The sequence below is a fragment of the Saimiri boliviensis genome, chromosome 1 (assembly GCF_048565385.1).
Source record: "Saimiri boliviensis isolate mSaiBol1 chromosome 1, mSaiBol1.pri, whole genome shotgun sequence".
NCBI lineage: Eukaryota > Metazoa > Chordata > Mammalia > Primates > Cebidae > Saimiri > Saimiri boliviensis.
The window spans coordinates 259,909,933-260,035,655 of NC_133449.1; the positions used below are offsets into that span (position 1 = coordinate 259,909,933).

Genomic DNA, 125,723 nt, shown 5'->3' on the forward strand with positions numbered 1-125,723 from the left:
TTGTATTTTTAGTAGAGACGGGGTTTCACCATGTTGACCAGGATGGTCTCGATCTCTCGACCTCGTGATCCACCCGCCTCGGCCTCCCAAAGTGCTGGGATTACAGGCTTGAGCCACCGCACCTGGCACAAAATGAAATTTAAACAACAAAAGCAATACAAAAGATAATTGAAACAAAAAGCTGGTTCTTTGAAAGAAAAATAAAGTTGATAGATCATAAGCAAGATTAACCAAGAAAAGAAGAGAGAAAATCCAAATAAGTTCAATTAAAAACAAAACAGGAGCTATTACAACGGATAACACAGAAATAAAAAAGATTATTCAAGGCTATCATGAACACCTTTACATGCATAAACTAGAAAACCTAAGGGAGATAGATAAGTTCCTGGAAATACACAACCCTCCTAGATTAAAGCAGGAAGACATAGAAACTCTGAACAGACCAGTAACAAGTGTCAACACTGAAATGGTCACAAAAAAGTTGCCAACAAAAAAAGCCCAGGTTCAGACAGATTCAGAGCTGAATTCTATCAGACATTCAAAGAAGAATTGGTTCCAATCCTGTTGACACTATTGCAAGAGTTAGAGAAAGTGGGACTCCTCCCTAAATCATTCTGTGAAGCCAGTTATCATCCTAATCTCAAAACCATAACAAAAAAAGGAAACTACAGACCAGTATCTCTGGTGAACATAGATGCAAAAATCCTTAACAAAATACTTGTCAACTGAATCCAACAGCATATCAAAAAGATAATTTGCCATGATCAAGTGGGTTTCATACCAGGGATGCAGGGATGGTTTAACATCCATAAGTCAATAAATGTGATATGCCACATAAACAGAATTAAAAACAAAAATCACATGATCATCTCAATAGACACAGAAAAAGCCTTTGACAAAATCTAGCATCCCTTTATGATTAAAACCCTCAGCAAAATCAGCATAGAAAGGACATACCTTAAGGAAATAAAAGCCATCTATGACAAATCCACAGCCAACATAATACCAAATAAAGAAAAGTTGAAAGCATTTCCCCTGAGAACTGGAACAAGATGCCCACTCTCACCACTTTTATTCAGCATAGTACTGGAAGTCCTAGTCAGAGGAATCAGATGAGAGAAAGAAATAAAGGCATCCAAATTGGTAAAGAAGAAGTCAAACTGTCACTATTTGCTGATAATATGACCATATACCTAAAAAAAATGTAGAGTCCTCCCAAAACTCCTAGAACTGATAAATGAATTCAGCAAAGTTTCAAGATACAAAAGTTAATGTACACAAATCAGTAGCTCTGCTATATGCCAACAGTGACCAAACTGAGAATCAAATCAAGAATTCAACTCTTTTCACAATAGTTGCAAAAAAAAAAAAAAAAAAAAAAAGTACTTAGGAATACACCTAACCAAGGACATGAAAGACCTCTACAAGAAAAACTACAAAACACTGCTAAAAGAAACCATATATGACACAAATAAATGGAAACATGTCCCATGTTCGTGGATGGGTACGATCAATATTGTGAAAATGATCATAGTGCCAAAAGCAATCTACAAATTCAATGCAGTTCTCATCAAAATACCACCATCATTCTTCACAGAACTAGAAAAAACAATCCTAAAATTCATATGGAAGTAAAAATTGCCTGCATAACCAAAGCAAGACTAAGCAAAATGAGCAAATCTGGAGACATCACATTACCAGACTTCAAACTATGCTACAAGGACATAGTCACCAAACTAGCGTAGTACTGGTATAAAAACAGGCACACAGACCAATGGGACAGAATAGAGGACACAGAAATAAACCCAAATATTACAGCCAACCAATCTTTGACAAAGCAAACAAAAACATAAAGTGGGGAAAGGATACCTTATTCAACAAATGGTGCTGAGATAATTGGCAAGCCACAGGTAGAAGAACGGAATTGGATCCTTGTCTCTCACCTTATATAAAAATCAACTCAAGATGGATCAAAGACTTAAATATAGGACCTGAACCCTAAAAATTCTAGAAGATAGTACTGGAAAACCCCTCCTTGGTGTTGGCTTAGGCAAAGACTTTGTGATCAAGAACGCAAAAGCAAATGCAACAAAACAAAGATAAATACGTAGATGGAACTTGATTAAACTAAAAAGCTTCTGCACAGCAAAAGAAATAATCAGCAGAGTTAACAGACAACCCATAGAATCTATACATCCAACAAAGGACTAATATCCAGAATCTACAAGAAACTCAAACAGATCAGCAAGAAAAAGACAAACAATCCTATCAAAAAGTGGGCTAAGGACATGATTAGACAATTCTCAAAAGAAGATATATAAATGGCCAGCAAACATATGGAAAAATGCTCAGCATCACTAATTATTAGAAAAATGCAAATCGAGTGGGCGTGGCCGCTCACACCTCTAATCCCAGCACTTTGGGAGGCCGAAGCGGGTGGATCACAAGGTCAAGAGATCGAGACCATACTGGCCAACATGGTGAAACCCCCCTCTACTAAAAAATACAAAAATTAGCTTGGCATGGTGGCGCGTGTCTGTAGTCCCAGCTACCTGGGAGGCTGAGGCAGGAGAATTGCTTGAACCCAGGAGGCGGAGGTTGCAGTGAGCTGAGATAGTTCCACTGCACTCCAGCCTGGCGCCTGGCATCAGAGCAGGACTCTGTCTCAAAAAAAAAAAAAAAAGAAAAAAGAAAAAGAAAAAAGAAGAAAAGGAAAATAAAAATGCAAATCAAGGCTGGGCGTGGTGGCTCCTGCCTGTAATCCCAGCACTTTGGGAGGCTGAGGCAAGTAGATCAGGAGGTCAGGAGTTTGAGACCAGCCTGGCCAATATGGTGAAACCCTGTCTCTACTAAAAATACAAAAAGTAGCCAGGTGTGGTGGCACATGCCTGTAATCCCACCTACTTGGGAGGCTGAGGCGGAAGAATTGCGTAAACCTGGGAAGCATAGGTTGCAGTGAGCTGAGATGGAGCCATTCCACTCCAGCCTGGGTGACAGAGTGAGATTCTGTCTCAAAAAAGAAAAAAAAATAAAAAGCAAAACCATCTTCCTCCTGCAAGAATGGCCATAGTAAAAAAATCCAAAAATAACAGATGCTTTCATATATGTGGTGATGAGGAAGCACTTTTACACTGCTGGTGGAAATGTAAACTAGTAATTTTCCATGTTTTCCGCTATGGGAAACAGTGTGGAGACTCCTTAAAGAACTAAAAGTAGATCTACTGTTTGATTCAGCAATCCCACTACTAGATATCTACCTGAGGGAAAGAAGTCATGAAAAAAATATTTGTACATGCATGTTTATAGCAGTACGATTTACAATTTCACAAATATGGAACCAGCCCAAATGCCCACCAATCAACAAGTGGATGAAGAAAATGTAATACACACACACACACACAAACACACACACACACACCATGGAATACACTCAGCCATCAAAAGGAATGAAATAATGGCATTCGTAGCCATCTAGATGGAATTTGAGACTATTATTCTAAGTGAAGTAACTCAGGAATGGAAAACCAAACATTGGCTCTTCTTATTCATATGTGGGAGCTAAGCTATTGGGACCCAAAGGCCTAAGAATGATATATTCAACTTTGTGGACTTGGGAGAAGAGCAGGAGGTAGGGTGAGTGGTAAGACTACACATTGGGTACAGTGCTCAGGTGATGGCTGAACCAAAATCTTAGACATCACTAATAAGTAACTTATTCATGTAACCAAACACCTGCTCCCTAAAAACCTACTGAAATTAAAAATAAGTTAAAAAAAAGCGTAAGACAAAAAACTCTATGTTTTGAACACAGACTGTTCCAGCCTTTGCTTTTAGAAACTGCCTTCTCTTCAACAGACTGTACTTTTTAATGAGTACAATAAACAAGTGCTTAGGCCGAGATGCAAGGGAAAGGGGCACTAAGAGTTGGCAAACAATACATGGACATGCATGCAAACAAACAAGGAAGCAGAGCCTGTGCTCATGGACCCAGGAATACAGAGCCGTGACTGTGCAGAGTTCCACAGGAAGACAATGGGGCATCTCAGCCTTCATTCCTGGCAGTTCCACTTGGGGAGAGGGAAGTAGCTCCTCCTGGTAGTCAGGATGTGACAAGAATGATGTTCCTCATGTTCTTGAGAAAATATTTCAAGAATGCCTGTCTGTAGTTTGTCTTTTGGGATTTCTTAGCAAGTAATCAGAAAGTCAGCATGTTGATAGTTTAAGGCTTGCTGATTTTTTTCATGACTGTGTAAATGGTACAGTCAGTTAGAACGGCGATTATTAAAAAATCTGGTGACAACAGATGCTGGAGAGGATGTGGAGAAATAGGAACACTCCTACACTGTTGGTGGGAGTGTAAATTACTTCAACCATTGTGGAAGACAGTGTGGTGATTTCTCAAGGATCTAGAAATAGAAATTCCATTTGACCCAGCAATCCCATTACCGAGTATATACCCAAAGAACTATAAATCGTTCTACTATAAAGACATATGCACACATATGTTCATTGTAGCCCTGTGTACAATAGCAAAGACCTGGAACCAACCCAAATGCCCATCAATGATAGACTGGACAAAGAAAATGTGGTACATATATACCATGGAATACTATGCAGCCATAAAAAAACAATGAGTTTGTGTCCTGAATCTGGAAGCCATCATTCTCAGCAATCTGACATAAGAACAGAAAACCAAACACTGCATGTTCTCACTCATAGTTGGGTGTTGAACAATGAGAACAGGCGGACTTAGGGAGAGGAGCAACATACACTGGGGGCAGTTGGGGCGGGTAGAGGGACAGTGAGGGGTGGGGAGGGTGGGGAGGGTGGTGAAGGATAACATGGGGAGAAATGTTGGATATAGTATACTCCTAAAGTAAAATATTAAAAAAAATATAGCCAGTGGTAACTGGTCCTGCCCAAGAGGGAGGAAGGCAGGGAGCTACTGCCACTGGTCAAAGGCAGGTAGGAAAGTTTGCAGGACGTCATAGACTACATTGGTTTTGAGTGTCTCTAAATGGAGAATGGGATGGGAGTTAAACCCCTAAACACATACATTAAGGAAGTACATGATTTGTAATTGTGGTGAAACCGATGATTGAATTGGGCAGAGGTTCTGGCTGCCTCATAAACTCGATCTGGCTGACCATGTGACTCTGATGAATAATGCATTGGCAGAACAATGAGATCTATTCTCATATGCAAGCTAGTTTTGAGTTCTGCTAAAAGCAAAATCAAACTATTTCTATTGTAGTACTGATTTACGGAAGAAATGGAAATTTATTTAAAACAGGTTTTGCAAAACTGTTTAACATACAGACCTCTTTTAAGGGAAATAGTTTATGGATTTCCACCACTGATTTAAATTTCTTTTACTATAATTATGGTCTCTCTTTTCTTTTTTCTTGTACTTAGGGCTCACTGAGATTCTTGGATCTTGAGTTTCTAGTTTTTAAAATCAAATTTGGAAGAGTTTTAGCCATTATTGCTTCAAATATTTTTCTGCCCCCCACCCCAGTTAATCTAGTGACACATTTAATTAGGTTGTTTAAGTTGTTCCATGGCTCGCTGATACTCTGTTTCTTTTTATTTTTGAGTTTTTCCCTCTTTTTCAGTCTGATGTCCTATGTCTTATATTTTTTTTCCTGCTTTCCAGTTACTTACAACAGGTGGATAAAACTGGTCCCTGTTAATTAATCCTAGCTGGAAGTGGAATCATCAAGAGCCACTTCCAAAACCTCTCTCAAAAGAATAAGGAAGTGGGCCGGGCACGGTGGCTCAAGCCTGTAATCCCAGCACTTTGGGAGGCCAAGGCGGGTGGATCACGAGGTCAAGAGATCGAGACCATCCTGGTCAACATAGTGAAACCCTGTCTCTACTAAAAATACAAAACATTAGCTGGGCATGGTGGTGCGTGCCTGTAATCCCAGCTACTCAGGAGGCTGGAGGCAGGAGAATTGCCTGAGCCCAGGAGGCGGAGGTTGCGGTGAGCCGAGATCGCGCCATTGCACTCCAGCCTGGGTAACAAGAGTGAAACTCCGTCTCAAAAAAAAAAAAAAAAAAAGAATAAGGAAGCTTTCTTATTTGAAAAAAATCCTCTGGAAATGTCTTCTTTCGGTTCATTGACAATTTAAGGTCATACGTTCACCCTAAATCTATAATTCTTGCAAGATGAAACTGCAACTTTTAAGCAGGTTTGAACTACCTGTGCCACTGCTGGAGTTAGAGGTAGAGTTAGCTTCCAAGTCAGTTTCTCACCCTGAGCAATAGTGACATTGCAGGCTAGATAATTCTTTAGTGTGAGGGACTGTCCTATGAATTGTAGCATATTTAGAAGCATTCTTGTCCTCTACTCATGAGTTACCAGAAGTCACCTGTCTAAATTGTGACAACAAAAAATGTCTCCAGACATTGCCAAATATCCTGGGTATTGGGCAAAACAGCTCCCAGGACAGAACCCCTGCTCTTAGTATGTAGGCTTCATGGGGGGTTGGGGGTGAATACCAAATAAATATGGAGTTGTTACCAAGAGAAGGGGAGGCAACCACAGTATTCATTGCAATATACAAGCATCATATTTTATGGCAAAAGACATTTACAAATTATTTTTATACATATTTGTAGTAATGTATAATCCTAAGGTACTAATAACAAGCAAGTTACAGATAACTTAGAGAATCAAATTAAGTACATATACAAAGGCATAATGTGAAGTATAAAATCATAAACACTTAATGGTACAAAAGGTGAAAACCCTAAACACATACTATGTGTTACGTTGTGCCTTTGCATGTGTACCTAATTTGATCTCATTTGCACACTATTGCATGTTATGATTAGGGTGGGTACAACACCTGATAAATTTAGGACTTAAAGAGCATTTGAGGGAACGTCATCATTTTGTAATAAGCATCCCCCTGTGTTTAAACATTCTCCCAGGTATAACTAGAGGTACCTGGAAGGAATATTGAAAGAAGATAAACAGTGACCATTTTGGCTGAGACCCTAAGAAGCCTGCCCATCTGCTCTCTCTCTCTCTGAAATTAGACCCACTAGAGATAGATAAAGAATGAAATATTGGCTGTTTTCTAAAATGCAATTGCTGGAACTTTTAAAATCCAATGAAGGTATCGTTGAGATTTATCTATTCTTTTGAAACTATTATCTTTTAAATTAAACTACTGCATATAGTGCACTTAGTTTACAAAAGGACTTTTCAAATCATTATCTTGTTTAATGTGCAAAATCCTTGTGACTTGGTTATTATTAATATTATTTTCCTTTTAGACTTGTGGAAATTGAGAGTCAAAGGCTTTAAGCAACTTACCCAAGGTCACACAGGAGGTAAATGAAACAGCTGGAGATTGATATGAGATCTGAACCCTGTCATTCCAAGTTGCATTTTTTCCCTCTTCAATTTACTTTTTTAGGCTGATAAACCATAATGCATTCTTTCAAAATTAAGGAGTGGGGAAATTTGCTGTCTGAAAAATTACTAGCTATGAGTCTTTAGATGCTCCAATGCAAACTTCAGGGTCAAGCACTTTGGCAGTGCCAAATAGCCTGTTTCTGACTAGTGCAGACAAGCATTTAGACAGCACATAACTAGCTTTGTGAGTGTTGCTCACACAAACTACCTGCCACCAACGCTCTCTGGCCATCAGTGTCCTGTCTTAGAGAAGCACAGCTTCTTTGTCATAGACCCTGGGCAATTTTTGAACACAGGAAAAAGCTTTGCTCCTTCAATGCTGGCCCTTAGACTAGCAGTGTTGTTATCATTTTTGTTAGAAATGGAGAATTTCAGGCTATACCACAAACCTGCCTAATCAGATTCTGCATAACAAGCTCCCTGTGTGATTCATGTACACATTCAAATTTGAGAAACACTGTATTAGATACAGGTGCCCTTTGTGACTTCTCAAAGTCGTCTCCAGTCTAGTGGTTCTTTAACCCAATGGCAAATGATCTGGGCAATTTTGATAATTCTGATGGGTTGTGCCTAATCACATTAGTGATGTTATGGCTTTTGCTAAGTCCTTTATAGATGATATCAACACACAAGATCTGCCTTAACACACCATGAAATCATGTAAGATATTTGTCTCTGAAGATCCCAGAGACATGAATGCATTAGACAGGCACAGGCTGGACATGAATACCACCCAGGAGCATGGCTTCTAGTGTCAGATGCGTTACCATTATGCTATCTACAGGGATTAAATCAGGTGACTATAAATTATGACGTCTTAGTGAATGATACTTTTAGATCTTCACAGATAACTTGTATTATGCTGTAACCTCTAAGGAATGTAGGTATTATCTTATAGATTGATGATAATGATGGGTCTGAAATTTGATTTTCAACTTTGTCACCTACTAGTTACTAAGTATAAAAAATCTGATTTTTCTAGGCCTCATTTTCTGTAAATTGAAAAGATTAGACTGATAATATAATCTAATCTTACTGTAATCTCTTAAAACAAATAAACTCACCTGTGGCTAGACAGAGTTAGAGTGATAATCTATTTTTACAACAGCTCTAAAGCATGATCACATGCACACTGTGTATCATTTTATGATAATTAACCTATTAGACCATAAACATGATAAACCTGAACTGACAGGTACTTGGAAAGGAATTTGAAAGATTGCTAAGAATGCTCTTCCAGGATAATTTAAATGATAACCACAAACCAAAAGATGGAGGCCACCATGACCTGCTAAGACAGCTTGTGACTGAAAACTGTTGCTTTGAGCTTGATCCATGTGCTCAAAGTTCAGAGCCTTACAGGGGCACTTCCCCTAAAGAAACAGAAAACAATGTAACATTTACTTCTGCTTCTGAAGGAGGCCAGGGATACCTAGACAGAACTGAGCTTTGCTTGTTCAGCTTCTTTATTTAATGAAGGTTCAATGATTATGGCATGTATTATCAAGCAACACCTTTCAACTGAAAGCCCCAGACATTTATTCTTTCAAAACAATATTTAGTTGTAGAATATATTTAAAAATACAGAAAATAATAACTAGATATCTATATCTATTGAATTAATATATATTAACATTTTGTGATATTTCCTTTAGATTTTTCATTTTTTCTCTATAGAAATTAATTGTATCTACAGTTGAAGTCACACTCATTCTTACATCCACCCCAAAACCATGATTTTGAAGTAGTTTGTATTATTCCCCTGAATATTTTGACACTTTTACACGTTTATGTATCCAAATTAATACATACAATCATTTTGTTTTAATTTGTTAAGGATGCAATTTGTAGCAGATACTAAATCCCCTTAAGCCACTGGATTTTAGGGAAGCTGTAGGGGACAGTTGCATGAATGCTGCCAGGTCCCCCTCAAGCAATTTTCAGTGAATCTCCGCTCTTCTACGTCAGAGTTTTTACTGAAGACCTAGAGTTGGCTGCACAGGCACAGACTGAAACTGTGGAGGAGTAATGCCAGGAGCAACCCTGAACTAATGAGCAGCAGAGTCAAGGGATAAAATTTCCAGTCTCTTGTTCTCTTCATGAAAAGTTATGAGGCACAGTCCATACCATTCCATAGAGACCCCAAAACAGGATAGTATCACAGTTGCCCATAGAGGTAACCAACACGATGAAACATCCTATATTTGCCTTGCTTCCTTCCTTGGCTCACTCTCTTTGCATTTTTGATCTGTTTCCTGCGATCCCTTCCCAAATAAACCACCAAGTTCATATCTCATTACTGAATTGGGTTTTACTGCAATGTGGTTCATAAATGTGGTATGATTGCTACTGATGCTTTCTGTTTATTGAGACTGCTTTTGTGACTTAGCACATGGTTAACTTTTGCAAAATGTTTCATATTTGTTTGAGAAGAAGGAGTATTCTCTAATATTGAGTGCAGACTTCTATATATGTCTACAGATCAAGTTTGTTAAATTGTTTGGTTAAAATCTTCTGTTACATTTTTGTCTCTTAATAAGTTTTTGAAAGAAATGAATAATTAAAGATTTATCATTTTTTCCTTTTACATCTGTTAGTTTTGATTTTTATATTTGAGGCTACGTTGTTAAGTGCATATAGCTTCAGGATGGACATACCTTTATCTCAAATAGTACATTTTCTCTTAATGTCTATTTTGTCTTCTACTAATATAATTTACTCAGCATTTTTTTGTGTTAGTATTTTTCTGTTCTAACTTTTCTCATCCACATTCTCTCAAACTTTCTGGTGTAATTATGATTTAATGTGTCTCTTGTGATTGTCAGTCAAGAAAAATGATGAGGCAAGTCTCAATCATTTTTAGTAGGTTTATTTGCCAAAGTTAAGGATGCATCCCTGTAAGAGAGGTCTGTATGCCTTTCTCTGAAGAAAGGAGAAGGGCAGGATATTGAGAAGTACAGAATTTTCACGTAAGAGGGATTAAGGAAAAATAGTAATTCATGTCTGGCTCAGCAAATCTGCATTTTTTTAAAACATAAAATGACATAGACAAGTGGTGCAGAGGAAAAATGCAGAGATAGCAGACAAAATGGGCAAGGGAACAGACATGCATTTGTGCCTGGTGGACTGGGAGTGACTGCCTCTATAAAGATAAGCTATCAATTTACATTGCCATGGTGAAATTTTACCATAAACACCTTAAAAGATCTTGCAGCTCACTAGGAATTTCCTTGTGGGCAAAATGTGGGGGAGGTGTGTAGCTTTTCATCTTTTAGCCATCTTATTTAGGAACCAAAATGGTGACACAGGTTTGTGTGACCCAGTTCCTAGCTTGACTTTTCCCCTTGGCTAAATGAGTTTGGGGTTCCAAAATTTAATTTTCTTTCACATGATCAACACACAGTTGGACTTTTTTTTTGTTGTGTCAATTTTGTGAATTACTGTATATTTCACTGGGAATTTTGATGAATTTATATTCATTGTAATTACAAGTATATTTATATTGCTTATATTCTGTTGTTTCTATTTGGCAGGTGCTTTTTTTCCTCTGTCTCTCTTTTTTTTTCTCCTTAATATTATAGGAGTCAGCAAACTATTTTATATAAATAAAGTTTTATTGGAACATAGCCACACTCATTCAGTTTTATAGCACATAGCTGCTTTCATGTTACAATGGTAGAGTTGTATATTTGCAACAGAAATTATATGGTCTGTAAAGACTTAAATATTTACTATTAGGACATTTCAGAAAAAAAGTTGTCAACTCCTGTTTTACTGGATTCAAGTAGTCCTTATCTCTTTTCCTTTGAAATTAGAGATTGTAACTTTATTCCTATAATAGTTACCTTTACATTAAAAATAAATCAGGATTTTTTTTATACAAGGAGTTGTCTTGATGGAGAGCATCTGGCTGTTTTGGGGAAATTATTTCTGACCTTCTTTTAACTAAAAAGCTGCCTGCCATACCAGCAAAAAAATCACCATGTACCAACCTGTCTGAGCTTATCAATGGATGGGACTACCAGGAAGACAGGTTTCTGATGCTTGCCTTGCTCTGAATGTCTGCTTGTCAACTGTGATTCTGGGAATCATTGTTGTACACAACCCCTCTGACTCTGTGGCTTTCTCTACTGGATTAACGATGATAGCCATAGGTGCTTTTTTTTGTTGTCCTTACTGGAGTGGCAGCCCTGTGTAAAGTTATAGTCAACAAGAACTTGCAGAAAACCGCAAGGCCAAGACTACGAGTGATACGAAGGAGCGAAAGTCTCCAAAGCACTGCAAAGCCTTTCATGACTCAGTCACTGATCACCAGAAACTCACTGTAGCTGTACATTGGACCTTGTAATTATCTTCAGGTCTTTGGAACATTTAAGTCTCCCGAGCATTTTTTTTTTTAAATATAAATAAAATCTGGCTTAAAAAAAAAAAAAAAAAGAAAAGAAAACAGGCCAGGTGTGATGGCTCATGCCTATCCCAACACTTTTGGAGGCCAAGGTTGGAGGATCACTTGAGGCCAGGAATTTGAGACCAGTCTATGCAACATACTCCACCTCTACCAAAAAATTAAAAAAATAAAAAGTAAAAAAGCATACTGGTAAAAAGCCAAAAGTAAATATATCTACATTTTTGTGAACAAAACAATGAACTTTAGAACTCTTTAGTTCTAATCACCTTCCTCACTTTCCATTTTTGTTTAATATTTTGGTTTAATCTCATTAAAATTCCTCTCTCCTAGCCGGGCGTAGTGGCTCAAGCCTGTAATCCCAGCACTTTGGGAGGCTGAGGCGGGTGGATCACGAGGTCAAGAGATCAAGACCATCCTGGTCAACATGGTGAAACCCCGTCTCTACTAAAAATACCAAAAAAAAAAAAAATTAGCTGGGCATGGTGGCGCGTGCCTGTAATCCCAGCTACTCAGGAGGCTGAGGCAGGAGAATTGCCTGAACCCAGGAGGCGGAGGTTGCGGTGAGCTGAGGTCTCGCCATTGCACTCCAGCCTGGGTAACAAGAGCGAGACTCTGTCTCAAAAAAAAAAAAAAAAAAAAAAATTCCTCTCTCCAGTAGTCATTATTACTGCTGTTTTTCAATAGTCAATTCTCTCTTTTTTTTTTTGAGATGAAGTTTCACTCTTGTTGCCCAGGCTGGAGTGCAATGGCACAATCTTGGCTCATCGTAACCTCTGCTTCCCAGGTTCAAGCAATTCTCCTGCCTCAACCCCCAAATAGCTGGGATTACAGACATGTGCCATCATGTCCGGCTAATTTTATATTTTTTAGTAGAGATGAGGTTTCTCCATGTTGGTCAGGCTGGTCTTGAAATCCCAACCTCAGGTGATCCACCTGCCTCGGCCTCCCAAAGTGCTGGGATTACAGGCATGAGTCACCAAGCCTGCCATAGTCAAATATTTACCAAATTATTTACCCAAATATTTACCAAGTTATTTGATACATACTAGTTTTTGTACCCTACTCTTTTCTGTTGAATTTCCTCCTTCTAAAGTGAATCCTTTATATGATAGTTCTTTCAAGAACCATTTGAAAATGTATAGTGCTCATTTCACATGGCATACACATTCAAATTTATTTTACTCTATTTTATCCCTCCCTTGAATGATAATTTAGCTGATTTTTTTTCTTAACATTCTGGAGATACTATTATATTATTTTAGGATTTTAATTTTTTTTTTCTATTGAGAAGTCAACTTTAATAGTCACTTTGTAGGTAATCCATGTTTTCATTCTAGCTGCTAAGATTTTTCTAATTATTTATGGTATTTTACAGTTTTATTCTGATGTGTCTAGGTGTGAATTAATTTTTATTTGTTTAGCTTAGGGGTCAATGCAATTCCTATATCTGAGAATTTAATTCTTTCATTGATTCTGAAAAATTCTCATCAAATGTTACTTCTCCCCCAGTTAATCTATTTCTTTCTTTGTAACTTCTAGATACGTATTGTCTGATATCCTCTATGTTAAATATAGTGAGTTCTAAAATTTCTCTTCAAAGAATCAGTATGTCAATATGGTCAGCTCCCCTATTTTTTGTTCCCCATTTTAAAGTTTAACTTCCTTATTCTATTTGTTCCCTTGACCCTAGTTTCAGTAAACAACCTACCTGCCAGCTCTAATTAGTAGTTCATATCTCTTCCCCTGGTCACCTGCTCCATCCTGACTCACTTTTGGTCACCTGCTCTGACCTGAGTCACCTTTAATTACCTGTTCTGTAACTGTCTTTCCCACTGAAACTGCTCACTCCGACACTCTGGTTCATACCCCTGCTCTCTTTAAAGTAGCTAATTAGAATTAGCTTAGACTGTGTGGTCCAACCCTAGCTAATAGGGGAATGACACAGCAGTAGGGGCTACCTGCATCTGGGATGAGAATCCCTTTTCCTCCCCTGTTCAGGTGTGCTTTCTGCTCCATTTGTGAGTTGCATCCTTCCATAGAAGTAAAAATTGCCTTGCCGAGAAAATTTATGTTTGAGTGATTTTTTTTTTTGTGGCACTGAAAAATTTGCTTCTAACACTCTATCTCAATAGTTAATTTCATAGGATTCATGACATTAATTCTATCCAACACAAACTCTAGCAAATTTCTTCCTTAATATCCTGCAAATGTTTCAATATATGCACCTCTTCTTATTTCTTTTCTTTTTTAAATTAATTTTTTTTTTTTTTTGCAGAGACAGAGTCTCACTATGGTGCTCTAGCTGGACTTAAACTTCCAGGCTCAAAGGAGTCTCCTGCCTCAGCCTTCTGAGTAGTTTGGGACTATAGGCAAATACCACCTCTCTTCTTATTTCTTTACTTCAGTTTCACATAAGCATTAAGACACAGGTTTGGTATGAAGCTTATGTTCACATTTGTGTTCCATTCATACTATATATTCCCAACCTCAGTTTTAGATTTGAAAAGGTGCTAAATGGAGAAAAAAAGAATATATATCTCTTGAGGTTGTTGTGAGGACGAAGTGAAATAACATACATAACACTTAGTTGGGTGTATGGCATAATAAGCACTCAATACAATGGAATAATGAAAACAGTTATCATTATCATCTACTCATGGTAAATTTTCACAACTATGCTCACTGTCCATCTTCTCTGTAATGTTCAATATTTACTTTTTCTCTAGCATTTTCAGCTTCTTTCCCTCTACTGGATCCTATCTTATAGGCTATAAAAATATTCTCTTTGTCCAAAATAAAAATTTCTGTCTCTATCCTGATGTTTCCCTTCAGTTATCATACTTTTTAAAAAAATCTTCCTTTCTTAGCCATATTCTTTTATTGAAGTATAATAAACATAAAATAAAATTTACCACGTAACCAATTTTAAGTGTACAGTAGTATTAAATAAATACATAATGCTACTCAGCCATCATCACCATCCATCTCCATAACTGTTTTCATCTTATAAAACAAATGCTATGCCTATTAAACAGTTAATCCTCATTCCCCTTCCCACTAGCTCATGGCAACCACTATGCTACTTTCTGTCTCTATGAATTTGATTACTCTAAGTACCTCAGTTGAATGGAATCATACAATATTTGTTTTTGTATGACTTGTTTATTTCATTTACCATAATATTCTTAAGATTCATTCATGTTGTAGCATATGTCAGAATTCCTTTTTTTTTTTTTTTTTTTTTTTTTTTGAGGCGGAGTTTTGCTCTTGTTACCCAGGCTGGAGTGCAATGTCAGGATCTCGGCTCACCGCAACCTCCGCCTCCTGGGTTCAGGCAATTCTCCTGCTTCAGCCTCTCGAGTAGCTGGGATTACAGGCACACACCACCATGCCCAGCTAGTTTTTTTTTGTTGTTGTTGTTGTATTTTTGGTAGAGACGGGGTTTCACCATGTTGACCAGGATGGTCTGGATCTCTTGACTTGGTGATCCACCTGCCTCGGCCTCCCAAAGTGCTGGGATTACAGGTGTGAGCCACCGTGCCCGGCAGAATTCCTTTTTTTTAAGCCTAATGATATTTCATTGCATGTATGTACCACACTATGCTTATCCATCCACCCATCCATGAACATTTGGGTTGGATCCATGTTTTAGCTATTATAAATAATCCTGCTATGAACATGAGAGTGCAAATATCTTGCTGATACTTTGCTTTCAATTATTTTGGACACATACACAGAAACAAAATTGCTAGATCATATGGTAATTCTATTTTTAATTTTTTGAGCACCCACCAAACTCTTTTTCTGTAGGCAGCTGTAACATTTTACATTACATTTTACAGTGCACAAGGGTTCTCCACATCCTTGCCAACACTTGTTATTTTCTGTTTTGTTTTGTTTTATTCATGATGGCCATCCTACTGGATGTGAGGTAGTTCAACACAAGTTTTTATTTCACTTGGGTAAATGCCTAGGAGTGGGATTGCTGGACTATATGGTATATCTATATTTAAATTTATATTAAGTAATTGAGCCATTTTTCAAAGTGAATGTACCATTTTACATTCTGTGCAGCAATATTGAGAGTTTTAGTTGCTCTGTAGCCTTGTTAGCATTAGATATTCTCCTTTTTAAATTTTAGCCATTCTAGTAAGAAAGTGGTAGTATCTTATTGTGGTTTTAATTTTGTTTTTTCTGATAACTAATGATTTTGAACTTTTTTCACGTGCTTATATGCCATTTGTAGCTTTTCTTCAGTCACGTGTTCAAGTCTTTTGCCCATTTAAAGTTGGGTTATTTTATTATTATTATTATTATTTTTTGAGACGAAGTTTCTCTCTCGTTGCCCAGGCTGGAGTGCAATGGTGCAATCTCAGCTCACCACAACCTCCACCTCCTGGGTTCAAGCAATTCTCCTGCCTCAGCCTCCTGAGCAGCTGGGACTATAGGCATGCACCACCATGCCCAGCTAATTTTTGTATTTTTAGTAGAGATGGGGTTTCACCTTGTTGACCAGGATGGTCTCGATCTCTTGACCTCGTGATCCACCCACCTCGGTCTCCCAAAGTGCTGGGATTATAGGCATGAGCCACCGCGCCCAGCCTAGTTTAACTACTTTCAAGCACAAATGCCTAGTCAGAAAATAATAATTGGACTAGCTCAATCTCTGCTGATTTCTGTCATGCGTAAGTTCTTATGACATTGTAAGATTTATTATATGATCTAGTGCTTATTGTTTTAAATGTTTTCCTGTATATGTATTTCTGCATTTCATTTTGTTTTTCTGTATATTATTAATATATTTCTGGATTTCATTAAATGCTCTGAGAGCATCTAGATTTGTGATTGTAATAATGGTTAGCTAAGTTCTTCTCCATTGATGACTGGTAGATTGACACCTGATTTCTGAGTAAAGCAGCTGCTGTACAGGTAACATTTACCTTATTTGAGTTGAATACTATCATGTGATACAGTTTTAAAAGTAAATGAGCGAGTGAAGATTATGTGACAAACAACACATTGTGCTGACTTGTGTTGTCAGCTGTGTTCAAAAAGAACAAATTTTGAGCACAGCTTCCTCTTCTTTAGAAATACATAATCTTAGTCTGCAAACATTAGCGAATTTGAGAGTCTTGAGTTATTTATTGCACAATCACAAATACAAAGCCTTGTGAATGTTAATATTTTCTGGGAATGAGAACAGACCTAGGAAAAGATAAAAGCTTTAGAGATAGTCATTAATTAGCCACAATTTTGAAGCCTAATTCAATTGCACAGGAAAAAAAAAACAAGTAAGATAAAGAACCTAGAGTGGTAATAAATTAGCCTGAAAGTCAGAAGATCAGAGTTCTAGTTCTGGCTCTGGTAATAGTCAACTGTGAGATTTTGAGTAAGTCTAAAATCTTGCTGGGTCTCAAGATCCTCATATTTAAAACCAGATGCTTGAATTTTTTTTTTTGGGACAAAGTTTCACTCTGCAGCCCAGGCTGGGACAATCTGGGCTCATTGCAACCTCTAGCTTCCTAGCACAAGTGATTCTCCTCCCTCAGCCTTCCGAGTAGCTGGGATTTCAGGCACCCACCAACATGCTCAGCTAATTTTTGTATTTTTAGTGGAGGCAAGGGTTTATCATGTTGGTCAGGCTGGTCTTGAACTCCTTACCTCAGGTGATCTGCTCATCTTGGTCTCCCAAAGTGCTGGGGTTATAGGTGTGAATCACCATGCCTGGCCTCAGAGGCTTGAGTTTCTGATGATGGGTAATGACTCTTCCTGTTTTAAGATTCTACTATTTATTTAAATCATCAACAACTGGGGTAGAAAGAATATGTAATGACAATAGAAAATGGAAAGTGTTAGCACTAGAAAAATGAGCTGTAAAATGGAGACGATTCAATGAATGCCTTTTTTTTTTTTTTTAAGGGAATGAGAACTTCTCCCTCAATGAATGATCTTTTGATCGAGGAAGGCTTAATCCTTTAACCCGAAAGCTTGCATTTCACATCATCTGAACTGAATAGTTTTGTGATTATTTCACTGTTTAAAAAGATTTTGAAGTTTATAAATACATCCATTTAAACATTGATACCAAGATATACATAGATGAGTTGCATAGAACTAAGATTTTTGTTTGTTTGTTTGTTTTAGAAATACGGTCTCACTTTTTTGCCCAGACTGGTCTCAAACTTGTGGCCCTCAAGTGATCCTCCTGTCTCAGTCTTCCAAAGTGCTGAGATTACAAATGTGAACCACTGTGTCTGGTGTAAAACTAGGAATTCCTTCACAATTCTCAATTATTTGCTTTTAAGATCCACAGGACCTAAATCTCTATAATCGCCATGACCAAAACTTTTCTGCAAATTTACTATTTAACCAATTCAGCTAAAGTCCAATTAGTGTGGAAGGCAGCAAGTTGCTAAAAATGATGGTTGTGGCTTTGTGAAGCCCCTTCTTCACAAAGAGGTGACAAGCTCATACTCCTCTTTTTCTCTTCAAGGATGTCAGTGGTTGCTCTGTCCCAGACTGTGTCGTGGGTGGTCCTGGATCACCATCAGGTGATGAGAAGACATGTTAGCACTTTTGGTTCAAAGGGTTAAAAATTCACTCTGGCTGAGTAATTGAGGTTTGCAGAAAGGAGAAAATGATTGAGATTTATAGAGAGGACAAAAGTGGCTCTAAGAAACAGAAAATTCATGGAGAACAAGGAACAAATGGGCTGATATGTTTCAGGGAATAAAGAGAAACAGTATTTGGGACACATAAGAATGACAGAGCTCAAAAAGCTAAGTTATCTTGTTGAATCCTCACCACTGGAGTTTGTCTCTTCACTAGAGCAGCACCATCAATGCGACTCAAACATTCTCTTAATTTTTGCTTCTCTCCTCTGTGTCTGGTCAGTTATTTCAAAATCAACTGCCTGAGGTTCTTTATATGTTTCAAGTCAAATTCCTAAGAATTTATTAGTCTAGTTGATAGTCATCATCTCTAGTCTGGGCCATGGGCAGAATGTCAACATAGTAGGCCTAAGGCTGCTATTTTTAGTAGGCATGCTTGCAAGGTTGGCCCTTAGCACACTAATTTCCATAACTGATAAAAAAGTTTCACTGTGCCTAGACTGTTTGTGAAAAAAACGTGATTTATGCTGAACACCTGCTTTCCTTCCGCAAGTCTGAAATTTTGGCACGCGTTAGGCAGAGAGTAGATGTGACCAGCCCCCGATAAAAATGTTGAACTCAGCAAATAGCCTATAGCTAGGATTTATTACGCAGATGAAATAACAAGTCTCTAGTGGGATTTTCTGTGCAGAAACACTGCATATACGGTATTGCATTTTAAATTACTGGAGAAAATAGGTCACTCACACGTCTCCCTTTACAGAAGGAGACGGCATAGGAAGTCTGTGCATGGATTTCTCTAGATTCTGTGTCTTTTTCCATTATGATCTCACTGTGTATTCTTGTTATTTCAGCTGTGTAATAAATTCTAGCTATAGGCTACTTGCTGAGTCCCATGGGTCCTTCTAGCAAATTTCTGAATATGGAGATAATCTTGAAGATCCTGACACAAGCCATTTCAATTAATTACCACGATTAATTGCATATAGGAGAGCAGCTGTAGTCTTACTTAACCCAGCCACCCCAGCTTATGGAATGGTCTAGAGCAGTGGCTCTCAACTTTGGCTGCAAAACAGAATCATCAATAATGCCTTTAGAAATTGGACCTCATCCAAGATTAATTAGAATTTTGGAATTAAATCTCTGTGGGTAGGGTCTGGACAGTGACAAGTTTTAAAAATTCTCCAGTGGTTCTAACGTTCAGCCAGAGTTAGGATCAGTGGTCTGTAGCAATTTTCTTCCAGCGGGTTCTAGCTGGCAATTTTCTTTAGAAGGAGGCTATAGGCTTGGGAGACATCATTATCCATCTGGCAGTACGACGTTCATTTTTCAGACAAAGAAATGAAGAATCCATGTTTTCAGGCATACTGAAAAAATATGAGTGAGACTGCTTAGTTGTTCCTGTAAACAAAGTCTGAGAATTGTGTTATTTTAGGGGTTCTACTAGGGCCATCTTTATAGCATTAAGTTAACGCTGACAATGTTCCATGCTTTCAAACTCTGGTAGAAAAACAAGCAGAAAAGAACAGAATTAAAATAAATATAACGAACTGCAGCAATATTTTGCCATTGGCCATTGGCCTCCTTCCTTCCCTCCTTCCTTCCTTCCTTCTTTCCTTCTTTTTCTTTTCTCCTCCCTCCCTCCCTTCCTCCTTTCTCCCTCCCTCCCTCCCTCCTTTCTCCCTCCCTCCCTCCCTCCCTCTCTCTCTCTCTCCTCTCTCTCTCTCTCTCTCTCTTTCTTTCTTTCTTTTTTTTTCCCAGACAGTCTTGCTCTGTCTCCAGGCTGGAATGCAGTGGTGTAATCTCCACTCACTGCAAACTCTGCCTCCTGGGTTCAAGTGATTCTCCTGCCTCAGCCTCCCAAGTAGCTGGGATTACAGGCTTGTGCCACCACGCCTGGCTAATTTTTGCATTTTTAGTAGAAGTGGAGTTTCACCACGTTGGCCAGGGTGGTCTTGATTTCATGACCTCGTGATTCACCCACGAGCCTTGGTCTCCCAAAGTGCTGAGATTATAGGTGTGAGCCACTGAGCCCAGCCCTGACCCACCTTTTTTGAACATATTGTTCCATGAAATTTATCTCTTATGAAATAAAGTCACATCTGTTTCTTAGGGTTATTCAAAGATCCATGTTAAATTCTTTATTATCACTAGAGACACTCTAATTTTGTCTTTTTTAAAAAGCTAGTTGGCAGGAAAGCCCTACTGGGTCAGCCTGTGGTATCATGTACTCCTTTGTAGTGTAAACATATGTGGCAATTGACCCTTTGGGTATGGGATGTGGATCTCTCCCCCAGTCTTCCAGTGACTGGCTTCCTCACCTCCCAGGCCAAAGTCCTCAGATATAGCTGCTGCACAATAGAGCTGCCAGCTCCCCAGAGCGGCCTTCATTTGGCAGAGCTACCTTCATGCCATGTCCTGCCCATACTGGACACTTGGCAAAGATATGTTGAATTGATTTGATGTGATAATGACATACTGGAAGAAAGAACTACTGCTGGCAGGCAGGAGCTCACTGCCCTCCCTGTCTTGTGTCTTTCTGTAGGGTCCAAGGCTGCTCCATAAGTACCATGGGATAAAAGCAGGTGTTTTCTATATGGAGACAGCCTTACCCTGCATGCACTCAGGTGATATCTTGATGCCCTGTTAGGATGCAGTTTTTCCTCATGATAGCTGCAAGGTGTTTGTAAGCGACACTGACTACCTATCATACTACTCCCTCCCCCTGCACACCTTTGACTGGCCTTTGCACAGTTGGAGGTAAACAAGACTTAACTGAGCTGGTTTAAAGCTTCAGCCTCCAGCCTTCCTTTTATTTGCTTCACCCTTTAGAGCTGGTGTGTCTCTTACTCACATGTGCAGAGTGTTCTCTCAAGCTATTTCCCTCCCCCCATGAAAAATCGCATTGAAAAAGAACTAGAAACTCATTCATCCTAAGAACTTCACCTTTAAATTCTCTCATGAGTTTATGCCTTTGAGGAAAGCTCAATGAACAAACCTGCAGGTGAAGGAGGTTGCTTTTTGGTAGTAGTGGTGGTGTAGGGGCCATGGAAGAGATGACTTCTTGGTACCCTTGGCACCCTGACTGGAGTCTCCTTCTATTGGCGCATTGCACCTGGTGGCAGCCTGCCTCTGGCTCAGATCTGTGGGCTTGGCATATAGATGACTCTTAGAACCATTACTAAAAGTACCAGAGGGGTAAATGTCAATTCTGCCTCCACCATTTTGTGGTCTCCAAGGCATTTCATGTCGCAATTCCATTTTGTTTCCTTTCCCACAAGTTAACCAAGGCATCTGGCAGCTGTGCTGCAGAGTCAGCAGGAACCGCTCTGTTTTTCCTTTACTGCCTGGCAACGTCTCAAATTTGAGTGAGTTCTCAAATCCAACTGTGCTTTTAGAAATTTTCCTAAACAAAAGGAGGCTGCTAAAAGAACAAGAGTCTTAAAACTGCATGAAATTCTACATCGAGAGTCTTGAAGAAAGGCTGTTCAAACAAAAACTCCATGAGATCAGGAGAGGTCATTCTTATGTGCAGGTCACTTTAATACCCCGAAACAGAATATAACTAATAACTAGTAGTAACTATATAAAACACGAAAAAAAAGTAGATTTCAAAAATCACACGCAGAATGATGCTTTTTGGTAAAATGCAGGATATAGAAATATATACAGACCATTTATTGTTTGCTTGGTAGGTGCCAGGCACTTTATTAAGTGCCTTATATACAGCACTTTAATATAAATCATTAACACAAACCTAAAGAGTTTTTATTATCCTCATTTTACTGATGACAAAACTGAAATGTATGGAGGTTAACCAATCTGCCCAAAGTCACATTGAAAATATGTAAACAATGTCCATGATGCATTAGGATATTTTGAACCATTAGTGCAGATATTTGTAAAGAAAAACCACTGGCAATGAACTCTAATATTAACTAGTTAAGGATAATGACTCTTTAATTTTAAAATTTAGATTATGTATATTTCAAAATGTATCTCCAATGAATGTCTTTTGTTAAGTTACTTTTTTAAGTGAGAAAATTATGCGAAACAGTTTACAGATGAGTTAAATATATTTACTATTAATAAATATATTTATTTATTTATTATTTCTGTTTTTAAATATATTTTATTTATTATTTACTGTTAATAAATATATTTTATTTATCTATTATTTCCTTTACTGTTGGATGAGATAAAATTTGAGTGAATTTTTTTTTTTCTGTTTATTCTGTTTGTGAAACTATAAAGACTGCTGAATTAGTCTGCTGGAACTGCCATAACAAAATCCCACAGATTGGGTAATTTAAACAATAGCAATTTATTTTCTCACAGGTCTGAAAGCTCGAAGTTCAAGATAAACTTGTCTGTAGGGTTGATTTCTTCTGAGGGTCGTTCGGGTTGGTGTGTAGTCTTCTGTCTTCACGTGATCTTCTGTGTGTCTGTGTTCTAGTCTCTATTTTTTTTTTTTTAAGACAGAGTCTTGCTCTGTTGCCAGGTGCCAGTCTGCAGTGCAGTGGTGCAATCTCGTCTCACTGCAATCTCCGCCTCACGGGTTCAAGCAATTCTGCCTCAGCCTCCCAAGTAACTGGGACTACAGGCGCATGCCACCACATCCAGCTTTTTTTTTTTTTTTTTTTTTTTTGTATTTTTTAGTAGAGGCGAGGTTTCACCATGTTGGCCAGGATGATCTCAATCCCTTCACATCGTGATCCGCACACCTGGGCCTCCCAAAGTGCTGGGATTACAGGCGTGAGCCACTGCACCCAGCCTCTAGTCTCTTCTTATAAGGACACCACTTACATTGGATAAATACCTACCCATATAACCTCATTTTACCTTACTTACTTATTTCAAGTCCCCATTTCCAAATATCATCAGGTTCTGGTACTAGGGGAGAGAATATCAACATATGAATTTTAGAGGGGACACAATTCAGCCTCCCAACAACGCTCATCACAGAAAGGTCTAACTTAAATAACTTAAGACATTAAAAATTGATGCCAGTGATAAAAACATTAACAGAAGCTCAAGAAGATCCTATATCTTCTCTTCAAATGGTTCACTTCTTGAATAAATAATATTTTCAGAGTAGAGATTATCAGATTTTTTCCATACACTCCAGAAAGAGCTGTGAAAAGGTCTAATGCTAATAACATAGATGCACCCTTCTTGGATAACTTCAGTTCAAAACCCTACGATAATCATCATTCTGTCATCTTTTCCAATGGTGTTTTGCATTTGTGGCTTAAAAATGTTTCTCTTGCCACATTTCATGACACACATGCAACATTTTAGCTAAATTTCTAGAGTCTAGCTGATAAGATATAAATCCTCAAGATACTGCATCTGAAAATAATTTTTGTTTTGTTTTGTTTCTCCCTCATTTTTAGTGATAAATGGTTCACTCAAGTTTAGGAACAATGTAGTAGCATAACAATGGTCTTGGAGATGGTACAACAAACCAGATGAAGAAATCACGTCCTCTGCATTCCCATCTTTGACACAATTAATAAGTTTTATGTACAATATTCGGGCCGGCAGAAGATGGCCTTTTCATTCCACAGAGTCCCTGACGCTGGTTGTTATTGGCCAGAAAGGAAACTTTAAAGGAGCCCTGCTCCTTCTCTTCTGTGTTTTTTTCTCTCATCATTTTCACTAACCTGCAGAGTCTCAGATTATATATCTGTTTCCTGTCTGCCACCATGCTTTTACTTCTCCACTTCTTTTGTCCCCATCCTGCCTGCCTGTCAAATGCTATGTATCCAACGAGGTCTGGCCAAGAACTCAGTTTATCTTCTCTGGAATGCCTTCCCTGACTGGGCGTTCAATATTTCTGCCTTTTCTAGATGTTTGTGAACTTCTATAAAATGAAACTTTTAGAAGACAGAGAACTCCTCTTGTCCTTGGGATGGTTTTATCTCAGCAATGCTCAAAAAATAAACGTTAAGTGAACAAATAAATGAATGAGTGTCAGTTAATAGGGCCCTTACTTTTGGCACAGTTTCTGTGTTAATTACCTATTAGTGCCTAACAAACGATCCCAGAACTTAGTCACTTAAAACAATAAACATGGTTGGGTGCGGTGGCTTATGCCTGTAGTCTCAGCACTTTGGGAGGCCAAGAGGGGCAGATCACGAGGTCAAGAGTTCAAGAGCAACCTGGCCAACATGGTGAAACCCCCGTCTCTACTAAAGATATAAAAGTCATCTGGGCATGGTGGTGCGTGCCTGTAATTTCAGCTATTTGAGAGGCTGAGGCAGGAGAATTGTTTGAACCTGGACTGGGAGGCAGAGACTGTAGTGAGCTGAGATGTCACCACTGTACTCCAGCCTGAGCTACATAGTAAGACTCCATCTCAAAAAACCCAGAGAAACAAAAAACCAAACCAAAACAGTAAACATTTATTATCTCACAGTTTATGGATCAGGAATCTGGGAGCAGCTTAGCTGAAGTATATTTGCCTCAAAGTCTCTCAGGAGGCTGCAGTCAAAATGGTAGCCAGGGTTGCAATCTCATTTGAAGGTTCAGTGGAGGCAGGTTCTTGTTCCAAGCTGGTTCATGTAATTGATGGCAGAATTCATTTCTTTTCTGGCTATTGCATTGAAGTCTTCCCTCAGTTCTTTGTCACATGTACTTCTCCATAGGGAAACTCACAGCTGTCTTTGCTCAGAGCCAGGGAATGAATGGAAGAGGGAAGAAAGATGGAAATTAGAGTCTGGGAAATGACAGCTCATTTATTTTGCCATGTTTTATTCCTTAGAAATCAGTCACTGTGTCCCCCCTACACTTAGGGAGAAGTGATTACACAAGAACATGGATATCAGGAGGAAGGAATCATTGGGGGTATTCTTAGAACCAGCCTTCCACAGTCCTACTTTCAATTTGCTTTTTTCTTGCTGCACTTAGTACTAGTTTTTTTCCCCAGGAAGTCAGCTATAACCCCCTGGAACATGGTTCCTGGGGCCTCAACTCTGGGCTGGATATAAAACCAAAAGTTTGATTGTGTAACTATTATTTTAATTTTAAAAGATCTCAGAAAGATTCAAACATTTGCTCCCTGTGCTCTTTTATTTTCATTCCATTGATTGGGCTTTCATTTTTTTTTTTTTTTAAGAAAAACTTTTATTTTAGGTTCAGGATACACACACAGATTTGTTATATAGGTAAACTTGTGTCACAGAGGTTGGTTGTACAAATTATTACATCACTCAGGTACTAAGCCTAGTATCCAATAGTTATTTTTTCTGATCCTCTTTTTCCTCCCACCCTCTGGTAGGCTCCAATGTCTGCTATTCTCCTCTATGTGTTCATGTGTTCTTATCATTTAGCTTCTACTTACAAGTGACAATGTACAGTATTTTGTTTTCCATTCCTGTGTTAGTTTGCTAAGGATAATGGCCTCTAGCTCCATCCATGTTCCTGCAAAAGACATAATCTTGTTCTTTTTTATGGCTACATAGTATTCCATGGTGAATATGTACTACATTTTCTTTATCCAGTCTGTCATTGATAGGCATTTAGGTTGATTTCATGTCTTTGCTATTGTGAATAGTGCTGCAATGAACGTGCACGTGCATGTGTCTTTATGATAGTATTTATATTTCTTTGGGTATATACCTAGTAATAAAATGGCTAGGTCAAATGGTAGTTCTGTTTTTAGTTCTTTGAGGAATCACCACACTTCTTTCCACAATGGTTAAATTAATTCATATTCCCTTTTCTTTGCAATCTTGCTGGCATCTATTATTTTTTGGCATTTATTAATAGGTGTTCTGACTGGTATGAGATGCTAACTCATTGTGGTTTTGATTTGTATTTCTCTAATAATCAATGATATTGAGCTTTTTTTGTATGCTTTTTGGCTGCATGTATGTCTTCTTTTGAAAAGTGTCTGTTCATGTCCTTTGCCCACTTTTTTGTTTTTCTTCTTGTAAATTTAAGCTCTTTACAGAGGCTGGGTATTCGACCTTTGTCAGAGGCATAATTTGCAAATATTTTCTCCTATTCTGTATATTGTAAACATGTTGTTGATAGTTTCTTTTGCTGTGCAAGAGCTCTTAAGTTTCATTAGATCCCATTTGTCAATTTTTATTTTTGTTGCAATTGCTTTTGTTGTCTTTGTCATGGAATCTTTACTAGTTCCTATTTCCAGAGTGGCATTGCCTAGTTGTCTTCCAAGGTTTTTATAGTTTTGGGTTTTATGTTTAAGTATTTAATCCATCTTAAGTTAATTTTTGTATATGGTATAAGAAAGAGGTCCAATTTGAATCTTCTGCATATGGCCAGCCAGTTATCCCAGCATCATTTATTGAATATGGAGTCCTTTCCACATTGCTTTTTTTGTCAGCTTTTTTGAAGATCAGGTGGTTCTAGGTGTGTAGCCTTATTTCTGGGCTCTCTATTCTGTTCCATTGGTCTATGTGTCTGTTTTTATATTAGTACCATGGTGTTTTGTTTATTGTTTGGATTCTTCCATTATTACTTTGAGCTTCCTTTACTCAGGTGGCCAAACTATAATTCTGGGTTTCTTATTGACCCATTTGGATTCCTCCCACTATGTCACTATAAAGACCATCTTGTTTGAAATTGGTCAACTCTTAAAGTCTCTTCAGAAACCATAATGGGAAAACTTTGATTTTGTATAATACTGCTGCATGACCTTAATTTAGATTGAAGTAATTTTTAGGGTTAATAAAATAAAAGTTTATTCTTGAAACATCAAATTATTGAATATCAATACTAGTTGTTAATTCAAAACTGACAAGAATATGCCTAATTAAGCACATACTAGTCCATTAATGTAGGTAGTTAGCAACTCTTACTCAAGGATCAGAAGTATTAGAACTGTATACTGAAGATTTGGCTCTGACACTTGCTGTGGCAATAATATATAAATGACTGTAAGCCTTCAGGCAAAAAAAGAAGAAGTAAGTTGGGAGGAGTATAGTTAGGCTGAATGTCATTAGGTCTTTTTTATTTTCTCTAATATTAATAGCTAACATATACTAAACAGGTAAATCAGAAAGCTTTATAAGCATTATCTAATTTTTATGTCAACCTTCTGAGGTAGTTACTACCTCCATTTTCAAGATGTAGAAATGAAGACTTAACAAGGTTAGGCCATTTTGCCAAAGATCACATAATATGATGTGGTAGAAATGGTACTCAGCCATAGATTTGGCCCCCAAATATGTGCTTTTAGTAAATTTGGTGTATTGCCTTTTCTAACAATACAATTTAGTAACATTCATTCGAAAATATTTTTTGAATATCTGCTATGTGCCAAACACTTTCTCGTATACTGAAAATATAGAATAAATAAGATATTCATGATTCCTGATTTAGAGACATGTAATAAACAAACACATAAACACAAACCCAGAAAATATAATTATGGTCTGAGCTGTGCCATGGATTGAAGTAAGATGAGGTGACAGAACAACTGGGTGAAAATTTTACTTATTTATTTATTTGAGATGGAGTTTCACTCTGTTGCCTAGGCTGGAGGGCAGTGGCACGATCTTGGCTCACTGCAACCTCCACTTCTTGGTTTCAAGCAGTTCTCCTGCCTCAGCCCCCTGAGTAGCTGGGACTACCAGGCATGTGCCACCATGCCTGGCTAAGTTTTGCATTTTTAGTAGAGACGATTTTTCACCATGTTGGCCAGGCTGATTTAGAACTCCTGACCCTCTGGTGATCTGCCCACTTCAGCCTCTCAAAGTGCCGGGATTTTAGGCATAAGCCACCGGGACCAGCCTGGATGACAAATTTAGAAGTGAGTAAAGAAAGGTCTCTTTGAGGACATGACTTAAGCTGAAGTCTGACTTATAGTACCATGCAGTGGTTACAAGCTGGGACTTTGGAGCCACTTCTCTCATTTACTAGCCATGTGACCTCAGACACATTACTTAAAAACCCTGTTCTTTAGTTTCTGGTAGTGTATCTACTCATAGTGTTGCATGTACAAGTTAACATGTGTAGAGTTCTTAGAAAATTGGAATTCTTGGGCAGGACATGGTGGCTCATGCCTGTAATCCCAGTACTTTGTGAGGCTGAGGCAGGGAGATCACAAGGCCAGGAGTTCAAGACTAACCTGGCCAACATAGTGAAACCCCATCTCTTCCAAAAAATACACAAATTAGCTGGGCATGGTGGTGCGCACCTGTAATCCCAGCTACTTAGGAGGCTGAGGCAGGAGAATTGCTTGAACCTGGGAGGCAGAGGTTGTGAGGAGCTGAGATTGTGTCACTGCACTCCAGTCTGGGCAACAGAGTGAGACTCTGTCTCAAAAAAAGAAAATTGGAATTCGTGGCATTTTGTAAACACTATCTAAACATTAGCTATTATTATGAGTATGAATAACCATTTGAGGAGTACAGAGAAAAAAATTCCAGACAAAGGATGCAACTGACACAAAGACCTTAAGGCAAGAATGAGCTGGATGTGTTCAAAAACAGGAAGATCAATGTGGCTGGATCAAAATGTGGAGGAAGAGAGTAAAAGATAAAGTTGGAAATATAGACAGGGGCAGGCCAGATTATTAGTACTTTGCGAAACAGTATGAAGGTTGCTCCCAGTGCAAGGGGAAACCAGGGAATGGGATTTTTGAACATTTCTCTACCTTGGCACTGTTGACATTCTGAGCCAGATAATTCTTTGTTGTGGGATGCTGTCCTGTGCAGCATCCCTGGTATCTACCCAGTGGCATCCATTTCTCTGAATTGTAATAATGAAAAATGTGTCGAGACCTTTCCAAATGTTTCTTTGGGGGCACAATTATCTCAATTGATAACCACTGATTTTTAAAAAAATCCACTTTGACTCTCATGTGAAGAATAGATTATAGTGAAGCAAGATTGAAGAAGGAGACCAGTTCAGAGGCTACAGCAGTTTCCTTGAAGGCAGAATATTAGTGATTGGACTGGAGTAGTAGACATAAGAAGAAATAAATGTTTTTGAGATATGTTTTGGAGACAGAGTCTACAGAACTTGCTGAAAAATTGACTATGAAGTGAGACCAAAGGAGAAATCAAAGCTAACTCCTAGGTTTGAGACCTGTGAGATTGGGTAGATGTAGTACCAAGATGGGGGAACATTGGGAGAAAAACAGCTTTTGAGTGACCACTAGGAAGTCCTAAACCCTGATCCGGCTATGCTATGTTTGAGATGCCTCCAGACATCTATCTGGAGATGGTAAGTCAGCAGAAGTGAGGCAGCACTAGAGATATAAACTTGCAATCACTAGTACATTCATGGTGTTAAGCCATGAATTTGAATAAAGCCATGTAGACAGCATGTGTAGATGGAGAAGGGAACCCAAGACAGATCCCTGGGCCCATCCAAAACATAGGTGTCAAACAAAAGAAGAAGAGCTAGCAGGGGAGACTGAGAAAGCACAATGAGATGAGAAAATAACGCCATTCAAGTATAATGTCCCAGAAGCCAAATGAAGACACTGGTCAAGAAAGACTAAAGAGTTTATTGAGTCAGTAATTACAAGGAGACAGAAAACTGATGATTGGATTTAGTAACATAAAAGCCATTGGCAATTTAGACAAAGGAAGACGTAGAAACTTGAGACACTTTGCTGTAAAAGGAGGAGTAGATAAATGAGCTGAAGCTAAAATGAGATTTGCTCTTAAGGAACACAAAAAAGACCAAAGACACACAAGGCAAGGTCTCCCTCCAAGCTATCATTCCCAATTTTCTTCTCCAAATATAATCAGAGCTTCAGTCTTTCCTGTTGTCATAGAGATATAATATGAGGGTGACAGGCAGGTAGGTAGGTAGGCAGGGAAGTAGGTCAGCAGACATTAACACATGTACATCTTTAAGAGGGTTTAGAGACTTTGGTACTTGGGTAGCTGGCACTAGGCCCATTAATGGGACTCCCTAGGCATGCAAACTCACAGCAAGGCTTCTGGGATGAATGGAGGCTGCATCTTGAGAGCCAATTCCAGGAGCTCAGATAGCAAGTCAGAAAGTGGCTCTGTTATGGAAAACCAGGGGTTCAGGCTGGATCCTGCTGCTTGCCACACAGAAAGCTAACCACTGAGAAAATGAAAGCTCGGTCTCAAATCCATCTGCCTAACTGACTAAAACTAGGAGTTGATATAGCAGGGAAGAAATGTAACACTGTGTAAGAAAACAGGAACTAGTGCTTTTTTTTTTTTTTGAGAGGACTGAGGGTCCTTTTCTGAGGAAGGAACTCAGATAAAACAAATACAAGTTTCAAGCTTTAGCAGCAGAAGGATTAATTTGTATGTTTATTCAAAAACAACTGTCTATGAGATTGTTGGGCCCATTTCAGCACTAGAGGTCAGATGTCCCCATGCCCTAGGAATTACCAGGATGGGGAGATTTCCTGGACCCTGAGAAGACCTATTTCTCCAGAATGCTGTGAGAACTTGGTCTAAGCCAAGTCTAACCGGATCATTTTTGGGGATCTAGATCTCTGAGCTCACAAGATGTTTACTCTGGTGCCACCCTAGTGAAATCAATGACACTATAATTCCCATTATCTAGCACAGTGTGGTTGCTTAACCAATGCTCATTTATTTAGAAATGAATGAATAAATAAATGAAGGAGTATAGCCAGTTTTGTTGCTAAGCATCTTTTACTCTCTTATATAGATTCAGCTTTTCTGGTGTCGGTATTGTACTAAGTAATATTCCTTGTGTGAGTATGACATAGCCAATGTGCATCCTGCAAGGGCTCAGGTGTGCCAAAGAAATTGATTACAAGGCTGCTTCTTGGAGCTTTCTCCAGCCAAAATAATGAAAATAGAGGTATAGTATAGAGACTTACTCTTTTCCCTTTCTTAGCCCTCTAACTGCTAGGCATGAATTTCTTCTCAGACTTTCCAGAAAATCTCACCTTTGGACTAAGATCAAGAAAAGAAAACCTCAGGCTTTTCTCAGAGAAAATACAAATAGGGTTTGACTGAAGTCTTGTGATTACCTGGCCCCAGGCCTGAAGGGCTGTGTGTGTCTGGAAACTGGAAGCCCAGGAGGTTGGGAGCCTGCTAAAAACTGTTTCTGAGAGAAAGACAGTCATGAAGCTGTTTTCCCCCAGGCTATCACGCCAGCTCACAAATTCCTTGACTTAAACATATAAAACAGAATCCTCGAAGACTGTTGACTCTTCTCTTGTATCAGTTGCTTCCTACTGTTTGAAGAGACCCTAAATTGCATTACTTTGAGAGAAAATTGGCTTCCTTTTCTCAGGACATGAAACCAAGTATAATATACAATTGTGGTCACCAAGATGGTAAGGCAGGAATTTTGAATCATCCCAAATATTGAATCTGGCAATGATCTTAGAGCAACACTTTTAAATTGAGTCTGACCCCAAACCATTCTGACTCAGTGCTTAAATGGCCCCATTGGCTTCTTTTATAAATCAACCTAAATGCCTACCAGTGACAGACTGGATAAAGAAAATGTGGTGCACATACACCATGGAATGCTACGCAACCATAAAAAGAATGAGATCATGTCCTTTGCAGGAACATGGATGGAGCTGGAGGCAATTATTTTTGTTAAAAAATTAATGCAGAAACAAAAAACCATACACTGCATGTTCCCACTTATAAGTGGGAGCTTAGTGATGAGAACACATAGATACATAGAGGGAACAACACACTGAAGCTTTTTGGAGGGTGAAGGGTAGGAGGAAGGAGAGGATCAGGAAAAATAACTAATGAACTAGGCTTAATACAGGAGTGATGAAATAGTCTGTATAACAAACCCCCACGACAGAAGTTTATCTATGTAACAAATGTGCACTTGTACCCCTGGACTTAAAAGTCAAAAAAGAACAACAAAAAAAAGAGCCCCTGGGTATCTGTAACAAGAAAGCTGATGGTTTAAAAGGCGGAAATTGGCCTTCTGAGGTTTTCTGGACTATACATGATACACACTGCTGCTTTGCTGCCTTTCTTCTTCTTTCTTTTCTTTCTTTCTTTTTCTTTTTCTTTTTCTTTCTTTCTTTCTTTTTTTTTTTTTGAGGCAGAGTTTCACTCTTGTTGCCCAGGCTGGAGAGCAATGGCATGATCTTGGCTCACTGCAATATCCGCCTCCTGGGTTCAAGTGATTTTCCTGCCTCAGCCTCCTGAGCAGCTGGGATTACAGGCATGAGCCACCATGCCTGGCTCATTTTGTGTTTCTGGTAGAGACAGGGTTTCACCATGTTGGCCAGGCTGGTCTCGAACTCCTGACTTCAGGTGATCTGCCCACCTCAGCCTCCCAAAGTGCTGGGATTAGAGGCATGAGCCGCTATGCCCTGCCTATTTTGCTGCCTTTCAATCCATTCCTCACCATGTACCAAAGGAATCTTTTAAAATGCAATTCTGATCATGTTACACACAAACTCCCACAAAGTCTACATGGCCTGGCATGGTGTAGCTTCTTTGCGTGCTTCTTATTTCATTGCTTACTTTGGCTCCAGCTACTTAGGCTTTGCTCAGTTCCTTCAATCTGGCCTCCTCCCTCCTGCCATGTCCTTGCACTTGCTCTTTCATCCGCCTCCAGTTCCACCTGTTAACTGTTAACACTTTACAATTGCTGCTAATTTTTACCTCCCCAGGGAAGCTTTTGGAAACTTCTATGAACTAGGTGACTTCTCTATTTTTCTATTCTTTGCTACTTAACAGTCATTGACATTTGTTCTAGCATTAAACTATCAGGTCTATAAGGGTAGGGATGTATTTTCTTCTACTTTTTTGTCTGCTCGCTATTGTATATCCTGTGCTTAGAACAATGTCAGCACATAGATTCTCAACAACTACTTATTCAGTTAAGAAAAACATATCTTAAGGACAGTGACCAAGACACTACAAACATGTCTTCTGTTGTCAGGATTCCCTAGGATTTTTGCCATACATCTTTTTATACGACTTCTGGGAAACAGGAGGAGGCAAATATTATTTGGGAGAGCAGAACTATTAAGAAAAGCTTTTCACATAGCCATCAAGTGGAGATAGAAAACAGGTCTCGGCCGGGCGTGGTGGCTCAAGCCTGTAATCCCAGCACTTTGGGAGGCCAAGGCGGGTGGACCACGAGGTCAAGAGATCGAGCATCCTGGTCAACATGGTGAAACCCCGTCTCTACTAAAAAAATCCAAAAAAATTATCTGGGCATGGTGGCGCGTGCCTGTAATCCCAGCTACTCAGGAGGCTGAGGCAGGAGAATTGCCTGAACCCAGGAGGCGGAGGTTGTGGTGAGCCGAGATCACGCCATTGCACTCCAGCCTGGGTAACAAGAGCGAAACTCCGTCTCAAAAAAAAACCCAACAAACTTCAATTTATTACGACAGATATTCGTCTTCATATATCACATGTATTTTAATGTCAGTTGGGACTTCGTTGTATAAATAGTTACCAATATATCACACGAATTCTTTGTTAATCATTTTGTGATGTTAATTCTTAAGAATTCCTCTCCTATGTTTATAAATATTTCAGTATTTTTCTAGTTGTATTTATAATTTTACTTAATGAATTAAACTTGATTTATCTTCTGGAAAAAAAAAGAAAACAGGTCTCTAACTCTTTGAACCATTTTTTTTTCCATTGATGATGATGCAAATAAGTTTCTGGTTCTTGTTCCTGGCCAATTTCAGCTCAGCTGAGTGTAATGAAACATAAATGTTTATTGAGGAACTCTTTTTGTGGCAAGTATTGTGATAGTGGCTGTGGAGTTTACAAAACTGAGTAAAACACACTCTTGTCCCTTAAAAGTTTATAACCTTGAATGTTAATTTAAAAAATACACAAATAGTAGAGGAAGATGTTAAAAGAATGCTGTGAAAGATCCAGGGAGGGAAGGATTTCCTGGATCACCCTATTCCAGCATCTTCAGGGGGTGGGACCTGCTGTTTTTCAGGGTCCAAATTTGAGGAGTAAGAAAGTTTGTATATATAGCTAATGCTTCTATTAAAATGTATGTTGAATGAATAGTTTTTCAGAATCTACCATTTGATAAATATCAATTCTATAGTAATCAAAAGCTAAGAAAAGGAAAAGAAGTTCATTACCTAGATAGTTCCACAAAAGCAATCGGCTGTTTAATTCAGCTAAAGAATTTGTTAGTTTTAAAGAGTCTTACCACAAAGTAAAACAAGAAATTGAGAAAACAATCTTTCAAATGCTTTCAAAGCAGTTTCAAAGTTCTTGAATAAACATTTTATTTATTGAGTAACACCTATATGCATAGAATTCAGATAAGCATTGTGGGAAAACTTAGGAAATACAAATTTAACAAGAACAATACAAAAACCACATAGCAGAAGAAGAGAATTCAGACTTAAGATACATGCTTAATGAGTAGTGCAAATTTTAAGTGCCATATCAAGGAGGGGGGCTTTGAAGCCACAGAGTTGAGGTTTGAAATAATGTCAGCTAACAATCTTCATATATATATATATATATATATATATATATATATATATATAAAATATGTGTGTGTGTGTGTGTGTGTGTGTGTGTATTATACACACACATTTTAGAGATAGGGATTTGCCATGTTAGCCAAGCCTGTTCTTGAACTCCTGGGCTCAAGCATTCTTCCCATCTTGGCCTACCAAAGTGCTGGGATTATAGGCATGAGCCACCATGCCCAGCCTCTAACTAACACTCTTATAAGCACTTACTATTCAGGCATTGTGCTAGTCATTGATGTGTATTTTCTTATTCAACCCTTACCATCATATACAAAGCTGTTAGGTAACAGAAACCTAACTGAAATGGGAGAAGTTCCCTGACCCACTGTGGGACTTTCAACAGGCATGTGGCTTGTTTGCTTGGCCTCTGCACACTCAAACCCTTTAAGGGTGGGGGAGCTCATAGGCAGGCAGGTGCAGGAGACTGCATGAGCACCTTTGGGCTCTGTCCCGATGGTAGGGGTGTATTACAATTAGTGTTCTTTTGGCAGTTGCTGTCTGTGGATGGCATGGACAGCAGTGTTAAACCAGCTCAGTGGAGAGTCAGGGTGATAGTCTTTTATACCCTGTGTTCTTGGTACCTGGGTCCTTGTCTAGCATCCAGGAAAAATCAGGTCCCACAGACTTGAAGGATGGTGAATGCAGGGACTTTATTGAATGATGGAGGTGGCATTCAGCAGGATGGATGGGGAGCTGGAAAGAGGATGGAGTGGGAAGATAATCTTCCTGTGGAGTTTGCCCATCCCACAGCTGATCTCTCTGACCATCCCCAGCCAAACTCCTCTCGATGTTCAGACACTCTTTCTCTTCTCTCTTTCTCTGCCACATTGCTCTGCTGCTCTTCTGCTCATGGAGCCTGGGGTTGGAGTTTTTATGAGTACAGAATGGGATGTGGAGGGCCAGGGTGATCTTGGAAAAGGCAACATTTGGCAGGAAAACAGGAATGCCTGTTCCCATTTAAAGCCGCAGGTTTCTAGGCTTGAGGATGGGGCCTTTGCCAGGGAACCACCCTCTTTTAAAGAGTATTTGCCTGCCTCCTGTCCATATCATAACCACAGTGGCACAATGAGGTAAAGGCTCATCCTTCTTCACATAATAAGGCTCAGGAGTAGGCAGTCTGGGGCTGATACGAATGTTTGAGAAATCATCAAGTTTCCAGCTCCCTCTAACCCTCAGCTGCATTATGCTCAGTGTGTGGTTTTTAGCCCCATTGTTATAAAATGGCTGTTCCACTTAAGGTATTGCAATCGCATCCCAGTAGAAAGATAACAAAAGCAAAAAGTGCAAATAAATGGAAAGAAACACTTTCCTAAGATTTTCTAGCAGACTTCAGGTTTCCACTCCGTCTCATTGGTTAGAACTATATCACATGGACACCCAGTGGGATATCTGGTTGAGAAATGAAGATTGTTCTTTTTTTCTTTCATCTGACAACATAGCTGCCCACAAATCTATGGAGTTGGATATTGCTGAAGAAGGAAGGAAATCAAATAGGCATTTAGCAGTGCCACTATACATAGGTACTACTATTATTCTCATTTTGCATGAGGAAACCTAGACACTGAGAGTTAAGTAACCTGTCCAAGGTCGTCTAGTTAATATGTAGAAAAGCTGGATACAAACACAGGCAATCTGATTTCCAAAGCCTGAACTTTTAACTCTGTGCTAGGATTTGAACCTGAGAGTAGAGGGAAAGGCAATTTGCGACAGGAAGATAGTGTTAACAAAGGTGCAGTGTGTGTGCGCATATGTACGTGTGCGCATGTGTACGTGTGTGCATGTGTGCATGTGTGCATGTGTACATGTGCGCATGTGTATGTGTGTGCATGTGTATGTGTGTACATGTGCATGCATGTACATTGGAACCCTAGACACTGATCATGTGTGAGTGGGGCCCTGAGGCTGGAATAAAGGAGCCACACCGAGGAGTGGAGGGAAGTCAGGTGGGAGGTGGTTTGGATGTATATCATCTACCTGGGTAAGCCTTCAGGAACATGAACTGTATCAGTCCTGAAATTAAAATAATGACTATATATGTAGGCAAATACTGGCAAGAATATGTGAGGAGATGCCAAATATGAGCAGAGCCAGAACCCAGGGTGTGGCAAATCAAAAGCTGAAGCTGGACTATCCTAACAAGCAGTAGCCAAGGTTAGGTCCTGGATGTTCTGCAGTCAGATGCATCTAGCAGTCAAAGATGTATGAGCTGGAGGTAGGTTCTGATGGTTTGCAGTTAGAGAGTTGAGGAAGTAGAATCCTGGAATATTACATACCTAGGCTCTTGTTTGTTTTATGGCTGTATATGTAGCACATCCCAGCACCTTAGCAATATTATTGGCATATTACTTAGCACTAGTTTTTAACCCTATAGTTAACACTGTAACACTTAAATGTTGGATTTAAATGTTGGATGACCCCAGACTATGAGAGCACCAAAGAAACAGATTTTTCCATGAAAACATCTTACTTTCAAATATTAGCTTTATCTTTGTTATCTCACAGGGTAAGTGAAGTGGAAACACACACAAAAAGGTAGAATTAAAAAGGAAGAAGTTGTGCAAAGTGATGAACCACATCAGCTTTGGATTATATATTTTTTCATTGTTGTTAAGTGCAGAGATTTGACCATGAGATGTCAGGTTAGTGTAAGGAGATCATGACTTAGGATATGTGAGGCTCAGCAAGAGAATATGGCACCATTCTGAGTGGTGGGCTTTCTGACCTGATAATGTTCAAACAGAGGCTAGAAGGTTATTGAGGAGTGAGGTTTCGAATTGCTTTCTGGATAAAGTTTGACCAAAAGGACTTCAAATCTGCATTTCAGCAGTCCCAAGTCTGCTACTAGTTAAGCAGTAGAAAAGGTTGTGCAGAGCCTTTGTCCTCCACACTCAAGTTTCTTTGTCCAATTGAAAAAGCCTAGCAAATGATAGCTATTATTATTATTTCAGCAACCACGGGGATGCAGTTCAACTGAAGGTGCTATGCATTTATTCAAATGCCCCAAGCCTCAGCATACATGTGTCTGGCCTTTACATATATACACATATATGTGTGTGCATATATGTGTGTGTGTGTGTGTGTGTGTATATATATATGTATTTATTTATTTCCCTCCGAAAGTGCTGGGATTACAGGCTTGAGCCACCAGGCCTGGCCTTATCCAATTCTTTAGTGGCCAGTTTTTGTGCAGTTATAGTGGAGGGAAAGTTAAAGTAAAATTTTTAGATTTTATGGCTGGCTTTGGGTAAAGAGGTTCTAGCTTCTATGATTCACCTTGGGTAAGACAGATTCTAGTTTTTATGGCTAGCCTTGGGTGAGAATGGGACTGAGAGATGGTAGGGCAGGAGAAGGTTTGGAGAAAAATTTCTGTTTCGAGGCTGCTTCTGAGGACTTTATTTTGGGTATTTTTTTCTGAGTTCCAACATTAGATAATCCTGCACAAATATGTGTTCAGGACTAAGTTATGCCCTAAAAGGTCACAGCTTGTTTTAATAGTGATAACTCTTAAATGATGATGGAGTCATTTTTCAAAGAGAATAAATATTTTTCCATTTTTTTCATTAATTCTGTGATCAGGGAAAGTATATATTCTAAATTTGATTGCATTGTTTAAATATTTATATTTTCAGTTACATAAGCATGGAAAACTGTAAAATCAAAATGAGTGTCTTATTTACAAAATCTGTGCTTCAGTTAGAAAGGGAAAATGAGTATAGACATTACAGGCCATTCAGCAAATAAAATAATGTGCATTTTAAAAAGGGTGAGGTAACTCTATACACACTGACACAGAAGAATGTCTGTGACTGGGAAAGATGTCCATGATGCTTAAATTAAAAGTGTTGTGGAACAATACATACAGAATGACTATATTTATTTATACCTGGTGTGTTCTTTCCCACCAATCTGGGCTGCAAGTTAAGACCATATTTTCTTTTTTGAAAAGTTAAATTATTTTTAACAAACATTATGTTACCTGGTATAAAATTATGTATTATGCACTCACTGCCTGGGTGACAGGATCATACCTCAAACCTCAGCGTCATGCAATATACCCATGTAAGAAACCCGCCCATGTACCTCTGAACTGCTGAGACCTGCTCAGCTGTGGAGACCCCAACCCAGGCAGTACTGAAGGAGTTAAGAAACAGACAGAGATAGAAAGCAAAAGGTGGGTGATCAGACTGGGGCATCAGGGGCTCCCAGCATTTCCAGCTGAGAGCCTAGAGCAAACTCTGACCCATCTATTTATTCTTTACTTCCAGTGACACATTTTACAAGTGGATCCTCTGTGTTATTTCATTGGTTCAAGGTAAACTAACCAGGCAGCTAGTGTATGTTTACTATAGGTTAAAGACAAAGTAGGAAGCAGTCTTTAGAGAGAACAAAGGAAAGAGTCACATATCCTGTGTTCAAAGAACTAATTCATCTGGTGTGAGACATATTCATACTGGTTACTATTTTATAATCCTTTGAGCAGTTTTCTGATTTGGGGGGCAGTTTTCCACTTTGGGGGGCTGACTAGGTTTTCATTGCCGCTCCTCTCAGCAAACAGTATGATTCCTCACACAGGTCAGAATTTGCTCTCAACATGTTCCCCCTTCCTTTTCCTGCAAAGCTAGGTAAGCAAGCACAGCTTTATCTTGGTGAACTATTTCTCAGGGTATTTAGGATTTGCACCTGTAGACCACACAAAGAGAAATAAGACAAATTAATAACACAATCACAACAACAACCATAGATTCTCCAAGTGTTTTTACCCAAGTCACAGGGTTCAGGGCTGCTATTCAACAGCTCCCTCAAGTATTTTAGATCTTGGAATTAAAGTCAAATGTGCTTGAGAGGCTTGAATAACTTGTTCCATTAGTTTTGTTATATTAAGTGATACATTTTTAGGATTCCCTTTCAAGTGATGCTTTATTTTTCCCCAGTTATGCTTAGTTTTATTATAAGAATGAGGAGTGATAGAATAATTAGAAGTATTCCAATCACGCTATGATTGAATTCTATACTCCAAACTAACCACCCTGTCCTCTAGCCAGAGAACAGCTTGTTTAAGATTATTAATCTGATTAGCTATAGTTTGATCCATCTTTGAGAATTCCACAGTAAGGTAGAGTTTTTCTGCCAATTATTAACAAATTTAGCTGTCTGTACTGATGAATGCAGAGCCACCCCTGCTGCAGCAGCTGCAGCTGTGACTGCAATCAGACCCACAATGATTGAAATCAAGGTTGTAATGATTCTCCTGATACATTTTAGAAACTTTTATAAAATTTTAGTGAAAATATGTACTGATAGAGATGTATTCTAAGGATGAGACAGACTTACTGGTAGCCATATTCCCTCTTGGGCTTTCACCAGTAATATAGAGTTATAAGAATCAAAGATAGAGACATTAATAAAAGAAAACAATTTACAATTTTGACATGTTACTTTGGAGTTTAGAAAATTGATCTGTAACCTTCCCACTACCAAAAGATAAGGAGGTTTAATATAGCTCTGAATCCAAAGAGTTCTATTTTTTTTAAAAAATAAATTCGAATGAATAATAATGATTGTAACAGGATCCTGTATAGTTTCCTTCCCAGACCTTTATTGGTTTCAGGGCCATAAATAATTTTCAAAGTTCTTTTTGTTTAATTCCCAAATTTGGCAAAATTATTCTTGGTTGTGGTTTTACCATGCTCCCATTTCTCCAAAATATAGGGACATTTGTTTTAGTGTGTATTGACTTGAAACTGTGATTACATTTTATATAATATTCAAGTAATTCCATGCCACTGTTGTACTGGAGCAAGCATAGAAAGTCAACACCAAGACAAAAGTATGCCAAATTGCAGGGTCTTTATTGCCAGCGGCCACAGAGGACTCACGTCTCTCCAACCTGTGGCCCCGAAAGGAGGGTGTCAAGACCTTTTATGCCTGTCAACCACCTCGGGGGTGTGGGTGAGGGGCGGGGGGTGGGGGTGAAGGGCTTCAGACATTCCGAGGGCCAGTGGATTCCATAAATCACCTCCTGGGCAGAGATGAGGGTGAGGGGCTCCGGACATTCTGAAGGCCAAGGAATTTTGGATATTCCAATTGTTACTTAGTGGTTTACAGAAGTCAAGATAAGCATTAGTTTACACATTGTCTGAGTATGGGTGGAAATTACAGACCTTAGTTACTTATTACAAGTCACAGGGGCCAAGATGGCATGGGTTTGGACTGCTTGCCTGTCACATTAGGGTTACAGAGTTTTATGGGGCTTTTACCATGTCACAACACGACAAGAGGGCTGACTGGTACAATTAATGCTAAATATCCCCTTAGGGGACCAATCAATAACAATTCCATGGGAATTATTGTGCAGCACCTCAGCCTCTGCCAAAACACAATCTTCCCAAATTAATATTTTTATCTTAGAGGACCATTCTTTATTTTGTCCTCATTTAGGTTTTGGGGGGCAAAACATAGTTGTTTTATCTTCTAAATAATTATAAAAAATACTAAGGCCAGAAATCATATGTCAATAAAGAAGAGAAAGAATTATCTGCCCAGTATGTGAAATTTCTTTTTACTTCGGCCCCAACTCCAGGAGTACTCACTGCAATGGTGATAACTGCCACTCATGATAAGTCTTTAAATGTCTGGATGCTTTCCATACTGGTTGTTCGTTTGGACCTGGAGAAACACAAACAAATCCTCTCCCCCATGTTATTACCGTGTCTTTTCCCCAACTTTTTGTTAATGGGTCTTTCCACCAGATTGATTGCCTTATCGTTTCTTCCTTGGATTGCTTATTCAGGTGTTGTTCAGACACTGTTATTTGTTGTCTCATTGACAAGCTTAAAAATTTTTAAGTTAATAATGCTAAGTTAAATTGCATTCGTGGGGTTCTGTATTCCTTGTCCCCCTTTTTTTCATTTTTGAAAATGTTGTTTAAGGGAAAGACTTATTTGTTTTACAATAGCCTGTTCCTGAGAGATATATGGGATACCCGTAATATGAGTAATGTTTTATTGTTTAAAAAATGCTGGTAAGGAATGACTAAGATATTTTGGGGTGTGATTAGGTTTTATGAAAGAGGGAATTCCAATAATGGCAAAATGCTGTATTAGATGTTGTTTGACACAACCTGATGGTTTACCAGTTTTACAGGTTACCCAAACAAAATGAGAAAAACTATTTACATAAATGTGTACATATGTTAACTTTTTAAAAGATAAAATGTGGGTAATATCCCTTTGTTACAAGGTGTTTGGCTCTAACCCCTCCCCTTAAAGGTTTATACCTCCTGAATTGGAGGGAGAATTGACTAATTGACAAGTCGAAAAGGATCGAATAATCCTTTTAGCTTCTTTCCAGGTTAGATTATATTGGCTTTTTAGTCCCGCTGTGTTTAGATAAGTTAATGTGTAAAACTGTTAAGCATCAGATAAGACTGCAGCCACTAGTTGATTTGTAGACTGAATGCCTGCTGTTAGGGGCCCTGGAAGAATAGTGTGAGGTCTAATATAAATAATGTAAAAAGGATGCTTTTCATTTTTTACTTCTGTTTGTAATTGAATAAATAGTTTCATAAGTTGATCATCTGTATTAAAACGCAGTTGAGCACACTCAGTCAGCAGAATAGAGTGTACAATGTGTGCGGAATTAGAAATTACATTAGTAGGCTTTTCGAAATTTGATAATATCTGAATGGCAGTTACCAGCTCTGTCTTTTGAGCTGATGTATAAGGAGTTTGAATAGCTTTGCTTTCAAATGCTGAATAAGAAGCTTTACAGTTTCTAGATTTATCTGTAAAAACATTTTTTTGTGTTTTTAATGGAATCTGATTTAGTGATTTGGGGTAAAATTCAATTGGTCAATTTTAAAATAAAAAATTTTGTTTTTTGGAGATAATTATTTAAAGTGCCCACGAAATTTTCCAAATAGGTTTACTACATTACACTATTAATATAACCTTGCTGAATTTGAATTTTTGCAAGAGGCACTATTATTCTTTTTGGATTAAATTCATGTAATTTTACAACTCGAGACCTCCCCATTTCAATTAAAGTTGTAATTTAGTTTAAATATAAAGTAGGAGTATGAATGCTATTATGAGGTAAAAACAGCCACTCTACTAAGTCCTGATTTTGAATAACTCCCGTAGGAGAGTGTTGAGTAGGGAAAATTAACAACTCTAAAGGTTTATTAGGGTTAATTTTATTTACTTGAATTTTATGAATTTTTAAAAAAATTACTTGCAATTCCATTTCAGCTTTCTTAGTTAACTTTTGAGGGCTATTTAGAGTGGAATCTCCTTGAGGAATAGAAAAGAAATTACTCATAGCATAAGTTGGAATGCCTAAAGTAGGTCTTATCGAATTGATATCTCCAAGTAACTTTTAGAACTCATTTAGAGTTTTTAAATTAACCCTCTTGAGGGACAGCTTTTGAAGTGTTATAGTATTTTTTACCAATGTGCCCAAATACAAATAAGGAGTTGTAGTTTGAATTTGATCTGGACCTATTATTAAACCAGTACATTGAATGGATTTTTAAAAATGGTTATAGCATTTTATAAGCAATTTTTTATTCAGTGCAGCACAAAGAATATCATTTATATAGTGAATAATATAACACTGATGAAATTCTTTTCTGGTGGGCTTAATAGCTTGGCCCACTTAAGTTTGACAAATTATGAGACTGTTTAACATCTCTTGAGGAGTCACTTGCCAATGATAGTTTTTAGCAGGTTTTTGATTGTTTACAGAAGGAATAGTGAAGGGAAATTGTTCACAGCCCTTTTTTGCCAAAGGAAGAGTAAAAAAACAAAAAAAGAGTCCTTCAAATTAACAACAGTTAGTGGCCATTTTTTTTGAATCATCGTGGGTGAAAGTAGTATAGCTACATTAATTGCTTTAAGATTTGTTAACATGTTTTATTTTTTAGATTTTTAAAATGACAAAAACAGGAGAGTGTTAAGGTGAAACTGTGGGTACTAATTATATGTCCTTTTTAAAAACTGTTTACTAATTCAGTTTTTAAAAAAAATATCCAGTTTTTCCTTTGTAAGTGGCCATTGTTCTATCCAAATTGGTTTATTATTTAACCATTTTAAAGCTATTGGTTTTGGAGGCTTAAGAATGGCTGCCATTCAACAAGCCCATTCAAAAATGGGTGAAGGATATGAACAGATACTTTACAAAAGAAGACATACGGGAGGCCAACAAACATATGAAAAAATGCTCATCATCACTGGTCATCAGAGAAATGCAAATCAAAACCACATTGAGATACCATCTCACACCAGTTAGAATGGCGATCATTAAAAAATCGGGAAACAACAGATGCTGGAGAGGATGTGGAGAAATAGGAACACTTTTACACAGTTGGTGGGAATGTAAATTAATTCAACCATTGTGGAAGACAGTGTGGCGATTCCTCAAAGACCTAAAAATAGAAATCCCATTTGACCCAGCAATCCCATTACTGGGTATATATCCAAAGGATTATAAATCATTCTACTACAAGGACACGTGCACACGAATGTTCATTGCAGCATTGTTTACAATAGCAAAGACCTGGAACCAACCCAAATGCCCAACGATGATAGACTGGATAGGGAAAATGTGGTACATATACACCATAGAATATTAGCCATCAAAAACGATGAGTTCACGTCCTTTGTAGGGACATGGATGAACCTGGAAACCATCATTCTCAGCAAACTGACACAAGAGCAGAAAATCAAACACCGTATATTCTCACTCATAGGCGGGTGTTGAACATTGAGAACACATGGACACAGGGAGGGGAGCACTACACACTGGGGTCCATTGGGGGGAAATGGGGGAGGGGCGGGGGGGTGGGGTGGCAGGAAGAGATAGCATGGGGAGAAATGACAGATACAGGTGAGGGGATGGAAGGCAGCAAACCACACTGCCATGTGTGTACCTATGCAACAATCTTGCATGTTCATCACATGTACCCCAAAACCTAAAATGCAATAAAAAAAAAAAAGAAAAAATAAATAAATAAATAAATAAAATTTATAGCAGGAAAAAAAAAAAAGAATGGCTGCCATTCAAAATGATATCCTAAACCATGTTGAGAACTTTGTTTCTCCTAACAGTTCCTTTAAACCCTGTAAATCTTTTCCTAGTACCATCTCAGGCACATAGCCCATATCCTGCATCATTTGTTGACTTTGGGAGCTATATGATTGTTTAGGTATTAAGACTTTTGGCTCCCCACTCCTGTAGTAAGTTTCTTCCCCACAAGTTAATAGGAATCTGAGTCATAATAGGCTGAATAGTTTCAGGGTGTCCTTCAGGCCCTTCACAGGGAAAGATAAGACTGTTTTGATAAACTTTTGAGGCCTCTCCTACCACATTAAACTGAGCATTTTGTACAGGCTAGGAAGAAGGGCCAGTGCTAAATAGAAGTAATTGAAACATCTCAGCAGTATCAACTAAACCTTTAAATTTCTTTCCTTGAATAGTGACTTCACATGTTGAGTGTTTGTAATATGATTTACCCAATATGCAGCTTTGCCCTGCTTATCTGTACTTTTAAATCCTCAAATCCTTTTATCTTTTCTAAGATCTGCTTTTAGTCAAATTGTCTCTATTTGCAGATGACATGATTGTATATTTAGAAAACCCCATCATCTCAGCCCAAAATCTCCTTAAGACTTCAGCAGTCTCAGGATACAAAATCAATGTGTAAAAATCACAAACATTCCTATACACCAACAACAGACAAGCAGAGAGCCAAATCATAAATGAACTTTCATTCACAATTGCTACAAAGGATAAAATACCTAGGAATACAGCTAACAAGTGAAGCACCTCTTCAAGGAGAACTAAAACCACTGCTCAAGGAAATAAGAGAGGACACAAACAGATGGAAAAACATTACATGCTCATAGTTAGGAAAAATCGATATAGTGAAAATGGCCATACTGCCCAAAGTAAATTTATGGATTCAATGCTATTCCCATTAAACTACCATTGATATTCTTCACAGAATTAGAAGAAACTATTTTAAAATTCATATGTAACCCAAAAAGAGCTCATATAGACAAGACAATCCTAAGCAAAAAGAACAAAGCTGGAAGCATCATGCTACCCAACTTCAAACTATACTACAAGGCTCCAGTAACCAAAACAGCATGGTACTGGCACAAAAACAGACACATAGACCAATGGAACAGAATAGAGAACTCATAAATAAGACTGAACATTTACAACCACCTGATCTTCAACAAACCTGACAAAAACAAGCAATGGGGAAAGGATTCCCTATTTAATAAATGGTGCTAGGAGAACTGGATAGTCATATGCAGAAAATTGAAACTGGACCCTTTCCTTATACCTTATAAAAATTAACTCAAGATGGATTAAAAACTTAAATGTAAAACGCAAAACTATATAAACTCTAGAAGGAAATCTAGGCAAAACCATTCAGGACATAGGCATGGGCAAATATTTCATAATGAAATCTCCATAAGCAATCGCAACAAAAGCAAAAAATGACAAATGGAATGTAATTAAAGGGCTTTTACACAGCAAAAGAAACTATCATCAGAGTGAACAGGCAACCTTTGGAGTGGGAGAAAATTTTTGCAATCTGTCCATCTGACAAAGGTCTAATATCCAGAATCTACAAGAAACTTTAGTTTATAAGGGAAAAAAAACTCATTAAAAAGTGAGTAAAGAACATGAATGTACACTTCTCAAAAGAATACTTTCATGCAGCCAACAAGCATGAAAGAAAGCTCAGCATCACTGATCATTAGAGAAATGCAAAACTACAATGAGATACCTCACACCAATCAGAATGGCAGTTATTAAAAAGTCAAGAAACAACAGCTGCTGGTAAGGCTGTAGAGAAATAGGAACACTTTTACACTGTTGGTGGGAATGTAAATTAGTTGAAACACTGTGGAAGACTGTGGTGATTTCTCGAAGATCTAGAACCAGAAATACCATCTGACCCAGCAATCCCATTACTGGGTATATACCCAAAGGAATAGAAATCATTTTATTATAAAGACACATGCACGTGTATGTTCATTGCAACACTATTCACAATAGTGAAGACATGGAATCAACCCAAATGCCCATCAATGATAGACTAGATATGCAGCAGGAGTGGCCGTGGGAAACGGATCTCTTGAACACTGAATAAAGGAGGGAAGAGTTTATTCGGCTGGGAGACCAGGCAGTATTTTGTCAAAAGCCCAGCTCATTTAACAAAGGAAGGTTCTGCCTTTATATAGGCTTATACTTTAGATGTTACATGGGGAAGAATCTTAGGTTTATAGCTTTAGGAATCACATATGAAAGAGTTCTGGTTTACAGTTTAGGACTCACATGCGAAAAGGTCTCTGTTTACAGTTTCAGGAATCACATATGAAAGGTTTACAGTTTAGGACTCACATGGGAAAAGGTCTCTGGTTTTATCTTAAGTAAAAATAGTGTCTTCCAGAGAGTTTCCCCCAAGACCAAGCATTTTATTTTCAGGAAGGAGATTCAGGAGGTACCAGCTGGCCTGCTCTCTCTTCTATTGAGCTCACAGTGGATTACAGAGGGGAAGGGAATCCCAGATGCCTGGGTCTCCTTCCTCACACCCATCAACCCATCAACTAGGTATTAAGCCCAGTATGCATTAGCTGTTTTTCCCTAATGTTCCCCCCTCCCCCACCAACAGGTCCCGATGTGTGTTGTTTTCCTCCCTGTGCCTGTGTGTTCTTATTGTTAAGCTCTCACTTATAAATGAGAACATGCAGTGTTTGGGTTTCTCTTCCTGCATTAGTTTGCTGAGGATAATGGCTTCCAGCTCCATCCATGTCCCTGCCAAAGACATGATCTCATTTCTTTTTATGGCTGCATAGTATTCCATGGTGTATATGTACCACATTTTGTTCATCCAGTCTATCATTGATGGGCATTTGGGTTGATTCCATGTCTTTGCATAGTCCTTCTCTCTTTTAAGTGTATCCTGGACTCACATATTCTTAGGGCACTATTCTCCACTTGAATTACCTACTACTCATAGAAAGGTGAGAACTTATTAAAAACATTATATATATGTATAAAAATTCCGGGACAATTGATAAGGGTAGGGGAGAATGAGACAGTATGTAGGCTCTAAGTCCTGGTTCCGTTGTTGGAAGTTGTAAAATATGAGATCATTATGATAAAGTTCAACTGGATAGTCAATTAGTTACTCTCAATAATCTTTTTTTTTTTTTTTTTTTTTTTTTTTTTTTTAAGACAGAATCTCACTCTGTCACGTAGGCTGGAGTGCAGTGGTGAGATCTTGGCTCACTACAACATCCGTCTCCTGGGTTCAAGTGATTCTCCTGCGTTAGCCTCCTGAGTAGCTGGGATTACAGATGTGTGCCACCACATCTGGCTAATTTTTGTATTTTTAGTATTTTTAGTAGAGACAGGGCTTCAAAATGTTGGCCAGGCTGGAATCCAACTCCTGACTTAAAGTGATCCACACTCCCAAAGTGCTGGGATTACAGGTGTGAGCCATCATGCCCATCCTCAATAATCTTAATATTTGATTATGTGGCGGTGGTTAGAACAACCTGTCAGGAGATTTTAATCATTCATAAAGATTGAAACAATCAAAATAAGTGTCTAAAAATAAGTGTCTAGGGCAAGCTTGTCAAATTCGCTGCATGTGGCCCAAGTTGACTTTGAATGCTGCCCAACACAAATTAATAAACTTTCTTGAAACATTATGAGATTCTTTTGTGAATTTTAATTTTTTTTTTTTTTTTTTTTTTTTTTTTTTTTTTTTTTTTAGCTCATCAGCTATTGTTAATGCTACTGTATTTTATGTGTGGTCCAAGACAATTCTTTCAATGTGGCCCAGGGAAGCCAAAAGATTGGACACCCTTTGTCTACCAGGCATCCCCAAACTTTTTACACAGGGGGCCAGTTCACTGTCCCTCAGACGGTTGGAGGGCCGCCACATACTGTGCTCCTCTCACTGACCACCAATGAAAGAGGTGCCCCTTCCTGAAGTGCGGCGGGGGGCCGGATGCCCCGTGGGCCGTAGTTTGGGGAGGCCTGGGGCAATGCTATGGTCAGGTTTGCTGAGTATTCTGTAGGTGGAATGTAAAATCCAAGATAATGCCTTTTGAACTTGCTGGAAAGTGCACCAACCTTATACTGATCCTATCTCTAGGCTTGGTTCCATGATCCTGTTTTCATTTCCAAATTTCCAACAGAATCTTGTGCTTACAGACACCCTAGAGGGGATCAAGTTTTACATTGTTTATTTTTTTGCTTACTTGTCTGTCTACCCTATCAGATTTTGAGGTCCCTGAAAACAAGAAATGCCATTTTTTGTTTTTATTTTTAAATCTCTGTAGTCCCAACATTTAGCATTGTGCCTAGCATAAGCAGCCAACAAATGTTCATTTGATTTGATTTAACGTAATTTGGTATAATACCAAGTTAATGTTTGTTTGGAAATTCTGCTTTCTTGAACATGCTGACTGGATCCAGGTTGGCCAGCACAGAAGAGACTGCTAGGAATGGATTGATTTCTTTATTATTATTATTACTTTAATTTTTTAGGCACGTAATCTTACTCTGTCACCCAGGCTGAAGTGTAGTGATGCAATTGATAGAGACAAGAGACAGCAAAATGCCGCCCAGGTCATTGTGTACGGGAGGCTTGCCTAAAGATGCCACAACAGACTCTGCCCACTCCTCCCGACCCCCGTCCGCTGAGAGAATGGGATGGAGCCACTGGGAATTGTCGCCTCATGGAGTGGGGAGGATCCCGGTCTCTTCAGCTCCTGTGTGGTGGCCTGGTATTCAATCTATGATGTGCAAGCCTGTTGGCAGGACCCCCCAATTTTTTTTCTGAGAGCTTTTTTTTTTTGAAACAGAGTCTCACTCCATCACCAGGTGCCAGGCTGGAGTGCAGTGTTGCAACCTTAGCTCACTGCAACCTCTGCCTCCCAGGTTCAAGCAATTCTCCTGCCTCAGCCTCCCCAGTAGCTGGGATTACAGGCGTGCGCCACCGCACCCAGCTAATTTTTTTTTTGTATTTTTAGTAGAGGCGGGGTTTCACCATGTTGACCAGGATGGTCTCGATCTGTTGACCTCATGATCCGCCCACCTCGGCCTCCCAAAGTGCTGAGATTACGGGTGTGAGACACCGCGCCCGGCCGAGAGCTTTCTTTTAATAAATTTCACTCTCCTCGCCTTCCAATGTGTCTGTGTGCTTTATTTTTTCTGGTTGTGAGACAAGAACCTGGATTTTAGCTGAGCTAAGAAGCAAAAATTCCTGCATCACAGTCATAGCTCATTGCAGCCTTGAACTCCTGGGTGCCAGGTGATCTCATCTAAACTTCTTGAGTAGCTGAGATTATAGGCATGAGCCACCATACTCTCTAAAAAGAAATTCATTTCAAACATTACAAGCTCCTCATCTTTTCCTTTTGCCACCTGGGGGGTTTTAGGCATACACTGGCCTCAACACACACACTCTTAACACTTGGAAGAAATTCTTTTGGGTCAGATGGTTCCTGCTAAGCCCACATGTAAAGAAAGGGGGAGATAGTGAAGCACTTGCTGTCTGGCTGCAGATAGACCAATATGACTACTTAGATTTGTCAAGGAAATGAACTACAGAGGGGACTATCTGCCTTGTACAAAGTTTTCTTTTTTTTTGAGATTCTTCTAAAAAATGAATATGTATATGTGCATTTTAACTGGATTCTCAAATAGATCTGGGACCCCAAAAGGAAAATAACAACTGCTCAGGGCAAGTAAAGAGACTTGGATTTCAAATGGCAACCTCCTAATTTGATACAAAGTTTCTTGAAAGGAAGGATAAGATCTAGTCTCTGTATTTCCTGCACCTTGTACAACAGTATTCAGCATATAGCAGTCAGTAGGGGGTTATTTGGAAAAAAACTTGATGACAAAAGCAAGGCTTACTCGAAAACTGCTGCTATCTAGGAATGACATCATTTCACATTGCTTGTTACTTCACCCACCGTCGGCATGCCAACTTACAGGCGTTACTGGAAAGAATGTACCTGCTTCTGAAATAGTAGGAATCATCTATTTCATTTGTACACCTTGGAATTTCCACACTCTTTACATGTCCAACTACTACCATTAATTTTTGTTTTTATGGTACTTATGTTTGTAAAGATTTTATATTAGATTCTCAAAAAATTCTGTGGGATGCACAGGTCTTCCAGGAAGTACGACTTCTGTGACAATAAAAATGAGCCCTGATTTCCCTCAGATAAGAAGTCTATTTTTCTATTTCCTTAAATTAAAAAGAAAAAAGCCGTGGTCCTAGGAGATCCCATATAGGATCACACAGTGTGGGCTAAGCTAGCACCTCATCACTGCAAAAGGAAGCAAAATAAAAGGAAAAAAAAGTTTTCTTTTTCCTTTTTTAAAGCAGCAGCATAATTCGCTGGCTCAGCAAATGTTTTTCCTTATTACAGTTTGGGAAAGAAGGAGATGTGGAGGCCCTGTTTACCCTTAGCCCTTCCTCCCGCCCCCGACTGTACCATTAAATCCTAGATACTGGGGTGACTGAAAAAGATAGGGAATAAATTAGAAATTGTCAAAATGTTTTCCCCATATCATGCCTGGCAGCACTTGCTAGTTTCTTTTAAGTTGATAACAATCAGTTCAGGAGTTTGCTCTGCTTGCAAGGTCACTGCAAGAGTGAGCATTGAACTTTGGACTATAGCTAAGGGTTGAGGTAAACAACAGGACTATAAATAAGAGAGTGTGTCACTGTGGTTTTGTGGAGCTGCCAGAGCAAAGCAAAGAGAAAGGAAGCAGGCCCGTTGGAAAGATTTGTGTAAGTAGAAACTGTATTTTCTGATACTTTATTGTTTTAGAGTTTGGAATATTTTTTGAGTCTGATAAAATGTTTTTTTTTTCCATAGAATACATTTAGAAACGGGTAGAGGAAATAAAAATAATAAAAGAGAAACAAAAGGTAGCCAGCCATATCCAAGAGACTTATAAATACAGAATGTTTGAACCTGAAGAGCTAAGGGCCCGACATGAGCCACATTCATGTTGTTCCTATACTTTTCTCTCTGCCATCACCTTTCTTTCTGGGTTCTTTTTTTGCTGGCTCTTTTCATTTCTGTGCAGAATTGTCTATTGGTCCCTTTCTTCTTAGAAAATAGAAAGAGCAGTTAGAACTTGGTGTGTCTCAACCAAAAGTCAGGTTGTGTTTGCAGAATGTTATGTAAGTCACAGACTTGGTTATATAAGCCACAGTCTGATCATTTTTCTAAACACATATCTTTTCCCAGGGAAGTTCTTGGCTGCCTGATGAGGCAGATTTCCATAAGTTTCTGGAAACAGAATTCATGGACTAGGGTAGTTTTAAGTAGAATTATGTCTGCTGGATTTGTTGAAATTCATAGTTAGGCCTGTGAAGTTATCTATGAAGAGTGACAGGTTGTCTCTTTTACAGGACAACCCCAGCAATGTGGAGAAGCCTGGGGCTTGCCCTGGCTCTCTGTCTCCTCCCCGCAGGAGGAACAGAGAGCCAGGACCAAAGCTCCTTATGTAAGCAACCCCCAGCCTGGAACATAAGAGATCAAGATCCAATGCTGAACTCCAGTGGTTCAGTGACTGTGGTTGCTCTCCTTCAAGCAAGCTGATACCTGTGCATTCTGCAGGCATCTAGGTAAGACAATCTTTCTGTGACTTAAAATATCTTAAGGGGAAAGCTATTAAATACACACATGCATATAGATGTAAAATAAAATAAAATAAGTGAACACAATGTATTAAATCACAGTTTTTGGAAAAACTGTGTTTGCATAGAACAAATTAGAAGAGAGAAACTAGGATGATATACACCAAAATGTTTACAGTGGGTTTCCTAGGGTTATGGAAAGTTTTTCTTCCTTTGGCGGACCCATATTTTATAACTTCCTACTAAATATGTATTACTTGTGTAATGAAAATGTTCTAAAATATACTTCTGCAAATAGAACAGTTACTTCAATACAAGAAGCAGAGAAGACTGTTTTGTCAGAGTAGAAAGAACACTAGGCTTGCTATCAAAGGTGCTGGGTTATTTAACAAATAAATATCAAAGATATTTGTTGAGTTATTCACCAGATACTCATTGGGTAGAATTCTCCTTACAGTCGTCCAGTGGTATCTGTGCAGGATTGGTTTCAGGATCCCCCTCATACACCAAAATCTATGGATGCTCAAATCTCTTATATAAAATGGTGTTGTATTTCCATATAAGCTATGCACATACTTTTGTATGTTTTAAATCCTCTCTAGATTACTTATAATACCTAAAACAATGTAAATGCTATGTAAGTTATTTTTATATTGTATTGTTTAGTGAATAATGACAAGGAAAAAAGTCTACATGTTCATTACTATAGATGCAGCCATCTTTTTTTTTTTCAACCATTTTTGATCTGTGGTTGGTTGAATCCATTCTATCTATAAGAAGATGAATTTAAAATATATACACTTCATTGTGCTAATTTGAGAACTAAATGAGCCACTGTTTGTGAAAGCATAAGATTTTAACTAAGCATATTTTTAAAGTAATTCTAAAAATGAAAGTTTCAAAATCTTTTACCACAATATAAAGAATGGGTACAGTATGAGTTAGTTAAAAAAAAAGGATAGTTTCACATAGAAAAATAAGGAAGAGGGAGAAAAACCACTAATCAAATCACATGAGATTATTCATTTTATATGTTTCTTCCTAAATATTTTAGATTGGAAGACCTGCGAGTAAAACTGGAGAAAGAAGGATATTCTAATATTTCTTATATTATTGTTAATCATCAAGGACTCTCTTCTCAATTAAGATACACACATCTTAAGAATCAGGTTTCAGAGCATATTCCTGTTTATCAGCAAGAAGAAAACCAACCAGATGTCTGGGCTCTTTTAAATGGAAACAAAGATGACTTCCTTATATATGACAGGTTCGTACATACACACAAACACATCCCAAATTTAAAAATAACTGTTTTGTATCTATTTATTTACTTCCCATCACACATAACAATCTTCTTTGCTGTTAAATACAATGCCATATTTCAGTCTTCATCTCATATAATCTCTCTTTAACTTTTAGAAGTAAAAATTACTCCTTATTTTTGAAAATACTCTCATTGAAAAAAATTTCGATGACACTATACCCTGCTAGTTTTGCCCATATCCCTCCTCTTCTGTCTCTTCCATACTTCCTCTTCTACCTCCCTGTTTTTCTTCCTCCGACATCCTTCCTTGGTTTATTCTGTATGTGTTTGTGTTATTCAAGACTATATAAATTTCCTTCTATTCACACTCTGCACTTTTTACCTGAGCAATCTCATCTATCCCTTGATTACAATTACAACACATATTAGGATGATCCCAAATATATATGCAAAGCTGAAACACAATGACTGAACTCTAGACCAGTAGATCTACATTCACCAACATCTTAAATTCAATTATTCAAATCTGTATTTATTATCTTCTCCTAAAACATACTTATACTTTCACCTTTGTGTGATTTATATATAGCAACCTATTGGAGGGAGATGCAGCCAACCACTAGGGCATATAATCCTATAATTTTCCGACCCTGCACTCCCAGTCGTCATCCACTATTTTGCAGGACGTCACAAAAACCATCATGTATGGTAGGCTTTCTGCCATCTGCCCCTTCAGAAAACTGTGTGACAAGAATGTATTACTGACGCCTTCCATCACACTCCCATCTCAGGTCAATCATCAAATTCTATGGGTTCTTAATCCTTGGTATATTTATCTCATATCCATAATTATTATCACAGGTTACTTTGCCATAACCACTTCTCTAGATTTTCCATTAATCTCTTCACTTGATTTTTTTTTGTTTTGTATTTAATAGTAAGTGATTTAAAATAAGACATTTGCCTTTGTTTATTGCCAAATAGTTTATAAATTCTTTATTTACATTTACATTTTTGGAATGACTTTTATTTTTTAAATATCTTTCTTAAAAGTAAGGCATGTAAAAGAGTTCACCATTCCAGTAGGAAAATACAGAAAGTTGATTACATTTTCTCCAATAAATTGGCATTCTGGTTAAATAAAAAGAATGACCAATTCGTATATCCTGTACCATTCTAACCTAAGTCTTTTGCAAATGAATAACCATATCTTCTAATTAATTAATTTTAATTTAAGTAATAATTTGAAGGCTACATACCTGAATTTCTGAACTGTAAATTGAGTTAATCATTTAAGCATGATCCACACAAATCTACTTTTGATTCTGTGAACAAATAAAACATTCATATTTTGAGGGAACCTCAATGCATGCATTATGCCATTATAAACATAACTTAGCAGGTACTTTGTTTACTTTGACTCTCCGGAGTTTGGTGAGCCCTACTTGTTCTTATACTAAATTTTAAAAAATGATCACATTTCACTGTTTTAGGCCTTCAAACTTCTAATTTTTAGTATAACCTAAAAGTATAATCCTTTGATTAATCACATAAAACCATGTATTCTGGTAAAAATGTGGGCAGGAAGAACATTTTTAAGCCCACCATTTCTGACAATGCCGCATATTCTAATACTTTCATTGTACTGAAATTTTCATTGCATTAGATATATTTTTAAGTAAATGGGCTATTGGCCATGGCTTGGAGATCTTTTTGTTATGTCATGATTTCTCGTGTCAGATTTGTGCTGCCAAAGCAGTACTGACAAGCTCATGTGATTTTTAGAGCCTAATTTATGAATTAGTGGTTTGGGCACTGGTAGAATTTATAAGTCAGTCACAAAATTGCATTTGATCAAGTAACAATGATGACTGGTTTTGATATTATTTAGTGACAGATCTATAACATTTCAAAATGCTAGTATTAGACTAATTGTAGTGTTGTCATGACCTGGTATGCAGTTCCTGGGAACTCATTTGTAGCTCTCATCCAAAGAAATTCAGTGAAGGCCTGAAAGGGTCTTAGTTATAAGACCATTAAACCTATAATACTATCCTAGACAGTGTTTGAGTAGGATTGTGATACAGAAAATATTATAATGACGTTGTATTTGTCCTTTTTCTTAGATGTGGCCGTCTTGTGTATCATCTTGGTTTGCCTTTTTCCTTCCTAACATTCCCATATGTAGAAGAAGCCATTAAGATTGCCTACTGTGAAAAGAAATGTGGAAACTGCTCTCTCACGGTATTTTTCTGAATTATTTTTCTGGGGAGAAAAGAGGAAATCTTTTAAGACCTATCTAAATAAGTTACTGTTTCGTGATAAATTAATCAATGCTTTTGCAGGTGTACTAAAAGTAAATAAAAATAATTTTTATAATTAAAAATATCTTGTCATCTAACCTCTACTTTAAAACATTTTCTGAAGATCGATGCTGCTGCCTTTATCTAGAAGTGCTTTATAACTTAAAAATCAGTGTAGATCATATTTCAGTTACCAACAAATGACATTGCATGAGCATAAGTGCTCAAAGAATTTAGTCAACAAAAAAATATTATTGTAGTATCCTGAACATGTCAGCACAAGAAGATGGTAATAGCAAAGTTTACCCACAGCATTACTTGGAATGGAACTGGGGCCAGAAACTACTTAATTTTTTGAGGATGTAAGACTGTCTATCAGATTTTTCCTGAAGCTCTTCCACTGTCTGCCCATCTGCAGTCTGAGTTTACTTCAAAATGGAATAAGTTTTCTACTCATTACTGGTATTTATTGCCTAAAAACTATGAAAATATTTTTTCCTTGTTATAAGAAGAACTATATTTAATTTTTTTTTTTTTTTTTTTTGAGACAGAGTCTTGCTCTGTTGCCAGGCGCCAGGCTGGAGTGCAGTGGTGCAATCTCGGCTCACTGCAACCTCTGCCTCCTGGGTTCAAGCAATTCTCCTGCCTCAGGGACTACAGGCGCATGCCACCACGCTCAGCTAATTTTTGTATTTTTAGTACAGATGGGGTTTTACCATGTTGGCCAGGATGGTCTCAATCTCTTGACCTCATGATCTACCCTCCTTGGCCTCCCAGAGCACTGTGCTTACAGGCGTGAGCCACCACTCCTGGCCTTAAATCTTTTTAAATAAAAAAGGCACTCAAAGAATTTATTTTAGTTTGTATTAACTAGACTTGTTTTCCTTCATATAAAAATGAAAAATAATTCTGAACAATGTTTCATTGATAGGTCAAATTGCCAAAACCTAAACTTAGGTTTGAAAACAATTCTAGTTTTATCTGTAAATTATATTTCCTTCAGATTTTCCTCAGCTTTAAAGAAAGCCAACTCTAATTTTTAACAAATTATCTAATTAATTAATTTAAAGGAGTACAACAAGTTAACTCTAGTTATGTAATTTTCACATTTTAACCTTTATAATGATCTTCTGCAGGTTATTTTACTACTTTTAAAGATGAGGAGACTGCAGTAGTGGAAGAAAATACTAAGAGTAATGATAGAAAAGTACTAACTCAACCTATACTAAGCATTTAATAAATACTATAATGATTCCTCATATTTTGGGATTATTTCTGTATTTCTCATTTGTGTAAATGCCTGATAGTTATACCCAATTAAATTGAAAAAAGGCAGAAACAGTTACCACAATATGCTTAAAATGTGTAAATTATCTGTAAATACGAATTACAGATCAGACACTATTAGTATCTGATATGCCAAATCAAATTGGAGTTTTTCTATTTCATTGTCTCCTAGATACCATTAATTATATGACACATTGTCTTATGTACTATTTAGGAAAAAATGCTGCTAATTAAAGTAGGGTACAGTGAGAAAAAACCACCAATAGTATGGTATACTCTAATTTTAGAGATATTAAAATCTAAAGAAATATGTATCACCTGATCAGTAAAATATAGTAATGTGTTTTTGAAATTAGACTACTACCACAGGTATTTATGTTTGTTTAAACCTTGAACACTTTGAACATTATGCAGTATATTTTAAACATACATCAAATTGTTTATAAGTTTCTAAGCAAACACTCTTAGCTTCTAATGTAGAAGTAATTCAGAAATAACCAAAAAACAGTATCACTTAGTAGTTGTATGCTAAAATTTAATGGAATTTATAACCTCTTAAAACCTTCAAAACATCAAAACCGTATCACTTAGTGAGTTTTTGTGTTCTGAGTTGATTTTGTAAATTTATTTACAAATTAGCCTTAGGTTGAGGTTTAATGTTACATTTCTGTATCGATAGGCTTTGAGTCTCTGACTGGTAGGTACCACAACACAGTAAAGACTTCCAGTAAATTAAAGAACTAGGATCATGCAGAATGGATATTATGGTCAATGAGAGTCGGGCAGGAATTTGCTACTTTCAGCTGACAGCCTTCTAGTAGGGAAACATTAGCAAAGCTTTGGTGAAGTTCAGAACTTTTCCTGGCATAGGATGAAGTATAAAAAACTAACACATTTGAGCAGAGTTTATTAGCATTTTTGAATTATCAGAGATAAATTAATACTAGATTATAGTATCATATGGTATTACATAAGATGCACTGTTGATCTAGGTACAGAAGTTTCCATATAGATGAACTGATTTTTTAATTTTTAATTTTTGAGACAAGGTCTGATTCTGTCACTAGGCTGGAGTGCAGTGGCACCATCTCAGCTCACTGCAAACTCCACCTTGCAGGCTCACGTGATTCTCCCATCTCAGCCTCCCAAGTAGCTGGGACTATATGCATTAGCTAATTTTTGCATATAGCTAACTATATGCACTAGCTAATTTTTGTCTATTTTGTAGAGACAGAATCCTGTCATGTAACCCAGGCTGGTCTCAAACTCCTGAGCCCAAGCAATCTGCACACCTTGGCCTCTGAAAGTGCTGGGATTACAGGTGTGGGCCACCATGCCTGGCTTAGGTCAACTGAATTTAGGATTTGATATTAGGTGACTTTCCTGCAATCTATGTTGCTTTTGCCAGTTTACTTTATTTGCTTCTGCAAATATAAGTACAGTGGTTTGTCTTTGTAAGCCTTTAATAAAATGTCTAGCAGTTAAGACTAACATCAGACTCTTTACTCACTAATATAATATAAAGGCAACTCTATTTTAATTAACTAGTTGGAATTTCATATACCTTAGGTCTACAAATCATTTTGCAATATTTCTATCTCTATAAACTTGCTAATAAGTGATTTATAAATTTGTTCCAGACTCTCAAAGATGAAGACTTTTGTAAAAATGTATCTTTGGCTACTGTGAATAAAACAACTGAAGCTCCACAGCCCCATCACCATCATAAGCATCATCACAATCATGGACATCAGCACCTTGGCAGCAGTGAGCTTTCAAAGAATGAGCAACCAGGAGCACCAGATGCTCCTACTCATCTTACTTCTCCAGACCTTCATCACCACCATAAGCACAAGGGTCAACATAGACAGGGTCACCCAGAGAACTGATACATGCCAGGAAGTGAAGGTTTACAACATCCACAAAACAAGCTCTGACAAAAGAGATGTATAAATCAATTACTCTGAAAATTGCCCAAAGATTCAGAGTTGGCTCCTAGGAGCTGATGCTGACATTGTCGACATCTGATATTTGAAAAAACGGGGTCTGCAATCACCTGACAGTGTAAAGAAAACCTCCCATCCTTATGTAGCTGACAGGGACTTCGGGCAGAGGAGACTATAACTGAATCTTGTCAGTGACGTTTGCCTCCAGCTGCCTGACAGACAAGTCAGCAGCTTATACCCACAGAAGCCAGTACCAACTGAAGCTGAAAGAATAAGGCGAAAAAGTGAGAATGACCTTCAAACTAAATATTTAAAATAAGACATACTCCCCAAGTCAGTCTAGACACAATTTCATTTCCATCATTTTTATAAACCTCCAAATTAGTGAACCAAAAGTAGAAATTGGATTTGTGCAAACATGAAGAAATTTACTGGATTGGCTTTCAGATTTTAAATTTTATGTCATAGAAATATTGACTCAAACCATATTTTTTATAATGGGGCAACTGAAAGGTGATTGCAGCTTTTGGTTAATATGTCTTTTTTTTTCTTTTTCCAATGTTCTACTTGCTTTAATGAGAACAGAAACATAAACTATGACCTAGGGGTTTCTGTTGGATAGTTAGCAATTTAGAATGGAGGAAGAAAAACAAAGACATGCTTTCCATTTTTTTTTTTTTTTACTTATCTCTCAAACAATATTATCTTTTTCAATCTTACATTTTTAACTAAATTTAAAGAAAGAAGTAGATACTTAACACGTGAATATTTTGCTAAAAAAGCATATATATTTTAAATGTCCATTTATCTTTTTTGATATTGAAGACTCATATCTTGCTTTTACTATCATACATGAATAAAGCCTATCCTTCTTTCTCTAATATTGTATCACACTCTTCTAAAACTTGATTGGCTGTCTTGAAAGATATAAGTGGAAAGATAAAGAATATTGTCTGTCTCTGTATTGCTTGGTAAGTATTTCCATAGTCAATGATGGTTTAATAGGTAAACTAAACCCTATAAACCTGACCTCTTTTATGGTTAATACTATTAAGCAAGAATGCAGTACACAATTGGATACAGTATGGATTTGTCCAAATAAATTCAATAAAAACCTTAAAGCTGACTCTTTTTGTGATGTAGGCTCTATGCATATATTGAAATTAGAAGTGAAATTTTCAGTTGCTTTTAAGTAAAATACCAACTAATGAATTTACTGCTAAGCTCAAAACCGTCTGCGCTTAAGGTGAGAATCTTTGCCAACAGAAAGGCGTTGCTCTAAATCGCGAATGGTATTACGAAGAATTGCAATCTCTTTGTTTTTTTCTTCTTGAATATGTTGCAGTTTCTAAATGAAACAAAAAATTTTTATTACAATTCAAAAATAAAATTTAGTACAAGGAACAACAAAATAATAATAAAGAAATACATTTCTGCTATAAATTGGAATTTAAAAAATACCTTATATTGTTAATAAGAATTAGAAGATTTTTATAGAAACACGCTTAGAAAAGTTTCTTAAGCAACAAATCATGGGAGAAAAACTCACATACCCTTCTGTAGATACTCTGTGGTAAAACAGTAGAATCTGGATATGATTTTGATTTAGTCTGAACTCTTGCTAGTTTGGCATCAAACTGAATCAAATTTAAAAAGAAAGTTATTGAAACTCTAGACAATTAGAAACAATTGTTTCATAATCCATGATATCTTTTGACATGCAAGCTGTAATTTAGGTGTATTCTCTGTAATAATAGACCATAGAAAAATCCTGCTTTAAGAAACAATTTTTTCAGAAAGAGCAAAGGACGCACATACAAGATTAACTGTGACTGCATGGTAAAATTACCTGGGTAGGTTTTTTTTTTTTTTTTTTTTTTGTACCAAAAGCCTGGGCACTATAGAGATTCTGGAGTGTAGCTGGCATCATTTTTTTTCTCAAAACGTGATTCTATAGTGCAGCCAGGGCAGAGAATCTAGTTTAACTTAAAGATAGGTAAAAATATTTTTACTTTAAAATGAATATATTATAAAGAAAATGTAATCAATAGTCAGGAGAAAACCTCACATATCTTTCTGCAGGAATTTTGAGGCTGAACAGTAGAATTTGAATACCATCTTGTTGATTTAGTTTGAACTCTTGCTGGTTTGAATTAACCTGAATCACGTTTAAAAAATTCTCATAGGCCATTCTTATAGGCCAAATTTTTCATTTTTGCACAATATTCTATTTTAACTTAAGATTTAGTTAATATAGCCTCTCTGAGGACTACGAGTAAGCTCTGAGGTTATGTTCTGGTTTGAGGAGAGAAATGGTTAGGTACAATAAAGACAGATAACAAGGAGCTCTGTATACTAGTTAAATAATAGACAGGTGATAAGGCCCAAATGGCAAACAAAATGCAAATTTCCAAACAGAGGAGGATTAGAAGTTGGCAGTAGATCTTGAAACAGGCCCATTAATTTCAGTTGGCCATTCAGTCTGTCTTGTGGTTTGTGGTACACTTGGCCAGATGGCAGCAGCAGCAGCATCAACAAAGGGCATCTAAATTCAACATCAGCTCTCTTTCTGTCCAGTGATTACACATGGTGCTTCACCAAGTACCTCAGGGATTCCAAAGTTTCAGGAATATGAGTAGCATGCGATCTTAACTAAGAACTGTGAGTTCTTAAAACACAAGGTAAAATGAAAGTTGGAGTGGGGGGAAGTGATGGAAGAATGATGTAAGGGTAGCTTGATACAGTCTAAAAAATTTTAAAGGACAAATATTTTGTCAAAGTACCTTTGAGATTATGATATCTGGTTAAATGAACTACTCAAGATATTTGAGCAAAGAGCTAGAGCCTCAGCCTTTGAGATGCCCTATTTGAAGTCCCTTTAAAAATATTTTTTAGGAATTTGGTTTATTTGCCCCTGAGATATATATGTTTCCAGAAAGATATTAGGAATAAATTTGTCTTTCTTACGAAAATTAAAGCAAAAGAAATTTCTAGTTGGTTTACTGGGGTTTGACAAATTTCTGCTGGGATAAGAATAATGTGAAGCATTAGAAACATTCTTCCCGTGCTGGAATGGTAGAATTATGAAACCGGCATAGAATTTACCATAAAATGCAGATAATCCCTGTCAAGGAAATGTAGTGCTAAAAACACAATAGCTAAAAATAAAGTGTCACTGTATTGGTTTAATAGCCAATTAGTTACACTGAAGATAGAATTAGTAAGCTGGAGAATAGGTCAGAAAAAAATATCTACCCTGAGACAGGGAAAAGCAAGAAAATGACATATACAGAAAAGAGCATATGAGATACAGGAGCTGGTTGTAAAGTCTGTGAAAGGTTGTTGTCTCTCATCTAGTGTTGGGCCAGTTGCTGCAGTCAGAAAGGCCTGCGGTTAAAAAGAAAAGTTGGATGTCTAGTGGGAAATACTAAGAACAAAAGTTATCAGAGGAAGCAATATCCTCTCTAAAAACCAGGACGTTTTGAATAACTGAAGAGTCTACCTTCAGGTCAAGTGCTGAAAGGCAATGCAGATAACAGTTGTATGGTGTGTGATTACTGCAATCATTTGATGGAGAATGAGCTTGTGTGAAGTCCTCTCACAGAATTGCTTCTAATCCTAAAATGTATCTTACTGTGGTGACAATCAAAGTACAGTTTAAGGGGTGCGTCTTCAAGTTTGGCAAACTATTAAACACTTACCTCTAGTTGTAGCTTGATTATTTCATTTTGTTTTTCTTTTTCTTGATTTCTTAGCTTTGCATTTAACTCTGAAATTTCCATCTCCTTTTTCCCTATTAGTTCTTTGTGCTTTTCTTCATTTAATTCAACTGAATAAATGAAATAAAATTCATTCATTAAAAATTTCAAAAATATTATAAGCTTGTATATCCTTAGTATTTTAAATAATTCCTAAGAAAGTAAATTTTACTAATGAAACATATTTTAGAAATGGTTTATGTTTAGAATAGCTTTTCTGTATTTTTTTTACAAGACCCTGAATAATGTTTGAGACGCAGAGGTCACTTGCCAAATCTTTTTGAATGAATAAGGTAATTTAAATGATTAAGCACCAATGGCCAAATAAATGGGAGATATAGTGGTTGAAGAGGAATACAAAGCCTGAGTTTCTAGGTATGAAGGGCTCAAACTACTGGATGTCTCTAGAGCTACATAAAACCCCTGCTATACTATTCCATATGATCAGGCCATTCTCATGTTCACATCATGTCTTTATGCTTTATCAAATTTCTTCTTCTCCCAACTTTCTTATTCCTGTTAATGACACCATGATATCTAGAATGAGAGGCTCAAGAAAATCTTTGATTTTTAATGAAAAAGGAGACAATCAACAAGTGCTACAAATGAAGGGCTTCCTAGCTTCTCGATATAGATATTTAGATAATACATTTGTAGATTTCTCCATGACTTATATTTAAGGCTATTAAGTCTATCCACAAACACAGCTTTAGTACAAATTTTGAAATGTAATGTTTTCTATATAATTCAGTTCAAAATATTTCCCAACTTCCTTTGAGATTTCTACCTTGATCCACAGGTTTATCAAGAATAATTTCCAAATATATAGGGATTTTTAAGTTATCTGTATCTTACCAACTTCCCCTTAATTGCAATTAAGATCCTACTCTGTATGATTTAAGACCTTTGAAATGGTTGAAATTTGCTTTTTCATTTATGATATGGTCACCTTTCTTAAATGTTCCATGCATACTTGAAATAATATGTATTCTGCACTTATTGGGTATATTATTTATGTCAACTAGTATCAGTTGTTAGTTTTGTTGTTTAAGTTTTCTGTATCATTACTGATTTTGCATATTTGAATGTACTTTTCTACCACTAAAAGGTGAATTCAAGTCTCTCATTATGATTGTGGATTTGTCTGTCATCTACTAGTTCTGCTAATTTTATTTGGTGCATATAAATTTAGAATTATTATATTATGCTAGTATATCAAACACTTACATCAGAAAATATTTATCTTTTACTCTAGTATTGCTTCTTGCTTTAAAGTATACTTTGTCCAATGTTAGTATAGCTATGCCACCTTTGTGTCGGCTACTATATGCATGGTATATCCTTTTCCATCTTTTATTTAAATCTTTCTTATATTTTATATCAATATGTAATATTTATTTATTATAAATTATTCAGGGTCTTTCTTATATTTTATATTAATAATAATAGCTTTATATTTTAGGTATATTGAAAGCAGCCTATTAGCGGATTTTAATCTTTACTCAATCTGGCAGTCTTTGTCTTTTAATTGGAAATTAAAGTTTAATTTAATGCATTTAGTAATATATTTGGGTTTAAATAGACTAGCTTATTATTTGCTGGCTTTTACATTTTATGTTCATTTTTCTCTCTTATCTTCATTTGGACTGAATAACTATTTTTACTTCCCTTCTCTTCTATTAGATTGATAGTCATTAGCTTGATATATATTCTTTTATTCTTCTTTAGTGGTTACCTTTGAGTTTATAACATGCATATTTGACTTATTAGAATTTAATAAAATTAGTATTTTTATCACTTTATGGACATTATGCAAGTCTTAAAAACATTTTAACTCCATTTATTCCCCCTTCTATCTTTGGTGGTTTTGTACTATGTTAACTTAGTTAAATTAGAACTACGTTTCCCACAATTCCCTTGTTCATACATTTCTAAGTTAGAGTTAGCCATAAGAGACATCTCCACAAGATTTGGAACATGGAAGTATAGAAAGAATTAATTTGCTCTGATGTTTAGTATAAGATGCTGGGTAGTGTTTCAGTTCACACATGGTGTTGCTGGTCTTCTGGCTCACCAAATCAGCAGCTATTATTTTTTGGAGGTCAGTGTAGAGCCCAGGCAATGCTGCAATTCATATAAGTTGTCAGGTATCAATGGATCATCTCACTGATAAGGAAAATCATTTGGTTCCACAGCTTCTTAAGTTCCCACCAGATTTCTTTTTTAATTTGCTAGAAGTCTCGAGCCAGGTGTCCTTGAAGGTCAATGGCATAGGGCACCATCTTTTCCTGTAGGTTGTTGTGTCCTTAAGGTTGGAGGAGGTACAAGAAAGATGCAAATTCCAGATCGTTCTCAGAATTTCCCACTTGACATTCAGCTTTTCTTTTTAACTACAGGCCTTTCTGACTGCAGCAACTTTAGGCCCAACACTAGATGAGAGACAACAGCCTTTCACAGACTTACAACCAGCTCCTATATCTCATATGCTCTTTTCTGTATATGTCATTTTCTTGCTTTTCCCTGTCTCAGGGTAGATATTTTCTTCTGATCTATTCTCCAGCTTACTAATTCTATTTTCAGTGTATCTAATTGGTTATTGAACCAATACAGTGAAACTTTATTTTTAGCTATTGTGTTCTTAGCACTTACATTTCCATATATTTCTCTGCTATAATTTTCAGTTCTCCATAGAAATTCCCGAAGTCTGACCAGGCTTGGTGGCTCATGCCTATAATCCCAGCACTTTGGGAGGTCAAGTGGATGGATCACTTGAGGACAGTAGTTTGAGACCAGCTTGGCCAACATGGTGAAACCCTGTCTCTACTAAAAATAAAAAATATAAAAATTAACCAGGCACAGTGGTGCACACCTGTGGGCCCAGCTACTCGAGAGGCTGAAGGAGAATCACTTGAATCTGTAAGGTGGAGGTTGTAGTGAGCTAAGATCGCACCACTGCACTGCAGCCTGGGTGACAGAGTGAGATTCTGTTCAAAACAAACAAACCAACCAACCAACCAACCAAAAAAATTTCCTCAAGTCCTTTATTTCTTTGATTATGTTAATCAGAGCCATTGTAAGTTAAATATCTGATAATGCCATTATCTGGATCATAAATGAATTTATATTTATTTCCTTTTAAAAATATTTATAATTGAGGTTGCTTAGGTTTTTGTATTTTTAAAGTCAGATTTACTGCAGCTTAATTCATATGTAGCAAAATCTCTTTTGAGGTATACAGTTTGATGAGTTTTGAGAACCATATTTAAGAATCTAACCATCACTTCAATCAGGTAAAATTTTTCTGTCACTTCAAAAAGATCCCTTGTGCCCCTTTACGATCTATCCTTTTGCTCAAATACTGGCAAACATTGATCTGATTTTTGTCGTTATAATTTTTTCTTTTTCAGGAATGTCATATAAACAGAATCATATAGTATGTGGCCTTTTGTGTCTGGTTTCTTTTATTTAGCATATTGCTTCCGAAGTAATCATATTGTTGAAGGTATCAGTAGTTTGTTCCTTTTTATTGCCGAATAATTTCCATTATATGGATGTACTATGATTTGTTTATTTATGTTAATGAATTTGCTCAATTCCAGGTTTGGGCCATGATGAATAAGGTTTCTGTAAACATTCATAAGCAGGTCTTTGTGTAGACACATGGTTTCATTTCTCTTGGGTAAATACCGAGGGGTGGGAATGCTGGGTCAGATGGTGTATAATGTGGTGGCCATGAAAATGAGCCTCTCAGATCTCAAAAATCCTAATTGATCACTTGCCCCAGCACCTGCAGTCGAAAATCCATTACTGTATTTAAGCTGAGGCCGTGCTTCTATGGTTGCAACTAGTCAATGACAGGATATGTAAGGAATACTACTGTGGGCCAATTTTTGGGAGATGTGGGATTCATTCACAGGTGAATTTGGATCAATGACTCTCCAGTGCCTTTACCTAACTTAGGAGTGCAATGCAGCCTAAGACTTTCAAAAACCTAATATTTCTTTCTCTCTTTCCTTCACAGACGTTAGACCTACATTATGGACTGACAGCTTACCTGGCCTTTTCTAATTCCCTCCCCATTTCTTTTCATAATACAATACATTTCTTGAATGTCTAATCCCATCTTGGTATTTCCTTCTTTAAGGACCCGAAGTAGCACAAAATAACAGATATAATGGGATTCTGAGATTGGCTCATTTACCACTTTGTGGGCAATGAAGAAGCCATCCTTAGTGGTATGTGGAGTACTGGTAGTTCCTGTAATTACTACAGATTTCACCAGAAGTAATCTGGGAAAATGTCCCGATGGTGGGGAATGCCTTGCAAGTATGATAATTAAGACATTTGAAATATCAATGGAAATAATGCCCACAAAGGCAGTAGAGTTATCTGGTTACTGCTAAGTTAAATTGACATTCTACTAAAAGATAATGAGAAATTGAGGGCTGTTAGCAAAAAGTTAAAGAATTAAAGAATAAATGTGAGAGTGAGAGATCTCTTTGGTAGCTTACAAACATACTCTTACCTCATGTTTGTGTTTGTAATGGAACATCAAACACAGCTAAGCAACAGAAAATCTAATAGAGATGAAGAACTGCAGAGATGTTTAAATGTTTAGCTAAAGCAGGTCTACTATGATAAATTTTAGACCCTCGTTGGAAAGACTTGAGATCCTGAAAAATAGGAAGAAAACATGTAGATGGATGCCTCCGAGGATGCTAGCTCTAAAGATTTTCCTAGGCCCTTGAAGTCTGAAGAGGTGGCGGACTCTTTCCTGGTAAGAGCTAGCAACATCCCTGTGCTGAAAGATGTAGAGGCTCCTCTCAGAAGTTGCCTCTATCTCCTCTTTTGGCTGTGAGGCCAATAACTAGGGTCAAGACCCAGCATAACTTGGCTGGGAGACAAGTGTTTATATCTAAAAGTAGCTGGAAGAATTATCTAGGTTGTATTGGTAAGAGTTACGTGAGTATGTCCCCTGAGAACAGATTTTGAGGCTGCTGGATCAAAGAAGACAGAAAGTAAGACCAGGTAAGCAAGAATTCATTGACTCAGCATTACTCTTCAGGGACAACAGACATAATATCCTAGCAAGGGCCTCAGGAGATGAGACAAATGATCTGCTAGAGTGGCTTCAAACCTCTAAAGAAAGCAATGACCAAAGCTGAGTGAAGTGGAAATATCTGAGCTGCCTGATGGATTGTAAAAAAAGAAATAAAGAGTCTGTAGAAAGTTGGCATGCTAGTATGCATACATTACATGAGGTAGGACAACCTGCAAAAAGATTATGTTCTTCAAGAGGGCCCAGAAGACACACTACTAGCCAAGGCCACCAGCAATGTGCTGGTGAGAGGCAAACAAATATCACAAAAAGTTCGGTGGTCGGTCTCCTTTGCAAGCTAGGGTTAACAGTAAAATAGGCTGTCATAGAGCTAGGTCCATTAATATCCACGGGGATGGGATTCCTCTCCACCACAAAGTAACAGAAGCCAGATGATAGTGCTCAACTGCCAAAAGGCAGGAGGACACAATTACCAAATTACGAGGAAGGCTGAAGAGCAGCCAAAAAGACTTGATGTGCAGGTAGTTCTAAAGATAGTTAACAGATGGACAGCCAACTCTGCTTAACAGCTAGTACAATTTCAAAAAAATCAAAAATGGAAGAACACAAGGCATAGGGTACAAGTCTCAATTAAAAAATTACTTTCCTTTTCTCAGTTTCCAGACCTGAACAATTTTTGGATCTGGAGCCTATTGGCTAAATATATGGTCAGGTCACTAGGAAGAACATTAAAATAACACTTCTAGGTATCCCTTCAGGGAGAGAGGCTCACAAGAACAGAAGAGTTGCTACATGAACTCATATAGAGAAGTAAATCTGTGTAGTACAGTAGGTGGACTTTTGTAGCCATGAAAATGCACCTTTCACATCTCCAGTTTCAGAGAGCATAACTGACTCCTTGTTTTCATGACCATGTTTACGCTGAGGTCATATCTCTCAAGAGCCACTCCTAGCCAATGACTGAGCTTGATAGGGCTATGAAAGCAAGCTCATTCCTGAAAGTTGTGGAAATCATTTAATGGTCAAATTTGGCTCAACTTTGTTGAAACTTTCTTATAAATATGTCACAATCTAACACTTTCCCTACCAGAGATTCCTACTTTTCTTCTCTTTTTTTACAGAGGTTAAACCTGTACCATAGACTGACAGCTTACCTAGTCTCTCCTAGTTCCCTTCCCATTTAGCCTCACAAATATTTTTTCCAATAGATTTCTCAAATGTCTAATCCTGTTTTGGTGTCTGTTTCTCAGAGGACTCAAACTAATTCACTGCATTTTTAAAAAAAATTGCCATACTGTTTTTAAAGTGACTGTACCACTTTATAGTCCCCCCAATAATGCCTGAGAGTTCCAGTTGCTCCATTTGGCATTATCAACTTGGTATTGAAAATTTTTAAGATTTTATCTCTTCTAAAAGGTGTGAGGTTTTAATTTACATTTCCCTACCTACTAATTATGTTGAATATCTTTTTGTGGCTTATTTTTCATCTGTATGCCTCTGGGATAGTAGCTGTTTAAATACTTTTCCCATTTCCTTGTTGAGTTGTTTGACTTTTATTGAATTCTTAGCATTCTTTATATATTTTTGGATATGAATATTTTATCAGCTATCCATTTGCAAGTCCATGGATTGTCTTTTTCATTTTCTTAACAGTATTAAAGGGTATAAATTAATCATTTTGATGAAGTCCAATTTATAACTTTTGCCTTTATTGTTTGTGCTTTTTGTTTCTTTCCAAGAAGTTGTGCCTAACTCAAGGTCACAAAGATAATCTCTATGCTTTCTTCTGGTAGTTTTACAGGTACAGGTTTTACATGTAAACTTATCACCCATTTTAAGTTAATTGTTGCATATGATGTGCATAAAGACAGGTTCATTAAGGAAGATTTTCAACAACCATATAAAACCAATGAACCTTGTTGGGTGCGTTGGCTCACACTTATAATCCCTGCACTTTGGGAGGCTAAGGCAGATTGATCACAAGGTCGGGTGTTCCAGACCAGCCTGGCCAACATAGTGAAACCCAGTTTCTACCAAAAATACAAAAAATTAGCCAGGTGTGATGGTGGGCACCCGTAGTCCCAGCTACTCAGGAGGCTGAGGCAGGAGAATTGCTTGAACCTAGGAGGTAGAGGTTGCAGTGAGCTGAGATCATGCTACTGCACTTCAGCCCAGGCAACAGTATAAGATTCCATGTCAAAACAACAACAACAACAACAACAAACAACTCTCAACATAGGCTCATGAGATCTGCTTTACTGAAGGAGGAAAATTTCATTAGTGAAATTATATTCAATTTGCTTTACATATACATAAAAATTATTAATTATATATTTTATACTAATTTTAAGAATACAAACTGCTTCACATTGGATAACATTAAGTGTAAATATTAGGAACCAAATTTAGAAATGTCGTGTTTACATACATAAATATATAGGAAGGTACAAAACCTAAATTAGAATGCATCAAGGGGCCATGTGTGTTGGCTCATGCCTGTAATCCCATCACTTTGGGAGGCTGAGGCAGGCAGATTATCTGAAGTCGGGAGTTTGAGACCACCCTGGCTAACATGGTGAAACCCTGCCTCTACTAAAAATACAAAAATTAGCCAGGCATGGTGGCACAGTGCACCTGTAATCTCAGATACCCAGGAGGCTGAGGCAGGAGAATCACTGCAATCTGAGAGGCAGGGGTTTGAGTGAGCTGAGATCAAGTCACTGCACTCCAGCTTGGGCAACAGTGTGAGACTTCATAAAAAAAATACATCAAGGCAGTGTTTATTCAAGAATACTGAAAGTATCCCTGATGAAAGTGAACCAGTATTGCTTGGGTTTGCCTAAAGGTAGCACCCAACTCCTTCTCCACGCATAAAATGGCAGTTTCCCAGAAGAAAAAGCAGACAACCTAGAGAGTGTCTGCTCTGGACTGAAGGAAGAGGCTCTGCCCAGGGCCCAGATGGTAGCCCCCAGAGGGGTATATATGCAGTCCATAGCCACAGTGCAGCTGGGAGCCAAAGGACAAACTCTATGGAAGGTAATACGCCCTACAACAGGGGTGTGATAGGCAAGCAGATCATGCCTGCTCCGAACAAGAAGCTAGGGCATTCCCCATCACCCTTTCTTTCAAGATCTCAGCACATTCCAACATACTCTTCTCCCACCATTGCCCAATGAAGGTAAGTATTTCCACTCTTTATCATCTACCTGAGGGTGAGCTGGTTCTTCCTCTTAAGTGCCTGAAATGCATGATCAAATATAAAACCTGCTGTCAGAAGGGCATAGTGGTGGTGCACAGGATAAGCTTCCTGAGACCTCTGCACTCTCAATGTCACAGGAGATAGTGTATTAGCTCATATATTAAACACATTGCTATAACAAGCAGCATCTGAAGAAGCCACCACAGTGAAGCTATCCATAGCTTCCCATACAGCACCTAGGTCTCCTAAAAGTACCCATAAACAAAACCAAATGATCATATACAACATACTCTGCAGTTATACACTAAAGAGGATAAAAGAATAAAAAAATTAAAACGTCCCATCCAAGCAATAAGAATTTCAAAACTAAGAAGCAACGGCTCCCTCAAATGAGAAGAAATCATCACAAGAACTCCATCACTACAAAGAGTCTTTTGACAATGCCAAAAGATTTTACCAACTCTCTAGCAATGAATTCTAACCAAAATAAAAAGTCTGAAATGGCAGATAAAGAATTCAGAATATGGATTACAAGGAAACTAAATGAGATCCAAGAGAAAGTTGAAAACCAACACAGAGAAACCAGGAAAATGATTCGGGTTATGAAAGATGAGGTAGCTATATTTTAAAAAGCAAAGCAAAACAAAATCATCTGGAATTTAAAAATTAACTAAAGAAATTTTAAAATGTAATTGAGAGTTTTAACAATAGACTAAGCAGAAGAAATAATTTAAAAGCTTGGAGATCAGTCTTTCAAATTAACTCATTGAGACAAAAATAAGAAAAAAGAATTCAAAAAACAAGGCCTTTGAGAAATATGTGATTATGTAAAGTAACAAAACCTATGACTTCTTGGCATTCCTGAGAGAGAAGGAAAAATAAACAACTTGGAAAATGTTTGAGGGAATAATTTAGAAAAATTTTCCTAATCTTTCTAGAGAGATCAACATCCAGATATAAGTAGTTCAGAGGACATTTGCAAGATAGTAAGACATGTAATCATTAGACTATTTAAGTTTAATATGTAAAACAAACAAACAAACAAAAAGCCTCAAAGGCAGCTAGAGAAAATAGCCAAATTACCTATAAATGAAATCCAATCAGACTAACAGCAGACTTCTTACAGAAACCTTACAAGCCAGAAGAGACTAAGGTTCTCTTTTTAGCCTTCTTAAAAAAAAATTTCCATCCAAGAATTTTATATCCTGCTAAACAAGGAAGGAGAAATAAAGTCTTTTCCAAATAAGTAAATGCTAAAGGAATTCATCATCACCAGACCAGACCTACAAGAAATGCTCAAAGGAGTTTTAAACATGGAAAAAAAAGAACAATACTTGCTACCATAAAAGCACATGTAAGTACAAAGTTCACATACCCAATAAAATAATTACATAACTGAGGCTGTAAAGCAACTCATTAACAACACTCTAATGGGAACAAAACCTCACATATAAATATTAACTATAAACATAAACAGTCTAAATGTTCCACTTGAAATACACAGATTGGCAACTTGGATTAATAAAACAAGATGAAACCATTTACTGACTTTGAGAGACTCATCCTATGCGTAATGACAACATAGGTTCAAAGTAAAAGAATGGTGAAAGATGTACCATGCAAATAGAAAATGAAAAAGAATAGGGGTTGATATTCTTCTATCAGTTAAAACAGACTTTAAACCAACACCATAAAGAAAGACAAAGAAGGGTATTATATAATAATAAATGCTTCAATTCAACAAGACTTAACTATATAACTACTATTATATAATGATAAAGGCTTCAATTCAACAAGAAGATTTAAAAATCAGATTTAACTGTATCCAACACTGCAGCACCCAGATTTATAAAACAAATATTACTAGACCTAAGAAAAGAGATAGACAGCTGTACCATAGTAGTTGGGTGGCCAATATTCCACTGACAGGACTAGATGGATCATGGAAGCTGAAAAATAATAAAGAAACTCTGGACTTAAATTGGACTCTCGGCCAAATGAAACTAATAGACATCTGCAGATATTCCACTCAACAACTGCAGAATATACATTTTTTTCTCATCTGTTCATAGAACATTCTCTAAAATTGATCATATGCTTGATCATGAAACAAGTTTCAATAATTTGTTTAAAAATAAAATTATATTAAACTTATATTTGGACCACAATGGAATAAAATTAGAAATCCATACCAAAAGGAACTTGCAAAACCACACAAATACATGGAAACCAAACAACTTGCTCCTGGTTGACTTTTGAGTAAACAATAACAAAAATACAGAAATAAAAACTTCTTTTGAAACAAAAGAAAATACAGTCACAACATACCAAAATCTCTAGGATATAGAAAAAGTAGTATTAGAGGGAAAGTTTATAGCACTAAATGCTTACATTAGGAAGACAGATGTCAAATTAACCTGCTAAGGTTTTACCTATATGAACAAGAAAAACAAGAAAAAACCAAACTCAAAGCTAGCAGAAGAAAAGAAATAACAAAGATCAGGGAAAAACTAAAGGAAAATGAGATTTTAAAACCCCCCTAAAACCATACAAAGGATCAGTGAGACAAAAAGTGGGCTTTTTGAAAGGACAAACAAAAGTGATAGACCACTTGCTAGATTAATCAAGAAAAACAGAGAGAAGTTTCCAGATAAGCATGATCAGAAATGGTAAAGTTGACATTACAACTATTAGCATGGAAATACAAAAGATCCTCAGAGACTACTATGAACACCTCTACGCACACAAACTAGAAAATCTAGAGCAAACAGAAAAGTACCTGGAAACATAAAACTCCCAGAGACTGAACCAGGAAGAAATTGAAATTCTGAACAGACCATTAATGTGTTATAAAATTGAATGAGTAACTAAAAAAAATTACCAACCCCCATGACATAAAAAATCCCTGGACTAGAGGATTTACAGGCCAGCCAAATTCTGCCAGAGGTACAAAGAAGAGTTGCTATCAATATTACTACAACCATTCCAAAAAATTGAGGAGGAAGGAGGCCTCTCTAACCATGCTATGATGCCAGTATCATGCTGACACCAAAATCTGTCAAGGACACAATAAAAAATAAAACAACAGCCAATATCTATGATAAACATAGATTCAAAAATCCTCAATAAAACACTAGCAAACAGAATCCAGCAACATATCAAAAAGATAATTCATCGGGATCAAATGGCCTTATTTCAGGGATGCAAGGATTATTCAACATATGCAAGTCAATAAATGTGATTCACTACATAAAGAGAATTAAAAACAAAAACCATATGATCATTTCAGTAGATGCAGAAAAAGCATTCAGTAAAATCCAACATCCTTAGTAATGAAAACCCTAAAAAATAGGCATTGAAGGAACATACCTCAAAATAATAAGAGCCATACATGACAAACCCACAGCCAAAATCATACTGAATGGGGAAAAGTTGAAAGCATTTCCCTTAAGAACTGTAACAAAACAAAGATATCCACTATCACCACCCCTATTCAACATAGTACTGAAAGTCTTCAGCTACAGCAATCAGGCAAGAGAAATTAATAGTAGGCATCCAAATTGCAAAAGGAGAAGTCCAATTATATCTGTTTGCTGATAATATGATTCTACAACTAGAAAACCCTAAAGTTTCATCTAAAAGATTCTATACCTAGAAAACCCTAAAGATTCCTCCTAGGCCTGACAAGTGTCTTCAGTAAAGTTTCAGGATACAAAATGAATACATCAAAATCAGTGGCATTCTTATAAACCAACAACACTCAAGCTGAGAACCAAATCAAGAACTCAATCCCATTAACAATTACCACACACACACACACACACAAAATTACTTGGAAATACATTTAACAAAGAAGGTGAAAAACCGCTACAAGGAGAACAAAACATTTTGATAACAGAAATCATAGATGACATGAACAAATGAAAAAGCATTTCATGCTCATGGATAGGAAGAGTCAATATCATCAAAATGACTATACTTCCCAAAGCGATCCACATATTCAATTCCTATCAAATCACCAATCTAAGTTTTCACAGAATTAGAAAAAGTAATTTTAAAATTTATGTGGAACCAAAACAGAGCCTGAATAGCCAAAGCAATTCTAAGCAAAAGGAACAAAGCTGGAGGCATCACATTACCTGACTTCCAACTATTCTACAGGTACTGGTATTCTATGAGTACCAAAACAGCATGGTACTAGTACAAAAATGGAAACATAGATTTGTAAAAAAAGAATAAAGAACTCAGAAATAAAGGTACACACCTGCAACAAACTAATGTTCAACAAATTCTACAAAAATAAACAATGAGGAGAAGATTTCCTGTTTATTATAACAAATGGTGCTGGGAAAATTGGCTAGCCACGTGTGAAAGAATTAAATTGGACCTCTATCCCTTACCATACACTGAATTTAACTCAAGATTAATTAAAGACTTAAATGTAAGACCTTAAACTATAAAAGTCCTAAAAGAAAACACAGGAAAAACTCTTCTGGAAATTTGCCTAGGCAAAGAATTTATGACTGAGACCTGAAAAGCAAATGCCTCAAAACCATAAATAGACAAATCAGTTTTAAAGATTCTTTTGCACAGCAAAAGAATCAATCAACATCATAAACAGACAACCTACAGAATGGGAGAAAATATTTTTAAGCCATGTATCCATCAAAGGACTAATATCCAGAATCTACAAAGAAGTTAAACAATTCAACAAGACAAAAACGAATAACCCCATTACAAAGTGGGCAAAGGACATGAACAGACACTTCTCAAAAGAAGATATACATGTGGCTGACAAGCATATGAAAAAATGCTCAACATTGTAAATTATCAGATAAATGCAAGTCAAAACTACAATAATATACCTTCTCAAACCAGTCAAATGGCTATTACTAAAAAGTCAAAAATAAACAGATGTTGTCAGGGATGGGGAGAAAAGGGAACAATAATACACTGTTAGTGGAAATGTAAATTAGTTTCACCTCTATGGAAAACATTACAAAGATTTCTCAAATAGCTAAAAATACAATTACTATTCAATCCAGTAATCCTATTACTGAGTATCTACTCAAAGGAAAATAAATTGTTTTATCAAAAAGTCACTTGTACTTACATGTTTATCACAGTTCTATTCACAGTAGCAAAGTCATAGAATTAACCTAAGTGTACATCAATGATGGATTGGATGAAGAAAATGTGGTGTATATACACCATGGAATACTATGCAGCCCTAAAAAATAAAATTGAGTTCTTTGCCAACATGGTTGGAGTTGGAGGACACCATTCTAAGTAAAATAACTCAGAAACAGAAAATCAAATACTGCATATACTCACTTAATAAGTGGAAGCCAAACAATGGGTACTCAAGGACATAAAGATAGAAACCATAGACACTGGGAACTCCAAAAGAAGGGAGGGGAGGGGTGAGTGTTGAAAAACAATTGTGATTAATGTTCACTATATAATTGATGAGTTTGCTAGAAGCCCAAACACCAGCATTATACAATATACCCATGTAACAAACCTGTACATATATCCCTTTAATCTATAATACAAAAGTAAGTTTATTTTAAACTTACCTTTTTTCTGCATGTCCTGATAAAGTTTGCTTATTTCTGTCTTATATCCTTCCTCTTTGATTCTCATTTCACTTATAAGTTTGGCAATATTATTCTTATATTCCTAGAGATTAAAATATATACTAATTTTTAAAATTTAAATATGTGCATATAACTCATATTACTTTTTAAATACTTTTAAAATTCTCCATTTATATTATTTTTTAGAAGGTAATATATATTTAATGCAAATGAAAAATTTCACCTAATAATCAAGTTATCATACCAACAAGGAAAAATATTGTTCATTGTTTGAATAATCAGCTTTGAGGTAGACCCATTTTATTTTATTTTTTATATGCATAAAGTAAAATATTTTAAAATTTAAATTTAAATTTTTAACTTGAAAATGAAAAATTATATATATTTATGATGTACAATACAATGTTTTAATATATGTATACATGTGGAATGCCTAACTCAAGCCAATTAACATATCTATTACTTCATATATTTATCACTTTTTTTGTGATGAGAACATTAAAAAACTACTCTCTTAGCAAATTTCAAGTATATAATACTTGTTATTGATAACAATCACCAAACTGTACAATAGCTCTCCTGATTCTATTCCTCCTTTCTAACTACAATTGTTTATCCTTCACTAACATCTCCCCAGTTGTTGCCTCCACCACAGCCATTCCTAACCACCACTCTACTCTCTGCTTCATGAATTACATAAGAAAGATCAATTTCTGATATAAGGAAATAAGATAAAGAAATATATTATAGAAACAATGTCTTTTTAAATCTTTGCTTTCTGGATACTCATCACCAGGGTTTATAATATTAAGGATGCTCAAAATATTTAGATTTTGTCACTACCAGGCCAGTTTTACAAGAGGTCCTGTAGGAAGCACTAAACATGGAAAGGAACAACCAGTAGCAGCCACTGCAAAAACATACCAAATTGTAAAGATCATTGATGCTAGGAAGAAACTGCACCAACTAACGGCAAAATAACCAGCTAGCATCATAATGGCATGATCAAATTCATACATAATAGTATTAACCTTAACTTTAAATGGGCTAAATGCCCCAATTAAAAGACACAGACTGGCAAATTGGATATGGAGTCAAGACCCATTGGCGGGCTGTATTTAGGAGACCTATCTCACAAGCCTATGTCTTTGCACACATAGGCTCAAAATAAAGGGATGGAGAAATATTTGCCAAGCAAATGGAAAGCAAAAAAAGCTGTTTTTTTTTTTTTTTGAAAAGATCAACAAAATAGATAAACCACTAGCCAGACTAATAAAGAAGAAAAGAGAGAAGACTCAAATAGATGCAATAAAAAATGCTAAAGGTGATATCACCACCAATCCCATAGAAATACCAACTACCCTCAGAAAATACTCTGAACACCTCTACACAAATAAAACAGGAAATATAGAAGAAACAGATAAATTCCCAGACATATACACCCTCCCAAGACTAAACCAGGAAGAAGTTGAATCCCTGAATAGACCAATAACAAGGTCTGAAGTTGAGGAAGCAATTAATAGCCTGCCAACCAATAAAACTCCAGAACCAGACAGGTTCACAGCTGAATTCTACCAGAGGTACAAAGAGGTGCTAGTACCATTCCTTCCAAAACTTACAAACAATACAAAAAGAGGGAATCCTCCCTAACTCATTTTATCAGACCGACATAATCCTGATACCAAAACCTGGCAGAAACACAACTAAAAGAAAATTTCAGGCCAATATCCCTGATGGACATTGATGTGAAAATCCTCAATAAAATACTGGCAAACCCAAACCAACAGCACATCCAAAAGCTTATCAATCACGATCAAGTTGGTTTCATCTCTGGGATGCAAGGCTGGGTCAACATACACAAATAATAAATGGTGTTGGGGAATCTGGCTAGCCATATGCAGAAAGCCAAAACTGGATCCTTCCTTACACCTTATACAAAAATTAACTTAAGATGGATTAAAGATTTAAATATAAGACCTAAAACCATAAAAGCCCTAGAAGAAAACCTATGCAATACCCTCAGGACATAGGCAAGGGCAAAAACTTCATGACTAAAACACCAAAAGCAATGGCAACAAAAGCCAAAATAGGCAAATGGGGATCTAATTAAACTAAAGAGCTTCTGCACAGCAAAAGAAACATATCATCAGAGTCAACAGGCAACCTACAGAATGGGAGAAAAGTTTGCAGTCTACCCACCTGACAAAGAGCTAATATCCAGAATCTACAAAGGACTTAAACAAATTTACACGAAAAAAACAAACAACCCCATTCAAAAGTGGGTGAAGGATATGAAGAAATACTTCTTAAAAGGAGACATTTATGCAGCCAACAAAACAAAAAAAAGCTAATCATCACTGGTCATTAGAGAAATGCAAATTAAAACAACATTGAGATACCATCTCATGCCAGTTAGAATGGTGATCATTAAAAAGTCAGGAGACAACAAATGTTGGAGAGGATGTGGAGAAATAGGAACACTTTTACACTGTTGGTGGGAGTGTAAATTAGTTTAACCATTGTAGAAGACCGTGTGGTGATTCCTCAAGGATCTAGAAATAGAAATACCATTTGACCCAGTAATCCCATTACTGGGTATATGCCCAAAGATTATAAATCATTCTATTATAAAGATACACGGACATGTATATTTATTGCAGCACTGTTCACAATAGCAAAGATTTGGAACCAACCAAAATGCCCACCAATGATAGATTGGATAAAGAAAATCTTGGCATATATACACCATGGAATACTATACAGCCATAAAAAAGGATGAATTCATGTCCTTTCTTGGGACGTGGATGAAGCTGGAAACCATCATTCTCAGCAAACTAACACAAGAACAGAAAACCAAACACTGCATGTTCTCACTCATAATTGGATTTGAACAATGAGAACACATGGACACAGAGAGGGGAACATCACATACTGGGAACTGTTGGGAGATGGGGGGCTAGGGGAGGGATAGCATTAGGAGAAATACCTAATGTAGATGATGGGGTGATGAATGCAGCCAACCACCATGACACATGTATACCTATGTAACAAACCTGCATGTTCTGCCTGTGTACCCCAGTACTTAAAGTACAATAAAGTATTTGTAAAAAAAGGTGATGAAAAGCTAAATTTTCCAAGAGCATAGCAAGAATGCTACTAATTACTGTAGAGTATTAACCAGAAGTTCTGAGGAGGTTTCTTCAGAGGCTCCCCAAATGAGAAAGCTACTGAGTTTAGAGAAGATTCTTCAGGTTGAAGACTGCTATAGATTCAACTTGAGTTTTGAGTTTCTTCAGTTTGCTAGAATTTGACATGTTAGCTCTTGAGAGATGAGAAATTTAGCATAATGAACCTCTCAAAGAGCAGAGAGAACTGACGTTTATTTAGCATCTTTTATGTTTTTTCGGCATTGTTTATGTGTTCTACAACTGCTATCACTATACTGTTTCTATAGGAGATAAGGCAAAGTAGTAGAGGGTATGGTTGCTCTTGGGAGAGAAATAATCTGTGATCCACATGAAATGCCTTCTGTATTTGAATGATGTAATGATTATCCAAATCATAAAGAGTATAGATTCATTTACATTATAATAAAAAAGTTCACAAGTAGTAACAAATAGAGTTTACTAGAGTAAAAACTATTAACATAATTGAAAAACATGCAGCAAAATAATTGCATCTTTTTGGTATAAAGAAAAAATAATGCAAGTTATATGTTAGTACATTATGTTTTGTAGAAGACTCCTAAAACTTGTATTACTTTTAAAACAAATTGTCATTTATTAAAGATTTCAGCATATGTATCTACACACACACACACACACACACACACACACACACACACCCCTTTTGGCTGTGTTTATTAATTTAAAAACCTTTTTTTTTTTTTCTAATTTGAAAAGACAAGTGCTCTACAGAGACTTGACTGAAGAGAATGATACATAAACTCACCTGTTCATGAGACTTTAACTTCTCTTTTATAAGATCAGCACTTATTTTTAGTTGTTCATTTTCATCTGTAAGAATAATCAAAGAACATCCTAATATCTAGCACTTTTCAAGTAATATGAAAATATGTTTAACATTTTAGCTTCCATTCATGTATACTTTCAACAAACATACATCCAGCAGCTACTACACATCAGGTACCACACTAGACAGAGAGCATGAAAGAAAAAAGTTGTTGCTCTTCAAAGAACTTACAGCCTAGTGGTGAGTCAAATGTGTTAGTAGTTATCATATGCTATGATGATTGCTTTTAATGGCAGTATATCTGAAATATTACAGGAACCTGCAAAAAGAAAACCCAGGGCAGCTTGAAGTCAGGAAAGGATTTAGAGAAGAGAAGCTACTTGAGATGAGAGTTAAGTGATAAGGCTTACCCCATGTTAAGAGAGAGCATTCTAAGTGCAGAAAATTGCAGAGAAGACCATGGGCTTGAGTGAATACAACTTGGAAAAACTACAATTCAAGTACGATATTGTTGAAGTGTAAAGTGTGAGCAGGAGATGCTATATAGGTCGAGATCCTATCACTAGGTAGACATATTCTGGATGAACAACTTTGGATTTTTGTTTTAAAGGTTATAGGGAGTCATCAAAGAACTTTGAATAGTGCGGAAGTGAAATAATGAGAGTTACATGCTAAAACAATTGTCTGGCAATGTGGATGATGAATGAGAGCGTTTTGATACTGGAGGAATGGAGATAAGTAAGTATAGATCAAGTAAGAGATAACAGGGACCTAAATTACGCCAGTGGCAGCATGGAAAAAAGGAGGCATTGAGGAGAAGAGTTATTTAGATGATAGAATTACCTAGGAATTTAGTGACCCTTTAGAGACAGGAGGCAAAAGAGTAAGGGAGAGCCTTTTCTTTTTAGGTTTCTGGTTTGAGTAACTGAAAACAATACCTTAATAATCTTTTAAACAAATTTTAAAAACCCTGTGGTTAATTTTGATTGCTAAACATCCAGGTCAATTCAAAACTAATTTCCTATTTGACTGAAAGTTTTCATGATCCTTATCACTGGCTAGATTAGTGGCTGGAAAGACTCAATAGAAGTGGTAAAGAAGTCTTACTTTGCTTTTTAGTTGCTCTTCCCTGTCTTTCCTGTGGGTCATCTCTTGGGGACTGGAGACAGGGAATGAGGAGAGGTAGAAAATTATCTACTTAACATCGAGGTTCTAGTCCTTTAGGTAGTTGTAGCAAATATATAGAGAGTGTTGACTCACTCCAACATTTGGTGACTTTTTAGCAGATGTCATTAGAATATGGAAATATGTAGCTATTTTGTTGTTAATTGTGGGATGGGACCTAGTTATTAATTCCAGGTAAACAGGAAAAGCTTCACTGGACATCCTATTACACATTTCCCCTCTACAATCTTAACTATAAACACAACCAAGAAGTAGTTAAAACAACAAATCAGTAAAGATTTTTGAAGTATCTGAACAATGTTTTTAGAAGGTTTGTTTCGTGGTATAGTAAAGTTGAGAAGAGCCTTGGCAATAGAGTCCACTTACGAAACTATTGCAGAGGTATTAAATCATAGTATTAAAATTAAAACCTTGACTATAAATAAAACCAAGAAGTAGTTAAACAAAACAACAACAAATCAGTAAAGATTTTTGACATTATCTGAATAATGCTTTAGGAAGGTTTGTTTTGCGGTATAGTAACGTTGAGAGGAGCCTTGGAAATAAGACTCCACATATGAAACTTGCAGAGATATTAATCATACATAGTATTAAAATTAAGTAAAAATCTAAAATCAATTAGTTTTCAAAAGTTGTGATCAGAAACAGACAGGAAAAGTGTTACATTTTAAAGGGTCATATTTAATACAAGTCTTAATCTTGATGATGGCTTCAGTCTGACAAAAATTTTGTCAGAAAATTTGATGTTTCTTGAATAAAAATCGTATCAATTATATGAAAATATTTTCAACATAACACAGATATAAAATGTACTATTTACCTTTGATAACAACAGACTTCAGATATGTTTTCTGCTCCCTTTACTATTCCAATGGGATTTTCAAACCTTGGCACCATTAACACCATTCATAATAATGTTTTTACATTAGGGATCAATCTTGGTAGTGTACCTTCTATGGATTTTCATAAATAAAAATGGCATACATCCATCATTATTGTATGCAAAATAGTTTCATTGACCTCAAATTCCTCTATGCTCTATTTATAACACTGTCCCTGAACTCCTGGCAACATTGATCTTTTTACTGTCTCCATAACCTTGCCTTTTCCAGAATGTTATATAGTTAGAATCATACAGCATGTAGCATTCTTTTGAGATTATTGATTCTTTCACTTAAAAATATGCATTTAAGATTCCTTCATTCTTTTCATCACTTGATAGCTCATTTCTTTTCAGTGTTGAATAATAGTGCATTATTTGCATGTGGCACAGTTTATTCATCCACTTACCTACAAAAAGACATTTTGGTTGATTTCAAGTTTTGGCAATTATGAATAATTTATTGAAAATAATGTCTTTTGTCCATTATATTGCCTTTGCTCCTTTATCAAAGATCAGTTGACTCTATTTATGTAGGTGTATTTCTGGGCTTTCTATACTGTTCCATTTATTTATTTGTTTGTTTAGTCAGTACTATACTGTCTTCATTACTGTGGTTTTATTATAAAATTTGAGGTCAGATAGTGTTAATCCTTTGATTTGTTCTCCTTCGAAATTTTGTTGGCTGTTTTTTTTTATTCTGTTTTTTTTTTTTTTTTTCACATAAACTTCAGAATCAGTTTGTTAATATCCACTAAATAACTTGCTGGGATTTTTATTAGGATTGTTTAGAGTCTATAGATCAAGTTGAGAACTGACATCTTGACAATATTGAGTCTTTCTACCCAGGAACATGGAGTATCTCACTAGTTATTTAGCCTTCCTTTAATTTTTTTCTTCAGTTTTGTAGTTTTCCTTATGTAGATCTTGGACTTGTATTCTGTTAAATTTATATCTATATATTTCCTTTTTGGGTTGCTAATGTAAAGAGTATTATGTTTTCAATTTCAAATTCCCCTTGTTCATTGCTGGTGTGTAGTAAAGTGACTGACTGTTTTTGCTTTGTTTCCTGACACTTTGCTATAATTTCTTATTATTTTCTAGAGTTGTGTTGTTGATTGATTGATTTTTTTCTGCATAGATAACAATTTCATCTGTGAACAAAGACAATTTTATTTTATCCTTCCCAATGTGCATGCCTTTATTTCCTTTTCTTGCCCTATTGCATTATCTATAATCTTTGGTGCATGCTAAAAGGGAACGGTGAAAAGGGCCATTCTTGTCTTCTTCCTAGTCTTAGTGAGAAAGCTTCTAGTTTCTCATATTATGTAGGATGTTAGCTTTAGGTTTTTTGTAGATATTTATAAAGTTGAGGAAGTTCTCCTCTATTCTTAGTTTGCTGAAAGCTTTTATTATGACTGGGTGTTGGGTTTTGTCAAATGTTTCTTCTGCATTGATTAATATAGTCATGTGACTTTTCTTCTTTAACCTATTGTGACAAAGTACATTAATTGATCTTCAATGTTGAATCAGCCTTATATAGCTGATATACGTCCAACTTGGTCATGGTGTATAAATCTTTTTATACATTATTGAGTTTCATTTGTTAATATTTTGTAGAGGATTTTTGCATCTATGTTTATGAGATATATTGGTCTGTAATTTTCTTTTTTTTTATAATGTCCTTTGTCTGGTTTTGTATTAGGGTAATGATGGTATCATAGAATGAATTAGAAATTATTCCTTCTTCTATCTTCTGGAAGACATGGCAGATAATGGGTATAATTTCATTCTTAAATGTGTAATAGAATTCACCCACCGGTAGACCCATATGGGCCTGGTGCTTTCTGTTTTGTAAAGTTATTAACTAATTATTAAATTTCATTAATAGCTATAGGCCTACCTATTCATATTATTTATTTCTTCTTGTGTGAGTTTTGTTGGATTGTGTCTTTCAAGAAATTGGTCCACTTCACATAGGTTATCAAATATTTGAGCACAGAGTATTCCTTTATTATCCTATTAATGAACATGACATTTGTAGTGATGTCTTGTCTTTCATTTCTGATATTATTAATTTGTGTTGCCACTCCTATTTCTTTAGTTCATCTGGCTAGAGACTTGTCAATTTTATTGATCTTTTTAAAAAAAAGCTTTTAGTTTCATTGATCTCTACTGATTTCTTATTTTAAATTTTATTAATTTCTGCTTTATTTTTATTATTTCTTTTTTTCTACTTTGGATTTAATTTGTTCTCTTATTTATTTCCTAAAGTGGAAGCTTAGATTAGTTTTAGTTTCTTCTTCCCTTCTCACATATGCATTTAATGCTATAAATTTCTTTAAGCACTGTTTTTGCTATATTTCACAAATTTTAATAAATTGTATTTTCATTTTAATTTAGTTCAAAATATTTTAAAATTTCTGTTGATATTGTTTTTTGACCCCTGTATTATTTAGAAGTGTTCTTTAATCTGCATATATTTTGAGATTTTTAATCTATGTTTCTGTTTTTGAATGTCTACTTCAATTTCATTGTGGCCTGACAACAGATATTGTATGATTTCTATTCTTTCAAATTTGTTAAGGTGTGTTTTATAAACCAGAATGTGATCTATCTTGGTGAGTATCCATGTACGTTTGAGGAGAATGTGCATTCTGTGGTTGTTGAATGAAAGTCTATAGATGTCCATTATAGTCAATTGATTGATGATGTTGAGTTCACCTATGTCCTTACTGATTTTCTGATACAAGAATGTTGATATTTTCGACTATATAGTAGACTCATCTATTTCTCCTATTAATTTTTGACTCACATATTTTTGATGCTGTTGCTAGACACATATATAAAAGGATTTTATGTCTTCTTGGAGAATTAACCCTTTTATTATTATATAATGCCCCTTTTTTATCCTTGATAATTTTTTTTTTTAGACGGAGTTTCACTCTTGTTACCCAGGCTGGAGTGCAATGGCGTGATCTTGGCTCACTGCAACCTCCGCCTCCTGGGATCAGGCAATTCTCCTGCCTCAGCCTCCTGAGTAGCTGGGATTACAGGCACGAGCCACCATGCCCAGCTAATTTTTTTGTATTTTTAGTAGAGACGGGGTTTCACCATGTTGACCAGGATGGTCTTGATCTCTTGACCTCGTGATCCACCCGCCTCGGCCTCCCAAAGTGCTGGGATTACAGGCTTGAACCACCGCACCTGGCTTAATAATTTTTTTTATGCTCTAAAATCAGCTGTTTGAAATGAATACAGCTACTCCAGTGCTCTTAGTGTTAACATATCTTTCTTTAGCCCTTAGCTTTTAATCTATATGTGCCTTTATATTTAAAGTAGGCTTTTTTTTGCAGAAAACATATAGTTGGGTAATGTTTTTTAATCCACTCTGATAATCTCTGTCTTGTAACCTATGTATTAGACTTTGATTTTCAAAGTGATTTTTGATAAAGTCAAAATCCACTCTGATAATCTGTCTTGTAACCTGTGTATTAGACTTTGATTTTCAAAGTGATTTTTGATAAAGTTAGATTAATATCTACCATATTTGTTACTGTTTTCTATTCATTGCCCTTGTTCTTTGACCCTATTTTTGTCTTCTATTCTTTTTCTGTCTTTTGTGGTAAAGAGTATATGATATGATTCTGTTTTCTCTTCTTTCTTAGCAAATCCATTATACTTCTATTTTTACTTTTTTTTTTTTTTTAGAAAAAGTCTACTTTTATTTATTGGTAAACATAAGACAACCAAGTCTGAGCATCTGGGGCAGCTCCCCGGTGGCGGCACCTGCCCTGCACACGTATACACACTCTTTAAGCACCAGGAAAAACACGTAACACAGTAAGAAGGCAAAGTGGCTGCGAGTAAGGTATCTGCAGATTCAAACTTTGGGACTGAAGTAGCTGGTAAACAGAAAGGCACCGATTCGGGCTCTGGAGACCTGGCTGCTGGTCAGCCCAGGCACCCAGTGAGACACCCTCATTTCTCCTACTCCTGGAAGCCCAGTCACCCCTGAAGGACTGGAGAGCTGTCAGCCTGGCTTTGGAGACTCGAAGGCAGCACCGTGCTCCGCAGGAAGGAGCCACGACCTTGGCTGTCTGGGGACTGGGAGGCTGGTGCCCGAGGCCTGGTGCGACTGGAACCATTTCTCCTAGGTCGAGCAGGGAGCTGGAATCTCTCCCTCTCCCGTGGGAGCAGCTCCTTCTCTTACTGCCTCCAGCTCCAGCCTAGCTGTCTGGGACTCTCAGCCCTTCAATTCGCTGAGGTGGGCACCATTCCTGTGGTGGCCAACACAGCCACTGTGGGCTGGCCCCAGGTGGCATATGGATGGCCCTCAATGAAGCCAAGGAAATGGGTCCCTCCCCAAAGGCACACTGTTGAGATCAATTTGGCTATACCAAGGCCACCTCTTCCTATTTGGCACGGTGAGGTACTGGGGGGGGGTCTTGCCCCCCGGAAACCAGAGCCCATTCTCCAAGTCCGGGCTGCTCTATGGAAGGGCAGCCGCCCCTGTGGCCAGGCACTGGAATAGCCCCATGCCTGCAGGCTGACTTGATCCAATTATAAGAACAGAAAGTGACCATTCAATCCCTCGAACTTCTCTTTTTGGCATCACAAAGATCCGGTGGCCAGACTGCCTCTGCTGCCGCCTCTTGGTTTCCCTGTCTCTGCCCAAGCTGCTCTCAGAACAGAAATCCTGATATTGGTCAGAAGCTATACAAGGTAACTCCCGTGTCACCACCTGGAAGAGGCTCAAACTCTTGAGTTAACATGGCCTCAAGGCCGAAGCTGACACAGCGCTCGAGGGCCCTATACCGGGGGGCCGCCCAGACTTCACCCAGCTTCCCAAATGGTACAGGTATTTTCAGCTGGAAAGGAGCCAAACAGGGAACCCCTAACGGGAAGGGGGATTGTCAGGGAAATGCCTGGGCACCCGGCAGGGATCCTGCTGGCGCCATGGGTGTGTGTGGGGGCCCCCCAGTGCTCCCGGCTTTCTGCTCGACAGCCCCGCTGCTGGGGGCCTTTGGGATTTTGCTTCCTGGAGGGCTCATTCCCAGCTCCCCTTTCTGCGTCCTCACCTTCAGGTCCAGCCCGAGGCCACACTTGTTGGTGGCCTGGGCCTTGAGTGCCAACCTGCTGGCAGCCTGAGCCTGGCTCTGGGTCATTCGGTTCATGTAGTGCACGATGGAGCTCTGCCAGCTGATGCCACCGTGGCCGCGGCTGCTGGCCATGCCCTTCATCAAGCTGGCCAGGTTCTCTGGGGTGGCCATGGTGCTGGGGCTGCTACAGGCCTCCTTGGCATGGGCCTTCAGAGCTGCCAGGCCTGCCACGGAGGCGCTGAGTGGAGGGGGCAGCTTGCTGGGCGGGGCCCCCAGGTCCTTCCGGGCCGTCTTCGGCACCTTGGCCAGGCTCACGGGTCTCCGGGTTGCCTTCTGCTCCAGAGGCAGGGGCTTGCGGCCTCGTTTCTTCCGGATGGGGTCCTTCAGCTCGGGTTTGGCCACCAGGATCTGGGCCTTCTTCTGAGGCACTGGGTGGGTCTCCCGGCCCCGGGGACCCCTCTTGGCATCTAAGTCACTGTCATCCTCTTCATCTGAGGAAGAGGACGACGACGTGGAGGAAGAGGAGGAACTGCTAGACTTGGATTTGGAGGGAGCATCGGGTTCCTTGAGCTTGGCACGCCGGCTGCAGGAGGACATGGCAGTGAGCTTCCTCGGCCGGCCCCTCGGCCTCTTGCCTCTCTTCCGGTTCTGCACCTCCTTCTCGTGTTCCTTGGAGGACCAGCCGCGCCACTTGACCAGGTACTCCAGCTTGCCCTTGCGGAGCCGCTTGCTCAGGATGCACTCGGCGGCGAAGACCTGCTCGCCCACGCTGCTCAGCTCCTCCATGCTGCCGCGCGCCCGCGCGCCCGCCCGCCCGACCGCGGCGCCCGCCGCCAGGGGCCCTCCCGCACAGCCGCGCGCCCCGCCGGCCGCACACAAAGCACCGCCCCCGCTCGGCACCGCCCCGCCGCCCCGCCCATTTTTACTTTTTTTAAGTGATTGTCCTAGAGTTTGCAATATACATTTACAATGAATCCAAGTCCATTTTCAAATAACATTATACTGCTTCTCAGGTTGTATAAGTACTTTATACTAAAGTATTCATAATACCTTTCTCTCATTCCTTGTGTCATTGATGTTATACATTTCACTTATACACAAGTTATAATTACTTAAAAAACATTGTTTCTATAATTTTGAATAAATTGTTATTTGTTAGATTAATTCAGAATAAGAAAAATAAAAGTTTTTATTTTAGCTACACTTATTCCTTCTCTAATGTTCTTCCTTTCTATGCAGATCCAAGTTTATGGCCTATTATCATTATGCTTCTCTCTGAAGAACCTCTTTTATCATTTCCTGAAAGGCTGGTATACTTGCAACAGATATTCTCAATTTTTATTTGTCTAAGAAAGTCTTTATTTCCCCTTTCTAGAGAGTAATTTTGCAGAAGAACCTTGTGTATCATGTGTGACATATAATTAACTTATAGATAGAAAAAGGATTATTCCAGTTTCTAAATTTTTGTAAGATGACTGACTAAATTTTCAGATAAAAATAAAGGTGTATAAGAATTGCAGTATTTTGCTACATCTCACTGATTTATCTCTTACATAATCTGTAAGTCCTTACTGAAAAGATTCACCAATAAGACTAAAGAAAGGTAGCATTTCTCTCATTGTAACTGAAAAGTCTCTTAAACCCAAAGGGTAACTGCTTCACCAGATCAATAATGTTACCAAAAAACCAGATCCTTTTAGTTTACTTTTTTTGATATTGTCAAAAATCACCCTGCTAGCATGATTTTTAGACTAGAAACAAGAAGTCTGCACCAATTTTAGCCATTATATACAAGTCTTATAACAACCGGAAGAACACAGTCCATCTCTTGGAAGAGAGAAAAATTATTCCAGAAGAACTCCCTTGGAGCTTGGATGTAATCTGCTTACCCTGAGGCATATGATTAAGGGAATGAAGGGCGAATGTCTAAAAAAGAAAAAAAGTTTCCTATTAAGGAGAGAAAAGAGTTGCTGGGTAGGAAACCACTGGGTAGTATAAATAAGCAGATTAATCATACTATGTTGGCAATCAATTGGATGAAATGGTCAAATATAGATAGTTGATATATATCACCTTGCTCAGTTAAGGCCTGTAAAAGCATTAGGAAAATGAACTCAATGAATTATCATTTATTTGCAAGAGGCATCATACAATATTCATTTTTTAAGAATGGCTATTTTAAAACTTGTACTTTCCTTGTACTGGATCTCTAAGAGAAACTTCTCTGTTTTCTCCCATTGATTATGATGTTAGCTGTGAGGTTTTCATTTATGGTCTTTGTTGTGTTAAGGCAAGATCCTTCCATGTCTATTACCTTCTCCATCTATACCTATTTTGTGAGAGTTTTAATCATGAGTGGATGTTGAATTTTTTCAAATGTTTTTTGTGTATCTACTGAAATGTTCATGTGGTTTTTTTCTACTCATTTTGATAATAAATAGAAAATGTATGGTATATCACATTGATTGATCTGTGTATACGAAACCATACTTGCATCTCAGCAATAAATCCCACTTGGTTAGGATATATGATCTTTTTAATGGGCTGTTGAATTTTATTTGATAGTGTTTTATTGAGAATTTTTGATTCCGTGTTCACCAGGGATATTGGGCTGTAGTTTTCTTTCCTTGCAGTGTATGTCTGATTTTGGTGTCAGGGTGATACTGGCCTCATAGGATGAGTTTGGAAGTGTTCCCTTTGCTTTTATTTTTTTTGGAAGAGTTTAAGAAAAATTGAATGTTTTCAATTCAATTTCTTCTTCTTTGAACGTTTAATAGAATTACCCATGAAGCCACCTGGTTCTGGGCTTTTCCTTGGTGGGAGATTTTTGATTACTCACACAATCGCCTTATTTGTTATTGGTGTGTTCTAACTATTTCTGACTCAGTTTTGGCAGGTGGTACGTTCCTAGAAATTTTGCTATTTCTTCTAGGTTATCCAATTCGCTGGCATATAATTGTTTATAATAGTCCCTTATGATCCCCCTCATACCCCCTAAAACATCAGTTGTATCATCTTCTCTTTCATTTCTGCTTTTATTTATTGACTTTTTTTTTTTTTACTATAGTCAAGGGTTTGTCAATTTTGTTTATTTTTTTCAGAAAACAAAGTTTTGTTAAATGTTCTGTTGTCTTTTATTTTCTATTTGATTGGTTTCTCCTATAATCTTCATTATTTCCTTCCTTTGATTACCTTTGGGCTTAATTTGTTGTTCTTCTTCTAGTTCCTTGAGGTATAAAGGTAGATTGCTTATTTGATATATATTTTTTCCTTTTAAATTTAGGCTTTATAGCTATAAACTTCCTTAGCAGAATGTCTTTTGCTGCATCCTATAGGTTTTGGTATGTTGTGTTTTCATTTGTCTCAGATACTTTTAAAATTCCTTTATTTATTCTTTGACTCAATGATTGTTCAGGAGTGTGTTTAGCATTTTTGCCACTTCATTTCAACATAGTACTGGAAATCCTAGACAGAGCAATTAGGAAAGAGAAGGGCATAAAGGGCATCCAAATCAGAAAAGAAGAAAATTATCTATATTTGCAAATGACATGACTATACATTTAGTAAACCTGTTAGAACTAATAAATAGATTCAGTAAAGTTGCAGTGTACAAAATCACATACAAAAATTAATCACATTTCTATATACAAATTACAAAATATATGGAAAGGAAATTAAGAAACAATCTTATTCACAGTGGCAATAAAAACTTGAGAATTAACCAAAGAAGGTGAGAATCTTGTAAACTAAAAGTTATAAAACATTGATGAAGAAAATGAAAGAAGACACAGTTAAATGGATGGATCTGAGTTAATATTGTTAAAATGTCTGCACTACGTACGATTATCTGCATATTTAATGCAATCTCTCTCAAAATGCCAATGTCATTCTTTACAGAAGTAGACAAAACAATCCTAAAATTCACATGGAATCACAAAAAAAACCCTCAAATAGCCCAAGAAATCTTGAGCTAAAAGAACAAACCTGGAGCCATTGCACTACTTAATTTCAAAATATATTACAGAGCTACAATAATAAAAACAGTATAGCACTGTTAAAAAAAAAAAGACAGACAGGTAGATTATGGAACAGAATAGAGAACCCAGCTGAGTGTGGTATTTTAGCCACAAGGAAGGGAAAAGTTGTTTTGAACCTTAGCATTGAGATAGAAACATGAAAGCCCCTATTTTACACTCCAAATTACAGGAATCACATATAAGATCAATATTTTATCTCACATATAAAGGTGCTTATTTTAAAATAAAGGTAGAGATCTAAGATGAGAAGTGGCTATTTGATGGGAGTTTTACTTGGAAGGGGACTTTAGGCAATTGAGTTTAATCTCTGATACAGTAGAAGAAAATCTCATGGCCATAATAGCTGAGTCAGAACAGCACAAAATACTTGGTTGCTCTGTTTTGTGAATGGTAGGCCTGCTTGAATAACTTGATTGTTTTAAAAAGAAAAAGATGAGCTGAATGCATTGACTTCACTTTCACAAATATAGTCTTAGTCTATGACAAAAAATTAAATGGTAAATGATCACTGTGGTTTAAATGAAAAATTATGGTTTAACTAGTAATATTCACTCTTCAAAACTGAACACAGTGTTATTAAAGACCAAGAATGCTACTGAGAATAAATAGATTTCTAAACTTTTGAAGGTAAGAAAAATAATTATCTGACTTTTGAGAAATGATCCTTTGATGCCACTATCAGATAGAATATGACTGAATTGTTCTGTTCAGCATAGAATTTCTTATTTCATAATCGTCTAGAAAAGTATTTTTAAGCAGTAAGGAGTCCTCTCTTAGCTGATAAGTTGAAACTCATCAACAATGAAAAAATTCCCTATTTTTAAAAAGGTACTCAAATAAACAATGTTTTTTTAGATTTTACTTTTTTCCCCCTAACTTTCTTTCTTTCTTTTTTTTTGAGATGGAGTTTCGTTCTTGTTGCCCAGTTGTCTAGGCTGGAATGCAATAGTGCAGTCGTGGCTCACTGCAACCTCTGGCCCCCAGGTTCAAGTAATTCTCCTGCCTCAGCCTCCTGAGTAGCTGGGATTACAGGCATGCACCACCATGCCTGGCTAATTTTGTATTTTTAGTAGAGATGGGGTTCCCTCAATGTTGGTCAGGCTGGTCTCAAACCCCCCACCTCAGGTGATCCACCCACCTCAGCCTCCCCAAATGCTGGGATTACAGGCATGAGCCACCACACCCAGCCCCTAACTTACCTTTCAAATTCTGTTGATATTCAATGGTATGTTGTAGACCTTTTATTATATTATGAAGAGTAGCACATTCTAAAACAAAAAATAAATTTATTTTAAAATACCTTGCTTTCAATTTTGGAATTATTCTTTCAGTTGATATAATTAAAATAATATTTAAGCCAGGCATGGTGGTGTGCACCTTGTAGTCCCACCTACTCAAGAGGCTGAGGCAGCAAGATCACATAAACCCAAGAGTTCAAGGGTGCAGGGGCTATGCTTATGCCATTGTACTCCATCCTGGCTGACAGAGCAAGACCCTGTCTCTAATAATAATAATAATAATAATAATAATAATAATAATATTTCATTGGAAATTACAAGATAGTAATAAAGCAAACAAGGACCTTAAAGGAAATTATATAAGGGAAAAATATAACTTTTATTTTTGTGAGACAGACTCTTGCTCTGTCACTCAGGCGGGAGTGCAGTGGTGCGATCATGGCTCACTGCAACCTCTGCCTACTGGGTTCAAGTGATTCTCCTGCCTCAGCTTCTTGAGCAGCTGGGATTACAGGCACATGCCACCATGTCTGGCTAATTTTTGCATTTTTGTAGAGATGGGGTCTCACCATGTTGGCCAGGCTGGTCTTGAACTCCTGACCTCAGTCCATCTGCCTTGACTTCCCAAAGTACTGGGACTAAAGGTGTGAGCCTTTACTTTTAACTCACTCATTAAGGCAAATGAATTTCAAAACTTAGTAATGACTTTCCTAAGGCACAGAATAGTACTGATCCTACCATGTGCCTAAGCAATCTCTGCCCTAGTAGTAAGGCACATCTGCACATGTCTGGGGAACTATAAGAAGTATGTTAATGTAAATGTTCCATGAAAGAACATCCTAAGGAAAGGGAGTTAAATTGTATTGTTTTGGTATAAGACAATATGTGGTACAATTGCATGGGATAGGACAACACTTTTCTTCCTGTCTTCCAATGTGTCCTCTTAGTACGTATGCCTGTGTCTTAGAGCAAGAGATTAGCAATAAAAGAAGTAAAAACTCAGTGAGTAGTGTTCCAAGGCTTTGGCAACTTTGCTGCCAATGGCTTCTGACATAATAGGAGTTAGAATTTTCATTGCAAATATTAGAGCCTTGACATGCACATCCAAGCCTTGACTGTACTATTGGTTACCACCAGCAACAGCCAAGAAGGATAGCAATAGTAGTGGTAACTTCTATTACTTTAGAAGTCCATTTAGCTATTAGGGCTACAACAGCAGAGACTATTTTTCATTTTGCTTACCATTGCTTCCTAGTATTTAGAACACTTGTGGTCCAAAGTAGGCAATCCACAAATATTTATTCAGTGATTATTGGGTGGATAGGTAATACCACAGTAAGCTGAAGCAGAAAAGGGGAAGTGGAGAGTCTCTGGTATGAAATAACATATTTTGTCAATGGAATGAAAGAACCAATATTATGAAGGAAGAATTCAAAACTTTTCACTTTTTAATTAGAGATTCTGCACTTAGTCTCATGTGCTTTTTCAACTATGCTGATAGAAATGAAAGTATTTTGCAGAAGTTGAAACTTTTATGATGATATAAGGTTCGGCTTTGTGGCTCTTCACTCCTCCCTGTTCTCCCTATCATCCCCATCACCCATTCAAAGTTCCCATCATCCTCCATTTTATCAATCTTGCTATTTGATAAATTTGATAAATTTAATATCAAATTTATCAAATTTGATATTAAGAGAATGATGGTTAAATTACATTTGACAGAAATTAGCTGAGAATTTGCTTCATGAGTCTCACTGTGCTAGCTGCTACAATTAAAAACTTAAAGAGGCATAGATAGTCTCTGCTATCACTTGTCTTTGTGCCTTTTAGAGTAATGAATCCAGTGAATCATAGAATATAGTAGCTGAATTACTTTAGTAATCTGTATATTGAAAACAGAACCCTGCAACTGAATGTTTCAAAAATGCATATTTTCAAAACTTGAACACAAGGTGGCTCTCTCACCACATTTTTCTACAATGGAACCCAGATAAGAAATTCTTCGCAAGAATACCATTCACTAATTTTGAATAATGGCATTTAATTCTCTTTGCAAACTTTAATCCACATTATTTTTTTTTGTTGGACTTTACTATATAATTTGAAAATAGTGGCCTATTAAATTCTTCCTAAAAACCAGAAGTCCAAATGTTAAGCTATTTCTTATACTATATAATTTAGTAAATCAATAATCATTCTGAGCTCATATATATATAGGCTCTAAGATTAACCAAATATGAATACTAATATGTATTTCATATAATAGAGATATTAAATGCAATTATACATGTAAAGAGTTTTATGCAGTGCTTTGTTCTCAATATTAATGTTATTACTATCTTTAATCGGCAAAGAAATTCTTTATCTGGCTGGCATCAGATGTAGAAAACAAAATGTCCATATATCATTCTTTGTTGTTGAATAAATACAATTACGTGTAGTTTGCCCTTCCTTCCTAAGTGAATTATTACACATTTGGCTCCATAAGTTGTCATTTTCATTTGTTCTTTTATTTTTGATAAGTACTATCTAGTAGAAAGGACATTAGATTTAGAACAAGTAAAATTGTATTTCTTAAAAATAATTTTTGTGGTTACATAGTAGGTGTATATATTTATGGGGTACATGAGATGTTTTGATAAAGGCATACAATGTGAAATAAGCACATAATGGAGAATGGAGTATCTATCTCCTAAGCATTTATCCATTGAGTTATAAACAATTTAATTACATTCTTTAAGTTACTTTAAAATGTACAATTAAGTTATTATTGACAATAGTCACTTTATTGTTCTAACAAACAGTAGGTCTTATTCATTCTTTCTACTTTTTTTGTACTCATTAGCCATCCCCACCTCCCTTCCAGCCCCACTACTACTCTTCCCAGCCTCTGGTAACCATCCTTCTACTCTTTATATCCATGAATTTAAATATTTTGACTTTTAGATCCCATAAATGAGAACACGTGATGTTTGTCTTTCTGTGCCTGGCTTATTTCACTTAACAAAATGATCTTCCGTTCCATATGTTTTTGCAAATGGCAGGATTTCATTCCTTTTTTTTTTTTTTTTTTTTTTTGAGACGGAGTTTCACTCTTGTTACCCAGGCTGGAGTGCAATGGCGCGATCTCGGCTCACTGCAACCTCCGCCTCCTGGGTTCAGGCAGTTCTCCTGCCTCAGCCTCCTGAGTAGCTGAGATTACAGGCACACGCCACCATGCCCAGCTAATTTTTTTGTATTTTTAGTAGAGACGGGGTTTCACCTTGTTGACCAGTATGGTCTCAATCTCTCGACCTCGTGATCCACCCGCCTCGGCCTCCCAAAGTGCTGGGATTACAGGCTTGAGCCACCGCGCCCGGCTCATTCCTTTTTATGGCTGAATAATACTCCATTGTGTATGAGTATCTTATTTTCTTTATTCATTCATCTGTTGATGGACACTTAGGTTCCTTCAAATCTTAGTTATTATAATCAGTGCTGCAACAAAGAATGTAGATATCTCTTAGATATACTGAATTCCTTTCTTTTGTGTATATACCCAGCAGTGGGATTGCTGGGTCCTATGGTAGCTCTATTTTTAGTTTTTCAAAGAGCCTCCAGACTGTTCTTCATAGTGACTATACTAATTTACCTTCCCACCAACAGTGCACAAGGGTTCCCTTTTCTCCACATCCTCACCAGCATTTGTTATTGCCTGTCTTTTGGATATAAGCCATTGTAACTCAGGTGAGATGAGATTTCATTGTAGTTTTGATTTCATTTCTCTGATGATCAGTGATGTTGAGCACCTTTTCATAGCCTGTTTACCATTTGTATGTCTTCTTCTAAGAAATGTCTATTCAAATCTTTTGCCCATTTTTGGATTGGATTATTTGATTTTTTTTTTTCCTGTAGGGGTATTTAGGGTCCTTATATATTCTGGTTATTAATCCCTTGTCAGGAGGTAGTTTGCAAATATTTTTTCTCATTCTATGGGTTGTCTCTTCACTTTGTTGATTGTATCCTATGCTGTGCAGAAGCTTTTAAACTTTATATGATCCCATTTGTCTATGTTTGCTTTGTTTGCCTGTGCTTATGAGGTATTGCTCAAGAAATCTTCGCCCTGAGCAATGTCCTGGAGATTTTCGCTGATGTCTTCTAATAGTTTCATAGTTTGGAGTCTTAGATTTAAGATTTTAATTCATTTTGATTTTGTTTTTGTGTATGGTGAGAGACAGGAGTCTAGTTTCATTCTTCTGCATAAGAATATCTGGTTTTCCCAACACCATTTATTGAAGAGATTGTCTTTTCCTCAGTGTATGTTCTTGGCACCTTTGTCAAAAATGAGTTCACTATGGATGTGAGGATTTGTTCATGGGTTCTCTATTCTACTACATTGGTCTATGTGTCTGTTTTTATGCCAGTAATATACTGTTTTGCTTACTGTAGCTCTGTAGTATATTTTGAAGCCAGGTAATATGATTTCTTTCTTTTTTTTTTTTCAGTTTTTTTCCATTTTGTTTAGGACAGATTTGGCCATCTGGGTCTTTTGTAGTTCAATATAAATTTCAGATTGCTTTTTATGTTTCTGTGAAGAATGTCTTTAGTATTTTGATAGGGATTGCATTGAATCTGCAAATTACTTTGAGTAGTATGGACATTTTTAATAATATTGATTCTTCTAGTCCAAGAACATGGAATATTTTTCCATTTTTTGGTATCCTCTTTAATTTCTTTCATTAGTGTTTTGTAGTTTTCATTATAAAAATTTTTCACTCCTTTGGTTAATTCCTAGGTATTTAATTTTATTTGTAGCTATTGTAAATGGGATTATTTTTCAAATTTCTATTTTAGGTTGTTCACTGTTGGCATACAGAAATGCTACAGAGTTTTGTATGTTTATTTTGTATCCTGCAGCTCTACTGAAGCTGTTTATCTATTCTAATAGTTTTCTTGTAGTTTCTAGGTTTTTCCAAATATAAGTTTATATCATCTGCAAACAAGAATAATTTGACTTTTCTTTTCCATTTTGGTTGCCCTTTATGTCTTTCTCTTGTCTGACTGCTTTAGCGAGGGCTTCCAGTACTATGCTGAATAACAGTGGTGACAGTGGGCATTCTTGTCATGTTCCAGATCTCAGAGGAAAGGTTTTCAGTTTTTCCCCATTCAATATGGTACTAGCTTTGGGTCTGTCATATATTGCTTTTATTATGTTGAGTTATGTTTCTTCTATCTTAGTTTTTTGAGAGTTTTTATTATGAAGGAATGTTGAATTTTATCAATCCTTTTTCAGCATCAATTGAAATGGTCATATAATTTTTAGCCTTCATTCTGTTGATATGATGTAACAACACATTGATTGATTGGCATATGTTGAATCATCCTTGCATCCCAGGGATAAATCTCACTTAGTCATGATAAAAGATCTTTCTAATGTATTGTTGAATTTGGTTTGCTGCACTTTGAGGATTTTTGCATCAGTATTCATCAGAGATATTAGCCTGTGTTTTTTTTTTTAATGTGTCTGATTTTGGTATCAGAGTAATACTGGCCTTCTAGAATGAGTGTGGAACTGTTTTCTCCTCCTCTATCTTTTGGAACAGTTTGAGTAGGATTGGTATTATTTCTTCTCTATGTTTGAATTCAGTAGTGAAGCCATCGGGTCCCAGGCTTTTCTTTACTGGAAGACTTTATTATGGCTCATTACTTGTTATTGGTCTGTTTAGGTTTTGGATTTCTTCCTGATTCAGTCTTGGTTCGTTGTATGTATTTAGGAATTTACCCATTTCTTCTTGATTTTCCAGTTTACTTGCATATAGATATTCATAGTAGGCACTAATGATGTTTTGAATTTCTGCAGTATCAGCTGTAATGTCTCCTTTTTCATTTTAGATTTTATTTATTTGGATCTTCTCTCCTTTTTTCTTATTCTGGCTAAAGATTTGTCAATTTTGTTTAACCTTTCAAAAAGCCAACTTTTGATTCATTGACTTTTTGTATTTTTTTTTTTTTCATTTCAGTTTCATTTATTTCTGCTCTGATCTTCATTGTTTGTTCTAGGTTTGGTTTGCTCTTAATTTTCTTTTCTTTTCTTTCTTTCTTTTTTTTTTTTTTGAGATGGAGCCTCATTATGTTGCCAGGCTGGAGTGCAGTGGCACTATCTTGCCTCCCGGGTTCAAACGATTCTCCTGCCTCAGCCTCCCGAGTAGCTGGAACTACAGGCATGCACCACCATGCCCAGATAATTTTTGTAGTTTTAGTAGAGATGGGGTTTCACCATGTTGGCCAGGATAGTCTCAATATCATGACTTTGTGATCTGCTGCCTCAGCCTCCCAAAGTGTTGGGATTACAGGCATGAGCTACTGTGCCCAGACAATTTTCTAGTTCTTTAAGAGGCATAATTAGATTATTTATTTGAAGGGTTTCCTCTTTTGTGATTTAGGGACTTACACCTATAAACTTCCCGCTTAGCATTGCTTTTGCTGTATTCCATAGATTTTGGTATGTTTGGTAATGGTTTTCCATTATCATTTGTTTGAATAAATTTTTTGATTTCCTTTTTAATTTCTTCATTGACATACTGGTCATTCAGAAGTCTATTGCTTAATTTCCATGTATTTGTATAGTTTCCAAAATTTCTCTTATTAATTTCTAGTTTTATTCTACTGTAGTAAGAGAAGATACCTGATATTATTTATATTTTTAAAAAATGGTTTGACTTGTTTTGGGGCCTAACATATGGTCTATCCTTGAAAATAACCCATGTGTTGAGGAAGAGAATATGTATTCTGTAGCTCTTGAATGAAATGTTCTGTAAATATCTATTACAGGCATCCCCAAACTATGGCCTGCGGGCCTCATGCAGCCCCCTGAGGCCATTTATCCAGCCCCCCCGCTGCACTTCAGGAAGGGGCACCTCTTTCATTGGTGGTCAGTGAGAGGAGCACAGTATGTGGCGGCCCTCCAACAGTCTGAGGGACAGTGAACTGGCCCCCTGGGTAGAAAGTTTGGGGACGCCTGATCTATTAGATTCATTTGGTCTATAGTGCAGATTTAGTCTGATATTTCTTTGCTTATTTTCTGTCTGGAAGATCTGTCCAATCCTGCAAATAGGATGTTGAAGCCTCTAGCTATTATTGCATTAGGGCCTATGTCTCTCTTTAGCTCTAATAGTATTTCTTTTATACATCTATCTGGGTGCTCCAGTGTTGGACACATATATATTTCAAACTGTTATATCCTCTTGCTGAATTGACCCTTTTATCATTATGTAATGACCTTCTTTGTATCTTCTTAAAGTTTTTGTCTTCAATTCTATTTTGTCTAATACAAGTATAGCAACTCTTGTTCTTTTTTGCTTTCCATTGGCATGAGATACTTTTTTATATCCCTTTATTTTCAGTCTATGTGTGTCATTATAGGTAGAGTGTATATCTTGTAGGCAGCAGATCAATTGGTCTTGTTTTTTAATTCATTCAGCCAGTCTATATCTTTTGATTGGAGAGTTAAGTCCATTTACATTCAATGCTCTTATTGATAAGTAAAGACTTACTTCTGCCTTTTTATAATTTTCAGGTTATTTTACTGTCTTCCTTTATTTTTTCTTCCTTTCTTTGTCTGGTTAAGGTGATTTTCTCTGTTAATATGATTTAGTTTCTTGCTTTTTATTTTGTGTGCATCCAATGTTTTTTTTTTTTGGTTTCAGGTTACTGTGAGACTTGCAAATACTCCTCATAATCCATTATTTTAACCTGATAACAACTTAACACTATTTGCATAGACAAACAAGCAAAAAGAAAACTAATAAAAACTTTAAGGCTTAACTTTATCCTGCTTTCTAAACTTTTTCTTATTTATATTTATATTAATTGAACTGATCGTGTCTTGAAAAGATGTAATTATTATTTTTTATTGGTTCATCATTTGGTCTTTTTACTAAGGATAAAAGTAGTTTACACACCACAGTTAGTGTTATAATGGTGTGTGTTTTTCTGTGTGCATAGCATTACCAATGAGTTTTATACCTTCAGGTAATCATTTATTGCTCATTAATGTCCTTACCTTTCTATTCCCTTTAGCATTTCTTATAGGACAGCTCTGGTTGATGAAATCCCTCAGCCTTTATTGTCTGTTAAAGTCTTTATTTCTCCTTCATGCACGAAGGATATTTTTACCAGATATGCTGTTTTAGGGTAAAAGTTTTTTCCTTCAGCACTTTAAATATGTAATGCCTCTCTCTGCTGGCCTATAAGGCTTCATTGAAAAGTCTGCTGCCAGACTTACTGGAGCTTCATTGTATGCTATTTCTTTTCTCTTGCTGCTTCTAGGATCCTGTCTTTAACCTTGACCTCTGGCAGTTTGATTATTAAATGCCTTGAGGTATTCTTCTCTGGGTTAAATCTGCTTGGTGTCTATAATCTTCTTGTACTTAAATATTGCTATCTTTCTCTAGGTTTGGAAAGTTATTTGTTATTATTCCTTTGAATAAACCCTCTACCCCTATCTCTTTATCTCTGTTTTAGGGCTCTGTGGTAACACTAGGTACACACTGTGTAACACTGCTTCTCACAGACTCCTCATAGAAGTACTGCCTTTTGACATTATTTTCTAGATCTTGTAGGTGTGCTTCATTATTTTTATTCTTTTTTATTTTGTTTCCTCTGTCATCTTCAAAAAGCCTGTCTTCAAGCCAATTCTTTCTTCTGCATGATCGATTCTGCTATTAAAGAATTCTGATGCATTTTTTTGTATGTCAATTGCATTTTTTCAGCTCCAGAATTTCTGCTTTATTCTTTTTAATTATTTCAATCTCTTTGTTATATTTATCTGATACAGTTCTATATTTCTTCTTGTGTTATATTGAATTTCTTCGAGTTTCTTCAACACAGCTATTTTGAGTTCTCTGTCTCAAAGGTCACATATCTCTGTTTCTCCAGGATTGGTCCCTGATACCTTAATTAGTTTATTTGATGAGGTCGTTTCTCCTGGATGGTGTTGATGTTAGTAGACTTTCTTCAACACCTGGGCATAGAAGAGTAGGTATTTATTGTAGTCTTCACTGTCTGGGCTTATTTGTAGCTGCTTCTCTTAGAAAGGCTTTCTGGATAGTTGAAAGGACTTGGATGTTGTGATCTAAGTTGTGTCCACTTTAGGAGGTACCCCAAGCCCAGTAACACTGTGGTTCTTACACATTCTTAGAAGTACTGCCTTAATAGTCTTTGGTAGATTTGCGAGAATTCTCTAGGTTACCAGGCAGAGACTCTTGTTTTCTTCCCTTACTTTCTTCCAAACAGTCTCTCTCTTTGCTTTGTCTTTGTATCTCTCTCTCTCTCCCCCTCTCTCTCTGTTCCAAGCCACCTAAAGCTGAGGGTGGAGTGACACAAGCATGCCTGTGGTTACCACCACTATGAATGCACTGCATCAGACCTGAAGCAAGCACAGTGCTGGGTCTCACCCAAGGACTACTGCAACCACTCCCTGGCCACTGTCTATGTTTGCTCAAGGCTCTGGGACTCTACAATCAACAGGCTTCAAAGCCAGACTGGGCTGTGTTCTTCCCTTCAGGGTAATGAGATCCAATAAATCCTGGGTAGGTCCACCTTCCAGGAGTCAGGGGCTAGAGTCAAAAAATCTTGGAAATCTACCCAGTGTTCTATTTTATTGCAGCTGAGCTGGCATTCAAACCACATGATGCAGTCCCTCCATTTTCTAAAGGCAGAGGAGCCTTGCCCCATAGCCACTGTCACCCCAGTTCACAAGGAATACTGCCAGACTACCACCAATGTTCCCTTAAGACCCAAGAACTCTTAAGTCAGCTTGTCATGACTGCTGTGCCCCTCACCTCTAACACTCACCCTTCAGGGCAGTGGGCTCTCTGCTGGCTCAGGGCAGGATCAGAAATGCTATCTAAGAGTTAAGTCCCGAATCAGGAACTCCAGAAACCCACTTGGTGTTCTACCACCCTGTGGCTTGCTAATACCTAAGATGCAAGACAAAGTCCCCTTTACTTCTCTTCTTTTCTTAAGCAGAAGGAGTTTTGTCCTACAGCCACCACAGCTGGTCATGTGCTGAGTCTCACCCGAAGCCAGCAAGTCTCAGAGGCTCACCCAAGGCCCTTGATGCAGTACCTGGGTATCACTGCTGGTTATTCAGGGCCTAAAGGCTCTTCAGTTAGCAGGTGATGAATGCTGCTAGCAGTGAGTCCTTTCCTTCAAGGCCACTGCCTTCTGACCCAGCATATGTCTAGAAATGTCTGGGTGCTAGGGCCTGGAACAGAGGCCTCATGACTCTAACCAGTGCCCTGTCTTGCTGTGGCTTAGCTGGTATCCAAAATGCAAGACAACATCCTCCCCTATCTTCCGTCTCTTCTCCTCATGTGGAAAGAAGGGGTCTCTTTTGGAGTCTCAAGCTGTATGGCCTGAGATTAGGGGAGGGGTGATGCCAGCATTCCCTTAGCTGTCCCAGCTGGTGTCTCAGTATGGTCTCATACCTATCCCCAGTACCCCAGACCACTATCTCTGGGCGTAGTTCAGCACAAGTCTTGCCTAAGAGTTGCCATTCTTATGGTCTAGACTACCTTTTAAGTTTACCTGGAGACACAGAGTGCTGTAGCCCTCAGAGGCAAGGTTTGCAGGCACTCATGTTCAGATTGCTGGGATCCATAATTCCCCTCTGGCTAGGGCTGGTTTAAATGCTCCCTCCTTGGATGGGTGTCAGCTGAGTTTGATCTGGTTTTCATTTCTGCTCTAACAGGACAACACTCAGTTCAGTACCTCAAAATTGCTGTGTTCTCCCTCCCCCAGCACCCAGAGATGCTTTCTGCACCACACCACAGCTGTGGGTGGTATGGGAGGGGTGACATCAGTGACTCAAGACCATTTTTTTTTATCTCCTCAGTGCCTCTTTCAGTGATATGAAATTAAAACCAGGTACTATGAGTGGTCACCTGATTTTTAGTTCTTATTAAGGTGAGTTTTCTGTGTTGATAGTTGTTAACTTGGTGTCCTTGCTGGTGGTGGGTGGGGGCATAATCAATGAAGCTTTCAATTCTGCCACCTTGCCCTGCCCTCTCCAAAATTGTATTTTTTTTCTTTTTTTGAAAACAGAGAAAGAAAGAAAGAAAGAAAAATAATAACAATAATAAAAAGAATGAAGGAGAGGAAGAGAGGAAGAGGAAGAGGGAGAGAGAATGGGGGTGTTCCTTTATTGCCCGGGTTAGAATGCAGTCTAAAAATGGGTATTCTTATAACTGTGCTTAATAATGAAGACATGAAAAAAATGAGGGAAGAAAATAACAAACAAGCAGCCAACCCATATTTCATTTAAACCTGTAAGTAGGTGTGATGTGGTACTGATAAGAGTGTGTATTTTGTGTATTTAAAGTGGAGAGTTCTATAAATGTTAATTAAGCTTACTTGTTCCGGATCTGAGTTCAAGTCCTGGATGTTGTTGTTAATTTTCTGTCTCATTGATCTGTCTAATACTGATGTTGAAGTCTTCCACTATTACTGGGAAACTTAATAATAATATATGTGAGTTTAATACTGCCATTTAATGTTAGCTGACTGTTTTGCCCATTAGTTGATGTAAATTCTTCATTATGTTGATGCTCTTTACTTTTTGGTATTTTTTAGAAAGGCCGATACTGGTTGTTCCTTTCCATGTGTAGTGCTTCTTTCAGAAGCTCTTGTAAGGTAGGCCTGGTGGTGATGAAATCTGAGTGCTTGCTTGTTCACAAAAGATTTTATTTTTCCTTCACTTATGAAGCTTAGTTTGGCTGGATGTGAAATTCTGGGTTGAAAGTTCTTTTCTTTAAGGATGTTGAATATTGGCCCCTACTCTCTTCTGGCTTGTAGCGTTTCTGCTGAGAGATCTGCTGTGAGTCTGATAGGCTTCCCTTTGTGGATAACCTGACCTTTCCCTCTGGCTGCCCTTAATATTTTCTCCTTCATTTCAACCCTGGTGAATCTGATGATTATGTGCCTTGAGGTTGGTTTTCTTGAGGAATATCTCTGTGGTGTTCTCTGTATTACCTGGAGTTGAATATTGTCCTGCCTTGCTAGGTTGGGAAAGTTTTCCCGGATAATATTCTGAAGCATATTTTCCAGCTTGGATTCATTCTCTTCGTCACATTCAGGTACACCTATCAAACATAGATTAGGTCTTTTCACATAGTCTCCTATTTCTTGGAGACTTTGCTCGTTCCTTTTTATCCTTTTTTCTCTAATCTTGTCTTCTCATTTTATTTCATTAAGTTGGTCTTCAACCTCTGATATCCTCTCTTCTGCTTGATCAATTCGGCTGTTAAAACTTGTACATACTTTGCGAAGTTCTTGTGTTGTGTTTTCCATTAATTCACTTATATTCCTCTCTAAATTGTGTGTTCTTGTTAACATTTCGTCAAATCTTTTTTCAAAGTTCTTAGTTTCTTTGCATTGGGTTAGAACAGTTCTTTTAACTCACATAAGTTTCTTATTATCCACCTTTTGAAGCCTGCTTCTGTTAATGGAACACACTTGTTCTCCATCAGGTCTTGTTCCCTTGCTGATGAGGAACTGTGATCCCCTGAAGAGGAAGAGGCGTTCTGATTTTGGGTATTCTCAGCCTTTTTAGGCCATTTTCTTCCCTTCATTGTAAATTTATCCATCTGTGGTCTTTATAATTACCATCTTTATAATTAGGTTTCTGAGTGGACATCCAACTTGTAGATTCCCAGCACTGGAATCTGAATTCAAAATTGTATTTTTTGAATTTTTTTTTTTCAAATAACACACATGATACAGAAGCATAGTGAAAAGGAGATAGCTCTCTATTCTCTGTCCCCAAAGTAACCAATTTCTCTCTTCCCAAGGCAGGCACTCTTACCAGGACACTGTATATTCCCAGAGACATACAGATATTAGGAGAGTGGAAGTTTTGTGTATGTAGATATAATTTTACAAAGACAATAGCATACTATTTTGCACTTTGCTGTTTTTATTCACCCTATCTTGTAGATTATTCTATGTCATACAAAACTACTTCATTCTTTTCATCAGCTGCACAGTATTTCATTAAATAAATAGATCATAATTTGTTTAACAAGATCTCCACTGGTGGACAGTTTATATTGTTTTTTTTCCTCTTATAAAAAATGTTGTGACAAAGATATTCACTATTTTACATATGTAAAAGTTTATCTTTAGGAAAGATTCTAGAAGTGAAATGGTTAGGTCAAAGGGAATGTAAATTTTCAGTTTTGATAGATGTTGTTAATCTATTTTTCACAGAGATTTTACCCCCTAACTAGCAATACATAAGAATGACTGTTTCTATATATCCTTGCCAATAAAATATTAAATTTTTGATTATTTACAACCTGATGTAAAAATGGTATTTCATACTGAATTTTTAAATTATGAGAGAGCTCAGACATCTTTTTATATGTTTATGAATCATTTGATTTTAATTTTCTGTGACCTACTATACTATGTCTTTCACGTATTTTTATATTGTTATTGGTCTTTTTTTCATTAACTCGTCTATGGTATGCATTGCAAACATTTTGCTATTTTATTTAGTTGGTTTACGTCTTTTTTTTTGCTACACAGTTTTTCTATCATTAAAAGCCATATATCAAGGAAATAAGAGAGGACACAAACAGATGGAAAAACATTCCATGCTCATGGTTAAGAAGAATTAATATTGTGAAAATGGCCATACTGCCCAAAGTAATTTATAGATTCAGTGCTATCCCCATCAAGCTACCATTGACCTTCTTCACAGAACTGGAAAAAAACCACTTTAAACTTCATATGGAACCAAAAGAGAGCCTGTATAGCCGTGATAATCCTAAGCAAAAAGAACAAAGCTGGAGGCATCATGCTACCTGACTGCAAACTATATTACAAGGCTACAGTAATCAAAACAGCATGGTACTGGTACCAAAACGGAGATATAGACCAATGGAACAGAACAGAGGCCTGGGAAGAAACATCACACATTTACAACCAACTGATCTTTGACAATCTGACAAAAACAAACAATGAGGAAAGGATTCCCTGTTTAATAAACAGTATTGGGAAAACTGGCTAGCCATATGCAGAAAGCTGAAACTGGACCCCTTCCTTACATCCTACACTAAAATTAACTCCAGATAGATTAAAGATTTAAATATAAAACCTAATGTCATAAAAATCCTAGAAGAAAACCTAGGCAAAACCATTCAGGACATAGGCATAGGCAAGGACTTCATGACTAAAACACCAAAAGCATTGGCGACAAAAGCCAAAATAGACAAATGGAACTTAATTAAACTTAACAGTTTCTGCACAGCAAAAGAAACAATAATTAGAGTGAACTGGCAACCAACAGAATGGGAAAAAATTTTTGCAATCTACACATCTGACAAAAGCCTAATATCCAGAATCTACAAAGAACTAAAGCAGATCTATAAGAACAAAAACAAACAAACCCATTCAAAAGTGGGCAAAGGATATGAACAGACACTTTTCAAAATAAGCCATTTACAAGGCCAACAAACATGTGAAAAAATGTTCATCATCACTGGCCATCAGAGAAATGCAAATCAAAACCACATCTAGATACCACATCACACCAGTTAGAATAGCGATCATTAAAAAATCTGGAGACAACAGATGCTGGAGAGGATGTGGAGAAAAAGGAATGCTTTTACACTGTTGGTAGGAGTGTAAATTAGTTCAACGATTGTGGAAGACAGTGTGGCAATTCCTCAAGGATCTAGAAAGAGAAATTCCATTTGATCCAGCAATACCATTATTGTGTATATACCAAAAGGATTATAAATCGTTCTATAGACACATGCACATGTATGTTTACTGTGGCACTGTTTACAATAGCAAAGACCTGGAACCAACCCAAATGCCCATCAATGATAGACTGGACAAAGAAAATGTGGCACATATACACCATGGAATACTATGCAGCCATAACAAACAATGAGTTTGTGTCCTTTGTAGGGACATGGATGAATCTGGAAACCATAATTCTCAGCAAACTGACACAAGAACAGAAAACCAAATACCACATGTTCTCACTCATAGGCGGGTATTGAACGATGAGAACACATAAGCACAGGGAGGGGAATATCATCACACACTGGGGTCTGTTGGGGTGGGCTAAGGGAGGGATAGCGGTGGGGGGTAGTGGGGAGGTTAGGGAGGAATAACATGGGAAGAAATGCCAGATATAGGTGATGGGGTGATGGAGGCAGCAAACCACCTTGCCATGTATGTACCTATGCAATAATCCTGCATAATCTGCCCAGGTACCCAGAACCTAAAGTACAATTAAGAAAAGAAAGAAAACCCCTGTTACACTAAAAAAAAATAAATAAATAATAACAATAATAAAAAGTGAAATATACTTAAGAGAATGAAAAGAAAAGCCACAGACTGGGAGTAACTCTTTGTAAAACATATTAGATAATGGACTGATATCCAAAAACAAGAACTCAAAAGTCAACCTTAAGAATACAAACAGCCCAATCAAAAAATGGGCAAAATATCTGAATCAACATTTTACCAAAGAACATATGCAGCTGGCAAATGAGCATATTACAAGATGTTCAACATCATTTGTCATTAGGGAATTGCAAATTAAAACAGTAAGATACTATAACACACCAATTAGAATGACCAAAATCCAAGACATTGACAACACCAAATGCTGTCCAGGATGTGGAGCAAGAAGACCTCTCATCCACTGCTAGTGGCAATACAAAATGATACAGCCACTTTGGAAGATAGTTTGACATTTTCTTACAAAGCTAAGCATACTCTTTACATACGATCCAACAATTGTGCTCCTTGAATTTTTACCCAACTAATTTGAAACTTATGTCCACCTAAAAACCTGTACATGGATGTTCATAGCAGCTTTACTCATGACTGCCAAAATTCAGATACAAACAAGATGTTCCTTAATAAGTGAATGGATAAGCAAAGTATGCTATATTCATCATGCAACAATACAATTTTTAAAATTGTGATAGTAAGCTATAAAAAGACACGGAGGAAACTTAAATGTATATTGCTAAGGGAACACTCAATCTGAAAAGACTGCATATTGTATGATTCCAACTATATGGCATTCTAGAAAAGGCAAAACTATAGAGACAGTAAAAAGACAAGTGGATGATAGGGGCTCAGGGGGAGAAAAGGAGAGAGGGGTGAATAAGGGAGCACTGGGGATTTTCTAGAGCAGTGAAACCATTATTTGGTATGATATTTTAATGGTGAATACGTTTCATTATACATTTGTCAAAACTCATAGAATATACAACACAAAGACTGAACACTAATGCAAACTATGAAATTTAGTTAATGATAGTGTATTCATTGGCACATGAACTCTAACAAATGTACCATACTAATGCAAGATATTAATAATAGGGAAGTGGTGGAGTGAGAGAGTATATGGAAACTCTGCACTTTCCATTTTTTTCTGTAAACCTAAAACTGCTCCAAAAAGTTTATTAATTTTTTAGAATCAAATGTACAAATCTTTTCTTTTATTGTTTCTATATGCTGTGTCATACATTTAGAATTATAAAAATAAAAATCCTATATTCTCTTCTAGTTTTTTTGAGGTTTCATCTTTTTGACTTTTAATTAACTTTATTTTTATTTTATTTATTTTATTTTTTAATTTTTCTTTTTAATCTATGAACTCAAGTATCAATCTACAGATCAGTTAATAAAATTTATTTTTTAGGGCTATATCTTCAAACCTTGGCTGTGATAATTTTTCAGAGTTTCCTTACTTTCGATGACTCTAACAGTTTTGCAAATACTGATCAGGTATTTTGTAATATCTCTCTATGAGAATTTTTCTGATATTTATCTCATAATTAGACTAGGGTTATGGGTTTTGGGGAGAAAGATCACATAAGTGCCATCTTTCATATAATATCACATCATATCAAGAGTATATACTGTCAATATGATATAACTATTTATGTTGACCTTGATCATGTAGCCAAGGTAGTATTTGTCAGGTTTCTACACTTTGTAGTTACTTTTACCCTACCCTCACCCTTTCCATGCTGTGTCTTTAATATAGTAAAGAAAGTGACTATACTGAGCCCACACTTAGTAAGTGTGGAGCCATGCTTTTCTTCCTTGAAGGCAAAATATCTGTAAAAGTCATTTGTAATTCTTCTGCAAAGAAAATTTGTCTCTTTTCCCCCAGTTGTTTACTCATTAAATCATTTATTTATACTGGTAAGGATTCATAGATGTTTATTTTATACTTTGGGCTATCTCATGTTGTTCCAGCTTTGGCTGTCGACTGCCCTTTCAGATGGCTTTGTCTCCCTTTTAACAGACTCCCATCAATGTGGGGTATTTTGTTGTTGTTGTTTTTTTTTTTTTTCGAGAACTTTCTTACTTTCTGGCCTTACAAGATGCTTGAGGCTTATCATGTATATTTCCTGCCTCAGTCTTATAATCATCCATGTCCCAAAAAATCCTTGGTTCCTTTTACTAGAGAACAGTCTAAGGAACCAAGATCTGGGAACCAGGTATGTTCAATGTTAGTGGAGCATTATTGCCTCTAGGCCCTCTCAGTTGGCAGAGGCAATCAATATATGTGTACAGCTTTATTTTTAACACAAATTTTTGACACAAGTGACATTTATTTTGATGTAATTTTAAGGTAGAAATTCAAATTTAATTTTTTCCCACTGCTTTTAGAGCCTGTATTGAGATTTCAGTTGGCCATTTCTTAGTTGAGTGGCATCAGAAAGTTACTTAACTTCTCTCATTCTTTGTTTCTTCACTAGTGAGGCAGAGTAATAACATCAGTCTTACAAGTCTTTCAGAGCTATAATAAGGATAAAAATGAGATGATAGTCTGGAAAGTTCTATGTGGACTTAAAACACTTTACAAACATATGATGTAATTATTAATTACTGTAGTACTAAAAAGCACTTTTATTAGAATTAGCATTTCTTAGGCAGCAAATAACTAACCTTCTTTAATTGAGACTTCCTTTGCTTGCATCACTTTTAATAAACAGTTAGTCTTTTCCAACTGAATATCCAGTATATTGTTCCTTCCGTTGGTTTCTATCATTTTCTGTCAAAGAAATAATTACATATTATTAACAAATCAATGCTGCTAATTTAATTCTTTATTAAGTAATAAAGACTAATGAAAATACAAACCACTTAATATCTGAAAGTCTAATAACAAAATATGTATATAGTCATGTACTGCATAATGATATTTTGATCAAGAACAGACTGCATATATAATAGTGGTGCCACAAGATTATAATGGAGCTGCCCTATACAGGTGTACCAATTTTAACTTTTATACCATATATTTACTATACTTTTTCTATGTTTAGGTCTACAAATACTTACCATTATGTTATAATTGCTTCCAATATTCAGTACAGTAACATGCTGTATAGGTTTGTAGCCTAGGAGCAATAGGCTATAGCTATACCATAAAGCCTAAGTGTGTAGTAGGCTACACCATTTAGGTTTATGTAAATATACTCTATAATGTTCACACAATGACAAAATTGCCTAATAATGCATTTCTCAGAACATATCCTTGTCATTGAGCAATATATGACTGTATTTAAAATAAGCCCACTTCCCAATTTATTTTCAAATTAAAAAGTAACATGGTAAAATATTAAAACAGATTATTAGTTATAAATGAAAAGTAAAAATATGACCTAACTTGAACGACTTTCTTTCTAACTACGGTAGAACTACTTTCTTTCCAACTATTCAACTCTCAGTCCCATGGTTAACGATTCCTTATATATGTTTCAAACTATTTTATGACTGTACAGATATAGAAAAAATCATATTATATTCTGTTCTGCACCTTGGCTGTTCCACTTAGTACTATTATCTGGAAGATTTTGTCATGTAAGCACACATAGATCTACCTCATTCTTTTTAACAGCTATATTTGAATTTCATTTTTGAATATGCTGTAATTTATTTAACCAGTCTCTTATTAAGACAGAGAGAGAGAGAAAAAGAGAGGCCATATTCTAATTTTTGTAATGAATAAAGATTCTTAACCATATCTCTTCAATATCTTTGTGAATAGTTATCATAAGCCTCCATATACTCTTCAAACAGCTTCAAAACCAATTCACGAACAGTCTTATGTAATCTATATATCTCTACCCACTAACCTAGTCTCATCACTTTTGAATTGATCTCAAAGCAACTCTCTGACCTTATGTTATTTCATCTGTTAATATTTCCATTCATATGTATCTCCAAGAGATGATTCTTTCAAAATATGGCCACAATACCATCATCCCCTCAAAAATTAACAATTATATCTTATTTAAAATGTTTAAGACTATAACAGATATTTCCAAATTAATTTCCAAAATCATTGCATTAATTCCTTTCTCACCAAAAAATGCTTCTTATTCCTTTCTCTTCTCTCTATTATGCTAAGAATCACTTGGTTAAGAACACTTAAATTTATTGTTTAAAAAATGCTCATAATGTTACCTTAAAATACCTATGATCATAAAAATTATTTCATTATGACATTTGTGTGTGTGTGTGTGTGTGTGTGTGTGTGCTGAAGAAAAGAAGAAATAGAAAATAATTATCACAAAAGAAGAGAAAACAGAGATAAGTAGTACTCTCCTTCCCACCCTTGCTTCGCAAAGTCGTTCCCCTTCTTTCATTTAACCACCTACATTTTTCAATAGCTATTGAAGGCAAAGGAGGGAGGAAAACCCCAATATACACTTGTGGGTTTGGTCTACCATTGGTCCAGACTCAGAGAGACAGACTTTAAATCGCTTTGCTTTTAGGCAAAAGAGAAGGAAAAGGGAACAGATAGAATAGGAAATACTAAAAAATGAGCAGCTATAATAACAGATTATGAAATATACATCTACTTCAATGTTTACTAAAACCATTCCTGAGATTATGGACAACCTAGGTTTTCAAGTACAGCAATCCCCCTTTATCCATAGAGAGATAGATTTGATGACCTCCAGTGGATGCCTGAAACCTCAGATAGTACTGAACTCTGTAATGTTTTTACCTCTACAAATTTAACTATGATAAAGTTTAATTTATAAATTAGGCACAGTAAGAGATGAACAATAATAACTAATAATAAAATAGAACAACCATAATATACTGTAATAAAAGGTACATGAATGTGGTCTCTCTGAAATTATCTTATTGTACTGTACTCACTCTTCAGATAACTGAGATGGCTACCAAGTGATTAACAGACAATTGGCCTATACAACATGGATACACTGGTCAAAAGGATAAATCATGTCCTAGGCAGGACTGAGAAAGACAATGAAAGATTTCCTTATGCTACTCAGAATGGTGCAGAATTTAAAATTTATGAATTATTTATTTTGGGACTTTCCCATTTAATATTTTTGGACCGCTGTTGACCTCAGGTGGGTGAAACTATAGAAAGCAAAACCTCAGATAAGAGGGACTACTTTATGTAGTTTCTGTTTAACTTCGGCAAAAGTACATAAATTATTTATTCCCCTGTCCTAGGGACATTTTGATGCATTAGTACAAATAAGTCAAAGCCAGATGTATTTGAAACATGGATTTTTAAAATGAAAGAGAAGAGCGTAGCAAAATATATTATTACCCTGATCATTTTTTGGTACATTTTTCTTTCTTCCCAACTTCTTCCCTTGGCAAAATCTGTTCCATGTTCCCCTATATATTACAATAGTTTTCTATCTTTACATACCTTTTCTATCTGTGAGAAGTCATTTATAAGTTTGTCAAGATTCACACTGCTAATCTTTTTCACACATGCTTCACTGCTTTGGTCCATGCCTGCAAGTAATAAACAGTAGATAGTGTTAAATAAATAATTCTAAAGCACCACAAAAGTGGTCATAGCTCAAACACTAACGTTTCTGTATTCTACACATAGGGCATCTACTTGGGCTCTATTGCATTCAGAGAATTTTTGTTATAACCAATATTAACAGTGGTCAGGCTCATGCCTATAATTTTAGCACTTTGGGAGGCTGAGGCCGGCAGATCACCTGAGGTTGGGAGTTTGAGACCAGTCTGACCAACATGGAGAAACCCTGTCTCTACTAAAAAAATACAAAATTGGCCAGGTATGGTGGCACATGCCCTGTAATCCCAGTTACTTGGGAGGCTGAGGCAGGAGAATTGCTTGAATCTGGAGGCAGAGGTTGTGGTGAGCTGAGATTGTGTCATTACACTCCAGCCTGGGCAACAAGAGCGAAACTCCATCTCAGAAAAAACAACAACACACCCACACAACAAAAAACAGTGGTCAAATGCATTGTCTTTTCCAAATCCTTACCACCCACACTCCAGTTGACTTATTTAGATTTGTTTCTTTAATGCATTAAAATCTAATGCAATATTAAATCTGAGGCATGACTTTTAACTGTAATTATTAAGATGTTAAAAATATTTGTTTAACTATCATGTCACAAATATTTTCTGCTGATATGCTTATTTCTTACATTTTGTTTGGTAAACTGCTAAATAAAAGACATATAAAATCAATGTACTCAAAGCAATCTCTCTGCATTTCTGTTGCCTTGTAATTTTGAATAAGATTAACCTTTGAGGATTGCCAACTAATTGCTAAAGAATAAGAGTTTCAGTTTTAGTCCTATGAAACCAATCTTAAGAAATTCTTCAGAATCCCAGAATGTAAATGCTGGCTACTTTGCAAAAGTCAATTTATCTATTCTGACTAGATGAGTTTACATCGTCAGATGTAATGTAAACAAGTATGAGACATTTGTCGTTAGATTCTTCTCTGGCAAAGAAGAAAGGGAAAACAGAAGTTTGAAGTTCAGCCATGTTAGGCTGAGGAAAAAACATGAGCCAATGTATGGTATGTGAAAGTGTTAACTAGTCCAAAGTAAAATGTTAGGTAAAATTCCTCATATAGCTACTCAAAGCAATTTGGAGGCATACTAATGTTTATAAAGAAGTTAGCTAAAACAGGCATTGCTTGACAATGTTACTTCATCAAGATATCTAATTATCTTCTTTTGAAATATTATTTTGCATTAGCAACTATTATCTTATGTATGAAATATGTAAGTACAACTATATATAAAATCTCTTAAATAGTTAAAACTTGATCCTTACAGCAGAAAAATATTTGTAATATCCCCTCACAATACAGCAAAATTCCTTTTGGAGTAAAATTAAAAATAATTGCTATTTGATAGTACTGTTATTCTTTAACAGTGCTGTATGGTACTCTGAAGTTGTTAATGCAAAATCTCTCCACCTCCAACTTCTTTTTTTGGTACCTAACCTTTTACACAAACAAGGTTTTACTAGGGTTGTGTCTCAGAATCTGGCTCTTGAAATAAATGCATTTATATTTGAGCTTGATTTTCTCTTAACTCCTTCCCCCAAATAAGACCCTGTTATTTCCTTATAAAACCATCACTAATATTCTATTTGCTATCATTGCATGATATCCCTTTTGTCATACTGGCAGAGCCAGGAAATTCATTTCTATATATCTTCATTGTCTGATCTTCTGATTTCCCAGGTCAAGGCCCTTTCAGTGAATACCGTCTTGCCTGGCGAGATTAGGTGACAAGCTGGTGATTCAGTCCTTGTCAAATTCCTTCGTAAGCAGCAGAGACTGATTTGTGACTTTCCAGGCTCAGCTTCAACCGTCCCCATAGGCAAATGACAGTCCCATTTCCTTCTCTGTCCTTTTGCCTGCTGGTTTCACCCATCCCCACAGGAGAGTGGCAGTCCCGTTTCCTTCCGTGGCCTCCTGTCTGCTGCCTTGAGTCCTGGGGCTCGTCCTCTGCCCGACACCTGCAGTTGGTCCTTCGCCGCTCGCTCGCCTGCCCCACGCTCCGGTCACTTCCTCTTCTCCCCTCCTCACTTCCCCTCAAGAATTCACTCTCAGTCCTGAAGCCTGGGTCCCCTGGCTCCCTCCGCGGCATCCTAGTGTCCTTAGGGACCTAGCAGAAATAAACGAAGGGGGCCGAGGACCCGCAGATGTGAGAGAAGTTTCTGAGACAACAACTTGTGTGGACCCAGAGCACTGTAAGGAGATATGAAGAAAAGCATCTCTACGGAGACAGCGGGAGCTTCGAATGCTTTCTAGTGTCCCTAGAGGCCTAGTAAAAATAAAGGATGCGGGCCGAGGACCCGCGGATGTGAGAGAAGCGGGAATTTCGAAACGTCAATTAAGAGCTTGGAGCATACCTGCCGTGGCCCTCAGTTTCCCGCAGTCTCCCTTGCCTCTCTACCTCCTCGGGGGCCTGGTCCGCCCCTGAATGCTGTCCCCTCCTCCGGAAGCCGGATCCCCTAACAAGGGGCCCGACTTCCTCTGGACCCGCCCTGTGCCCTCTGCTGGTGCTCCCACTACCAGCAGTTCTTACCAACTTGGTCCCAGCTCCCCTCAGCATCTGCTGCTGCTTAGGTATTTTCATATGGTTTCTAGAACATGAATCAACACCAGATCAATAATTGTTTCCCCTATCCAAAGAATAAATCACATTGGGTGCACTGGGTGTTTTGAATTGTGAGTCAACGCCACTGAATAAATAGTAATCCATATATATTCCTGTAACTTATAAAATTGGCTTTTAAAATGCTAGAGCCAGTTAATAGATATGGTTTCCCATTTACAGAGTTCTATTTTGCTAGCTTAGTGATTAAGGGCACGGGCTCTTGTGTGGATTCAGACCACAACTCTTCTCTTTTTCCGTGGGTGATAGTGGGTAAGTTTTTAATTATACACGACTAAGTGTCTTTATCTGTGTAAGAGATTAATAATAAAGCCTGCCTTGGCCAGGCGCAGTGGCTTATGCCTGTAATTCCAGCACTTTGAGAGGCTGAGCTGGGTGGATCACCTGAGTTTAGGAGTTAGAGACCAACCTGGCCAACATGGCCCCCCGTGCCTGCCGGTCCCCCCACCCCTGCTGCGTCTCTGCTACTAAAAATACAAAAATTAGCAGGACATGGTGAAGGGCACCTGTAATCTCAGCCACTTGGGAGGCTGAGGCAGGACAATTGCTGGAATCCAGGAGGCAGAGGTTGCAGCGAGCCGAGATTTTACCATTGCACTCCAGCCCTACCTGACACAGCAAGAACTCAGTCAATAAATAAATAAGTAAATAAATAAATTAATGTCTCAAGGTGGTTGTGATGATTAAACAAAGTGATGAATTTAGAAGGTGCTTAATGGAGATCCTTACTTAAAGTGAGTGTTCAGAAATGTTAATTATTAGAATTTTTGAATGTTGTTCAGTAATAGTTTGAAAATGAATCCACTGCCAACTTTGCTTCATCTGTTTTTTTTTTTTTTTTTCTGAGTGGGTGATGGGAGGTTTATTTTTGCTAATGTGATTTTTCTATGGAATCCAAAATTTGGCAAGTGGAAAAACATAAACAGCAATATGATAACCCATACTTTACTAGTTGAAAGGTAGTATAACATACTGGCAAGAAAATTATATTAAAGTAGAAAATGTGGAGTGTAGTCTTCACTCTGCTGCTCAAATAAGCTTTCCCTAACGTTAGTAGCAACACATAGAAATATTAAAAATGACCAGGCCAAATTGCTGGTTCTATCCAATTAGCACATATAAAATGTTTCATGTGACTTAAATGCTAAAATTCTACCTTCTCCATGAGTCATTCACTGATCATATAAATCAGCTGTGACCTACCTTTCCTTTATGGAACACACTAGCCTTCTGCGGCATTTGTTAACACTGTTTTAATTGCTGTATTACCTCTTTTGCTATATTTATTATTGATTACTTAGGGGAATAAACTCTATTTTCTTTAAATATATACATATATATATATACACATACATATATGTATGTGTGCATATATATCTATATATAAATGTGTGTGTGTGTGTGTGTGTGTGTGTGTGTGTGTGTATTAAGGTCCACACAGGCCATCTTTGGCAAAATTCAAGAGTCCTTTGAAAATATGTGGTGATTAGAATGTGTAAGGCAGAGAGGCAGCTCCCTAGATCCCCTGCCTCATCTGTACTTTCAAATCTTCTAGATGTTCCAACATTTGAATACAGAGGCTTTGACTATTTAATGATTTTGGGATGTAGAGACTAAGAAAGTTGGAATGTAATATATATATATATATATATATATATATATGTGTGTGTGTGTGTGTATATATATATACACGTATATATGTGTATATATTTATTCATAGAGCCTAACATATAGAAAATAGAAATGAACCAACACATCAGGAATAAATTATAAAGTTTAGCTTAATTTTTCTAGTTTAGAATTTGTCATAAGTTTCTCTTCCAGTTTATAGATGTTAGCATTTTTTAAAAAAAGAATCCTAGTAGGTTCAAAGTATGTCTTTCAATGAGAAACTAAATGAACTTTCCTTTTCATCTTTAAAAAGTGAATGCCTTTCACACTTATATTTACAGTCTTATTCTTCAGGTATCATCCACTGAGAGACAGAATTTATCAAGTATTTGCTCAGAAAATATTCATTTTTGCTCACTACTTGGATGTGGAATCATCTATACACCACATCTTAGCAACATATAGTTTACCCATGTAGCAAACCCTCAAGCTTAAAAGTTGGGAAAAATAAAATATTTATTTTCTGATTGATCAATGATTTATTGAATATATATATTAAAACTGCCCAGAAAACCAAAAGAGAGAAACAAATCACATTATTATGTTATACTAACAAAGAAAGTAACACTGGAATCCATTAAAAATACTCTGATTTGGAAGAGAAACACATATGTACCTAGGCAGTTGAAAACCATCAGAAGCTACAGATTTATGCACATAAAGATCTTAAAATGAGTGATACACTGATTTTTTTAGATTGAAAAGAACTTCACTCATTAATTCATTCTAAAATATTAAGTACTTACAAAAGATCAGCTACTGCAGTTCTAGGCACTAAGAGCAAAGACAATTAAGAAACTCTCCTTTTGCCTTGAAGCTTACAGTCTCAAAGGAGAAACCAGCAGAGGATTGAAATCTAGGATGTGTTATTGGCAATATTGCTCTGGCATTGGAATCTCACTTGATTATTTTAGTTACTATCACCAGTGTATTATAACAACGAAATATTATGGTGTTGCTCCCACATCACAGCAAATGTTTATAAGTGGCTTGGCTAATCTATTGAGCCCTCTGTTTCAACCCTATTATTTAACTCTCTCAATATTCTTACCTCTGTTCAGGCCATGTTTCTTGTCTGTTGAATCAAATTCACCAGTTGCTGAAATTTCAGCTCACCTTCATTTCCATGAATATTAATCTATAAAATGCTACATAGAGGAAAAAAACCTACACAAGGTGAAATATAAATTAGAAATTGAAGTGAAGAGCAGTAGAGAATATAAACCCAAACACACTGGCCTGTAGGTCTATAAAGTTTTTGTATTTCTGCCACAAATTTGGCTTTGAATTTCCTGATGGTTGGAATAAAAAAGGATACAGGCTTAAGTACATAGTTTATTTATTTATTTTTGTAAAAGAGGGGAAAATATACAAGTTTCTCAGGAGGAACAGTTTTCCTTGACTCTAATTTATTGATTTTTCACATCAAGATTCATATAGGTGGCACTGGATAATTTAATAGGCAATTTCCTCAATATTAGCCTGAGAGTAAAGGCAGAAATGAGCTTTTAAAGACATTTTCAAAGTATCTCTATGAAAAAGGCTAGATTGGATCGGAAATGGCAATCATAATGAATCATGGTTTAGGCTCCTTCTATTCAAAGTGTGGTCTCTGCACCAGCAACATGGGCATCATCTGCGAGCTTGTAAAAATGCAGTCTCTGACTCTGTCCCATAACTACTAAATCAGAGTCCGCATTTTAACAAGATTACCAGGTGATTCATGAGCATATAAATGTTTGAAAAGCATTGATCTTCTACGTACAAAGTTTTTGGAGCTTTTTCCTTTGCTTTTTAAAGATTATCAGTACTTACACATTTATTTATTCAAGAAATACTTGTTGAGCACCAACTATGTCCTTAGGTTTATGAGAAAACTACGAATAAACAAAACAGATGTGGCCCCTGACCTGAGAGGACTTATAGTTAAAAAGGGAAATAGGTAATAAATGAGTAAATTACCTATACATACAATTGCAATAAGTGCAAAGAAATACAAATCTATGATATTGATTTTAAAATTGAGTGGGAGGTACTCTAGATATAGTGATTGAGAGCAGTCTCTGGGTAGATAAGATAAAAGTGAGATTTTAAGAGTAAATTAAAATGCTAGCCCATAGCTAACATTTTAGCCACAGCTCACAGTTTTAATGTACCCTTCAGGTCTCATTTTTATCAGAAGTATTTGTTGAATGAAAGAAAAAATGAACCAATGAACAATGCTAATTCCTATATCAGCAAGCTATTGTGAAACAATAAACCACTCTAAAATGCAGTGCTTTGAAACAATCATTTATTTAGCTCACACTATTTAAGGTCAGCAATTTAAAATGGGTTCAGTTAGGCAATTTTTCTAGTCTTGGTTGAGTTCTTAATGCATCTGTGGTTAGCTATTGGTCAGGTAAATGGCTTCCCTAGTTTTACTGATCATGGCTGGGCTCTCAGTCTCTGGAGCCTTAGTTGGGATGACTCTTGTCATTTTTCCACTTGGTCTCTCATCCTGCAGCAGGCTCAGCCAGTCTTGTTCTTAGGGAGTTTATTCATCCCAAGAAAGAAATCAGAGACATGCAAGGCTCTCTAGAACAGTGATTCCCAACCTTTTTGGTACCAGGGACTGGTTTCTTGGAAGACACATTTTCCACAGACTGGGATTGGGGGGATTGTCTCAAAATGATTCAAGCACAAAACATTTATTATGCACTTCATTACTTTTATTATTATATTGTAATATATAATGAATAAGTATACAACTCACCATAATGTAGAATCAGGGGGAATCACCAAACTTACTTCTCTGCAACTAGATGGTTCCATCTGGGGGTGACAGGAGACAGTGACAAATCATCAGGAATTAGATTCGCATAAGGAGTGCACAACCTAGATCCCTTGCATGCACAGTTCACAACAGGGTTTGCACTCCTGTGAGAATCTAATGCCAACCACTGAGCTGACAGGAGGTGGAGCTCAGGTGGTAATGTGAGCACTGAGGAGTGGCTGTAAATACAGATGAAGCCTCATTTCCTCGCTTGCCGCTCACCTTCTGCTGTGTAGCCCTGTTCCTAACGGGCCACTGACAAGTACCAGTCCGTGGTGTGGGGGTTGGGAACACCTACTCCAGAGGACCAGGTTCAACACTGGCCAACAGCAACTTCCACACATTCTATTGATAAAAGCAGGGTACAAGGTCACCCAGATTCAAGTAATGAAGGAACAGACTCCATCTATTGATGGCAGGAACTGCAAAGGGGGTAAATACAGGAAGGTCATAATTATAGCCACTTTGGAAAAAGTTTACCAATAATTACCCTTACATAAACCTATCAAAATAACATAGTTGCATTACACAGGCATAAGTAAAGGGGGAAATTGTTTGTTTTATTTGTTAATAGAGGATATCTGCCAAATGATTTTTGTGTAGGAAAAATTGGAATTTGCTCATTCATTTTAATAGTAATTAGATAGCAAAATAAAATAAATTTTGAGGTAATGCTTAGCTTTTAATCATCTATATATAGGGGTGTACATATCTTCCCCTGCAGTTGTAAACATTTAAGCAGTGGCAAAAAAGAAAATGTAGAGGCAGGTGACTCTTAAAACACAGTGAACTGATCTAATTTGGATGTGCTTCACCCTCTGACTCCTACCAAGGAAGTCATTCACAGTCCTGCCATTAGTGTCTCCAGAAAGGATCATAGTAAAACCCAAAACAAAACAAGCAAAAAATGAACAAATTGAAGCTAAATATATGAATAGGCAGCATAAGACACAGCAGAGTGACTATAAACATTGAGAATATTATATGCTCTTGAAAAGACACTTAATCAGGTCAGAAAGGATAAAGATTTTGTTTGATGAGCCCAAACGCTCAATGAAAGGCCTACTTTTTTGTCATTTTACTTGCCACTGTTCAGTTCTAATGCTTTCTCACTAGTATACCCACATTTTTCTATTGGACACAGATTGTGCCCACCAGTGTTAAGGAGTCTTTATCTCTCTCGCTTGGATTCATTCCTACATTGTGAAAATGAAATTATGGCAAATAAATGCACTGTGGCTCACACAAAAGAAAATATGAATTAGGAAACCACTACCACCGACTCCATAGACCTTGAAAGTATCTGTGATTCTTCTTCATCATTCGACAGAAGCCACCATCTGCCTCCTCATTCTCTTCTGGTCAAGTGTCCTTCTCCAACATGAAATGAAAGGTACTTTCAAAACTGTGTTCTTATCCAGTAGGACACAGAATCTTCCACTTTGTCTCAAATACATAGCTTTGAAGTTACAATGAAGTTTAAATAGACTTCTACAGATATACCTAACCACAGGATATGATAGTGTTCATGTAGAAAAATACATCCAGAATAATTAACAACTAAATTAAAAATGAAATTCTGGGATGAATTCATTTTATATCGATATAAAATAAGTAAATTAATTTTTTAAGTAAAAATGTTTAGTTTGGCTTCATAATACTTAGAAATAGTTAAACAGTGTAAGGTATCCTAAACAAAATAACAAAGATTAAAAGGAAATGACAAAACAAAAAGCAGATGGTTGAAAATGTCCAATCTTCCGGATTAATCTATGAATTTAGGTCTAAACCAACAAAAATTATTTAACTAGAGTGTGTGTGTGTGTGTGTTGCTTTTAAAACCAATGAAAACTTATTGAAGTCGATCTTGTTATTTTTACGTATTTTAAATAAAGTCTCTTAGCATATAAAAATGGTTTGTTGTTTCAAATCTTTCCACCCGGTCATGTTATAGTGGTTTGTGGCTTTAGAGTAGTGGCCTGTTTAATACAGTTAAGCTATTTAATTCAAAGAAGTTGAAATAATATGTTCATAAGCATTATATTTAAACCATCTATATTCACAAAACAATATTTTGGGAATATATGATTCTATCAAACTTCAATAATTGCAAATGTAGCATTTATTAAATAACTGAAATTAAACTAAAAAGAAATAAACTTATTTTTAAGAGAGAAAACACAGGCAAATGTCTTGTAGATGTTCAGGGTTGGCAGCTGTGAAAGTTGTCAATTTGTATGTGACACCAGAACCCTGAGTCCTTACAATGCAACCCTCCTTCTCTGAGGACCTCAGAGTCCGGTGGATTTCCTGATCCTCTCTGGCCTCTGCCCGGGACTATATGTGGAACAGCAATGGCAAAAAGGGCTACCTGGAAAAAGCTGAAACTTGAACTCTACTTCCACCAAATTTTGACTGTTGTGACCATTTTCTCTTCTTGGCACTTTGTACATCCTGTTAGTTCACAAAGCTTCCAACTATCTTTCTAGAGTTTTTTTTCTCATGGCAGATAATACTCCTTTGATAGAAGGAACTTGTTCTTCCCAATTCTTTCCCCAGGCTTTCGGCCATCTCCCTGTATGAGCTGTCTTCAGATGTATGCGGCCAATATTTTTACATATTGGGGAAATTTTTTGTTTTTTCTACTTATAAGTGATAAATTCCTTCCCCTTCTAATTTTCTGCAAAGTTGCATTGCATGTTCTTGATGCAGTTCAAGCAGTATCTGAAGTTAGAGCTGAGGCTTTTGAATTTCATTTTCAAGCTGTGCATTTCAGACTATAAATGTTTGCCCAGTTTGGAAACTTTTAATTTGAACTCTAAGTACTTCTTTTATTTTCTTCACAGAAACCTTTTCTTCTTTTGAGGTGGCGTCTCTCTCTGTGGCCAGGTTGGAGTGCAGTGGTGAGATCTGGGCTCACTGCAACCTCTGCCTCCCAGGTTCAAGCGATCCTCCTGCCTTAGCCTCCCAAGTAGCTGGGACTACAGGTGTGTGCCTCCATGCCCAGCTGATTTTTGTATTTTTAGTAGAGACGGGGTTCCACCATGTGGGCCAGGATGGTCTCGATCTCCTGACCTTGTTATCCGCCCATCTTGGCCTCTCAAAGCACAGAAACTTTTAAAATGTCTTTTGTTTCTCTTCTTCAAGTCTTATTAAAGGAAGCATTTAAGTTAACATTATCAATGAGGTTTTTTTTTTTTTTAAGTCAACTTTTGATTGATAGTAGATTATCAATAGTGGCTTCCATTTTCTGAGTCTAAAGAGAAATGGTAATCTCATCTTCAGCAAAATTCCAGTCAGAGACTGTAAGTGGTTCTCAATCATTTACAACCTATTCTATTTGCATGTTAGAATTGTCAGACATTTTTATTTGATCCTTTGGTTCCTGCACTACTTTTTTCACCTTTTGGCTTCTTGGGAAAGCAGTTTTAGGTTTTCCTAAAGACGAACTTTTTCATCTACACAACTCATTATTTTCCTCTAAAATTGACTCCATCCTTCTGAGATGCTTTTAAAAAGTTTTTTTTTTGTTTGCTTTGTTTTTGTGACAGTCATTTAGGATTTAAGGGATATTGATGCATCATTGAACAACAATGTCTGTCTTTGAAGGTGAGCCATCATCACTGAATGAAATGAAAGTTCAGGGAGCTCTATTTTATGTTATTTGTTGAGAAGGTCTATGTATTCTTGATCAAAGATGTTCATATTCATATTTTTAACAACATTAGTGCTGCCAAATTCAGAAGTTTGTAACCTCAGAGGATATGCCTACACTGGAAGTAACTTCAAGGCTTCATAGGCTTGGACAATCAATCTAATCTCACTGAATTTACAATATTCTTCAACTAGGGCAGAAAATCCTTTGGTTAGTTCTTTTCCCTTTTTAAGGTATGTTGACTTTTTGCTATTAAAAATGAACATAGTAGCAGAGACCAGACTCTCCCAGGTAATCGTGTACATAGTTTGAAGAGAATTAAAGATATAAATAGTAATTTATTAATTTACATCATTTATAACTTTTACCAAACATTTCATCCACTGACTTCATACGGCATTGCATAGTTTTAAATTCGTTTAGTGTCACTGTCTCCTCTGCTACATATTGTGCTTTACGAAAACCTTATTCCCATGTCTCAATTGATATTGCTGCAGAGAAGTGATTTCCAGTTCCATTTATGCCATTACAGGTTTTGATGCCTGCTTACCACTCATCACAGACAAACTAAAAAGTATTCTCCATGAGGGAGCCATGAGGGCAGGGTTAGATGTTCGTGCTTAAAGAATTGTTTTAACCAGTGTACAATATTTATATACTGCCCTGCCACTTT

At 36.9% G+C, this 125,723-nt stretch overlaps 2 protein-coding genes and 1 pseudogene across 4 annotated transcripts; 1 reads left to right on the forward strand and 2 right to left on the reverse strand.

The window, feature by feature from the left end:
• Positions 1-52,378: 52,378 nt before the first annotated feature.
• SELENOP (selenoprotein P) lies at positions 52,379-60,519 on the forward strand. Its single transcript, XM_003925891.4, has 4 exons — positions 52,379-52,581; positions 53,648-53,860; positions 55,984-56,101; positions 59,088-60,519. Exons 1-4 carry the CDS (start codon positions 52,379-52,381, stop codon positions 59,697-59,699), a joined length of 1,146 nt encoding a protein of 381 aa, XP_003925940.3. The 3' UTR covers positions 59,700-60,519.
• On the reverse strand, positions 60,197-118,528 carry CCDC152 (coiled-coil domain containing 152). Of its 3 annotated transcripts, XM_074386205.1 has the most exons (9): positions 116,644-118,527; positions 114,155-114,243; positions 111,397-111,502; positions 93,385-93,453; positions 80,961-81,025; positions 76,989-77,091; positions 63,095-63,222; positions 60,947-61,030; positions 60,197-60,741 (listed from the first exon to the last, which is right to left on the reverse strand). In XM_074386205.1, exons 2-9 carry the CDS (start codon positions 114,239-114,241, stop codon positions 60,619-60,621), a joined length of 765 nt encoding a protein of 254 aa, XP_074242306.1. In that variant the 5' UTR covers positions 114,242-114,243; positions 116,644-118,527; the 3' UTR covers positions 60,197-60,618. The 3 variants fall into 3 exon arrangements, with proteins under 3 accessions (XP_074242306.1, XP_074242313.1, XP_074242320.1); XM_074386212.1 differs by lacking the exon at positions 93,385-93,453 and having other exon boundaries at positions 116,644-118,528; XM_074386219.1 differs by lacking the exon at positions 60,947-61,030 and having other exon boundaries at positions 116,644-118,528.
• On the reverse strand, positions 87,900-88,947 carry LOC101052557 (chromobox protein homolog 2 pseudogene; annotated as a pseudogene).
• Positions 118,529-125,723: the final 7,195 nt, after the last annotated feature.

Excerpts from the sequence above, each read along its gene's own strand:
- CCDC152 (XM_074386205.1), bottom strand. The coding sequence starts at position 114,241 with ATGGACCAAAGCAGTGAAGCATGTGTGAAAAAGATTAGCAGTGTGAAT. Across the intron at positions 81,026-93,384 it reads ATATCAACAGAATTTGAAAG|ATGAAAATGAACAACTAAAA; the intron begins GTAAGTTAGGGG and ends TTATTCTTACAG. Across the intron at positions 77,092-80,960 it reads AGTTAAAGTCTCATGAACAG|GAATATAAGAATAATATTGC; the intron begins GTGAGTTTATGT and ends TTTAATCTCTAG.